The sequence below is a fragment of the Abrus precatorius genome, unplaced genomic scaffold, assembly GCF_003935025.1.
Source record: "Abrus precatorius isolate BTA unplaced genomic scaffold, Abrus_2018 Scaffold9, whole genome shotgun sequence".
NCBI lineage: Eukaryota > Viridiplantae > Streptophyta > Magnoliopsida > Fabales > Fabaceae > Abrus > Abrus precatorius.
This window is the reverse complement of record NW_020874439.1, coordinates 3,843,025-3,987,203: the sequence shown is the minus strand read 5'-3', so window position 1 is coordinate 3,987,203 and position 144,179 is coordinate 3,843,025. Positions and strand designations below refer to the sequence as shown.

Sequence of the window (144,179 nt, the reverse complement as noted above, 5' to 3'; positions counted from 1 at the left end):
AAAGTGCAAACTCTCCTCTTCCTCCCAATTGTCTATGACAAGAGCAAAGAAAGAGACGAAATTGTTCAGATTTTGTTATCTCAACTTCTTCCCTTTGCCAATAAGTCCCTCCATCTTATCCTTATACCATAAAATTCCCCTACTTTTCTTAAATCTTCCCCCATATATTTCTCTAATTTCAATATTCAACTTCACCTTATATTTAAAAGGTTTTGCTATTTACATCACTCATTTTTATTAATTATATTATTTAGAATTTTTATTTTAAAATTATCCTTTTATAAATAAGAATTATAATAAATCTCATATCTTCCTTTTCATATTTTTTATTATTTTTTCACCATCATTTTTACAAAAATATTCTATTTATTCTAATTTTTTTCATCACACTTTTGCAATAGAAATTTTAATAAACTTCATTTTTCTCTTTACATAGCCTCTTTATAAATAAATTTTTTAATAAATCTCATTTTTTATTTTAAAGGTTACACTTCTTAATATCCTATTCATTCCATTCTTTTCAAATTAAATTCATACATTCTAATTATTTTTAGTAAACTTCATTTATTTTTTCCACCACATCTTTATAAAAAAAAAGTTATAAAAAACCTCATTTTCTTTTTTTCCCTCTAAATTACACTATACTTCCTTTCCATGCCTCTCGATCACTATTGGCAATTTTGCATTTTGTTGTCCATCATCATTTCTCAATCATCATGTCTTTTCTTCGTTAATGTGTATATTTTTCATAGTTAATTATAAAATTATGGATTTTTAAATTTTATAGCTATAACTCTTTAATTACAAACCATAAATTCTAACTAAAATAATTATATAAATGTATATTTTGTAAGTATTTGAGTTACTTTTAATCCCTAGAATAAGAAAAATTACTCATTTATGATTAATTTACAACCCATAGTTATTAAGTCAAGCATGTACATCACCAAAGAACAAAATAAAGAATGGTAGAAGATGAAGGTAGAAACTCTTGCTATTAACCACTTCAATCAATTGTTATTTATTCTGAATTGCCTGTTCTTTCCTTTTGCTTTTATACCCAAGTGTGCAGCCTAAGTCCAAAATCGCTTAAAGCAGATAAAATCAGAGGAATTTTGCAGATTGAGCACCCATTATGGCCAAGACATGACATTGTGTGTCGTGATTATTTCATTACAGCAATGCCTATCATGGTTATACATTGAACTAGTTTGAATAAACTTATATAAAATTTTTTATAGAAAAATAAATAAATAAATAAATTTTTTTCATAAGTTAGAGACAATTTGTACTTCCTTAATTTTTTTAAAAAACTCTCTCGTTTAACTCTTGTAAATTTTGAAAACACAAATTGTTAACTTATAAAAAAGTTATTTATTTTTATACTGATTTCCTATGTTTTATGTTTTATTGAGAAATGTTCACCTACACCGCGTCACTGCCAAAACAACAAAAGCTATATCCAAACTAAAAGTGAATAAAAATGCATGCTAGATGTTATGAATTAAAGTGCATGATCCTACCATAATTCAATGCAAACTAAATTAAAAAACTTTCAGCTCTGTTATGCCAATAACTTTCAGCCAGAGCAATGCATGGCCAAGTGGCCAACCATAAATTAATAACAGAATATAAAGGTTAAATGAGATGAAAGTAATGTCACACTATCACAGAGAATAACCATAATTTATGTTTTAGAAATTCCTTATTAAATTAAACCATTTACAAAATAAACACTATAAACATGTACAAAATTGCCTGCAAAAGTCTTCGAACATAGGCACCCTCCATGATTCGAGCAGAAGAACATATTAACTAACCATTTTTCCTTAATAACAGTGATTTTAATGCCAATGTAAGTTAAGATGCAAGCTAATAGTGTGCAGGGAGTTACTTCTGTATTCACACTACGACTGGCCAGCTTATAGCAACAGCTCTAGCATGTATAAAAGGGAGTGTCAATTGACCTCAACTGCAATTCCTTTTTTACATATTTGATTATTAATAATCTTCAGCAGCAAAACCTAAAAACAGGAACAAAAGAAAAACCGAGGAATATGAAGCTTCAGAAAGCCTTACTTGCAGGGAGAAGGGAGGATGCAATCAAGCTACCTATGAATAAAACTTCTGGAAATGATGCTAATATTAGAAAAGTAAAGGACTTCACACATTTTTCTTTATAAACTTTATCAAATGTTAATCATAATGCACTGAAAATAATGAGGAAAAACTAGATTAAAAAATGACATATACTGCATGTAACAGAGAGTGTAAATTTTGAATTTCACATTAGGTGACAGCATTCAAAGCAGAGACTCACAAATTGACAAATTACCTCCTCCATCACTAATTTAACAGATTCACCAATGACATTCATTAATCTGTGATCATCTACCCCACAATCTCGAAGTTCTTGGATAGGAACATCACCAACATCAGTTAGCACTCATGCATCCTGTAATTCCTTGCCTGCATATAATCAAAATCATGCTACTATAAGCTCTTTTAATATCATAATTCACGGGTAACTACAGGCCCAGACGAAGAATAAGGAAGGCACAGTGAAGTGAGATTGCAAGATGTATTCCATCGAATAAGTCACTTCCACAACCACTGTGAATTCACAAACAATAAATAACTAAACACAGTTCATACAGGCGAGTCAAAAGCTGAATAAAAATACAGTGTACCTGAAATTCATAAAAAAAATCTAGATGATGGAACTATTTTGAAACAATAAATAACTACAGGTTTTTACTGCAGATTTTGAAGGATAATTTCTACTGCGAAAGTCCCCAATAGAAGTTAAGCTATATGATTTTCAAATAACAAATATCAGTCTTATTAATTTGAACAAAATAATTCCTACAACACTACCATTTTAACAACTAAGAACTAACATTTAGAAAAAGAAAATCTCTAAAATAATAAAAACCAAACATGCTATAAATCACATAACAGCATCGAGAATGTAAAGATGAGAGAAGCTTCATTACTAAAGAATCTACCAAAAAATGGAAGAACACATTTGGGTTCAACATATTGGTGGGAGCATTGTCGGGGAAGTTGTTTAATGGGATTATTACAAGGAATAATCAGCCTAGTATTGTAGCGCTCTAGATGTGGTTCACAAAGTGAATAACTTAGTTCTGTAAAACAATCTTATTAAGATGTCTTATGAAACGTAATTTGAACTACAACTGCATTGGAGTCAGCACCTTAAGTTGGTTCCTTATCATAGCAGAATTGTACATAGTTCAACTTCAATAGCTAGTTGTTACTTATCATAACAAAATTAGTAAATAGTTCAGTTTTTAAATAGTTCGTACATGATATATGTAGGTTGGTGTATTCAGGTTGCTATGTATTTTCTCCTCTATAAATACTTGTATCATTTTCACGTTATGCATGAACAAAAATAGCCTCGGTTTTCCTTTATATCTTGCAAGCTAAGGATCCTGTATCCATGCTTAGCTTCTAATATGTCCTCGGGTACACTCCAGGCATGTTGTCGAAGCTACTAAGCAATTCTGGTAGCAATTATTCCACTCAATGCTCCAATAAGAGTTTTCTGCTCACTTATATTTGAGATTTAGCTTATCTGAAGCGAGAAAGTGAAGACCTAGGATATGTTTGATTTCTCTTTTCAAAATCAGTTTTCAAAAATAAATTGTAATACAAATTTATATTACAATTTATTTTTGAAAACTAAAAACAATTTCCAAAAGAGAAAACAAACATACTCTTATATGCAGTTGCTTTAAATTCAAATATTGTTTTAATACAATTAACTTTAAATAAACCTTCTCATAGGCTCTCTCGTATATCACATTATCACTTTGTAAATGACAATAAAGATTGGATGAAGTTCAACAATGTGAACATTAAAATTTAATCAGAACTTAAATAAGCCTTATCCTTGTAAGTATACCACTCTATGAATATCAACACCTTTGTATTTGTTGGTAATCTAGTGCAGCAACAATAGCCAAACCAAGACCATGAAAAACAAAGGGAAAAAGGTACGAATAATTTTGGAGGAAAAAAGTACTTTGATCTTAATTGTTTGAGTGAAACCCGGAAGGGATCAAGTAAATTAAACATGATCCAATCAATAAACTAGATGAAATTAAAAACTTTTCATCGATCAAAACCCTCACTGGACCCTATTGTATTTGATATTTTTGCAACTGGCTTTCTAACAAAAAATAACGAAAATTCGCTTAACATGTAAAAGAGAATCTTCTTAGCTTCTTACGCACTTCACTAAAGATAGTAGCAGAAGAAGATTCTCCCCTGCTAGGTTCCTTTATCACTCTTTTGGTGGGTGATTTTTTTTCTCTCCCCTTTAAGCTTAGTTTCTCCCTATTTGAGTATGTGCTTTCCCTCTCCCTCTTTCTCCCTTTCTCTTTATTCACTGTGTTGGTAAAAATTATGTTGATGGTATATGCTCACCCACAATTCAAAGTCTTTCAATTAATTAATCATCGTAGAATCATTAATTATTGTTGTTGCAATGCAGCAATAGCATACACTGCTATGTACACACCCACAAGAACAGCTTGCACAACACTTGGCCAACATCTGCATCTATGTAGATTTCATAAAATGTTTTTTTTGGTCATTCCTTGAGCATGAGCTATATATATCAAGTGCAAACAATAATATACCATAGTTACTCTCTATACTCCTTTTCGTCCATTTAAGAACCATATTTGATCCTAATCTTTCACCAATTCATAAAGGCATTCATATTGATATATAATATTTGATCCTGATGTTTGATAAAGGAATTCGTACAAAGAAAACTGAGATGTTCCAAAAACCAGGCTCTAAGCACATGACCCTTTAATGTCAGATTATCTGATTCCTTCTCTCTCTCTCTCTCTCTCTCGCCCCCACAAGAACTAGAAAGCAAGAAGCCAAACACCCTCTTCTACTCTTGTTTGTTCCCACATACCACCCTGTTCCTATTTTGGCATGAACATATCCCAAACAGTGTGCTCAGTTTTCAATATATTGTGGAAAACCCATTGAAGAGGAGGGGAAAAGTACCTGTGATGCTGCGAGTGAGCCTAGGCTGCGATGACTGAGATGCTGAACCGGTATTGCAAGCCAATGTTTCTAGAGATATGGGGTTTAGAAGAAGGAGAAGGAAAAATCTGGTTTTCTCAAATCATATTCACTTTTGATATATGAGATATAGTTCATATCGGATTTTGTTTCCTATGGATTGGGTTATCCATTTCTTAAAAAAATATTGAATTTAAGAATTCCGTTGGGCTTAAATTACGGACTGAATTTTTATATTTGGACTTTTTTTTCTCCCCAGTCAGATTCGATATTTTTGCGTTTAAAGAGGGTTTTCAATTTCATCCATCTTAAAATTGCAAAAGTGAGAATATATAATTTTATCCAATAAAAAATTATAAAATAATAAAATTATGTTAAAAGTTTGTAAAAGCAAATAGGAGGTAACACGTACTTAAAGTCCCAAGTTTTTTTTTTCCCTCTCTTTTTATGTGGATGCTTTTAAGAATAAATTTATTTTTTTCTTCCAAACTTTGATAATGGTGAAGCATTGTTAAACAAATGAGGATGAATGCATGTTTGGTAACCAATTGGTTTTGAAAAAAAAATTCATTTTATAAAAATTTTAAAATTAATAAGAATAAATTAAACCAAATACGTTGAGTGTCCACGAAAATTATCCCGTAACCTTATTTTCGATTTCTTCTTATTTGTAAATGAAAGCTTAATTATTGGGCTGAACTACGTTAAATTATCTATAGATTTTTTCCTTACTTATTGTAAATGTAGAATGATATGTAGCATTTCATTAACGAAATTTCATTAGGTAGAGTTTCCAGAAACAATAAAGTTCAATTGGATTAATAATTTTTCAAATGAGTAAATTTATAATGCTATAATAAGTTTTAAAACCTTAAAAAAATTAACAAAAATTTTAATATTTTTATTAATTTGTATAATTCAAATGAAAGTGTCTTATAAAAAGAATAAGTATATATTAGGTCAAAAGGAAATACTCGTTGGATAGAGAGAACAAGACACGCCTTTAATGACGTCCTAGTACTGCTAAAAACCGTCAAAGGAAATGCTAGACATTCTCAAAAAAGGCCAAAATCCATAATATGTACTAAAACTTAATATTAAAGAAAAGTTTCGAACAATGACAGAAAAATAATTGAAGATAAAATTGCAATAATAACTAATGTTGGTAAAAACGTCAGTTGTTCCCGAACTACATTTTATCAGTCCACTTACTCATTCCTTGAGGACAAAATTTTAGTTCCAAAATAAGAATTGGCAGAATGCCAACAAGTTTTGGAACCTCGACAGTTAATATGACAACTAAATATGGAAGCATCAAAGCTCTAGGTTTCCCCCAAGCGGTTTTCCAAGAAATTACCATAACTTTATAAGATTCACCTGAGAAGGACCACGTCCTTGAATTCAAATGCCAATGATAAATGGTTTACTTACGTTTTTTCAAGGAGGTTATCATTTTATGCAGCATGGAGATTTCAAAATCCTTTTGTGTCATCTGTTTCCTCAATGATTCAATCTCCAACTCACTTTGCTTCAATTGTTGATTCAGTGCTTCAATCTCACTCAAATGGGAGTCAATGTCACACTTGCCAGACCCTGTTGGGGCATCCTCTTCAATTTTTGGATCCACCTTTGCTTTCTTGGAAACATCAATTTCCTCATCCACTTGCAAAGCCCTCTTAGATGGAACCTGGTCCTGGGGTTCATCAATTGCCATTTTCCGAACAAACAGTGTGACAGACATGCCTGAACTTAGCCGATGTGTGACAAGTTTCTGTGGCCGTCCATATGAATCCTTAAAGTAATATACATCACTATTATGAGATTGATAATAGATCCCAAAAGTGAATCAATATACTTCAGTTATATTCAACTGCAATATCAGTTTATCAATAGAAGACTTGTCCACAAAAAATGTCCTCATTTTGCTGAACAAACATTAAAAGTAAGCTATTCATGTATTATGGCAGAGTAGAATCCACATTTGACCAATTTCATTTTTTTCAGCTAATCTGCAAGCAATCTTAAAGTGATATCAACCAGCATCATTAGACATTGTTATATCATATATGTACCTTTTGTTGGATGCCTTTGACATTTACAAAGGCATTATGTGCCTCTTGTGGGTTCTTAAAGATAACTAGGGCAGAATAATTTTGACCTTGACCTTTCCTGGAAGGCTGCAGCAGATTTTACAATGCATCAGAATCCAAGAAGAAAACTACCATGGCAGACTGCCAACAACAGTACCAGTACCACCAGACAAACTTAAATGTCCTATTGAAGACATTCACGCTATTCGCATAATTATCAATGAACCTCTTCATCAAAACATGAGATACTTATAGGACATACTCTACCTTCAGTTCTATATCAAAGAATCCAGGCACAATTTTATGCAGTGTTTCACTGTCCACAGTGTTTGGAATCCTGTGAAGAAGCAGCTTTGCCATCTCACTTTCTGAAACCTAAAATGAGAGAACGGTAATACCGATGACCTTTAGTTACCACAAGTACAATTAAAATGTAGTCTTGGACACGTATAAGTCAGCTTACAGGTTCTTGAACTAATGAAATCCGAAATTCTTTATCAACACCATGTTTGATCTTTGCAAGAGCAAGTTTCATAGCTGCACATGCGTCATCTAGACAATTATGTGGAGCACCCTTTTCCCGAACTTCATATCCTAACACAGCCTGCACAACAAATGGTGATAAATTATAACTTTGAAATCAATCTCTTCCATTTCTGTTCTTCCTCCTTTCCTTATCCAAGTTTGTGTGCTGCAATATCTCAAGTTTCAAAACAAAGGCAAACACAAGTGTACAAGAAAGAGACTTTACTTTCAAAACAATAGGATTTCTCCAAAAGAGTGGCTAACTGATCATTACGCATAATAATGCTTCATAAATTAGATGACATGCAATGGAGAACCTCTATTTTGCAAGTAACTAATTTGCAACTTGCCTGACATAAACTATTCAAAGAAGGTCTCCTGTGAATAGATCCATCCAAGGATTGGAAGATATATGAAGTATCAACCACTCTAACATAATCAAGCTTCAGCACTGCAAACAATTTCAATTAGTAAATCAAATAGAACCATGAAAACAATTTCAAAGAAGCAACCCTTTCGTATACTCAGAAAATGGGAAAAAAGCTCTTTTGTATACTCAAAAACTAACAGTAGATTCAAGAACACAGCGAAATAAACTAAAAAATGTTTTGACAAACTTACCATGTAGATCATTATGTAAACTGTGTCCCACTAATATGGTTCCCTTTGATAACAACTTCTTTATGGATTTCTATGGAAATGCAACATATATCTTAATTATGCACTTGAAAGAATAACACAGGAAAATAACAAAGGGAACCACAAAATACCTGTACATCAGCCAAGGAGCAAGTCACTGTCTCTAGATCTTGAGAAGAGACGCCGGTAACATCTGTTCTGTAATCTGCAATTCCTTTGTCAGGTTTTACAAGTTCATTTAATTTCACCTGAAAAGTTTTGAAAATTATCTATCAACACATCCCAAAAAAGAGAGTAATTTTAAACACAATTATGTGAACCACTTATTTTTTCGTCTGGGGTGGGGTCACATGCAAAAGGAAGAGCATCATAAATTACCTCTAAATTATGGTCTACGACACAGACTTTGACTAATGCATCAGTCCCATCTTCACAGAGAACCATTTCACAATCAACAGCAACCATTTCAGTAGACTTCATCACCTTGGATTTGTTTTTAAGGTTTATAATTACCCAACCCTTCAACAATCAACACCAAAAAAACAATAGAATCAATCAACAATCAGCACCAAAAAAACAATACAATCAATCAGTGATTGCCTTGTTAAACTGATTACCCACAGAATCAAGATATTTATAAACTGAAGCAAATCAATTAGTAAAAGTATATTATAAAAACAAAGAAGACAACATGAACTCAGTATCTCAATCTTCCTCCATACGAGAAAAGTAGGTGACTTGAATGGTCACTTCCCTACTCACCCATTCCATTTTGCCGGAGAGATTACCTTATCTAGCATCTGGCCATTTTTCCAGTGATTGTGCAATAGTATGTTTGTGAGGCTCTTCCCTAGTTGTTTTCTTTTTTTTTTTTGGTCTTTTTCTCTCTAACCCACAATTCACACCCTGTTTTGTTGTTCCAGTCCCCCTTCAATGGCATCTTCCCAACGACAGAAGAAAGGAGCTTCTGCAACTGCTGCTTTTGGCTTGGTAAAGTCCACTAGAGAAAATTTAGACATTGCTTGGCAATGGAATAGACTTAAAGCTATTGAGTGTTACTTGTGACTTATGTTTAAAAAATCACAAGAGGGGGGATTACAAGAGCAAAAAGACACCAAATGGAGGATAAGGGCAGATGAGGGTGCCTATAAGAAAATTCCATTAGAGATCAAGAAGAAGCTCATTGAAGCATAACAACAAAATCTTATTAGACTAGGGTCTAGAGAATCACTTTTAGACTTTAACTTTATCATGTAACAGCATTTTTTGTTTATGTAAGAATCTTGCATTTGTCCCGTCTTGACTCTTGACAGCATGTTATGGCTGTGAAAGTGCTAGTGTGTTTGTCTTTTTGCTCCATGACAATACAGTAGTATCTTTTTTGCTTATGTAAGACTCTTTAGATGTGTCTGTGACTCTATTAGATTGACAGTATATTTTTCTTCTTATGTGACTACCTATGACAGTATATTTTGTCTAATGTAAGACCCATATTGCAGTGTTTTATACTTTTACTTGGAATAATGATTATGTGATTAATTTTGAGAATTTCTTGAGCATTATGTATGCAATTTTGTGTACATAACATAATATATATGTGTATCATACAATTTTTAAATTGAAATCATCCTGCTATAACATTTTAGGGCTATTTGCTGTTATCCAAGATTAACAACTATGGAGAAAATACCCTATCACATATCAATGCAGATATATAGTGGCAGGAAAAAAATTACATAATATCTACCATGATACCCGTCTATCCAATTGTTGGACAGTTCCAAGACATAATTGTCTTCCTCTCTGTCCTTGTTATTATCCCTTGAATTTATATGTTTCTAGTTTATTGTTCTTTGTATACAATATTGGTTTTTCTTATATTTGTTATATTCTACCTTTTGTTTAGTATAATTTTGTAAATTGTATATAGTTAATTTTTATTAACTATCATGCTTTTGTCATAGTCTGCAACACCATCCGCCATATTTTCTATGGTGGATAATTGGATTTGGAACTCAAGCATTTTCATCAAATTATTAAAGAGAAAACCTTTTTTACCCAAAATTTCCCAAGGCACTTCTTTGATGGCATCTTCAACTAGATCAAAATAGATAGACCAATGTCATATTTATGTATTATTTCACAATTCACATGCAGACCAGTTATTGTCTCAGCAGTATACACATTCAAGTATTCAACAACAGCTAATGAGCATTTGAAATGCACATAGGTTGACCTGAAAAATTGAGTACAGATAGTGGGAACAAACCTCATCAATTGATGAAAATGAATAATCCAATGGGTATAATGGATGCCGGAGAGTTACTTGGACTAGCCTCTGTGTGCCAACATAGGAAGGTTACAAAAGTTATAGTAAATTCATCAATGAATGCAGGTGTCAATGAAATTAACACTATTAATTAAGATTTTTACTAATTGGCTTGAAAATCATGTGAATTCCATTATCAATCACAAAATGCAGTAACAATCAACAATAATTGACAGAAAAAAGGCAATAATGTAATATCAGAATAGATGTTTTTCATGAATGATAGAGAATATGCATTATGCCATTATCAGTCTGATAAGAATCAATTTGATATAACAGAAGAAATAAGTACAACGAACGCAGTGTACTAAAATATGTAGTATTGCACGGAAATAAAGATGAATCAGTATGATTCACCGCAAATACAACAGAAAAGAAGAATGCACAGTAAACTATCTTGAGCTAATCGAGGTGCTCAAGGCCTCCCAAATGAAATTACTTCCTACAGTACTCTCCCCCTCTCTCACTCTCGTTACCCCACAATATATCCGGATTTATTTTCTCTCTCCTGATAGTTAGAGCACATATGCATAAATTCACTGCATAACAAGGGAGTGATTCCCTGGTCCCACCCTATTTCTCTTTCTCGCATATACCCTTCCAAACCTTTTATTATTACTACCATTCCCTCCCCCTTCAAAACTATCCTTGTCCTCAAGGATAAAGTTAGGAAATTCTTCCTCAATCTTGTCAACTAGCTCCCAAGAATCTTCAAACTCCAGCAGTCCTGTCCAGTGAATCGGCACTTCTTTCTCTCCATGATCATTCATCTTCCGCGCTACCACTTTCTCAGGGGTCACCTCTAAATGCCATTCGTCATTCAAACAGGCTGGCAGTGGTTGAAAGTGAACTGTTGGTGCCACCGATTTCTTCAACAAAGACACATGAAAGATAGGATGCACCTTACTGTCAATAGGTAGCTTGAGCTTATATGCTACTGCCCCTATCCTCCGTTCTATCTCATAAGGGCCATAATAACGAGGGCTCAATTTCTGATTCACTCTTTTAGCTAAGCTTTTCAGCTTGTATAGTTGTATTTTCAAATACACCATGTCCCCCACTTGATACTCCACCTCTCTTCTATGTTTATTAGCTTCAACTCGCATTACTTCTTGAGCCTTCAGCAACTGTTCCTGCAGTTCTTTTACCATATCATTCCTCTCAGCTGTCAATCAGTTAACTTCCTCCACAGCTGAATGGTGTACATCTCCTCTGATCAACACGGGTGGGTCTCTGCCGTATAGAGCCTGAAAAGGAGTGGTCTTCAAAGCAGCATGATAATTGGTGTTATACCAATATTCTGCCCAACTTAACCACTTAGGCCACATCCTTGGTTTCCTACCTGTCACACACCGAAGATAAGCTTCCAAACACCTGTTTACTACTTCAGTTTACCCGTCCGTTTGAGGATGATAGCAACTGCTGTACTTCAATTTAGTGCCTGCCAGTTTGAATAATTCTGCCCAGAAGGGGCTCAAAAAAACTCGATCTCTGTCCGACACAATAGTACTAGGAAAACCATGCAATTTAACTACCTCTTTGATGAATACTTCAGCTATGTCCTTGGCAGTATAAGGATGGTACACAGCTATGAAATGGGAGTATTTTGTCATCCTATCTACCACCACCATGATAGTATCCACCCCTCTAGCTTTCGGTAGCCCTCCAATGAAGTCCATCGAAATATCACTCCATACTTGAGTAGGAATAGGGAGTGGTTGTAAGAGACCTCCTGGACTCAAAGTTTGGTATTTATTCCTTTGGCAAACTTCACAAGCTTGTACATAAGCTTGAATAATTTTCCTCACTCCTTCCCAATAGACTAAGCCCGCTATTTTTTTGTAAGTTCTAAAGAAACCCGAGTGTCCACCTACTGCAGAATCATGTAACTCAGCAAGTATCCATTGAATTCGTGGTGAATTCTTTGGAATTACAACCCTTCCTTCTTTAAACAGCCTCCCTTTCTTCAACTGGTAACCAGCATGGCTATTTGGATCACTAATTATATCCTGGACGATACTTTTAAGTTTTTCATCAGCCTGCACCTCTTCATCCAGCCCTTCCCACAGCTCACAACTCACTGTGGTAATAGTAGCAAACTGCATTTTCCTTGATAGAGCATCAGCTACGCCATTCTCCTTTCCTGGTTTGTATTTAACTTCAAAATCATACCCCACAATTTGGAGATCCATTTTTGTTGCCCCTCTCCCATAATTCTCTGTTCAGTCAAAAATTTCAGGCTCCTTTGATCGGTGTGTACCTTAAAGTGCCTGCCCAGCAAATAAGGACGCCATTTTTGGACTGCCATAACTACTGCCATGAGCTCGCTCTCATAAACTGACATCTACTGTGCTCTGTCTGTAAGAGTTTGACTCATGAATGCAACAGGTCGGCCTCCTTGCATAAGAACTGCTCCCAACCCTTTTCCTGAGGCATCTATTTCTACAATAAACTCTTTTTCAAAGTCTGGTACTGCTAGAACCGGGATGGTTGTCATAGCGACCTTCAATGACTCAAAAGCTCTTTGGGCCATCTCATTCCATTCAAAGTTGTCCTTCTTTAATAACTGAGTTAAGGGCCAAGCAATCTTCCCATAATCTTTAACAAATTTTCTGTAATAACCAGTGAGCCCCAAAAATCCTCTCAACCCTTTTACATCTTTAGGTGCTGGCCATTTAATCATAGCTTCAATTTTCTTGGGGTCTGCTGCCACCCCTGTTCCAGAAATTAAGTGGCCTAAATATTCAATCTGATCTTGCCCAAATGAGCATTTCTTTTTGTTAACATATAATTGATTCTGCTGTAGCACTCCTAGCACTTCTTTCAAATGCTTCTCATGTAATTCTACACTGCTGCTGTATATGAGTATATCATAAAAAAATACCAACACAAACTGTCTCAAAAATGGTCTCAGAATTTGGTTCATAATTGCCTGAAAGGTTTAGGGTGCATTAGTGAGCCCAAAAGGCATCACTAAGTACTCATAATGGCCTTCATGAATTCTGAAGGCTGTCTTAGCAATATCTTCCTCTTTCATGCGAACTTGATGGTAACCCGACTTTAAATCCAGCTTGGAAAAAATATTAGCTTCCCCCAATTCATCTAATAACTCATCAATTACTGGGATAAGAAACTTATTAGGTATTGTAACTTTATTTAGTGCCCTGTAATCCGTACAAAACCTCCATCCTTTTTCTTAACTAAAATAACAGGACTCGAAAAAGGACTTGTACTATGCCTAACAATACCAGCATGCAACATCTCTTTCACTATCTTCTCAATTTCATTTTTTTGATAATAAGGGTACCTGTATAGCCTGATGTTGGGGATTGCTGCCCCTGGTTTGTGTTCAATAGCATGGTCATGTTCCCTCTTGGGTGGTAGTCCATTAGGCATTTGAAAGACCTCCTCAAACTCTGACAGCAATTGGGTCCACACAGAATCATTCTGTTCGGTCATCAGCATAGACTCTGCTTCTTTCTGGCACTTCACTAAATACCCCACCCCTTCATTCTGGAGTGCCTTCATCATTGCCTTCCATGATACATGCACTGTACTCAATGCTGGATCACCATGAATGACAAACTGTTGTCCTGCACATTGTCATTTCAGACTCAGATTTCTGAAATTGGCTTCAATGTTACCTAAACTAGCTAGCCACTCTATTCCCAACACCATCTCCATGCCTCCTAATTCCATCAAGAAAAAATGTTGTTGAAACTTTACTCCTTGTACCATAAACTCTATATCTCTTCACACCCCCTTATTTCTTACCATTTCACCCAAACCAACTTCTATCATATATATTGGAGTGTCCATCATTTCAATTTCCAACTCAGCTACTAACCGAGGGGCAATAAAGTTGCTTGTTGTTCCTAAATCAATGAGTCAAAACCCTCCTCCCTTTAATCTCACCCCACACCTTGAAAGATTTATTTGAAGTAAGTCCCTCTCTACTTTGCAATGACAAGTGTAATGTTTTCAGTTCTCCAAACTCCTCAACTTCCATATCATTTTTCTCTTCTACTTCATTTTCCTCGGATTCCTCCCCTCTTTCACACAACATCAGCTTCATGTGCCTAAATTTGCACATATGTTCTCAATTCCACTTTTCACCACATTTGAAACACAATCCCTTATTACTCCTCTCTTCTAACTCAGTTGTATTCATTCTTTTCTCCCGAATTCATTCCCGCCTTACCTCCTCCTCTCCTGTTTGTTCTTTCTTCCCAAGTGCTACGGAACTTTGAGCTATTTCCCTTCCAATCCATTTTCTCTTTTACCTGACTCCCCTTCTTATACACTGCTAAATTCTTCTCCTCTATCAGTAAAGCACGATCCATGAGATTTACTAGATCTACATAATCATACAGTTTCAGCTCTGCTTGTAATTCCTCCTTGAGCCCATTGAGGAAAATACTATCCAACATTACACGTTCCTCTCTGTCCAGAGTTGCCACATGAAGTTCAAATTTCTCCCTATACTCCATTACTGTCCCTTCCTGCTTCAAACTAAGCAACGGACCTAATGGGTTGTTAATTAGGCCAGGGCAGAACCTTCGTTTCACTGCCACCTTAAATTCCTCCCACGTACGTGATTGCGCTTGATCCTCCCACCACTGAAACTAGTTCAGGGCCTTGTCTTCAAGCGCGATTACCACTGCATCTAACTTGTCCCTTTCGCGCACGCCATTGATGCGGAAATACCTCTCCTCGCACACGACCCACCCATACGCATAATCACCCAAGAAAACTGGAATCTCCATTTTACGTTGTCCTCCTCTATAGATCGCCGTCGAACTCCCACTTCATACCGACTGTGATCGCAAACGTCGGGGGGGTGTCGCTTCATCATCAGTGACATCGCCATCACCTCGTCTTCGACTAGGTGCTCTGCATCGGCGCGTACGAAAGGTGAACTCGTTCATCTTACGGAGCATCTCAGCCATGGTTGTTTCCATGCCTCCGAACCTCTGTTCCAAAGCATCAATTTTCCCTCGCGTCAGTACCATGCACAACCCCAGGAATGACGTGCTTTGATACCAAATTGATAAGAATCAATTTGATATAACAAAAGAAATAAGTACAACGAACGCAGTGTACTGAAATATGTAGTATTGCACGGAAATAAAGATGAATCAGTATGATTCACCGCAAATACAGCAGAAAAGAAGAATGCACAGTAAACTATCTTGAGCTATTCGAGGTGCTCAGGGTCTCCCAAATGGAATTACTTCCCACAGTACTCTCCCCCTCTCTCACTCTCGTTACCCCACAATATATCCGGATTTATTTTCTTTCTCCTGACAATTAGCGCACATACGCATAAATTCACTGCATAACAAGGGAGTGATTCCCTAGTCCCACCTAATTCTCTTTCTCGCATATACCCTTCCAAACCTTTTATTATTACTACCACAGTTGCAGTCTCTTTAATATAGGTTTCAAAGTTATCAAATCTCAGATAGCAGCGTGTAGCGACTGACGCCAAAAATGCCATAGCAATATAGCACATGGCAGGATGACTGCTATTTAGAAATTTTATGTACAGATTAAATAATTTATACTATATTCATAAATGCTAAAAGATTTAAAAGAAAAATTAAAAATCCATGACATATTCATTATTAAAAATAAAAAGCCACAGCTCTTAAGTAAAACATAAAAGTAAATAACAATAAAAGTACAAAAAAAATGCCCCAAGACAGTGCTTTTTTAGGACAAAAAATGAATTTTTTTTTTTTTAAATTTCACTCTAGCGCTGCTAAATTGTAGTCACTAAGGACGCTATTTAAAAGTAAAACCACTTCACTATTCAAATTGTACAGTGGCCTGTGGCTGCTTCACTACAGCCCGCTATTGATAACTATGTTAGGTTCTACATTCAGATTTAATTACAGCAACATGACATATTCAACTTGTGCACCACTTTCAAAATGGCATGACAATTTAGATGAAATAACTCAGGAAAACACGAATTCATAAAATTATAAGACTATAACTATGTAACTAGTAAATAAAAATTAATGCATAACGTACCCATAATTGTAATTAGCAATTAAAACAGTGTCTGCCCAGACAAAATTCAATAAATTTGTTGAGTCACTTAAGGAAATAAGAATTAAAGGTTCATAGAAAGCCCATACCCCTTGCAGCATGCCATGTATAAACTTTAGGGGTAAGGAAATTAAGTTTTCAATAGGAAACTTACAAAATGATTATTAATAGTTGAGCCATAACTCAATTGCTTTACACAAATCTGTTATGTCAATTACAACATAGTAGTAGCAGTACTAAACCATCTAGACTCCAGCAGAACAATCACCACTAAAATATACCTGCTCAGGGGAATCATGAGATTTATCTTTCAGTTGCTCCAATGTGTATTGGTTTGAATGATGCCGTATGATGTTATAAAAAAACTGAGAACAGGGAGGAAATGGATGAATCATGAACTCATATCTTGTGTGTGTGTGTGTGCGCGCGCGCATTGTGCGTGTATCAAGCACTGAAAAGTTATTTACCTTCAAATCTTCCTCCTTTGAAAATGTCTTTAGAAATGCAGCCAATGTCTCATGGGATCTCTTTGCTGGGTCACTCAAACCAGCTCCAAACTTTTTGTCATAACTGTTCAAGAATTCTTTCCAGTCTCCCAGTTTACCCTTCAGGCCCCTTTTTTGTGACAATTTTACCATATCAACCAGCACCTACCCACATGGAAGCACAAGTTATCTTGCTGGAGCAGAGAAAAAAAGAAGAATGTAAAGCAAAACAAAATACTAACGAACACTCACTAGATTTCCCTATCTGAACCAGTAGATATATACATCAAAAAATTCCCAAATACATCATAATTTATCTATATTACTGATGAAATCACTAGTTTGATTATCATCACCCACAGATAAACAGAGAAGTTGTAAAGATTTTTTGCAAGCATATGAATATAAAACTAATTTTCATGAACTAATTTGTTAAGTTCATAGAAAATGTAGTCGTCCATACATTAAATAAATTTAAAAGTAAAAGCACATAATCTAATGATGATTGACTTTTCCATGCTGCCCTTGAAACTATAAGGGGAAACAAATAACTAAACCAAGAGTGTGCATGTGTCAGAGACCAAAACAAAGATGTGAAAAGTATTACTCACAAAAAGAAAATACTGCAGAAATCTTTTTTGCAAAACCCAGAGCAAAGCTCCTACAGGAGATTGAGCTTGATATTTTGGCTGTTTACAAAAATCACATTCTTTTACATAGGGTGAAAGTTTTGGCCACATTTGAAACACAACCCCTTTTGCTTCCTCTCCATTAGTTCACTATATAATAAGTGGTGCATTCCTTGGTCTTTCCCATTATTGACTCGCATTTCTCCTGCCCCAACTTTGCCCAAACTTGAACCACCAAACTTTCCTTCTTCCTTTCAAAACTCCTTGTTTTGTGTTCCACTTGAATTTCCACCAAGTCACACCGTAGGCAAAGGCTCTATTCCAAAATGTGGAAACAGAGGATGAGAGTAACCCCCATTTACTATATTTGAACTCTTCCTATATGTTATTTTTATACTGCACATCCCCTAACAAGTCAACCTCAATTGCTCTCGCTAACTCGATCACCCTTACCTTGTTATTAGGTTTATGAATACGAACCTTTCGTCAAATCTATGCTTAAAGACCATGCATAAAGTAGGCCATGAATTGCTGCTCTGCCATTTTTGGAACTTGAGAAACTATATTCAAACTCTGATATGTGAATTCATAGTCCCATCCTATTGAATTTCTGCCAAACTCTCATAAGGATTCTTCATTAGAGCCCCTCCATACCTCTGAAGTAGTGCTACTTTCAGGTTATCCCATGATGGTTTTGGCTCATTTTCTATCCATAGATTGAACCAATGAACCGTAGGCCCCTCCATGGAGATTTTGGCTAGTCGCACCTTTATCTCTAGCCAAGTGTCTTGAACTTCAAAATATGTCTTAACTCGAGAAACCCGCGCACCTAAGCCAGTGCCGTCCAAACCCCACAAGCTCAACCTTCTTTACTGTAGATGAAAACTATGCCAGTCTTTGGCTTTCGATAGAATTTTCAGGTGTTTGTTGACTTGATGAAGCTCATCAATGCAATGCCACCAAACCCCATGACGAAGTTGGACTAGACTTGTCCACTGAGGTTCATGGGACCTAAGAGAATGGGTTCAAATAGAAGAGGAGGTGAGCAGAATTTTTTTATTTTTACCTCATTTGGTTCAGACATTTGGAGGGTAAGCAAGGGGAAATGAGGGGGCTAAAATCCCTCTCCTCCCACTTTTATCTCTCCTCCAATATTAGTGTATTTTGGATTAGAAGGAAGGCAAAGTGAATTAAAACTTTAAAATTGTGCTGAAAAACATAGTCCTTGAGGTTTCATTTATCTTCCCCTCTCCTCCATTAAAACTTATAAGGGTATAATAATATCATATTACTACTATTGTTTCCCCCCTCCCCTTCAACCAAACAAAACAAGGAGACTCTTCATTATAACTTATCACACCCTGTTTGAGAACTCGGTATCTCAAAGTCACTTTGGGCCTCAACTCAACCAAGTCAAGTCAAACTCAAAACTTTCAGGTGGCTATTTTCTCCAATCACAACCTTTGAATCAGAGACCTTGCTTAAGGAACTCCTTGCCAATTAAACCAGCGAGCATTGGTAAAAAAGAACAAACAGGGTAGACTATGTTTTGTGTGAACCTAAGATTCGAAATATTCAAATGGTTCTACACTCGTAGAATAACTAACCTATGCCGTAATGTGTCTCTTTTGTTTTCAAATATTAATAACTTCTTGCAAAGAAGAAAGCAACGAAGCAAAAGAAGTTACCTTTTTGTCTGCAATGTCAATCTTGGCGTCCATTTTAAGTAGCTACTGAGAAGAAAGGAAAGGGCTTGCGACTTGTGACTGCCAGCCGACACTAACTGCCCCAACTCAATTTCCTCTAGGTTTTCAAGGGGCTATTTCTGCAGGTTTCATTAATCCACCTATCAAAATCCAAAAGGTGAAAAGCATGAACATATACCATCTTTCCTATTTGAACATTGAACTTACTTCTACAACTTATAAGCACAAAACCTAAAGAGAAGAACATTCAAATAGCACTTTTAATGTTCTAAAATGACAACAGGTTCATGTAATGAAGTGAATTCAACATTTTCAAAGTAGCAAAGCAAGCACAAAGGGAAAGAGAAGTTGACCACAAGCATAAAAACCCTATAAGAAAAAGATATTGTCCACCAAGACATCTTTTCAGAACTCATAGTTGGTTAGCACCACGTGAAATAGATGCTTTTCAGCTACAGAGACAAAAACAGACAGGAAACCTATGTTGCACTATAATTTACCCAAAAAAATAAATATATTCCATGAATTTAGGGTTTGAATTTGGGCTCTCCGATCTCTAGTAACCGTGAATTATCAGAATTCCCGATGTTTAGTTGAAAGTAAAGCCGAAGAAGATCCATTTGGGGTCAATAATGCAATTACTAATGTCGAAACTCAATTGGAGCAACACGAATCAGAATTGAAAATTTGAAAAAAGGAGAAGAAAAGAGAGGATACCAGAACGGGAACTCTGGGAGGCGGGGAACGAAAAAGTTTCGAAGTGGTAGCAATAACTTAAAAATTTTACCATATGTAGAGCTGTCAAAAAGCTAGCTGGCCTAACCCTAGCCCACGTGTGTTAAATTTTTTTTTTTTATGAAACTAAAAATACATAACTGTATTTATATAAATCAAAAATATATTCAAGTCAAAAAGAGGATTTGCATGAAAATAAAATTATTGAAGGATCCCATAAAAAATATCATTTTCTAAACTGCTCAACAAGAGAATTATAATATTTTTCTCTTTTATTTTTTTTTATTTCATTATATATTATCTTCTTTTCCTTTCAATTAAATATAGAAAGCGATCTAATTTGAATATATGAATACAAAATCAGCAATAACGTTAATGTTTTACACATGACATTTTTCAAAGTTTCTTTGTCTAATAAGCAAAGAGATAAGATGACTTAGCAGAATAAAATAATTTATGTAAATTTCACTTAAGCTATATTTTTTTCACTTAAGCAAAAGTTATAAAAAAAATAGTTCACTGAATGAATATTTCTTTAGTGATCATTAATTCATTTAAGCCACACAAGATATTCTAATTTTTGCTTAAGTGAAAAAAGTATGGCTTAAACTAAGATTTAGTATTATATTTTTGTTTAAGTCAAATTATTATGGCTCAAGTGAAATTAACTTAACTTAAGCTAAAAATAATCCCTTCAGCGAATATTGATGAATTTTGTATGTTCATCACTTTATAAAATTAGCTTAAGTGAATATGGTATAACCTAAGCAAAAATTACAAGATTTTTTTTTTTTGCAATTTTTAGCGTTCACTATATCTTTTTAGTCATTATTCATGTTCTAATATATGTTATCGGTTTCTAAGGGAATTGTGATGAATATATAATATTTACAAATTTAATTGGTTCCAATTTACAAATATCACAATTTAAAATATGACAATGTAAAGAAAGTATGATTATTTAAGTTGTTAGATATGAGAAACATGTTCGCATTTTATTTAGAAGCAGAAAATAACAACAAAGAATTAAAGTAAGATAAAGAAAAATTGAACAAAGTTTCTACGATACTCTTCTAAGGAGGGATTACTTGATTTCATTCTATCTCTTGTTTTTTATCCTTTCAAACTTTTCTCACTTAAATTTCAATTACAAGTACTAAATTTATCAAACTAGTTGTTAGAAATACAAAGAAAATACTTGAACTAACTTTAGAAACAAAGACGAAAGGAGTGATTTTAAGATAATAGGATTGAGTTTTATATAAATGAAAAATGGAACTTAATTTCATAACAATTACGGTTATATTTTTAAAAGATATTTTCTTTAAAGAAAATTACTTTTAAAACTTATTTTAAATATATAATACTTAGAAATCCTTATCCTACAAAAGTTTTTAAAATTAAATTATAAATATTATAACTTTTAAAACATATCATAAAAGACTATTTTGTTAACTTATTTATAAGTCATATAATACACTAACTCACTTTAGCTGTCACCATTTGTTATTTCAAATTATTTTTCTTTACTAAAGCTTTAAAGGATAAACTTTATTCTTCTCGTTATTTTATCAAGCTTCCCATCATAAAAACAAATAAAAAAAAGAAACAAGAAGCTTGATTGACTCAAAAAGATAAACTTTATCCTTCTTGTTATTTTCTCAAGCTTCACATCATAAAAACAAATAGAAAAAGGAAAAAGAATGAAACTTGATTGACTAAAATTTACTATCTACTTCATTTTTTTTATACAATGTCTGATGTGTCTTCTTGTTCACAGAGTATATATATATGATGTATTTTTTCGTTTACAAGACCACTCCTTTGCATATTTTTATTTTTTATTAATTTATTTAGTTCTCTTCTTTGTTCATTTACGTTTGATTAATGGAATCAATAGAACTATCAATATAGTAAGAACCATACAATCCTTTATTGATAACTTCAAAAGTTTAGTTAATCATACGTCTTAAGGAGTGATTCAACAAATGCACTAAGTATTGGATAAATTAAGACCTAAAATCTATAGAGATATTTGTTAATAACATCAAAGATTTGGTTTATTATACTTTTTAAGGAGTGATTAGACAAATATCATGTCAAATATTAGTTTCATCTTAAGATATAGTTTTAACATCTTAATCATTATGTCAGTCATAGATTTACCCTTTCCCTTTGAATCTAAATTTGTAGTTAGGGTATTAGTATTTTTATTAGTATTTTAGTCAATTTTCACCAATTTCCAACACAACATACCTCATTTAAAATCTAAAACAATAAATTTAAAAAAAAATTCTATCATATCCTCCTTTTAACATATTCATACTCCATCTATTACACAAGAAAAATAGATGCTTAAAACACTTTGCAAATGACATAATATGCATTGCACCCCACTTGTGGAGCTCTTTAATCTTATTCATCAGCATCGACTTCTCGTTACTTTTGACATCGATAAATTCTTCAAGTGCCAAAACTTTTCACTTAATCATGACAAACTCCTCCATCAATCAATTCCAATTTTTTAATAAAAAATTTTTAAAAATATTTTTATATTAAATTTAAATGATGTGTTACTTAATTATTTAGTTGTGTCTAATAATGATAAATGTTGGGTACGTGTCTAATAAATCCACATTTTACTATTTTTTAGCCTAGTTTTTGTTAGTAAATAAAGAGTTAAATAGTAAATAAACTTAAAAATATCATAAAAATTACATTAATATTCATAATTGTATAAATAGTTTAGAATCTTAGATTTTTAGTCCAATTCTGAACAAATTGACTTAAAATGACTTAATCCTTGTGTAGAAGCTTGAGCTGAGAATTTGAATTAAAGATTGAAGTGAAGAAAGTAGAGGAATTGAGCTTAAAAGATGAAGAATCAAGTGTTATATGTAGGGCGTAATCACTTTGAGTACATAGAGTGAACATTTTGAAGAAGAAAATTCATGAAGATCAAGAGAGTAGCTACATCCAAGGCCAATTCAGAATTGCACAGTGCGCGTAGCTACTTCAAGTGTTTAGAGTAGCGACGCAATTGAGCGCGTAGCCACTTCAAGTGCTCAGAGTAGCTACGTAGTAAGTGCGTAGCCACTCCAAGCGCTGAGAGTATCTATGCAAAGCTGAGTGTAGACACTTCTAGTTGTCTACGCAAAATAACAGAATTTTGAAAAACACTTCTAATTGTCAATTTTGGACGATTTGAGTTTCTATTTTCATTGTAGAAGCTTCTAGAAGACCTTTTATGCTATAATCCTCAGAGATTAAAGTTTGTAAGTGGAAAAGACGGAAAAACATTATAAATAGAAGTTAAGAGTTCAGAATTGGAAGTCTTTGGCCATTTTTTGTTTTCTTTTCACTTTTACACCTTAGGAGAGTTAGATAGGGAGATTGGGGGCGACTTTTAAGCTCTGGACCTTGAAGAATCAAGCTAGGGATTGGATTTATGAAGAAATTATGCTGCTCCTCTTCTCCTACTCTTTCTTTCTCTTTTTCTTTTAGGAACATGTTTTGATTTCTTTTTGTTACAGATTTATGGATTCAAATTTGATATTGTGATGTAATTTTGGATCTGGACCTTGAAGTTTTGATTGAATTGAGGATGTGATTTTGTTCTTAATGCAATTGTAAACTAATCCTTCATTCAATTGAACCTAGAGGAATCTTCATAAATAAAAATTAAGTTTATTTCTCAGATCTGAATCATATGCCTAGGTTATTGAGATCTTAGGAATAAGTATCATAATCTAGTAATCTTATAATTTTCAGAACTTAATGCAATATTTGATAGAATTTCACTTAAGGAATCAGGGAGGTTTAATTAGGTATTAGGATCAATGAGGCAAAGAATTGTCCTTTAGTTAAAGAAGTAAAATTGATTATCAATCAATTAGAATTCTTAAGAGTCTAGAACATGATTACATTGCAATCAAAAGTCTAGTGAAATGATTCCTAACTATTTTTCACATAGTATTTTAATACAAAATTCGTATTCTGTTTTGCTATATTTTTAAGATTTTGCACTTTATTACTTTTGTTTGTTAAATGATTCAAAATACTTCAAATTCGTTTAGCTTAACTAGTTATTGATTTGTGAAGTTGTAATTGATAGACCTAATCCCTGAGGACGATACTTGGAACTCACATTGATTTTCAAATTTTATTACTTGTTACAACTATTTAGTACACTTGCTAGTTAGTTCTCCAATTGTGTGACAGTGTCTACCTAAGTTTCACTCTAAAAAAAATTTACTTGTTGACGTTATGCTTGGATCATAATCTTACCCTTCTCATACCAGTTGCTGTCTTTTTAGAATACATACTCTTCAGCTTAGAATAGTAATATTTACTTTTATATGATTTTTTAATTTAATTTTTTTAATTTATTTCATCAACATATATTGAATAGTATATAACCTAATTTTTTTTATTAATTTATGTTATTTTATAAATTAAGAGAATATTCTATATCTTCTCACATGTAAAATATTATTACTGTTAATTTTATATTAAATATTTATAATAGATAATGAAATTATTACTTTATTTAAAAAAACATAAATATATTTTAATCTTTAAAATATTAGAAGATTCACGGTAGTCAATTTAAAAAAATATAAGATATTCTCTCAAGTACCATACCAAAGACCATATTTTTAATAAATATAATATAATTTTTTTTATTTAGGTTTTTGGGTTTTTAGTCCACTTCCTCTTTCTTTTTCTTTTTTTTTTTTATCGAGTAGTAGAACTTTTATTATAACATTTTTGTGTTTACCTAAACAAAAACTCCCAATAACCAGTCAGCCCATTAGTGTCAACCTTAACCCAAATGAACCTAATAGCCCAATAACACGTTAGCCCATCTTAGGTTACTTGGCCTGAAACATTCAGACACGCATTTGTCTTCTGGTTTTAGAACCAGAATTGTCAACGGGATAAATAATTGTATTGATTTGTTTTAAAGAAACAATAATTTCTTAACCTGAACCTGGAACTCTCTATGATTAGATTAAATATACTATTAATTTCAACTAACTATTTTCTTTATTTCCTTCTACTTTTTCATTTTTTTATATATTTTTCCTAGTCAATTTTTAAAAATGATTATATAAATTCATTATGTATTATCCAAATTTAGAGACTTCAAATTAGATCAGAAGAGGGAACAAAACTAATAAAATTATTTACTAAAATTTTCTTAACTGAACACTTACTTTGCGTGTATTATTTTAGATTTAAACATATTTTTTATTATTATATTTTTGAATCTTTTATTTTATTTCCACTAATTGTTCATTTAAATTCTTATGCTTTTGTGAATTTTTTTTTATTTTAGTGGGCAACTTAAAATTTTTTTCACGTAACATCCTCTTAATTAGTTACATCACCATTTAATAGTGACCACATATTAAAAGCGTTGAATTTAAACAAATAATGGCTAAACCCGACAATTTTAATCGAAATATTAAAGGTATTTTTAGTGTTATTATTTAATTAAAATTTTATTTTAAATATTTATAAAGTAAAGATTGTCATTAAATATCAGCATGATAGTGTTCATATTCATGAGCTGCTACTTTTTCAAAGAAAGCAACATCTATTTGATTTGAGTAACATCTAATTATGATTGATAGGACATACCACATCTTAATGACTTTCCCGTTGTGCATAATACGAAAGAAGTACTCAATTTATACGAAAGATGTGTAGTTGTACACTTGCTTTGAATTGACACTCTTCTTTAATAAAGCATGTGATTTTTATTTTTAATGCAGACAACGTTTAGGTATAAATCCTTTTTTAGTTTAAGATTTCACAAACAAACACGGCATCATGTGACGTTCGTTTAGTAATATTAAAGAAAACAAAGAGTCAAATTCTTTATTCACCAAACTTGATATTAAAAATACTTTCGTTATTAGTGGATTCTTTAATTAAAATATGAAATTAAAATATATTATTTATGATTTATAAAGTAGATTAAGGTGCTAAATTAATATCGACTAACAAATATCTTAGCCTGAGTATTTTCAAATTTTAATGAATTTTAAAATCTAAATTAAAAGAAAAAAAATACTTTAGAGAATATTTCATATTAAAAATAAAATATGTATGAAATAAATGAGAAAAAATATATGTTTAACACTGTAAAAAATTCATATTTAATTCAAAATAATTTAAATATATAATTAAGAAGACAAGAAGTTAAAAATAATACTTTTTATTTTTTAAAAAGAAATCAATTAAAATTTTGGTCATTGTTAAATAATTAAACCTCTTGATGTTGCTGAAAAACAATAATTTCTTCGTTACTGAATCATATGTCTTACAAGAACTGCAATACACTCAGCTTGAAGTTTATATAAGCAAATGAAACTAGATTATGCTCAATGATAATTAATAGATTACATCATGCAAATGAATTATATGTCTTACAAATTCTTAGAATACATCATGCAAAATGATGATAGAATTGGAACTTTAATAACTAACTAATTAACTGATAAGATTTACTCAATGATAAAACTTGGTAATATCTCCCTCAAGTAGAGCATGTATGTCCCATAGACCTAACTTGATCACAAAAAAATCAAAGGAGACAAAGTGCAAAGTTTAGTGAATTATTATTGACTTAACCATAAGAAGAATCAAAGTAGATTAATTAAATTTTATTATAATTTTCTGTCATAGCATGACAATAAATTTTAATATGCTTTAGTCAACATAGAAAATCGAATTTGTTATTATAATAAGCTAAAGTTAATAGAGAGATGGGAATATGAAGATTATTTAGAAGAAATTGTAACAATTGAATTTCACAGGTCAGGCTGGGTAGTACCCTATAGGATGATCTTGATATAGTGGTTTACCATTTTGGGATTTTCATGAAACAAGTGGAGTACCAATAAAAACACAGTAGCCTGTGATATGGATTTCCTTGTTGTATTCAAACAACAAATCCAACCTGAATCAGCAAAAGCAACTATCTTGAGAGGAGAAGATGCTAAAACTTAATTCTTTGGCTGGGGAAGATTTCAAACATCGAAGTCCCATGGCAACTTTGGGAGTGAATTGTTTTATTGTAAATGGCAAATCTAGGCATGTAGTTGTTAAGTATAAGTGCCTGGTAAGAAATCTTGTATAGGCTGCTTCATCTGAATACGGATTTCCTTTGATTAGATTGCAAGTTAGTGGAAGGATTAATTGGTGTATTGGCATGTTTGGTAGCCCACAAAGCACCATTTGAGATATTACCACTTTTTCAATTACCTCTGAGGATATCGGAGGAAAATACCAAAGGCATGAAAGAACAAACATTTTTATGCTAACATATTGGCAATTTTGTCTCAAAATGCAACAATTTTTTTTCATGATACTATATTGGTCATCCGTTAAATTTAAGTTAAATGAAAGACTCAGATTGTGTGTAAGAGTTTTTAGATTTATATCTGTGTAAAAAAAATTCCATCTCATATATATAACATTTGAGAAAATAAATATATTGGAAAAAATATTCATGACTATGAATTGGAGTTATGGGGTGCTAACATGAATCTCTTATTAACTAGACAAGAAAAGCAAAATAAGGTGCCACCTGGTGTAACAATGGGCATGTTATGTGAACTATTGTTTTAATGAGAAGACAAACGTAGTACAAAATCTAGCAATGAATGATATAATAAAAGGTTATGCCTTTTGCTCTTTTAAGTGTATATAAAGTTCAATTTGATTATTTAGAATTTTACCAATGCAAAAACATGCAGTAGAATAAGACTAACCGAAAGAAACTAAAAATTTCACACACAGGAGGTTCAAAATATTTGGCTCGAAGGAGACATGAGATGGTGGCTTATATATGATCATTTGAATCATATTAGTGATTATCACATGTTACAAAACTAACACAAAATAAATTGCAAGGGAACAGCTTATTTAGTAGTGATTTTAACATCTACAAATAGCTTTGTTGACAGTTATTATATATTTGGTGGTTATACCCTTCGTTCTTAAAACTTACATTGAATGTCCTTTGACAAATAACTTGTTATGAATATTGAGTTGCCCAAAAAATAGGAGAATGAAGTTTAAGAACCACCAAAAAATTAAAAGTTTTTGTTGCAGTGAAGATTCAACATAGCCAAATTTGCAAAAAGTAAAAAAGTTCAACCGAGAAAAACTATATAAAACAATTACATAAATCTTAAAATGATTTCTCATTAATATATATTCTTAATATGATATAATTGTAAGTTAATAACATGTGTCAAACCGGTTATATTATAGAAAAAAAAATAGCATTAAAAAATTTACAATTTAAATTTATAATGCTTTTAATGACTTTTTATGTTATTTTTCATTTTAGAGTTTTATTAAACTTAGCTCTTAGGACTGAGGATAAGCAGTTAATAATAATAAAATTTTATTAGAAAGATAAATATTTATTATATTTTTATAACTTTAATATAATAACTATATGTTTTTTTTATAAAATATTCTATTTATCAATGTTTAAACTCAGCCTCAAGGCTAAAATTAACAAAATCCTTCATTTTATTACTCTTGAAACATGAAATTAATCATAATTAAAGGAGTAAGAAATCTAGCGTTCAGTACATAAGTCAAAGGTATTGCTTTAAGAGATCATTCATGTTTTTCTAATCATATATTTTCATGCATGTTAATAAATTTAGATCTACCTCACTCTCAAACTCTCTCTATCTCTTATAAGAAGTCTTAAGATTCTTCGATTTAACTTTTAGTGTCTAATATACATGTTACTAAGTCTGTCTCTTTTATTGTAATAACTATTCGGCTATTGGTTAGATTGAAAACAATGTATTGTATTTCATTGCCAATTTTTTGAAAAAACAAATTGATCTTTCTTAATTTTACACAATATTTTTCTTGCATATGGTCTTAAATATTTTCTTTTGTCTGAAACTAATAATAGTTATTAAATAACCTTTCTCTTTGGTGCTTAGCTGGTGCATATATAACTAAATTTTAATGCTTGTCCTCATCCTTTCAGATCCTTGTTTAAAATCAGTTCAATAAAAAGAATATTTTATTGCTTGTTTGGTCGGTCATACTTCTTTATCTTTAACAAGCATATAAAGATTGTATAAAATATGATTTTAAATAAGAAAATTTCTTTCATTCTTGTTTCTCTATAAATAATTGGTATTGATGCTGTGTGCTTGTTGATAAGAAATAACACGCGTCATGTGGTCAATGAAATGGTGAATTATGAAAAATGCCATAAGTGTATTGGAATTTTATTTTTTCTGTGGCCAACATAGCTTTTGGTAAGTTGGCCCATATTGAACACTAAGTTGTGGCATCTACTGACAAACACTAATTGTTGTTAATTATTGATGACAAGACTATAAGAAATTCATATAAATTTCTTATGCCATTTTTGGAAGGCCAACAACAGAGCAATTTCAGCAATTATTATTGACAACTTCTGTCCATTAAGAAGCTCAATTGATTCACTATGACACTCAACAAAAGGTGGAGAAATTGGTTTGAAAGCAAAACAATAGCTCTTCATCCACTCGAGGAACAAATCATGCCTGTGGTTTCCCCTTCACACATGGGACCATCAACATCTTGATTATTATGAGGGCAATGACATTGCCAAGGGACCTTAATTTGAACTCACAGTTTATTTTGTAATTTGTTGTAGAATGACATAGTTTGTAGTATTATATATATGTTATATGTTATGTTTTTATTAGTTGGTTTAATGATGATGTATTTAAAATGTTTAATTTTGAGTGCTATAAATGATTGTCAACTGATAGACTAGCATATATTTAGTTTTATATATACATTACTAAGTAAGTTGAAAAGTAAAATATTAACATAAACTTTTAGGGTAGATTTTAAACAATAAAAAGGTAAGGTTTTATTTAAACAAAACATTCATTAAAATTTTATATAATAAATATTTTTGTTTTCAATATAAATGCTAAAAATTAATGATAAAAAATAACGTTAACAATACATTAAAAAAATAATTTTAACAGTAATTATTATAATTTTGTGACAATAAAAATAATTATTAAAAATTTTACAATAAATATTATTGGCTATTATATAATGTTAGTAAAAGTTTTACTTAATATTGTAAAGAATGTTGATAAAATCTTAATTATCGTCATTAAAAATTTAATTTTTTAATAATTAATATAATCTCTTGAATATGAATAATTTGATTAGTAAAAATTTTAATAACAATAATATTTATATTTAAAAAATTTTAAATAAAAATATATATACAATTATTTCTAATAAATAATAGTAAATCATTAAAAAAAAAGATATATTTAACTTCCTTAACAGTTAAAGTTTATAAATTTTATTAGTGATAAAAGTTCACACATCATAGTAACAATGGTTGTAATATAAAATCAAATTTAATATAAAAGCATATCTTATATTTCAAAATATGTTATAATATGATGTTTCTTTAAGTATTGTTTATTTATGAACATGTAAATAAAAAGAAAAAAAATAAAGACTTTTTGATATGAAAGAATATCACAATAGTACTTGACTTTACTTGTTTAGATTTCTCTTACTGCTTTCAAAATTTACCTTTTTACGATGACCATGCTATTAACTTATGAATGTAAATTTTTTTTATTAATAATGATAACCCATTACATAATTTATTCTCTTCTATTCCAATATATATCTATAATCAAATATTCAAACAAAGTCTAGGGTTTAACTTCATCATAACCATATATACAAAAATATATTACAACCAAAGTCCATGAGAACCAATGCAGACAATAATAAGCATTGTCTTGGGCAGAACATACCTCACTGCCTAATTTCCTAAATATATCAAACAGTTAAAGTTCTTCATTTCTCTTTGCAAGAGAGAATATCGAATTTCAAACACTTAAATATACTATTTTAAATTTTAATAATTTTTGTTGTTTCAAATACTATTTTATATATTAAACTCCCTACTAATAATAATAATAATGACTCTTAAATCTCAAAAGATTAAACATTCATTACAAATTAAAATATTTATCAAGTTAAACCATAACATAAAATTTTTGAATCTTCACCTTTTTATCATCTAACTTTTTAAAAGTTATTATACATAACACAGATATTATAGAAAATTGTAAATTAATAACAAAAATTTTATATTTATAGTAGGTAAATATATGAAAAACATAAAAAAAACAAGATTAAGCATTATATTAACACATAAAAATAAAAATGTAACATCATAAAAAAGTGCATACTTTTTATTAGCATAATGTTAATAAAGTACTTGTTCTACTTGTTTAAGACCAGGCCACAGTAAGTATAAGGACTTTAGGAAATATATATAATTTAATATTAATAATTAAGTTATTAACAAATAGTATAGTCGATTAGGTCATTAACAATATTATTGTTATCCAAGTCGTTTATAAATGTACGTATAACTACTTGTATTAGATGAAGTTCCTGAATCCTAATGATCAATACACAAATGTTATCTGACATTAGCTACTATCGGTCGTTGTCGTTGTTAGTATAGTTTGTCGTGGCCATTCGTAAAAGTTATTGAGGTTTCTAATATTGGCCAATTCATGGTCGTCAATATCTTTATATTACAATAAGTTTTTGACTGGTAGTAATGTGAATTTTCTTCTTGTAGTAGTGGTTTCTTTCTACAATCATTTTATCTGCTAAATTGTATCAAAGTTTTGACAATTCTTTGGTTATATAGCATTGTTCTTTCATGACAAACATGTAGCAGAGGAGAACGATGGTGGCACAGGTGGGTTATGGCTATTGGGTGAGGTTGATGGTGTCTCTATAATAGAGGTATATGGCACCATATCTAGTTGAAGACAACAACACGTTAGCAGTGCTAAGAACAGTTGAATGTCCGTTAATAGAAAGAATCATTTGATTGATATGTTTTTGCATGTTAAAAGTTTAAAATAAAATAAAATGTATACAAATAAAATATTAATTTTGTCTAAAAATAATTACAAATAATCAATTTAGATGCTTTTCCATAAATATATTGCATTTTTTAGAGGACATGTTTTATAATATAAACTAAAAATAATAATGGTATTTTTATTAATGTGTAATAAATATTTTTAAGAAAGACTGACATTATACTATTCTTTTATAATTTTAGACTATGTTCGATGGTCAATAAAACAACTTATTATATTCTATTATGCTTTTAGTATTTGTTAAAACAATTGGTTCTGTTGTATTATTTAATTACATTTTTATAGTTTTTTTAAGCTATAAATTAAAAATTATTAGAATAAAATAAATTTTTTCTTTATTCATATCATCATAATATTATAACAAATTAACTATTTTTAAAATACAATTTTACAAAATATTTTTTAAAATTATAATTTATTAAAAAATAAATATTAATAAAAAATCATTATAATTTAATATACAAAGTTTAATATTATTTGTATGAATATTTTTATGCATTATCATTGTAAATAAACTAATTAAAATACATCATTGATATAATTTTTTTTTATTAAATGATATAAAAATCAATTATTCTTTTAACGTAGCAATTCATAATTGAATGATTACATAAAAATATTAAATTAAATTATATGTAAACTATTTTTTAAATTTTAATAACTTTAATAACTTTTTAATATATACACTTATTGGAAATAAAAAATTAATATTAATTTTGATAAAATACTAATTTTTTATTTAAATATAATTTAATTCCTATTTTATTATCTTTTGTTTATCTCAATCATTGTTAGTGCGTTTAAATGAGATTTCATGTACTCAATTTTTTTTTAAATTTTAATAAATTTTTATTGCATATTCTTATTGAAGAATTAAAAAAATAAATTAAAATTGATTTTAAAAATTATACTATTTTTATTAAAAGACTAATTTTATCATTTAATTATAATTTACATCTTTTTTATTATCTTCAGTATATCTCAAACATTAGATATAATGATACAGTGTTTTCTCTCTGTATATTTGTATTTGAATTTATAATATTTTTGATAAATTTACAAATTAAGCATGTACAATTTGAGTGCATGACTAAAATAAGAAATATTCTTTTAATGATAAAAGAAAAAAAATTACTTAATAATTAATTGATTGGCTCAAAGATATGTAATTAATAATCAAAAAGAAAATTATTTTTTTAAATTTTTTTAGACCACATTTGTCTTTTAATTGAGACAATTCCATTTCATCTTGAGAATTGAGATTACTAGTTAAGTTGAAACAACTTTGTGTAAGTTAATTTACATGTTTAATGGTTAAAAAAATTTCTACTTTATTTATATTTAAAATATTTTTTATTTAAGATAATTTAATTTGAGTATCATTATTTATTTGTGATTAGAATTTGATCATTGAATAATAAAGATATGTTTTCAACAATTTGAGTTATTTAACCATATTGCAAATGCATAATAGAGAAAATGAGCAACTAAAAGAACAATTGCTAAGTTAACAACATATCTATTGCACAATGTCAATTTGAGAAAATCAATAACTATAATAACATTTATCTAACAAACAAGCAACTATAGAGAATAAAACTAACAATTACATCTTTTATTACAAGACATGTTACCTACAACTTAAAAAAAATATTTTTTCTTCCCAAAATTACTCTCCAACCATTAAAAATTAACAATGAAATAGCTCTAAATAAGAATGAACCCCCTTAATAAGAAAAGCGAGATTAGTTTAGACGAATAAAATAAGAGCATTGTTATTTGTAAAGGAAGAGAAAGTGTGTAGCAATCTAAAAACTTCCTTTAATCAATATTACACTATTTCAGGTAGAGACAGAGACAGATTTTTGTGATGTTCTCTGGAAAGAAATTATTGTATACTTTATTTATGGTGAAAATAAAGAAAATGTTTTTGTGGTGTCATTGGTAAAATAAATTATTGTATTATTATTATTTTTATTATTTTGCTTTGGGTTCAATAATAGGAAAGTTCATCAATAAAAAAAAAAATTAACATCAAATAAAGAAATCCTAAGCAGTTATTTAAGTCATGTGTCGTGGTTGAATTAGGATAAATTGACTATGAATATAAATTTTAGAAGGTCAATTAACGAAGATTTCTGGCAATGTTTCAATGATAATAATGAGGTATTTGAAACTAGTTCTTGATGATAAAAGTTGTAGGAAAAAAGAAATGAACTCCGGTTCTTAACTATTCACCACCACCTAAAATTTTGTATACATATTAAAATATTTTAGTGTAATATATTTCATCTTTCATGGCAAGCAAGTAAAATTTTTAACATCTCTCTACAAAATAGGAGTAAGTTTGCTAATTTTTTGCCACAATTTTTCTTTACAAATTTAGTTGGTGTTGTTATGGATTCTGAAATGGATGAGTCATCTACCTTATTTAAATTATTTTACAATTACTTTTATATTTTGACAAATTTTAGTTGAGTTTTATCATTTTTTGGGACATAAATTAAACGTATTTTGTTTAATTCTCACCTAAGTTTGTGTGCAAGTTGATAGCATAAAATGGCACCCTATATTGTGCTGCTAATATTCCAATGAATTCACTTTCACATTTATAATTTAAGAAGGGACCTCAACCAACCTAATAAATATTTTTCCTACTCTGACTCAAACGAAAATATTTGCATGAAACTAATCTATGTTGTTGCTGCTCAATCTGATCTTACTTTGATTGCCCTGCCATTGTGCCCAACTGTGCATGCATGTGAATTGAGTATGTTAAGTTAGCTCACCTTTCACAACCTAAAAAGCAAAAGTTAGCTCACCTTTAATTATTATGGTGGGTCAAAACATACCAACCAAAAATCCCAATTCACTTTCTATGTATATATAGAGAGAGATGGAAAGGGCAGTTAAATTAATCAATATTTTTTTTAAATTAATTTAAAAATTAAAAATATATTTTTACCTATTTCTAAGAACATTCTTTTTGGACTTTACTTTTACTTACATATTTGTAAAAATAATAAATTCATACTTTTTACCCGCAATTTAAAAATTTAGTTGCTTACACCTGTTTGGAATAGTAGTCACTTTTTAATTTTTAGTTTTTTTTAAAAATTAGAACAGAATAAATTTAACTAAAAAAAAGTGGATTTAATTTAAAAATACTTATAACTCAAACATTATTTTTATTTTTTACTTTTAGTTTTTTCATCTAGTGCGCTCAATTCTTTTAAAAAATTATATATTTTTTTTATTATTGTCACTTTTATCATATTGTTGTTATCATTATTAATATTGTTATTAATTCTTTAATTGTTATTATCATTACTATGACTGTTATTATTAATTAATTAATCATTAAATTGTTATCATTATTTTTTTTTATTTTTTATTTTTTAATTATTATCCTTCTTTATAATTTTATAAGTTTAATTAAGTTTAAAATTTAATTTTTTAAATAATATAAGACCAGATTGCTAGTTTAATTATTTAGTAAATTTTTTTTGAATAATTTGTTAACTCTAAATTAGCTCTTATACTTATATACTTAGTAGAAGTGTAGAACCCAGTGAAAATGGAGGAAAAAAAATCCAAATAAAATTTCAGAATCTATTTACAAATTTTAAAATATTAACCTATTTAAACAACTTCACATAATTCAAAAAGCTATTCCACAAGTTTTACAAGAAATTATGCATATTAAATGGTTGACCAAACAATATACCATAACCCACCATTCATCATAGTTAGTGAGTTAATAAATAGGTTAATTCAATGTTGAAATTTTAACCACAAGAATGCCATTTCACTTTCACATTTATAATTCTTCACACCTCTGTTCTTAGCCAATTAAACTTTTCCATCATTTTTTTATTCGCATGAAACGAGATATCCGTACATACAGAAGAGTCAGTGTGACCTACAGTGCATGTAATAAATGGGGCACACAAAAATTAAAATAAATATTATTAAAATAATAATATTTGTATATACCAACATTTATTTATTTACTTCTTAACATCTTCTAAACTATTTTTTTATTTCTTTCATTTCTTATTCTCATTAGCTTTATGCTCATTTATTGGATATGAAATATAATAAACCTTAAAATAAGGTGAAAGCCATAAAATGACAATCATGTATAGACAACAAAAATAACGTTGAGTTTGATTGCTTTAAACTTTAAAATTATTTTCTGCTATTTCAATAAAAATATAGTCAATATTAATTTGCATATATTATTTATACTCTTTATTTTTAAATTAAATTTATTAAAATTATTTTTACTTAATTTAAAATTAAATGAAAATATATTAATAATTGTCTACATAAAATGTTATTAACATTTAGAGTTTAGTATTTAGGGTTAGTAAATGTTTTCAATTGATTCTTTATTATTAGTTAAAATTTATTGAATGTTATAAAAATTTTATAGGTTTCACTTTTTCTCTCTTTTAATATAATATTTTTTTAAATTTTAATAAATAATAAAAAGTGTTAAAAAAAATATGTTAAAAAATGTATTACTAACCTTGAATCTCGGTACATGTATATACACTCTTTCTAACATATTTTTTTTTATATAAACTAAATTTTTTAAAATATTATAAAAATTATATAGCACAAACTATTTTAACTAATAAAAAAAGTATGTTAAAAAATATATATAGTTATAATAATAATAATAATAATAATAATAATAATAATAATAATAATAATAATAATAATAATAATAACTACTCATCTACTAAATTTGTATAAATTTAAACAATTGTATGTAAAAATAATAGAAATGAGTGTAGATATTTATACTTTAGTAGTTATTTTGTCTAGCTTGCACACATTTTTAAATATATTAAATTAAAATTACGTATATAAACTTTATTATTATTATTATTATTATTATTTGAAAGATTTTGAAAACTGCAAGTATTGACGATGCAAATCCAAGTTCATAAATAATTATTTCTTAATTTTATTGCTGACTTCCGAATATTTTAAAATTATTTTAATCATTCTAAACACTTTATGTATATTATATTGTGAAACTTAATATTTTATTGTGTTCGATATTTCGTTTGAATTTAACTAAATATTTATTTAATATATTTTATAATTACGATATGAAAATTAAACTTATTAACTATATATGTATATATAAATTTTAAAAAATATACATATAATAACGAAAATTATAATACCCTTTTAAAATATGTATACATATGCCATCGTTAGTTAAATCACAGTGGCTAATATAATCATGTTGCGATAAGTTTTTGCTTGAACTTATATATGCGAACCGTTTTAAAAAGAAGTATATATATATTTAAAATAATTCACTTTAAAAAATAATTTGTATTATATATATATATATATATATATATATATATACTTTTAAATTTTCAACTTATAAGTACGTACACTGATCAATTGTAATAAAAAAGAAGTGTTTTAAATCTACTGTGAATCACTTTTATATAAATTATATTTTGTAAATACTAATATTTTTTTGAATGTTAAAAAAATTCAATAATTAACAATTTTAAAATTGATAAAAAAATAAAATAATTTGAAAAAAGAAAGAAAGTAAAAAGTACAAAAATCACAAAGTTAATTAATTTAATATTAATCAATGTTTGAGATTTTGATTTTTTATTATTATTGATATGTATCTCAATTCAATTTTATTGAATTGTGTAAGAATAATTATCAATCTTGTAAATGGTTATTATTATTGTTTTGGATTATAAAATAGTGATGATATTTTTATGTAGATGTTATCTTAATAATCATAAAAAATAATAATTAACTAAGAGCATTAAAAGATATTAGAATTGTTAAACTCAATTAACTGATTGAATAATTAAGTGTTAGGTTGATTATCATAACCTTAAGTTTAAATTACCTCTTAGTTTCATTAACTAATAATAATAAAATCATCTATTAATTGATTAATCAAAAATTTATCCTTGAAAGGTCATATCAATAATACCAATAATAACAAAAAGACAACTTTAATTGACAAATAACATCAATATCACAAAATTGAAATTGTGATTAAAAATAATTATATAACAATAATGCACCTCAACCTTATGATAAAGGGTGTTCAATTACACATAATCATGATAATGAAAGCATAGAAAACTAAACATAATCATGATAATGAAAGCATAAAAAACTAAATATAAAATATCTACGGATATAACGTGTGTTCTCCTAACCCCTTTTAGCGAATGTGTAGTCAAGAGTCTTGTTAGTAAATTAGTGTGTAGCCTGTGAATGCTTTTACTTTCAGCAAATCATTGTGCATTCACTTTCGATTAACATTCATCACTCTCATTTTTTTAATATTTTTCAAATTTTCTCCGGACTCTATATCTCTATTATATCTTTGTAACTATCTATACAGTGTCTCAATATTTCTCATAACACTTACTTTTTCAGCATTTCATTTTCTCAGCATTTCACATGACATACAATTTATCAACATTTCTCATCATACCATTTATATTAGTCTTCTATTAATCAAATTTCACTAATAAAATATTTTATCATAAATTCATCAAGTCCAATATATATCAACTACCAAACAAAATCCATAGTCATTGTCATATATCATCCTTATATAAATAATCATCCATCAATGAATTCCACATTATACAAGTCAACAAAATGTGTTGGAGGTCAGACAAATCTGAGCACAGACCAACTGCACATTTTAACATATATTGATCCAATGATACATTGCCGAAGATCACACTCTCTCGGTCTTTTTATTAAATCGTTTATCCTAGGGTTTAGCACCTTCTATTCCATATTATTCAAAGTCATAATCCAACAATAATTATACACATATTAATAAAAAAAATCATAAACTTTCTTAAAACTTTCATTACTCATGATTTCTGCTATAAAAATCTCATCTAGGTATTTTTTAGAAATAGATCATCGAGTTTTCATGCTCTAAAAATCCCAATTTAGCACTGAAATCTTAATAAATATAAGGGCTTTACCATTCAAAACAAGAATATGAAAGATTTTAAGCCAAAATGCAAAATAGGAGTTAGGGTTCAAAATTCACTCCCCTTATCTGGAAACAAGTTTCTAAGAGTACTTTCTTTGCAAGATCTACAGAGAAACGCAATGTTATGGTAGAAGATGCTACCCAAGGACTAAGATTCTTCCTAGATATCACACAAGAGAATACTTTTTAGAAAAGGGAAAGCAAAGAAATAGAACATGGTTTGGAAAACTAAGCTTCGAGAAACTTACTTGAAATCAAAAAGAATAAATGTTCAAGCTCAGATCTGGAAGAAATTCGAGTTTGGAAGAGTTTTCTCTAGGAATGAAAGATGAGAGAGTAGAGAGAAATCAGAGGGAAGGTGTTTGGCATAAAAAATAAAGTTTCTAGGACGGAAGTTGTAATACCCCTAGTTTTGTAATGGTATTTTGTTTATTAATATAAATTATGAATTTCTAATTGAATGTGCATTTTGATTTATGTGTTAATTATATGAATATCTGTGTGTGAATATCTGTGGATAAATATGTAAGTATAAATATGAATGTTGATTATGGATTGAGAATGGATGTGTTTGGACTGATTGAAAATATAGGCTAAGAGTAAACGATAGGGACATTCTTGCTATAGCGAGAGGATTTTCGCTACAGTGAGAAGGTCCTAGGCGAATGGCATAATTCTGTTGCGTTCTCGCTATAACGATAGCTCTTTGCTGCAGTGAGATGATAATAGAGGGAGTGCATTTCAGAGGCGCAGTCTTGCTACAGTGAGATTATATAGAAACTAAAGTGCAGTTTGGTCTGATATTTTTGTTGTAGCAAGAAGGGGTCTCACTGTAGCGAGAAATGTCTTGCTATAACGAGATTTTTGTGAATCCTAGGGTATTTGAAAGGTTTAGGGTTCAGAAAATTTATTTCTCACTTTTTCTCTCATCCCTTCTTTGATTCTCTTGATCCCTAACCCATTCTCACCAATTAAATTGTCTCCAAAGCCATTTGGGTGCATCACATTTGGAACATTTAGAGGTAAGTTTTATGAGTCAGGATTTTAGTTTTCGTCTCTCTTCTTTGTTTTCTCAGTTTTTCACGGAGCTTTTCATGTGTTTAGGACGAAAATCAGTGTGAGAAGCATTTCCATTGTTGATTTCATGTTAGGTCTACAATTCAAGGTAAAGGGAGATTCTACCCTCTCTCCTTGTGCTTAGAATTCATTCACATTGCTGTGTATTGGAATATGATTGAGATAGGATGTAGAAAGATGTGTATTTGGATGAAAATGACTTGATTGTAATAGGTTGTGATGGAAATTTTGTGTGGAACTTAGTGTGATTGATATTGAGAAATGTGTGTGATGGATAGTGGATGTTGTGCGTGATGAAAATATGGGTGAATATGTGTGAATGGCATGTGATTTTGAGTGTGGTTGTGTTTGAAATGTTGGAAACTATAAATGGTTACAGTGATACACTTGGGTGTAAAAAATGTAGGCGGTAGAAATACCTTGGAGTAGAGAGGGTGGTGGTGACACCAATAGTGAGAGTGAGTGCACTACATGCCACACACTCTTCTTTTGACTTAGTCTCTGACTAATACCTTTATTAAGGAACCCGTGACCGCACACGTTGTATTTATGAAGTGGGGGCTAACCGGTGACCATCCATGGTATGAAACTAAATAAGTCCCTGAGGTTGAGAGCATTAAGAATCTATTATCACAATGCCACAGTGAGCGTGACTAACATGCAGTGAGCGTACGTGTGTGTAGATTAATTGAAGGTGTAGTGAGCACACCCCTGTGTAGATTGATGTGATTTGATTTCGTGTACAGTGAGTATACGCATGTAAATGATCGATATATGTTTGATGTGCGTGTTATTGTGATGAATTGACTTATGGTGGTTTAATGAATGATTTAAATTATATTATGTAATATTTGGAACATGTAAGGTGAGTCTCTATGTATGTGTGTGATAGTGTAGATGACTCACCATTACATTTATTTTTCAGGTGATCAAGACGATTAGCACCAGGTTCAGTGAAAGGGATAGATGAAACTGCTATAAGACTTAGAAACTTTATTTTGAAAATTATGATGTATTGATAGGTCTTATAACAATGATTTGATTCAAAATTTGTAATCAATATTTATTTTGAAATACCTTATTGAAACTATGTGTTGAGAATAATTTGAATGAAATTTTTATTATTTTCACTTATTGTGAAATTTATTTATTTAGAAAATTAAAATAAGGTGTTATAGAAGTTCTTTAAATATCCCTCAACCTCACGACTTTCTCGTTACAGCGAACAACTTTCGCTATAACGAAAAAACGAGACAACATTTTTCCTTTATTGTCTGTCATTCTAACTATAGCAAGAATCCTAGAGACAGTGATAGTGCTATTGGGTCATCCTTATCTACTTTTCGCCACAACGAGAGGGCTCCAGAAAACTTAGTCGAGAATGCTCTTTCTCGCTACAGCGAGAAATTTTGCACCAAAATTTTTATTTTTTCAAAAACAAGACAAATAAATTGAAGGTGTTACATTTTTCATTATTTATTATGATTCATCAATGTAATTATATTGATGGGATATTAATTTAATTATTGATTGTGACATATAAGTTGGTTTATTAGGTGTGTTTGGGATATTAAAATGTTTCCAACTGTTTGTAATTATTTATTATGATATTACTTAATCTATGAGGTGTAAAAAAAAATTAAAAAATTGAAATTATTAAAAGAATTGCCAAAGTTTTCTATAACTTTAGAAAGCAATAAAAAAAGTTACTCTTAAAATTTTAATTTGAAGAGTAGTTCGTATGAAACCACTCTTAAAAATGTATTTTAAAGAACAATACGTGTCATTATTCTTAGAAATGCAGTTGGAGAGCAATTTCATGTGAAAATATTTTCTAAAATTTAAAATTTGAAGAATGGTTAATAACTAAATCTCTCTCTAAAATTTGACACAGTAGCATAACACTACATATTAGAACAATTCAAAATACTCTCTGCATAGAAACAAAATCTTTCTTCTATCTCATTTCTAGCATGTGATGTGACAAAACAACCTAAGACATGTTTTCATAATCTTATCCTCAGATGTTTTGAACTTGAGCGGCGTGAAATTGCAAGTGATGGAAAACAAGAGAGAAAAGTTCAATGATTTTAAAATATTTTGTTTAAATTGAGTAAGAACTAAAATATATTTTTTAATGACTAAAAATGAATTTTTGTAATTTCACATGAACTAAAACTGAATTTTGAATATAATAACATGAAACTTTGTTAATTCAATTGGTAATTAATGGATATTAATTAACAATATAGACTAATTCTAAATATTTTACATTAATTAGGAACTAAAAATAATTTTTTTTATAGATATTATAAGTGATTTTTAATAATTTTATAGAGCCTACATACATATTTAGCTCTTAATTTTAATGGTTAGAGTTAATTTTGAGATATTAAAATAAAAAATTATAAATATTATGTAACATTCTTATTTACTTATTTAATATGGATATTGATTTATAATGAGAAATGGAAAATAAGAGAATTTTTTGTATATTTTTAGCTTAAAGAATTGAAGAAAAGTACAACTTGTATCGTTATTATTCAATTTATGAAAACTCCATGATAATTAAAGTTTTTAGAAGGAAATAGTTTCAAAATTTTCAATTTATTGACAGAGTAAATACTAAAATTATCATCTTAATAAATTATTTGATTCATATTATGCACGTATAGGCTTAGGACATTACAAAGTGAATTAATGTAGACTAGAACTAAAATAATCAATTACCAATATTATAAATACTTCAAATTACTGGTTACAGCAAAATTTAACTAAGTATTATAAAGTCTAATATTGACATTAAAACATTTACATGTTCTTATCAATTTCAAATATAAACTTAATATTACAACCTTCAAAATAAATTTTTAAATTCTAACAGAGTAGTCTTTCCTACCACTTCACCAAGGATATGATCTTAGAACAGATCAACCTTCTTTTAATTCCTTCAGTTTCACTTCCTAAAAGTAATTAGTAAGGGTGAGTATCCTTTGCCCCCCCTAAATCCTTTATTTTATAAATAAACCAAGTAATACATAAAATATTATTTAATACAGAATACACACACACACACACACACACCAAAATAGTGCTAACCTATGTACTATATTAATGAATATATAATAGATCAAATATCATAACAATCACATTATTAATATTTCAAGACATACACTAAGATCATGCTATTTCATATATTCTTATATCAAGACGTAGCATTTCACACGTAACCAAATCCATTCGTTCCATCCTTGAATTCATGCCACTTAATTTATTTCATAGATTAATATTTTATAATAAGTGGGTTATAATCATATTAATCAATGCATTATGATACATGCATTATAATTACGTCTCTCGATGTATTACAATGCTTGTATTATAATTACACTAATCAATATGTTATGACTCACCTATTATAATCATAAATCTCACCATTCATAATCATAGCCCCTAGGATCCCTTGAGGTCTTCCATAAATATAGATAATCACCGGTTAGCCCTTGGATACGGATACAATGTATAAAATAGAGGGTCCTTTAGCAAAAATATAGTCAGGAAATGAGTGTAAGGCCATGTGATGCATTCACACTAATTAGATTGTACACCCATACACGAATGTCATTTACCACCCAACATTTTTTTTTAAATTTCCCAAATCGTCTTTTATACTCCTAGTGTATCTCTATAATTATCTATACGCTATTTAATCAGTTTTTCATGACACACATTTTCTCAATAGTTCTCAAATATTCATCTCCATTTTCTTTCATCACTTTTCATAGTAGTACAATTTTCATTCTTTTTCTTTCTCATCATAATATAATTTCACCATGCTATGTCATTCAAATACAATTAAATCATCAATCAATTTGCTAGAGGTTGAACACCTCTCGACTCTGCTCTAATCGCATATTTTCAATAAAACATATTTTATTTCATTCATTATTTTAAACAAACAACCATAATATTAACTCATGTTTCCAAAATAAAAGAAAGCATATAATCACACACATAAATAGCCTTTCTATCATATGCAATCAATTCCATACCATACAAATTAATACAATATGTTGAAGGTCAAACACCTTCAAACTCAATCCAATCGTACAATTTAAAGTGCATTGTCAGAGATCATACTCTCTTGGTCTTTATAAAAATCATCTATCATAAAGTTTAGCCTCATTCACAGTACATATATTATTCAAGATAACAATTTATAATATTAACCTACATATATAATGATTGATAGTAAAATCATGGAACTCCTTAAAATGATTTTATTTAGATAGTTCTAGAAACAACCATAAGTTTTTCATGCTCAAAATTTCATTCTTAATGCTAAGATTTTAAGAAAATATTAGAATTCTATAATTCAAAATAAGAGACAAATAGGGTTTTTAAATCAAAATACATAAATAGGAGTTAGGGTTTGGATTAACTCCCCTTACTTGGCAATAGGTCTCTCATAACCAAAAGGATGACAATTGGTGTTTCTAAGAACAAGATTTCCTCAGAATTCAGAGGGAAATGCAACGTTTCAAAGGAGATGTTGTCCAAAGACCAAGTTTCTCCTATATATTACAGGTAGAGCACTTTGGGAGAGGAAAAAATATAGAATGAGATTGAAGGATTAAGCTCTAAGGAACTTATTTAAAATTGAGAGGAAAGGAAATCCAGGCTCGGATTCAGAAATAGTTTGGAGTTTGAGAGGGGTTTCTTAGAAGAAAGGAAGTGGGAGAACAGAGGAAGAAGTGAGTGAGAGGTTCCTTGAACTTACAATACAAGTTTTAGAATGAAAATTTCTTAAATATACCCTTTAAAACTCATGAATTCTCGCTTGAATGAGAAAACTAGACAAAAATTGCTACTTTTCTGCCGATATTTTCGCACGAGTGAGAGTATTTTGCAGAGAGTTACCTATTTTTGTTGCGATTTTTTACTTGAGCGAAAATATAGTTGAGAAAATCTGATCTATTCTTACTTGAGCAAAAAAATTTTGCTTGAGCTAAAAAGAATTTTTTCTGACCAAAAGGAATAGTCCTTTTTTTTGAAATTTTTTTTTAAAGAAAACTCTTCCATTTTGAAAACAAGAAAAATGCAAATAAAAATTAGGATGTTACATATTACATAAAAAATATATAATTATAATAATTATTTTTAATATTTAAAATTAATTTAAAAATTTTACTATTAGTAAACCATTTTTCTTTGTTGATCGAAAAAAGTTATAAAGTGCATTTAACAAAATTAATATAATACATTTAAATGAACTCATACTATGACACAATTATTTTAGGGTTACTTAAAGCTGGATGTTGAATAATTAGCGGCGGGCACCGGCGGCACACATGTGCTGAATTTTCATATTCCTGTTTTACGAAAAAATGATTTTCTTTCAATGATATTGGTAGCTACTTAATCCAATGCGGAACAATTCAAAATTAGTAGTATATATTTTTAATAAAAAATATTAATATATTAAATATCAGTATAATACATTATTAATCATCATCTATATTATAATTAAGAGTATATTATTTGAAAAATATAAAATTTATATAATTATTATATTTCATCATTTGTTGTGTTTAGTTTAAAATTTAAATTGATTAAAAATAATGTACAAATTACACTCTTTCTAGGAATAGTAATTTTACTTCTTATTTATATTTTTATTAATTTTGTTCTAAATTCAAGAGATTAATTTTTTTATTAGTTTATATAAATTTTAAAGTTTTTATGAATACATATTTTTATATTTACTTTTAAATTATTTATCTCTTATATTTATGGTTATTATTATATATTAATTATTCACATATAATTAAAAAAAAATTATATTATACAATAGTAATATTATTTTAAAATTTTATAATTTGATTAAATTTTTATCATTTTGATATATAATATCTATAGTTATAGAGTTAAGTCTAAATAATTTTCAATAAAGTTATTATTTAAAATAATTTTATTTTATATATAACTATTTATATTATATAATTTTTTTAATTATTACATTATAGAATAAAATTTCATATTATAAAACACTTAATAAAATTAAAAAAGGTTACCAAATACCTAAAGTACATTAATTGTTTTAAAATATCAAATATAATATGTTGAAATAAGTTATTAACTATCCAAGAATTAACTACCACAAAGTTGTCTTAATATAACGTCTAATCTAATTTTAAAATTATTTTTATTGGAGGATGAATGCGAATTTTTTTAAAAATTCAATAGCAATAAAATAGCTTTTTTATATTAATAAAATAAAATAAGAGTGCTAATATGTAAATATCCTACATTGTAAAGAATTACAAAAACGTCCTATTTAGTGTAACATCCTCATTTCATTTTTTGAAAAATTATATTTTTATTAATGTTAAGAAATATTAGAATGTATTTAGATGTAGTTTGGAGGATTTTTAGAGGAATTTTGGTGTCGGAGATCCCGCTCAGGCAAGGTAAATCTCGCTCAAGTGAGATTGAGCGTGCAAGAATACCTTGTTACAGGGTTATCTCGCTCAAGCGAGATAAGATAAATGTTATCCAACTATCACCTCACCCATGCGAGTGTGACCTCGCTCAGGCGAGCTGAGGATCTCACTCAGGCGAGAACCTATAGGAAAAATAGCATGCTCTCTAGAGTAAGATGGAGCTTACTCAAGCGAACATATTAAAAAATAGTAGGCGAGACCATTGTCTACATATCTTGCTCAGGCGACAAAGCCGTCGCTTAAGCGAGACGTCGTTGTTCAAGAGAGATGTCCCTCGCTCAAGCAAGAACGCGCGGAGATGAGGGGTATTTAAGAGATTTCTCGCATGAGAAATTCATTCTATTTTAAATTCACATTCTTCTCTCGAGTTTTCTTTGAACTCTCTCTTTCTTTTACTTAGATAAAAGTCTCAACAACTCTGATTTCTCTTCATAGAAAAGCTTGGACGTTGAAGTTAAGCGATTTGAAGTAAGTTTCTTCGGGTAAAACTTTGTTCTCTTTGATTGTTTTTCATGTTTTTGTTCTTATGGCTATCTCTTGATATTTAGGAGAATTTCCATACGTGACCTTTGATCCTTTTTCAACATCTTTCAGTGAGCTCATCTTCGAGGTAAGGAGAGCTCTATTTTATCATTGTATTACAATATTTATTTTATGTTCATAAAGCACTGTTAAGTGAATATGGTATAAGAATAGATGGTTGAGATATCTGTTGTGTGGAGTATGAATGAAAAGATGTTTATTTGATTGCTTAGATTGATTGATTGTCTGGGTCAAATGGCTGATATATGCTTACTTGCATTGTATGATGAGTACTTAATGTGAAATATTATGGAACTTACTGAGTGATTTTGTGTAATTTTATGAAATATATTTTGAGTAAAATGATATAAGGTAACAATGTTGATATCAAAGATTTAAGGTTGAAATTGTATCAATGAATGTATGCGTGGAATGGATTGGAATGAAATTAGTCTGAAAGTGCTTTACTAAGCACGATCTTATGAGTGAGAAAGGGAATAACTTTGAGAATTACCTAAGAGTTGGATATGGATTGAATCTAGTGTGAATAGTTACAGAGATATACTGAGGTATAGAGTCCAGAGACGATGGAAATCTTGGAGAAACATAGGGTAGTGAGCGACATTCACATATGTGTACACACTCTTTATGAGAGCGAATGCGTCACATGGCCTCACACTCGTTTCCTGAATAGACTCCTGATTATGCCTTTACTAAAGGGCCAGATTATTATACATGTTGTGTCCGTGTGCATGGGCTAACCGACGACTATTTACCTAATTGAGTAAGACCTCAACAAATATTAGAGGCATCATTATTTGTGATCATAGTGCACTGGAGTGCATGTTGGAATAAGAGAAAGGAAAATAGATAATAAATTGTTGATTATTATATGTGATGTGAATATGTTTGTGAATCTGAATTCATGAAATTAAATGTATTGTATTTATGTTAAAATTATGATTTTATGTTAAATGTTTTTAAAGGATAGAATAGACACTCATCTTTACTAAAATTTTTAGGAAATCAAGATGACTGAGCTTCAAGGAAGAATTAGACTAGTAGATAGTTTTGTACATTTTAGGTTAAACTATGTATTTAATGAATATCAGAGAGTAAATTATTTTAAATTTGTTGTACTTGTAGAAAATGAACCTAGGAGTTTTGTTATGATAGAGATCAATTTTTCTTGTAGTATTCCTTTTGACTTCCCTAGGAGTAGAATACACCAGACTCTCTATGTATATATGTACAGAGGTACTGTTAGGACCCCGATAACTTTTACTTACCTATTCACTTATCATGACCACGACCACCTCAGAAGACCTTTCAGATGGACATTTGAACATGTCACTGGTATAGAGGTCAGAGCAGATTCAGGAGATCGTTATTTGGGTTCAAATGATGATCTTAATTCAGAGGATTTGATTGAGATAGAGAGTTGGCATGGAGTGGATGAATAGGACCAGTTTTCAGTAGTTAGTTTTAGAAGAAGATTGCTTTAGGACTTGTATATTTTTATGGATTGTAAATATTATGATTATGTATATATTGTTGTAAATCTCGTTCATTTTGACAAATAATATGGTCGAATTTGCATTTGAACAATAGTACCTAGCATATAAGACTACAAGTCCCTCAATCATCTAGGAAGTTCATTATACAATTTATCTCTATATATCATAGCAATAGCTTTATATTTGGCCAGTCATATTATATGTTGTTTTGAACCTCAACTTTGATTCTACTAATGCTTGTAGAGATTGAATGGCGATCTTTAGATCCACTTGTATCATGGGGTATATATGGGCATAAATAATATGATAATTCATCTAAGCATACTAATTCATAGCCTCTAAAAAAAAAACACATGTGCATGGTCCTGTTAACTTTTGCACTTCTCTGCAATTTCTAGCAGAGAGTGACACTTATACTATAATTATAGTTAATGCCAACCTTCACACACTTGCAATGAAAGTTTATGTGGTCAAACTTATAAACTTTATATTAAAAAACTCTTTGAATGTTGTAATGTTTAACAGTGAACGCTACTTCAGTGCAAAATATTTGGCCAAGTGCCAAATTATTCTCCCCCCTTGTGCTCAAACTTGAACCAAACCACTTACATTACAATGCATTGCATCTAAATCTGAGTAGTGACTAGGACGCTATCAAGATTGAGACCGGGATTGAGATCACAATATTAAATGTTCACCCAAATTCTGCACATCAAATAACTATTCATCTTCTTCATCATCAAGGTCCTCCTCATTATCATTTTCATCATCCTATTGCGCTACAATAAAATCAAAATCTTCGACCAAGCTACCTAGTGTCATTTCATGTGGATTTAGTAATAATAGCTTTTCAATCTATCTAACAAAGTGTTCAAAACTTGGAGAACCTACCTTATCATGTGAATTGTGCACGTCATGATGAGACATCTCAACTAATAAAGCTAGATTTGATGGAGAACATAATGGATCTAGATCTGAATCTTCAAAGCTAAAATGATCACCTTGTAGTTTGACAAATAACTCTATTTTACGAACTTCAGTAAATGTGTTAAAATAACTGAACATGTAATTAATGTGATTATCTTTTTGAATTCGTGACCTTTTATATCAAATACCATTTGACCCAATATTAACTAACATCCTATAGAATATTTTTGAAACTTTTATGTTATTTCTTTCATACTCTTCTAATATTTGGCTATCCAACTGTAACAAAATAATTAGTTGACAAACAAGCAACTCAGCTTGATTGTCGGTACTAAACGTCTCTCCCTTCACCGTGTTTACAATCTCACAATTATAATATATAAGCACATGAATGTAACTCTATGTCATTTCACTAAGATTTTCACACTCAATCTCAAAATTTTTCAAACATAATTATGCAAAGTCAGAGGAACTGTCTATGTCTATTTATAATAAACAACCTAGTCAGTCTATACTAAAATTTACTTTAATCGATTTTTATTTTAAATATAAATATTTTAAAATCGACTTCAACTATAAGAGTCAACTATTATTGAAAGTCAATTTAAATCAATTTTTGTGTAAAAAATATTAAAAGTAAGTTAAAGTTGATCTCTATTATAACAGAAATATAAACGTATTAAAAAGTAGTTTACAGGTAATATATATTTTAAATTATTTTATTCATGTTAAATAAACCTCCAATAATATTAAGGCGGCTTAAAGCAAATCATTGAATAATTAGTGGTGTCAAATATGGTGCAAAGATGAACTGAATTTTGATATTCCTGTTAGTGTTTACCACCATTATCTTATCTCGTATTTATGAAAAGGTGACATATAGTAGCGACTTAAACCAATTCCTAACATTTGGGTTTAGTCATTTAGGTAGTCCATCATGCATTTATATTAGTTTAGTGTTTGTAATGCTATCTTCGTGGCCTAACATGTTTTTCATATTTTCTAAGCTAACGTGTTTTCTAACTTGCGTAAATATAATATTTAAAAATTATAATTAAACCCGACAATTTTTCCTGTAACATTTCATCTCAACCTTAACTATGCCACTGTTATAGTTTTTGGGTTAAATTCTCTTGTTCGAGTTTGACAATTCCAAGGACAACCTTCTACATCAAACAAAGACATCGTTACTGTAGGACAATTAAAACACATAGGGCTGCTTGGAAAATTAAGAGTACTAACTAAATGATTTGAAACTTCAACTGTGACTAGTTTATTTATAACTGTGACAAACTTTGAATGATATTTTATTTAGAGTTTTATTAACCTAAATCTTTAAAGCTTAGTTTAAGCATTCACAAATAAAAAATTGTTATAAAAAATATACAGTTACTGTATTAAAGTTATAAAAACATAATAAATATTTCTCTTTCTAATAAAATTTTACTATTATTGGCTGCTTATCCTTAGTTCTTATGACTGAGTTTAACAAAATCTTTTTATTAATTTAATATATAATAAATATTTTTATGTTAAAAATAAAATATAATTTATTACATGAAGGTATTTAAGATTAAAATAATTCAACTTATTTTACACTACTAATGAAAACTTCGTTTGAAACTTATAAATGGCAAAACAATGAGATCTTTAGTTGGGGTGGAGATGGAAGTTGTGATTCCAACCCAATTTGCATTTTGCCATTATGTAAAAGTATGATACGATGGAGCTCTTGCAACCACTAACCATTAAAATCCAATGCTTTAAGAACCAAAAACAAAAGAATAAATTTATGACCATCCAGTATCCATCAATATCTTGATACATTTTTCAAAGAGGGCCTAAAAGTTTTCTTTCTTAATGCATTTTTTGTGATTTTTTAATACTTTTTTTCATTTTTTTATAAGATTTTAATTTATACATTTCAAAAACTTTAATTTTGCAACTTTTAAAGAGAATTTTTCAAAAATAAAATAGTTCATGAATCAAGTGAAGATATACGTAACAAAGCTAATTAAATTGATCCACGACTCCTCGTAATGTATTTCTTCAATATGATTTAATTAACCCCATGCTGCGTCACGTGCTTGTGTCTAATGAATTTCACAGCCATGTCAATAATTAGCCTCTCTGTTAGCTTTAGAGGAAATCTGTCTTCAGATATTATATATAAGTTTTTATTTTAAAATAAAATAATTTTTATTATGTTATCATTTTTTAAAATAATTTAAACTTTTATAGTTTTTCACTAAAAAAACTTCAGTTTTGAAATTTAATTCTATTTAATACTTAAATTTATTTTATCATTAACAACAAAGATACTATTTTTAAAATTTATTAAAGTTAAAAAATATCATAATAAATCTTTAATTTTTTATTTTAAAAATTATTTTAATCTAATATTATTAGTGCAGAATACAAAATAAAAAAAAGGAATAGACATTCAAAGATGTATCACATAAACTAACCTATATATTATACCCAACTAGCATTTCTGTGTGTCTGCACTATGAATGCAACTCCCATCTTCTTCCCTAACAAGTGTTGCTGTAGGAAGAAAACAAAGCTCATTACTTTTGTTCATGTAGATATACAGAAGAGTTAACGTAAATGATGATAGGACCCCACTACAACTATTTCTATGTCTTTCACATGCATAAATGTGATGGGGACAAAAGAAAGAGCAACACATTTATTCGTTTAATTTTAAGTTATATAAAATGTATATGTATTCTGCATTCAAAGTATAGAGATTGATTTTTCAACTTAATTTCGTGTTTTTCAATAAATTTAATTTTAAATAATAACATATAATTTATTTAAAATAAATTAAAAACGACTTATTACAATATGTTATACAAAAAAATAATAAAATAATTAAATTAAAAAATTATAAATATCATAAGTTATTTTTATAAACTCTTTCCAACAGATGTACAAATTAAACAAGTTTTAGAAGCATCTTCAACATCGCTTTATCTTTTAAAATATAATGGTACAGTTCGACACTACAAGGAATGTGGTATCCAGATTACAGTTCAGTTTAGAGGATTGATTACAATTAAAAAAATATTAACATTTTACAACACCATTTAAAAAATTATTATCTTTTAAATTAATTAATTTGATTCTTTAAAAGAAAAAAATTATTTTGTCTTTTATACAATCCATTTTATCTTACATATGATTAAAAATGATAAATCACTAGAATAGAGAATGAGTGATTAAATTGTCGTTATTCTATGTATAAAATAAATTTAATCCCCATAAAATTTATGAGACGTTAAAATTCTGAAAAAACAATATTAACAAATTAAAACATTAAGGCAGTGTATTGATTTAGAATTTTAAAGGATTTTTTTAGTTAAAAAAAGTCTGCAAATTTTAAAAGATTTTATAGAATTTTCATGACTTTAAAGACTTTGTAAAATTTTACAAGACTTTAAAATCAGGATTTTAATAAATTTTGTAAAACTTTTAAGTCAGGATTTTAATGGATTTTGCAGGATTTCATGGACTTTTCAGTATTTTATGAATTTTTGACATAAAGGGTTCAAGAATTTTTTTATACATTCAAATTTAAAAAGAGTCAAAGACAAAAATAATAAAAAACAACAATGTCTGAATAAATAATAATAATAATAATATCATGTTTTCCTAAATAGTATTCACCCACATGTCTATAGCTATACTAGTTCTCTAAACATTAATGTCTTTTCGCTCTTGCTTCTGAGTTTGAATAATAGGCTCAAAATTATAATCTTCATTAATCAGTAATGTTGAAGATGTAAGTTTGTCTATCGGTTCAATTATAAATCCATTAGAATAACATCCTTTGCGAAGAAAGTTATGTAGTGCTGCATATGCTAACACAAGCTCTACTTGTATCTTAAATAAAAATAGAGGTGCTGACTTAAAAATTGTGAACCTTGATTTAAAAATACTAAATATTCTCTCAATCACATTTCTTAAAGACTCATGAAGAAGATTAAACAATTCTTTCTCATTTTCAAAGTTATTACTCTAACCTGTAAAATTTTGTAGATGATATCTTACACCTTGATATAGAGCTAAAAATTAGTGTCGGTTAGGAAATTTACAATCTACCAAGAAATTTTTACCTAATTACATATGCAATATATATAATATTAGTATAATAATAATAATAATAATAATATATTATTATTATTATTATTATATATTATTATTATTATTAAAGATACCACTTTACACACCTTTTGATTATTCTCTTGTTAAAAGTCTTTTCATTAATAATTAATAGATTTTGCGAGATTTCATGGATTTTTGACATAAAGAATTCAAGAATTTTTTTATACATTCAAATTTAAAAAGAGTCAAAGACAAATAATAAAAAATGCAATGTCAGGATAAATAATAATAATAATAATTCTCCATAATATCATGTTCTCCTAAATAACATTTATCCATATATTCATAGCTATACTAGTCCTTTAAGCATTAACGTCTTTTCGCTCTTATTCATTAACTAGCAATATTGAAGATGAATATTTGTCCATCGGTTCAATTAGAAATTCATCATAATAACATCCTTTGCGAAGAAAGTTATGTAGTGCTGCATAATAAATTTATTTAATAATAAATTATTATATTTATTATATTTAAATAAGTTAAAAAATATTTAAGTTAAAACTAAATAAATTTAAATTTAAAAATAAAATAATAATATTATATTAATATATTATTTATGATTTTTTATTTATAATAAATAGAAATCACTTAAATATGAATTATATTTTATGTAAAATTAAAAATTTATAAAAAATAATAAAATAAAAAATTTAACATACAAAATATATATATATAATAAAATCATATAATAAATAATATAATTTTAAATAAAATATATATAATAATATTTTTTTAACTTGTCATGTGCTTCTTTTTTATTAGTATAAATTTTTTAAATACAGTATCAATAAAAAAAATTTTAGGATACCACTTTACACAACCTTTGATTATTCTCTTGTTAAAGTCTTTTCATTAAAGATACATTATAAAGACGCTGAATTTAGGTGGCGGAAAATAGAAAACTAATAATATTTAATAAAATTGTGGTTTAAGACATATAGGCTCTTATAATAAATTTAATAGAGACTATCTCTTAGGTTAACTGCAAACTTTGTGGACATTAATTTTCATGAACATTATACAAATAAAAAAATCTTCAAGGGATAGATTATATGAAAAAAATAAAAAAAGTAATGAATAAATAAAATCAAATAAATACAAAATAAAAAGATGAGAAAATGAAAAAAGTGTTAAGAAATATTTTTGGGTTAAGTGGTTAAAATTTGAGATTCCGTTTACGATTTAAAGGATTTTGACTGAAACTATTTTATAAATTATTTAATTATTTGTATTTTTTTTCATCTAAATTGTTTTGAAGCGTAGACGTATTAAAACTTATAAAAAAAATTGTTATTTATGACATCATTTTCTCCTCTAATGTGTAATTGATAATATTATTTAACATGTAAACTAATCGTATCGTTAATTCTTTTTAACGTCACTTAACATAAAAGATTAATATAAATAATAATAGCTAATATTAAAGATTAATATGATAGGTTTAAAAATTTAGAGACAAAATTGATGAACCCATACAGAGAAGAAAGTACAAAATTCTTTGTAAGTGCGCAACAATCCTCAATAATATATTTTTAGTATCCTAAAATTTTGTAAAAGTATATTGTAACATATCTTTGAACAGTGCCAAATCAATCAAGATAAACAAAATTTGTGTATCTCTTTTCCTATATCCTTAACCTTTTATAATTCTAATTATTTTATTAGTGTATACTTTCATTGCATTAATGTTTTATATTTCTGCAAATCATTTGAATATTTGTTTGTGAAACTTAGAAAAAAAATTAAAACTCAGTTCATCCTTTTTTGAGTATGACCATTTGGGTTTCAATAGGTCTAGGGTCTTTGGTGCCACATCTATAATGGGCATTGTCACAGTTGAAGCAAGAAAAGATGAACATAGAGAGATGAGAGAAACTCATAATATACGATTGAAGATGAATCATTGTTGGAGATGGAATATTATTAGTGATGAACACTGTGAGAATGATAAGTTGATGATAGTGGTGTCGATGTCGAGTGAGTGTAAAAGATCGAGGTTTGTGGTTTGAGAGGAGATAATAATAAAAACCATAATCCAATTAAGTGGTCCAAGAGAGAAGAGATGAGAGAAAGAGAGAAAAGAATAGGGTGACAAAGGTGCAAAATAATAATATGATTCTTATTTAGGGTTTCTTTTTTCCTTTAAAACTTAATTTTCAAATCATTTTCAGCCTAATAAATTGGGAGCAATATAAAGGATCTCATGATAAGAGTTTTCCACGACCCATCTCAAATTCTAATGAATCTCAAAATCTTACACCCGAAACTAACCAATTGGACCCATTTTTAACTTTCTTTTTACTTGACCTAATTTGAACCCAAACCAACCTCACACACATTTGTCATTTGTCAAATTTAATGCGTTAGGTCAAACCTCCTTTTACTACTCACCCTTAGTCACAAATAACAAAACAAACAAATAAATGTCACCACATCCATTCCTTTATGAAATAATAATTTTTTAAAGAGAATTTAGCAAAATATCAAATTTCATTTCTTTATAATATATTAAATTAATAATAAAATTCATTTTTATCTCAGTTCATCAAATGAAAATATTTATAAAGGAGAACAATATTACAAAGTTTATCATCTAATTTTTTGAGATAATAAATAGTTTTAAAAAGTTAATATATACATTTTTATAATTATTTAAATCATAAAACTATCAAATTCCATGTTTGGTTTGACAATTAATTATGTGATTATCTATCATTTTAATTATATTTAGTAATTAGTTCTATAACTAATTTTATCAAAAAATTTAAATTTAATTAACTATTAGCTTTTAACTTTTGACTAATTTATTTTTATTAGATTATTGGATAATTTTATCAAACACAACTAGTTTATGTATGTATTGTGTGTGACAATTAGGAATACTACAAACATAGTCTTTAACATACTATTTTTTTTATTTAATAAAATTTATTAAAAATTATAAAAGTATAAAAGAAACTTATTAAATTGAAAGTGAAAATCATTAAATAAAATTTATGTTTTTAAATTTTTTTATAAAACTTAATTATTTAGAACATTCTTTGTACTTCTTAGTACATTTCTTTTCTGATATAAAAAAGTTACATATTATTAATAATTATAATTATATAACTTAGAGTTCGAAGTTGGCAATACTACAATTGGTCGAAGAGTATTTGTAGAATTCTTTGAAGTGATCTTGGATCTTCCAATGGGGTGCCAGGGGTTGCTACATGTTTGAGAGCAATATCTTAGAGTTTATGCTCAGCAATATTGGAGAGCTTACATCAAAGAAGCATTTGTAATTAAAATATTAAATGGATTAATTATTATGCAAAACGGTAAGAAAAACTAAAATAAATATAAGAAATCTATTATAGCAGGTCCAATTGAGAATACAGCAGTACTCTTAATTTTTATGAGTTCTACATTTATATTAATTTTCTATATAAAAAAATTATATTTTCTTTTTATTATTTTCTTCTCTCAGCATTGTGACAACTAATTAGTGCATCCATTTCTCTAGGTAAGATAAGAATCTTCTCAAATTAAAATTTATTGTAGAAAAGTGCAATATTTAATGGAGTAAACTTTCACTTTAAATTTTAAAATATACAGCAGTCAATATAATTTTTTATATTTTAAATTTTAGTTTCTAAAATTAATATTTATCAATTACATTAGTCCCTGTTAATAAGAGATATTAAAATTAAGTGATAGAACTATAATTTGTCACGTTAAGTGACACGTGATTGTGAAACAAAATAATATCATTTTATAATCTTTAAAAAATAGATATTTTCATTCTTGAGTTTTAACATTTTCAAATAACAAAGTCGTTTTCATTTTATACTCCTCTTACTCTTATAATATCTTCTTTGTTCTGATTACTGGTATAATGATGTTTACAATACAAAGCTTTTTCATCTTAAATTTTTTCACTAATAGATCTAAGGGTGAATAACAATTGTTATCAATTTAATGAAGAGATCTCGTATGTAGATATTGACAATAATGAGTATATTTATATGGTGAATTCTTACGAAAGTTGTCACATATAAAACTTTTATATTTCTTTATAATTATTTATCTATAGTTTGAAACCTCTTTGAAACTAATAAAGAATAGTTTTCCTCAAACATATTAATGAAAATGCTGATTTTATAATTCTTATACTTGATAATTTTAAAATAATATCATTTTGTGTCACTACCATATATATTTAATGTGATAAATCATAATTTTAGTACTCAGTTTTAACATCATTTAATAGTAGAAACTAACATAATTAATAATAATTAATTTTAGAAAATAAAAGACTAACTACAGTTAAGTTACGTGTGTTTGAGAGAATAAAGAAGGATTTACCATGTTTAATCATGCCATTAAACTTATTAATAAATGTTATTTAATAAAGTTTTATAATATGATAATATAACTAATAATTAATAAATGACAGTAATTTCACAGCAGTATGCCATGAAAATAAATATTGCTGCAGATCATATGCCCCGCCGAACATGTTTTTTTTTCTTCTTGGCGTGGGGTATGCCCTCCGTACTCTGAGACAAAATAGAGCAGTACAGATATCATTGCTGAATTCTCAGCCATTTCAAAACCTGCTTTGTGTTAGAAGCGCGTTAATGATAAACTATATATATATATATAAAATCTATTTTTGAAATTAACCAATACAAAATAATAATATTCTTATATTCAAATTTATTTGTACTTTTTTAACTACTTCATTTATTATAGGGCTAGACAGCACCAGCCATCTTAGCACGAATTCATGGTGGACTTAGGTGTCTATCGTTTATTGGACAATGATTGAATTAAAGAAATATTTTATTTATTATATTTAATAAATTTTAATAAAAATTTATACATAAATTTGTACTGCTTTTTACTTAGATATATATATATATATATATATATATTATTTTAATTTATTTTTATTTTATTTATTTTACACATAAAAAAGAAAATATTAAATTTAATTCTTTTTAAGACTAAATTTAAGTAACTAATAATCATAAAATATATTTTAAAAAATATTTATTAATAAATAATAAAATATAAAATAATAATTATAAATATTGACTATATTTATAAATAATAATTTTAAATGTAACATATAAAATATATAATAATAAATAAAAATTTTATGAAAAATTATACTCTTTATTATTAATTTATGAAATTTAATATTATTAAACATGTAAAACAATTAATAGAAGTTTTTCCAACTCAAACATAAATATAACTAATAAGAGATACACTTGTTTATATATAAAAAAATTATTAAATTTTATGATACTTAATAATTTTTAATAAATATTTATACATATATTTTTTGTGTGTATATATATATATATTCTTTTTATTTTTATTTTACACTCATAAAAAATAAAAAATATTAATTTTAATTTGCAAAACCACATTTAAGCAACTAATAATCATAACGTGTATTTAAAAAATATATACGATATTTTAATAAACTTAAAATAATAAATATGTAGTTTTTAAATAATAAATTACTGTTTTAAAATGGTTAAACTGAATTCTTAAGTCCATGATTATATATATATATATAACTTAATCCTTAAAGAATTATAGAAAGTAACACAACAGTAGGCTATATAAATAAATCATGAGTCTTATTCATGGCCTTCCCATAGTACAAAGATTGGTGAGACCAATAAATGACGATAACATTAATTATAGGACACAATGTCGGTCACAGAACTAAATATCATGGAAACGAATGAACATATCGTGACATCCCCAATTTGGTTACGCATGAAGTTTAATATGGGAAAGTCAAGGGATGCATTATTTAAAAGCATAACGTGCCTGTTTGGCCATGTGATGGTGAGTGATGGGGTTTGGTTTTTGTTGGGAGTTAAAAAACATCAATTGTTTTGTGTGAAATTGAGTTCTATAAATATAGTTACCCACTACACTCACGAGGGCTCATCACAACAACAAAAGACACTTCTCTTCTGTCACAACTCTCAGCTGTGATTAAGGTATGGCTTCAAGGCCTGGAATCCTCACTGAGTGGCCATGGAAGCCTCTTGGAAGCTTTAAGGTTGCATAGGCCTTAGTTATTACCTTAATCTCTCTATTTTCTTTCTTTTTCTCTTTCTCTACATCTATCTATCATATTAATAGTAGTTGTTATTTTCTTTCATGTGATTCATCCACCATTAAACACACGTCAAGTCTTGGAAAGAATCATACATGGAAGTGTAAAAACAATAACATGCCACATTGCTTTCATTGTTGTTATTAAATAAACGATTTTTTTTTTAATTTTATACAATATTTTATGGATAGAAGAAGTTATATATTAATTATTTTATCACAAATTTTAATATTAAAAAGTCTTAATGCATTTAATTATATAGAATGTGACAATATTTAATAAATTTTATTATATATAACTTTTTTTTTCATTTTGTACAATATTGTACATTAGAAAATTTATAAAATAAATAAATAATTTGTGCATGGATAAGTTTTTTATTTTATTTTATGCATACTTTTAAAATGAATTACTATAACGCAAAACAAATGAAAAAAAAAAACTTTGCTAAAGTAAACTTCTTTGCATAGTGAGTAAATTAAGTATGAATAGTTTTGATTTGATTTCAAGCACATTGTGATGTTAGCTCCTCAAAAGTAAGAACAAGTGCACATACCTGCATTTTGGAGGAACAGAGTCAGCTTTAAATAAATGTTATTTGCAATTTAACTACATTGCATGTTTAGAATATACCCTTCGTCATTGTGCATTTTATAAAATACAGGCACCTCTGCAGTTTCATAAATACGTGAGACTTCTAGTTTTTCTTATATGAAATAAAAACATAAAATATATGCTAATTTTGTCTTTTGAATTTATCATTAATGATTATTTATTTCATTTTATTTTTTAAAATATATCCTTCATATTAGAGATTTAAACCTTATAACTAAAAACAGAGTTTATTGTATACATAACATGCAAAACTATCACCAGTTGTCGTAGCATCCACAAGTGAAACTAATAAAAATGACATTTTTTGTGTACTTTATTGTTTTTATGAAAATTGAAAGATACCAAAACGAACTAATCATCCTATTTTATAAGCATCTTCAAGAATAATTTGAAAGTGAGATAAGCATCTATAATCAAGAATTTATATATTTTCATAAGCAAATAAATTTTATTACCCATCCTTTATGTCATCGTTACTTTTGTTAATTTGCTGGATGTGTTGCTTACAATTACTTAAAATGTTAATGGTGAAATTTTGCAGTATGTGCTACTAGCTCCTTGGATCATTCATAGTTCATATTCTGTGTTGGTTAAAGATAAGAGTGAAAGGGACATATCCACCTTTCTTATATTCCCATTTTTGCTGTGGCGTATGCTTCATAATCAGATATGGATCACTCTTTCTCGTCACCGAACAGCCAAAGGCAACACTAGAATTGTCGACAAGGGAATTGAATTTGATCAAGTTGATAGAGAAAGAAATTGGTTAGTCTGTGAAACATGAGAACTCCAACCACCCCCACTCCAACTCAATCTCTATTTTTTTTCTTTGCTAATATCCATTTGGTATCGTGTTATTATTTTACTATTATTAACTATATGATTAATATATTAAGCATTTAATATTAAGAATAAAATTATATAACATATCTATTTACATTATTGGTTTTTTTTGAATGTGTACATGTAATATTAACTCTAATAATTGTAACTTTACATTTTTTTTTCTTTAAGTGCATTTAAGAAAGTTAGTTCCAATCTCACAAATACGATAATTTTTTAAATTTATATATTAATGAAAGAATTACCCCACCAAAGGCTTCTGGGTCTGTATCCTAAAGAAAAAAAAAGACAAGATCATGGTTAGATATTAGTTCATGGAATAGTAGGTCCTCCCCGAATATCTCTTTAAATAACAGCCAAATATTTCAGATATCTTTTAGTGTATTGATAAATGATTCTCTTTCGTCTCCGTGGGTGGAAGCTGAGACAGATTTGTATTCATGACACTTTATCAATGGTAGTTAAGGTTATTAAGTTGTATCCCACTCTAAGAGTAATATTTCATGGCTTGGGACCCTAAAGAAGGTTACAAGTAGTCCATTTTTTAAAAAAGAAATAAAAAACACTGTTATAGTCTCATAAATTTTATTTATTTATTTTTCTGGTACAGTTAAAAGTATAGATATTAATGACAAATTTGACATGTGAGCCCTATATATATCTTGAATCTAGATATTTCTTTTACTCCTGTATATATATATATATACCTAACCCTAATATAGAGCTCATGAGTATGCATGTACTCTTTAGAAATAACTTAATATTTTCATTCCTTGTTTAGACCCATCATCTCTTTATTTCTCTTTATTTTTTTTAAAAATTATATCACTCTTATTATATTTCCCTTTTCATAAATCGTGCATATCACCTTAAAATAAGGGTATTTTAATGAATTCTAAAATATATTAGATGATTTGTCGTCTAGCCAATTACAAATAACAGTTTAATTCAATCTATTTATTAATTTCAATATTAAATAGGTTGATAGAATTTAAATAAAAATAAATTAGATGATTAGTATCATTGAATTGATCCCATCTCAAATTATTAAATAGATTTTTTTTCTTTAAAGTATGTTTGAGAGAGAATGTTTAAAAATAAAGAAAAAAATAATTTTTTATATTTTAAATTAAAAATTTTAAAATAAATATATAAATTGATATATCAATATAAATTTAATTTATTAATCTTACATTTATCATCATAATTAATATATAATTTTTTATTTAAAATTAAAAAATATATTATTTTCTTTCTCTCCTCCTAAAACTTTCCAAAAATAACTTTAATGACGTGTGTAATGTAACTAAAACACACAAAATTGTTGCAAAACATATAGAAGAAAAAAATTTATTCATATTATCATTTAGGTTAACTTAATTTTTTCAGCTGTTTATTTACTTATTGTTTTGATCATGTAGGGATGACCAAATATTGTTCAATGGATTACTATATTACTTGGCAGCCTATACATTAGATGGGGCATCACGTCTTCCATTGTGGAGAACAAACGGAGTGGTAATGACAATCCTGCTTCATGCTGGACCAGTGGAGTTTCTTTATTACTGGTTACATAGAGCACTTCATCATCACTTTCTCTACTCTCGTTATCATTCTCATCACCACTCCTCCATTGTCACAGAACCCATAAGTTGTGAGTTTTTTGAAATTTGTATATTATTTCATACATATCATACTTTTTACAATTTTTTATTACATGAATTATTTTATTTCATGCTTTCTTTTCTCTCTCCTTAATATATATTTGTTGCATAGAAAAAATATATATAGCATTCAATGAAATGCTTTTGCTTTCAGAATTCAAAGCAGGCAAACAACCTTTAATATTTGCATTTTATGTGCATACTTTATTGTCAATTGTCAGCCTCTTTTGAATGTGATCGTCGTCTGTGCTTGCTGAGAAATGCAGACTGCATGCATGTCATTATTTTCATTAGGACCACCAGTAATACGGCAGGTGGAAATTGATTCAAATTGAAAGATAAATTTGATTGAAACTGGATTTCTAAAGATTTTAGGTCCCCTTTGTATTTCTTTCTTAAGGCAGGACCACTTTATAATTAGAATGTCGACAAAGATTTATATTTTTAATGTTGTCTATGATGTAGTCTAGATTCCACTCCCCATAGAGATTATCTTGGCCATACAATATGAACTAATAATTAAATTTAATTAGGTTAGATTTTACTAGATAGAATCGAGTCAATATATCTATATGTTTATATATGTGTATGATTTTAATTTGTTTAAAGAATATTTATGAAAATCAAAATTATTATGAAAAACCATGATAAAATTTTATATTATACATACATATCATAAAATGGTAATTATAAAGTTATCAAAATAAATCATCAATAATGGAGAAAAGTGAGAAAAATAAGCTATTTCAAGTTAGTTCAGCCTCTTCGAGTTTGAAGTGAAGCTAATAAAAACAATCAGATTTAAAGTGCACAATCCAATAATGATCTGATGTCACAAAACTTAAAAACTACCCCCAACCCAATTTATATTTTAACAATTTGGATAAGTCCGGATTAAATTGGAAGAATAATCATTTCTAATAAAAAGATTTTGATAAAGGCATAATATAAATATACATGACATTATTTTATTTCAGCTCAATATTATTTTCTATTTTTAATTTATTATTTTAAAAATAACATATGTCTGTATATTTATTCATATCATGACAAAAAAAAACTATTTATTATTCACGATGAACTGATAAAAACTATTTTCTTACTCGAAGGTTTGTGATTTCATCGATAACTTTTTATTTTAATTTTGATAATAATATATTAAGGATATGTTTTCCTTCACATACAGTTGATATCACATCAGATTTCAATTAACTAATAATTTGATTTGTTTATTACCCCATCTGTTGGAGGACGAAGGGGTGATAGTAGAATTTGATTCATGCTGCTTATATGTATTGAAAGTAGGATTTGATCTCTAATAACATATTTTTGAGATATTTAAAATACTTGTTAAAGACAATTTTGCCTTCGGAAATGAATCACAGTACCAATCAATCAAAGGCGAAAAGTGGTGGTTGATTTATCAACTAGATAGGTTAATGTCATGCATTGGCCAAAACAGACATGAAAGAGGACCACCATACATGTGGACTATTTAGCACTTTTAATTATTTTCATGGCCACCTGTAATCTTTATTATAAATTTGTTTGTTAATTATGAGCCAACACATTAATTTTCAGCACTTTTAATTTTGATTTTTATATTATATATGTAATAACAATATTATTCTCTTGGTGGTGCAGCTGTCATCCATCCATTTGCAGAACACATATCATATTTCCTTCTCTTTGCAATACCCAAGTTAACCCTAGTCTTCACAAAAACAGCCTCTTTGGTGGCCATGATGGCATACGTCACTTACATTGATTTTATGAACAACATGGGCCACTCCAACTTTGAGATCGTTCCAAAGTGGCTCTTTCACAGCTTTCCCCCTCTCAAATATCTCATGTACACACCATCGTAAGTATTTACAACATCACATGAATATTTACTTACAACCACGTAGACGGGCTCATTTATTTTTATATACACGGGGAGATGTATAATATAAATAAATAAATAAATATATATATATATATATATATTTATACTGAACCTTTCATTTAACTTATATTTAATAGATTATAATTTATTACTTTCGTGTACTATTGGATGTAAGTTAAATAAAAAATTTTAAATTGAGTGTGAGAATTTTTAAACTTACACTGGTGTAAGAAAATCTTTCCCTATATATATATTACAATACATTAAAAATTTTGATAGAAATATTAATAATATTTTTTATTTTTCATTCATTTCTCAATATTCTTAAATCATTGATTAATACTTATCTTATTTTTTATATAAGATTTAGAAAAATAAATATTAATCATGTGATATTGAATTATTTTAAGCTTAATTGTCTATGTATAGCTGTAGAGCAAAGATTCATTACTCTTATTTTGATATAAAAGAAGCTTTATCGTTATCTAACTAAATGAAACAAAATTTGTATAGATTCTTTTATTTACGCAACAGATCATGTTGGAATTTGACTTTTATGCTTTTTAGAATTTATTTGTATATCTATCAAAATTTATCATAAGAAAGTTTATTAATCTCCATGTCCAAAAATGGGAACTTAGCTTTTTGAAAGAAATGAAATTGAATTGCATAGGTATGGAGTTACACAAACAAAATTTACATATTTTCTTGCACCTCACAGGTTTCACTCTTTGCACCATACCCAGTTCAGGACAAACTACTCCCTATTTATGCCATTTTATGACTACATTTATGGCACCATGGATAAGGCTTCAGATCAATTACACGAGTCAGCACTGAAACGAGGGGAAGAGACCCCAGATGTGGTACACCTAACGCATCTCACTACCCCTGAATCCATCTATTATCTCAGGATTGGATTTGCATACTTAGCCTCTAAACCTTATACGTCAAAGTGGTACCTTTGGTTGATGTGGCCCGTGACAGCTTGGTCCATGATCCTCACATGGCTCTATGGTCGTACATTCATTTCGGAGGGGAACCGTTTTGACAAACTCAAGCTACAAACATGGGCAATACCTAAGTTCAACCTCCAAGTAAATATCAAGATTTTCATTCTCAATAAATAGATATTTGTTCGCTTTCTCAATTACATTTATTGAAAGAAAAACATTGGTAGGTAGACACTTCAACGAATATTTTACCTAAGATATAAAGGAATAAAATAAAAAAAGTAAATATCATAAGAAGACAACAAGCTAGAAAGACAAAACTTAATTCTTTAAGGTTTGTTAGTATTGATTATCTATCAAAATCAGTTTATTTTAATAATATAGAATAACATTAATTGCAATCTGTAAATGATAATATATATGGGATTTTCTTGTTTTTGTAGTACCTTTTGCAATCACAAAAGGTGGCCATCAACAGAATGATAGAGGAAGCAATACTAGATGCAGACAGAAAAGGCATAAAGGTTGTGAGCCTAGGCCTTATGAATCAAGGAGAGGACCTTAACATATATGGAGGCCTATATGTTAATAGGCACCCAAAGCTGAAAGTTAAGGTTGTAGATGGTAGCAGCCTTGCAGTTGCTGTTGTTATTAATAGCATTCCCAAAGGAACAACTCAAGTATTACTTAGGGGCAAACTCACCAAGGTTGCTTATGCTATTGCCTTCACATTGCATCAACAGGGCATTCAGGTCACCTTCTTTAGTTTGTGTAGATTTAATTTCATACTGTATGTATTTAAACTCTATTCAATCTTAATTAATTTTTTTATGCCGTGATTAACTATATATATTTCAGGTTGCTACTATGCGCGAGGATGATTATATGAGGCTTAAAAAATCGTTCACTACCTCTGAAACCGATTTGATCATTACCAAAAATTGCACTCAAACGGTAATATGACAAAATTTTCATACTTTTATTTTGTGGATTTACTCTACAAGAAACAACATAAAGTTGAAACATCAAGGCACTTGTTTCCATACCGTGAAATTAATTCTACCGTTTTCTTATTTTCTTCTTATTGTTAGGCATGAAAATGGATTATGGGTGTAGTTTTGGTAGTACCCTTTAAAATAGGTAAAAAAAACTTGACGGATGGGAATTATGTTAAAAATTGTATAAAAAAATAATTGCTAATTTTTCATCCTCATTTTTATACGCTCATCTTTGTCAATAATGATGCATGGTTTATTTTTTCTTTCATCTTTGTTTTCTCGACAGATTTGGTTAGTGGGAGATGGATTGACTGAAGATGAACAACTAAAGGCACCTAAAGGAACATTATTTATTCCATACTCACAATTCCCTCCAAGGAAATATCGCACGGATTGCTACTACCATTACACCCCAGCAATGTTAGCTCCCCATTCTATTGAAAATGTCCACTCTTGTGAGGTTTGTTCAGATCATCTTTTCAATCGTGGAGTTTTTCAATTGACTCTATCACCTTAATCAATTTCTACCAGGATGATTGAAAAAGTTTGGTTAGCATAACAAATGATAAAATTTTGAATAAAATATGTTTTTAGCTTTCTAAGTATAGTTAAATTCAGTTTTATTTATTTTTTATTTTATTTATTTTTAAAATTATTTCTATAACATTACATCATCAAAATATGCCATGCCACTTACTATCTCAAAATAATCATTGACATGATATGACTATACGCATGCCACATTGGTGGTGACATATATTATTTTTAAATATTATAAAAGTAGGAAAAATAAAATTTTAAAAATAGATTAAAAATAATTTTACCAATTTATGTGTATTTAAAATACTTTTTTAAGTGTAAAATTTAAAACATTATATGTATTGCAGGATTGGTTGCCAAGGAGGGTAATGAGTGCATGGCGCATAGCTGGGATAGTGCATTCTTTAGAAGGATGGAATGAACATGAGTGTGGATACACAATGCATAAAATAGACAAAGTTTGGCGTTCAACTCTTCAGCATGGGTTCCAACCTCTTTCTGTCGCAGCAAAAGAGTTAGGTCATTAATAATGAGTAGCTAATGGAAAATTAAACAATGTGATTTGCTGCTTTCTTGTAGCAGCTCAATCTGGAGGGTGTTATAAATCTTTACTAGCTAGTTATGATTATCATTTCCTAAAATGTCTGTTAAGTATTGAACTTAGATAAATATATGGAAACTATTTATGTGTATTTATCTTATTTATTTATCTATATATGAAAATTTAATATATTTACGTACCTTTCCATAATTATATGCATGCTTTAATAATTTAATTATCTTAAAAAATGGTGACACATGAGGTGGAATTAAATTTGCAGTGAAAGTTATGTCGTTTACAGCAAGGTTATTCAACTTTTTTTCAAATCATTATAATTTTTTATTTATAATTACATTTAAAAAATTGTTGCTAAAAGTATAAGTAATACTTTTTCAAGTATATTCTAAGTGGAGGTTGCCTTTTCCTATATTGTCAACAAATTTTTACTTATGGTCACACTAATAAAAATTGTTACCTAACATATGAGAAAGTAATAGTTTTCGAAACCACGTAAAACAATAGTTTCGATATTTTAGCTATAATTATGTAATTGTTGTGTATAAGCGACATTTATCCAATTGGTGAGAACGTGAAGGCGATACTTAAACTAAGTCATGAAAAATAATACATACATTATTAACTACCGAGTTATTGTTATCTTTTAGATACACTTATTATATTATTATATTCTTATATTGTATTTAATAACTACGCATAAACATAATTACATGGTTAAAAACTTATGAGAACTATGTTAGAGTACTGATGACTAATTAGTTCTAGATTTATTATTTTTGAGGACTTTCTACGTTTCTTATTATATTATTATTGTTGACTAAGTTTCTAAATTAGTCGTCAGAGCAACAATCTTTGAGCATATTAATATTTCACTTTTTAAAATTGCTTTGTTAGTCTTTTAAATTACATTTTGTCAACTGGTTAAATTCTCTGACGTTAATAAACATATAAGAAACGTTAAATTTTACTGAAATGTCACGTAAAGTTACATGTATAATACCAACATCCTTTTATCACAACAACGTTACTGTCTTCAATCCCTAACTTAATCCTGTCACTGCTGCAGAGGAACACCAAATTTGTGGTGCTGCTTTTGTTGCCGTCGTTGATAATGACGACATTGACGTCCAGGGCGAATTAGCATTAGACACAACAACATCTGAGGTGTTTCAACCACATCTGAGGTCAATCCAAATAAAAAAAGTGAGTCACCAAACTTTTTATTCTCACTTAACAATTGTCAATTAGGGTTTAAATTTCACTTGATGAAGCTCATTTTGTTGAAAAACGGAAACAAGGATGGAAGAAAGTGGAAGAGTAGTACTAGTGGCAGTGGAAGTAGCAAAGGTTGTTGTCTTTGGGAAGACAAGTGTTGATGTAGCAATCACTTTGGAAGAAGAAAAGCAAGTTGTGATCTTGTTGATATTGCTGTCATTGTCAACAGCAACAGCAACAGCAACAGCAACAGGGAAAACGACACTGCCAATTTGATGTCCCTCTACAACAGTGGCAAGGTAAGTTAGGGGTCGGAGGCATTGACATTATTCTAACAGAGGTATGTTTCCATTACATCTTATTTAACATGACATGCTACTAAAAATTAGTGTTTCTCATACTCTAATTGTCTAAAAAATTGCAATATGAAAAATTTATAAGACAATTTTAAAAAGTTGAAGACTAAGTCTTACGCTTGCTATTTTAGAGAATAATTTGGAGGTTTATACTATTATTACCATACATATGCAATGTCTAGTAAATTTTGTGTCAATAAAAATACCTTTTAAGTGTAATTATGAATGTAAATGCAAAATTCTTGGGTCATTTTTTTCTCTTACTCCCAACAACTAGTATTAAAATTATTGGTTCTTTCCATTGGGTCCTTAGTTTATATGAAGTAATAAAAGCAATAACATTAGAAAAAGATAAGGTAATGATTGAGAAGTTTACTATCAAATTTTAGAAGTAAACACAGAATTATTTGTAATGAAAGAAGTTGTATCAACACTTGAAAAGAAAAACAACAAAAAGCATGAAGCAAGTATTAAAAATTATTAAAGTAGTATGTAATACCCTTTTTATTTATTATTTGTTTACATTGCTTGATATTGGATAATGCTGGAATGTTTTTAATTTGATTTGATGAGTGTTTGATAGAGGATTGGTGTAGGGGGATCTCGCTCGTCTCGCTTGAGCGATACCTGTCTTGCTCAAGCAAGATTGCTTGGCCCAACTATCTTCTCGCACAAGTGAGAAGTGATTTTGCTCAGACGAAAATGTATCTCAATCAAGCGAGGACTCATGGAAAAAATTACCAACTCTTTGGACCCTTCCTGCTCAAGCGAGAATGACCCTTACTCAAGCGAGCATATCAAAAAACTAAGAAAAATTCCTCTATCCCTCTATTTGGTTTTCTCGTCCAGGCGAGAAAGGGCTCACCTAGGCGAGAGCCACCTTGCTCAAACGAGAGCGTGTGAGAGCTTAAAGGTATTTAAGTGATTTCTAGCATAAAAGTTTTTAGTTTCATTTTAAGTTATGTTTCTTCTAAATTTTCTCTGAACTCTCACTTCCTTTCTCAAAGAAAACTTCTTCAAACCTTGATCATTCCTCAAATCCAAACTCAAATATCTAATCTGATCAATTCTAAGTAAGTTCCTTGCAGTTCAGCTCTTCAAATTTGTTTTGATTTTCTATTTTTTCTCTTCTTAAAGGTATTTTATAACATCCTTACTATAATTTAAATAATTTCTCTTAATAATATATATTATTTTGAAATAAACATAGTGAAATTCGTAAGGGTTTGAATAACTTTAGAAAATTGTACAAGTATATAAATATAAACGGATAAAGGTAAGCAAATTTTAAAACTTTTGTCAGTATAAAAATCTCATTCATAAGGAAGTAAAGATGCATTTTCATTATTTGAATTTATAATTAGAATAAAGACAAAGATTTTATTAAAATATATATATATGTAATTCAAATTTATAATATAAACAATGCTGTTTTGCAATAAATTAAAATTTTAGCTAAGACTGATTTAGCTAAATTAAATTGACTAACTACTAAGTATTCCACATACACCTTAATCAATACTTAAATCTCTCCTACAAATACCTTAACAAAGATATTTGTAGGAGAGATTTAAGGGAATATTCTAGTCTTGCTTATAGTTTTTTATTGAGTACATATTTAGGAATGGGTAGCTAAAAGGATCAAAATTAGGTCCAAGGTTTGCACATCAAATTTTTTTATGAAATATCAAACAAAAGTAAAAAAATAAATAAATAAATTCTTCATTAGAATTGAGAGTAAATGGGTCACTTTCCTAATTAATGAAAATTCTTAAAGATATAAAATAATCATAGAAGGAAATAGGAAAATGATGAATATGAAAATGCAATAATTAATGAAATTGAATATACACCATTTTGTAGCTTTGATGGTCCCACTAATTCATGAGTTATATACTTGGGCGCATTGTTACACATTATACCTTCTAAGGAATTACTATCTAACTATATATTTGAAATGTTTGAGAATGTTTACATTGAAAATTGTAAATCTTTTTGACATTGCGAAAAGGCAACATAAAATGTCTAATAGAAATCCTATAAAACATTATACAATTTGATACACTCTTGCCATAAGAGAACTTAAATAACCATAGGCTAATTAGATGATGAAAGGCATCATAACACTTTTAGAGATGGATCTTGGAATTGTATTTCATGAAAAGAAACAATGGCCTTTTTATATTGTTGCAAAGAAAGATATGATAAGAGCAATTGAGGTCACTATGCTAAAAACAAGCTTTTGAAATACTAACTTAGATAGTGGTTAGTAGAAACGGTTTTATAACAATACATTTAGAGAGTAGTTTGTATTAAACCGCTTTTTAATAATATATTTAGAGAGTGGTTAGTGTTGAACAACTCTCAAATCTATACTTTTGAGAGTGGTTCTCTGAGCGGTTATCATTGAACCACTCTCAAATCTATACTTTTAAAAGTAGTTCTCTATTAACCGTTCTCTAAAGTTATACATTGGAGAGAAGTTAATAAAGAACCGTTCTCTAAAGTTACTCTTGGAGAGTGGTTAATAGAGAATCGTTATATAAAGTCTTTAGCTTTTATAAACAAAACACGCTCAATTCATGAATCTCTTTGTCTTACTAACAAAGTTGGTCTCTTTTACCTCTTTTTTTTCTCATCTTTTCTACGTTGACAAAGTTAGTGTCTTTGGTCTCTTTCACGTCTGTAGATTTTCTTCATCTTCTCTACTCTCTTCATCTTTTTTGTGCTAACAAATTGGATTTTTTTATATCTGTAGGTAGTTTTTTCACAATTATCTTCATTCTCTCCTTCTCTCTTTTTCTCTTTATTAACAGTGAATCATCCAATTCTCTCTTTCTTTCTTTTTCTCTTTATTAATATTAAATCATACTACTAATTTGTTCTCTTTTTCTCTACTTATTTGTGTTTAGTTCATGTAGATGTAGATTATTTGGTTAACACAATGTATAAACTCATGATTTAATTTTGATTTGTGATAAAAATGAAAAAATTTTGAATGTCAGACCTATAAATGAAAATTTCAACATAACAATAAATTAATTTTAGTTTGTAATTGAAAACTCACAAAGAAATAAATTTTAAATTTCATATTTGCAGTTTACATTCATACTTTGGAGAGCAATTATATGAACCGCTCTCAAAGTGACATCCACTTTATGAGAGCAGTTTCACGTAGAATCACTCTCCAATCTTAACATTTGAAAACGGTTGTTTAACTGCTCTCTTAAATATAACACATTGGATAGTACGAGATTTTAGAACAGTTATAAATGCTTTCTAATTTAAAACAAAACCTCTCTCACATCTCTTTTCTAGTGTAGTGGACTACCAATATTTCATTCTTATGACATCAAGCATGTGGGTACATGATAAGTGTCAATTATATCATTTTATTAATAGTATTTTAAAAAAAATAATGAGCATTCTAATAATTTACATAAGTGTGATCCATGAAAGATTAGTGAAATTTTAGTCTTATTAAACTAGTAATAATTGAAATATTTAAAGTGTTGGTAATCATTAATTTTAATTTTTTGTGGACTATTCATTGTTTTGTTTGGATTAACAATCTTCGCAAGGGTAATGGAAAAATGATGATTTTAGAGCATTATGACTAATTTGTGACTACAAAGCCAATATCAATATCACGTGAAACATACAAATTGCAAAATAATTTGTATAAATTTCATCCTCCGTCATATTTGGACATGTTTCACAATTTTGTATAATTAGAATTTTAGTTCTCTATCCAACACACACACACACACTCTATCTGTGTGCAATATTAGGATTGATGGAGATTAAGTTTTGAGGAATTAGGTTGCAGATTCACAAAATTCTAATGGATCAAGTTTTTTTTTTTTTTTTGTCTTTTCTTTCTTATGATTTTTTTTCTTCAATCATGTGCACTTAGTTTTGTAGGTTAGGGTATGGTGAATCTTGATAGTTAGTTTTTATAAGTGTATATTTATGCTATTAATGCTTTTATAGATTAGTCAACCATTGAGTGACGTTATATCCTCTTTCACAATTAAAAAATTGGTTAGTAAATTATATATTGGAGTAATTCACTATCGTTGTTGATATTTTAAGAATAAAAATTAGTAATTACGTGTTCTTATAAATTTTTGATCTAGTATTTATTTGAACTAAAAAAACTTAAGAAGTTAGTATTCTTAACATAGAAAAATGTGGCTAATTATTAAAAAATTAAAGTTAGTCTAATCTAAAAAAATTGACTTTTAATTAAATGTTAAAAATTAAAATTGTTAGAAAATAATACAATTATATTTTAAAAAAATTTATTAATTATTATTTTTATTTTATTATCTTAGTTTAATTGTTATTATTACTTATATTTAAATGTGTATGAATACTTTGTCAGTCGTCAAAGTGTTATATATATTTTAAAAAAGTACTATACAAAAGATTTTTTTCTCTTATTATTAATTATTTTTCTATGTTACAAAATCATTTTTTGTTAGTTTTTATAACCTTGTCTTCCGCTAAAAAAAATTTATTATATTTTAAATATTTTTTATTACACCGAAATAATCTTTTGAGCATCGTGTTCTATATACTTTAAACTAATTTTGTGCAATTATTTTGAATCAATTTTTTTTAAAAAAAAAACTCAAGTTAAAAACATATTTAACTACTTGAAGTGAGGTTTAAGATGATTCTATATATCATAAGTCTTAGATTCTTGAATTTTATTATTTTGTATTAGTTTGCCATGTTTTGTTTTTGTTTACCTTGTTTTTATATAATGATCATGTCTATCCATTCAAGACTAAGTCTAAAGGATAATTTTCTGTTGGTATTTGAGTTTAATCACCGTAAGAATGATATTTGTGTTTTTACTTTATTAGTTGAATGACTCAATGTACTTAGAAAATTTTTTAGTATCAGTGATATAATATGCACCGCTTCACTTTTAAAAAGAAAGAGGGTTTTTTAATGGAAAAAATATATTTTTTATTTTAATTTCTATAAAAATTTTATTTGATTTTAGTTCATATATTTAACAAAAAGTACGCAGTTTTAGTTCAGGACTAAAATCACATGTTAAGGATTAAAATTGAATAAATTTTTTATAAAAATTAAAATAAAAAATATTTTAGGAACTAATAAATATTATTAAAATTAAATTTATCAATATCAAAATCTTAAAATTGTATCAGAACAAAATATAAATTTATAAGTATAAAAATATATAATATCAAAATGAATATAAACTAATAAATGAAAGACAGAGGCAATGATAAGTGATCTAGGGATGCCTCATCTTACAAGTAGACAACAAAGATCATCACCATAATTTGGATGTCACTAACGAGCCCACGTTGTCGTGATTGAGAGAATTATTGAATATGGACGATTGTTGCCTCTAAAGTTGTCTATATAAAGATACTGTTAACTCTCATATATGCCTTTGCAATCTTTTCATGATATGGGTGCCAATTACTCTTGAGTGAGGGATGTTTCACCTTCTAAATATGACAAGACCTACTCTTAGTTTCATGCACTCTACCATCAAATTTTCACAACTCAAGCTTGATACCCTCCATCATCCATATTTATGATGAACCTTAAACTACATTTCCTATAATCAATCTTAATCTTGTCTAGTATTATAAAACATAGCATAAACAAACTTATTATTGTTTAAGATATTGTTGACATAAATATTGTTTAATATGTATACATGCTCCAAGAAAGATCATCCACCCAACCACCAGACTAGGTTGTGTGAGTAGATAGGAAAATTTTGTCTAAATTCAAAAGCTGTCCATGTTCCAAAGCTTGCAAATATTAGAGCATATCCATATTATCTACAAAAATTGTGTCATACTATAGATATAATTTAACCAACGTGTGAAGTTTTAAAACCAAGTTTTCGACAACATAAGCAAATTAAAGTCTCATATTGTGTCTAAAACTCAATCTTGGCTTGTCATTTTATAATTTTGAAAAATGAAAATGTATTTTGAGGATGAATTTAGATTATATTTTGAGTTGTTTCAAACTGAATAATATCTTATGTTTTTAAAAGTTCATATTTTTTGTTAATAATGACTATGAATGAAATTTTTTTAATTTAATAGAAATCATGATAAAGTTTTGCAAATAATCAATAATAAAATTGCACAGCTGGTGAAAGGCATTGAAGATTTTGAAAACTAAACAGCTATAAATTAAGAGGCCTTCCATCTGATGCTATATATGGATCATAGAAGTTAAGAGTTACACCTACTTAACATGTTCAATCAATGCAAAGTGTGGTCCATACAAAGAGATATAGCGCAACAAAGTGACTTAGCAAGTTGATACGTGGCCCAAACACCAAAGAATCTTGCATTGACAAATAAATCAATCACATAGCTTTGTTTCAAATAAATTCCAAAGTGATGGTTGATTGGGGAAAGTTAAGCATTACCATATAATTATGATTATGAATGAATGTATAACCTTAATCGTACCTCATTAAGACACACAAGCAAACAACTTTTAAAGGGTAGCTGAGATGAACATTTAACATTTTATTTTCTATTTTAAGCATATTATAGAAGGATTGAAAATTTTTACATTTAAATGAATTTTTAACTTTAGTTTTTATAAATATTTTTTAACCTCTACAATACATTCTTATTTTTAATCTTTCTTGTTAATATGATTCACAATAAAATGATATTAATGATTTTTTAGTGGACCAAATTAATAATAAAAATAAAATAAAATTAAGATGTAAGAATGAAAACTATAATAAAAAATTGTTTAAAATAATTAAAATAAATTTTTTACAAAATATGAAATGAAAACATATTTAAACCACCGTATAATTATAATTATGAATTATTAACTTTGAATATTATCTGCTCAACAGTGAATCAATAATCTTTTTGAGGGCGGCAGGTCAGATAAATATCTAATATTAGGTTAAATATGTTTTTGATTTTTATAAAATTAATAAATTTTAGTTTCAATTTTAATTTTTTATATTTAATAAAATTTGTTTGTTTTAATTCTTTATTATAAATCAAGAATTTATTTAATAGGTAAAAGAACTGATAACAATTTTTTTATTATAATCTATTTTCGACTTTTGCTTAACTATTTGGTATACAACGTGTCGATTAAGATATTTTTTTCTTAAATCGCTCAACAATTTCTATTTTCTAACATAATAACGATCAATTACTGTGTATATATAAATACAAACATTGTAAAGACAGTGATTTTGGAATTGAGGTTTTTCCTTGTCATTACCCCAACTTCATCCTGTCATCTTCACCCCCTTTTTTTTTTCACTGTACCATTTGTTTCTTCAGTTTAAGATATGAAAGCACAATATAACTGCTAAACTGCTAACTGATCTATTAATTTTATAACATTATTACTTTTAAACTTATTTCAAATAATTTTATTTTAAAAACTAAAAAATATTAATAACTTATTAATTATGGCTTTATTCATGTCGTTATCGCACTTAAATGCTTAATAATGTGGTTTATATTAAATAATCTTTTTATTTTTATAAATAATATTGCTATTTTTTACCTCTTTTATTCAATCATCTTTTATCATTATTTAGAGAGTACAAAAGCAACTGAGATATAAAAATATATAATAAAGAGATACGGTTGGAGATCTACTCACTCCAATAACAAGTCTTCCTAACTTACTCCATTGAAAAATTACTAAGATCATTGAATTTTTTTATTTATTTAAATCATCCAAGTAGTAACATTATCTTAATGATTATAAAATAAAACTTTAAATAATTTTAATATCAATTGGTATGTTATCTTATAATTAATGTTTACTTATCTTTTAAATTATTAAAACAAAATTGATTGATAAAGTATTAATTGTTTCTTAAATTATATAAAATTTTATTATTTTAATCTAGTTAATTACTATATTCAATTTAACATTAATTGGTTTAACAAAATTTAATATCCATAATAAATTATTAGATTAAGTGAGTTTGTTAAAACTTTACTTAACAACTCTTTATAAATATTGAATTTTATTAATACAACCATTGAATAAGGTTATATGTTTATAATTATCATATTTATCAAGTTTTAGATAAATCAAACATTCAATGTATATAATTTTATAGTCAATATTTATTATATTTTAAAAATATATATTACACTTTAAAATAAAATTAACGAATAAATTATTAATTATTTTTATTAATATAACTTTTTACAAGTTTAATCAATTTAAAAGGTACTTTTAATTGGCAATTAAATTAGGACAATTATGTATTTTTTATTTTATAATTTTGGGATTTAAATACCTTATTTTAGGATACTTTATTGTGTTAAATTAATTTCATTAAATTTTTTTAAATTTAAGTTTAACCATTCTGCAAAAGGCCACATCAATATTCATTTCTTTGCATTGACAACTTTTACCATTATTCATTAATTATCTTTTTCTTTATCTCTAGAAACCATTCAATGAGTCTTAGTATTTCTTTTTCTTTAATTAATTTATTAAAAATTATCAAGATTGTTTTTCTTTTTTAAAATTTGTTTGAGTTTCATGGAAGAGAGAGAAAAAAATTGATTGAAGGATAAGAGAGGAGAGCTAGGAAAAGGGAACAAGAGGGAGTTAATAAAAAATCTTTCAAATTAAAACATGAGAACTAAAAATTATGGGCTTAAAAGGATTTTGGACGGATTTATAAAATTTCCTCTTCTCATTAAAAATTCTAAAACAAAGGTTATCATCAAATAATTCTTTTCCTTGTCTCAAAAATTAATTTATAAACCAGAGGAAAAGGAAAAAAAAAAAAAGAGAGTCTAAAGAGTAAATAAAAAAATGAGAAAGGAAAAAGAAAGAGAATTAATGAAAAAATGTTCAAATTAAGAAAAATTAATATGATTAAGATTTTAGAAGGTTTATAAATCATCTCTCTCTAATCTAAAAACATTCAAATAAGAATTATTATAAAGTATGTCTTTTAAAATTGGAATCCTGTGATTTGTACAAAATAAGCAAGATAGCTTGATGTCAAAGAAGCAAAATTACCTTCTTGCTAAGAAAATTGATTTGAAACGTTTGGACTTGAAATTGATAATTTGTGAACTTAAGTCCTACAACACAAATATAATTCACAAGAAATTATTAGCATAAACGTGGTCATAAAAGATTCATATATTTAGAAGAAACTAGTAAAAATATTGTATCTACTACATCAAGGCATCACATAATGTATATGAGAACCATTTTCCTTCTGTTTGATATGATAGTTGTGAGAACTCACTTTATAACATATTCATGTTCCAAATACCCGTATTTGCTTGAAGAAATATATGGATCCATGTAGAACTCAAAGAACTTATACACCTTTGATCAGAGGGAAGATAGTTTAGGATCTTAAGCACATATGGTCTTGATGTTGGAAGTTGAAATTTCAAAAAAATTAAAATTGTTTTCTTGGCTATCATTGCATGATAGAGGCTCCTTCTTATTCTCGTTATAGTAACATTAATAAATAACTCTTCCATAACTAATGAAACTACCTATTTTCTATAGAGGATTAGTTGCAATTGAACCTCTATTATTTGTCTGTTCATATATGATGAGTAGCTATGACAAATTTATCGAGCTATGATTATATAGAATAATCTTTTGCATGATAAAATAATAGCTTTGGAGATGTAAAAGTCCCTGATGAATGATAAAATCAAATTCAATTAATTTTGTCATCTCTTTTCTACAATGATGCAGTGTAGTGATGTTTTACATTAAAATTTAGGATACTATTTACTATGTTTTTCAAGGACAATCTTCTGCTAACTTAGACTAAAAGATACAAAAAGATTTGTCGTGAAATTCAATTATTCATTTTGAATTTCCTTACTAACTTTAACACATAAAACGTTGGTGTCAAACTTCGAGCATTACTTAGTTTGAAGTATGTTTATAGGTCTCTTAATATCTTGGTAGGCGACTTAGCTAAATTGGGTTTAAGAGATAATGTAATCTTTAAAATTTTGAAATTTTCACATCTATCATTTGACAAAGCCCTTATGAAATATAATTATATTTTAAATTTTCACCTCAAAAATAGTTTTATTTTATTTAAAAATCAAAAGTTTTAACTAAAATAAGACATCAGATGCAAAACTGCATCATCCTGCAGTTTTTATAAAACGAGTAAAATAGAATGTACGTAGCCTCTGCTCAAAACATGAAAGAGGGATTAAATCCTTTAATGAGTTTTCAAGAAAATATTGTTACACTAAAATGCTTCCCTCTTTGGTGACAGGAAACAAGCATGTTCATTGTACTTATCATTAGTTGATAGGTACAAGAACAGCATATTTGAGAAGATATTCAGGAAATCAAGTACATAATTGAATTAATTTAAATACATTATGAATATACTTTTTTTATATGGTTTTTTAAATTCAAAAAATATGAAATTTTTTGCAAAATTACAGAAATATGTTGGCAATTTTTGATGCAGTACAAAAATTCAAAAATAAAAAAGTAAAAAGGTGATAAAGTTTCAAAAATTATCAATAGCAATTTTTAAAAAAAATTAAAGTCACCAATGACAATTTAAAAAAAAAAATAAATATTTATAAGTACATTAAAAATTTTCAGTGACAGTTTTTGGCTAAAAGTCACCAATGACAATTTTTTTAAAAAAAATCATATTTCTGTAATTTCACAAAAAATTCATATTTTTTTTTAATTTTGAAAAAAAACCCATATATGAAAAAAAAAGTTTCGAATATATTTAACAATTTAAAATTAATTCTATCTATTTTTAAAACAAATAAACTAGTAGCAATTAAATTAATTTTTTAAAATTCTATATTAGTTAATAATATGATTAATTTATTTTTGTTTGTTTAGACAATTATTTTCTTTTCAGTTAGTTTTTTTTTAAGGAATTGGATATTATTTTCTAATATAGAAAGATCACCTATTTTATTTTAATGTGAAGTCACTGGCAGATGTTTAGTACTCTTTCAATTAGTAATTAAAAATTTTGACTAATCAATTTCTTTGATCATGTCTAAGAACACTTTTAGAAAAAATAAAAAATAATATATTTTAAAAACTTATAACTTTCAATGTTATTAATATATTTAATTTACTTTTAAAATAAAAATTTAATATACATAAATTTTTATCATATGTCATTGACGTACGTTGAAAAAATTGTTGACTAATTTATCAATATTTCTATCAAACACAACGTTGATATAACTTTTTTTACGTAAGGAATTAATATTTTAGAAATCTTAAAAATGTATTTTCAACCAATAAATTTAATAAAAGTTTAGTTTTATCACATTGTTAATATAAAAATGAGATTTTCTCACAGATGCATGAACGCACCTTACTCTCAAGGTGTGCATAGAATCAACCCACATTTGCTAATATATAATCTTCTTCTTGTAAAGTAATTTTTACAAGTTAATTTTTAGTAAAATTAACATTTTATTTGGTATGACCAAGATAAAAATAAGTTTAACTAGTGTCTTCAGATAAATTTTTTATAGCTTGTATATATAATAAATAATTATTTGAATATGTAATACTGGATTTGATCTTGATATTTACGTGTATGAAATGAAAAATATTGCTATTTTTTACTTGGCAACTAGATCAAAGAAGAAAAAACTTGAAAAATATTGATATAACATGTTACTCTTTTGACAAAAATACAAATAACAGCTCTAATTAACTAGAAAATATATCATCAATTTTAGCCAATAAATTTTCTTCTGCAAAATTTTATGAACTCTCAATCTCAATCCTTTTTAACTGTGAACATTTAATTTGTATTTCCAACTATCATTTTTAAATTAATAGCATTTGAATGGAAGGTTCAGTTAACTAAAACCTTCGTCCTTGAAGAAGATATTTGAATTTGAATATCTATTTGTACTTCGCCTCAGAGACTTTTACAAATTATTACAAACAACATGATGCATATTGTATTATTTATTATTTTATGGTTATGGTTTTAAATTGTGGGTGGCAGTGATGATTATAGTAATAACATTGTGCTTTTGAATGTCTCCACAAACATATTCTAGTCGTAATTATAGTCATATCATATTGTATTTAATTGTAATTTTGACAGTATTACTAATTGTAATGCTGTGACCATAATCAAAATTTAAAACCATGCTCGTTTTGATTAATCTGTACCTAGTAATAGCACCCTTCCCACCAAATTCAATTCAAACAAGCTTTTCTATTTAAAATTATGAATTCAACAATATTTCATTTTGTCATAATTCTGGATAATAAAGTTAGGAACAAATTCAATTAATATTTGAACCAACATCAGTTAATTTGTGCAACAGGGTTTTTGCTTCTGTTTGAAAAATGTTTTGCAACTAAAGAATTGATATGCAAACCGCAGAACTTGCGTTTGAATTAGTAATTTGTTTGCAATAGGTAATTTATATTATCATTATATCATTGCTAGTTTAACAATTTGCTTTTTTCTTATTACATGGAAGAGTCTTCTATTACACTAAAATTTTCTATATATATTTCTCAATACTGAATATCAAACTTAAACATTTATATTACTAATTACTCTTTATAAAATATAAAATTAATTAATTCAACTATTAATTTAAAAGATCTTATAAAATAGATCAATTTGACAAAAATTTATAAAAAATAAAATAAAATAAATATATTACATCGAATCTTTTTATTTTAAAAAATAATATTTTTAAAATATATATAAATTTTAAATTTTAGATAATATTAATAAATATTCAAATTATATAAAATTTAATATAATAATTAAATTGATGAATCTTATATTTTATAAAAAGTTATTAATAAGTAGAAGTGATAACGTAATGACATCATAACCCAACTCAAATACGTATGTATCTAAAAGAGTTTTAATTTGCGACATTATGCGCACAAAACAAAACTTCATTTTTCTACAAACACAGGTATTCGTGCTCGGCAAACAAGGCTAAATAATTATATAACGTGGGCAACATAATATATGGAAACGCAAAATTAAATTAAAAAGTAAGTTTAATAGGCAATGTGTAACATCTTCATTTCATTTTTGGGTAAATTATATTTTTATTAATGTTAAGTGGCAATAGAATGCATTTAGATATAATTTTAGAGGATCTTTAGAGGAGTTTTGGTGTAGAAGATCTCGAAAAGACGAGATGAATCTCGTTCAAGTGAAATAAAATAAATGTTGCCTAACTGTCACCTCGCTGATGCGAGGTGAGAATCTCGCCCAGGCGAGATGGGTCGCTTAAGCGAGGACCCACAGAAGAAATATCATACTCTCTAGACACCATCTTGCTCGGACAAGATGAAACTCGCTCAAGCAAGTATATTAGAAAAGAGGGGGTGAGACCACTATTTGTATATATCGCTCAGACGAGATGTCCGTCGCTCAAGCGAGATGTTTCTCGCTCAAGCGAGAACGCGCGGGGCTGAGGAATATTTAAGAAATTTATCGCATGAGAAATTTATTCTATTACAAACTCACGTCCCTTTCTTAAGTTTTCTCTAAACTCTCTCTTCCTTTCACTTAGATAAAGGCCTTAGAAACTCTGATATCTCTTCACAATCACGTTTTTCGATTGTTTTCCTGTTTTTGTTCCTTATGTATATCTCTTGGTATTTAGGAGAACTTTCATCCGTGAACCTTGATCCTTTTCATCTATCTCTGTAAATTCATTCTCAAAGTAAGGAGAGTTCTATTTTATCGTTATACTACAATATTTACTTTATGCTCATAAAGCACTGTTATGTGAATATAGTATGAAAAAAGATGATTAAGATACCTGTTGTATGGAGTATGAATGAAAATATGTTTATTTGATTGTCTAAACTGATTAATTGGCGGGCCAAATGACTTATATATGCTTACTTGCCTTGTATGATGAGTATGTGATATTGAACCTGCTATGTAATTTTGTATGATGTTATGAAATATATGTGAGTAAAATGATATTAAGTAAAAATGTTGATATCAAAGATTTTATGGTTGAAATTGTATCAATGAATGTATGCATGAATGGATTTAGTCTGGAAGTACTTTACTAAACACGATCTTATGAGTGGGAAGAAAGGATAACTCTGAGAAGGACTCTAAGAGTCAGATATAAATGGATTTAATCTAGTATGAATAGTTACAGAGATACATTAGGGCTATAGAGTCTGGAGACGATGAAAATCTAGAGGAAACATAGGGTGATGAGCGACATTTGTGTATGTGTATACACTTTTTCTGAGAGGAAATGCGTCACAAGGTCTCACACTCGTTTCCTGACTAGATTCCTGACTATGCCTTTACTAAGGAGCCTAATTATTATACATGTTGTATCCATGTATATGGGCTAACCATCAACTATTTACCAAGTTGAGTAAAATCTCGAAAAGTGCTGGAAACATTAGTATCTGTGATCACAATGTACTGGGAGTGCATGTTGGAATAAGAGAAAGAAAAATGGATAATAAAATGTTGATTGTTATGTGTGATGTGAATATGTTTGTGAACATGAATTCATAAAATTGAATATGTTGTATTTACATTAAAATTATGATTTTATGCAAAAATGTTTGCAAAGGGATAAAATAAATGCTTATCCTTACTAATAATTTCAATACATTTTAGGGTTTATGGTTTAATAGATAGTTATGTACATTTTAGATTAAATTATGTGTTTAATAAGTATCAGAGAGCAAATTATTTTAAATTTATTGTACTAGTAGAAGATGAACCTAGGATTTTTGTTATGATAAAAATAGATTTTTCTTGTAGTATCCCTTTTGATTTCCCTAGGAGTAGAATACACCAAACTTTGTGTGTATATATGTTCAGAGGTACAGTTAAGACCCCAGCGACCCTTACTTATCTTTTCACCTATCACGACCACGACTATCTCGGAAGACTGTCCAGATGGACCTTTAAGCACATCACTGAAACTGATGTTAGAGCCGATTCAGATGATGGTTATCTAGGTTCAGATGATGACATAGATTTAAAGGAACTGGCTGAGATAGAGAGTTGGCACAGGGTTAATGAATAGTACTGATCTTCAGTGTTAGTTTATGATTTGAGACTGCTTTAAAACTTCGATTAGTTTATGTAATGTACATATTATTTTAAGTTTCATATATTTTAATAAATGATTTATAAATTATTAGACTCGATCAATGGAATATATGTACAGTCTTTGAACTTATGAATTATGATTATGTTTAATATATCATTTAAAACTTTTGTCATACATTTATATTAATTGAATTGGAAATATTTGTACAAATTACTATATTGCAACTAAAATTTTGTTAACCATTTATAATGAAGCTCTTTATACATAAATTGAGTATTTTACAATTAAATTATAAACTGAGAAATATACGTTATATGTAATATTGATATAAGGATGTTATACAGTAAATTTTTTTTTTTAATTATACAAAGACGAGTTAATTTTGGTAACAAGCGATTCAGTATCGTTTAAGTAAAATTTTAAGTTTACGTTCTTGTATATGCAAAAAAGTCTTTCGTGATATATTCACCCACCTCACGTCCTTATCCTATACGACGTCAAGTAATCAAAATTATTCGAATTTAAAATAATAAGTGGCCAAAATAATTTGGCATTAAAATTTTATTTCAAACCCACAAATATCTTTCATAGAAACTATTGTGTATTATTTAAGAATATCTACAGTAAGATAAAGCGAGCGTTTCCAACAGTAGCTTTTTTTTTTCATGTATAAAATTTTTAAATATAAAATCTTACACGAGAAAACTGGGACATGTATTACATAAATTAAACACCCAATAAACAATTTAATAATAAAATTACTTATTAATGTATAAAATATCATGTTTACTGAATGGTGTGTCATTTTTGTTTTTTCATGCCCTTATACATGTGACTTTAATAATAATTTTTTTTAAACATTGACTTTCTATTAAGGATAAATTTAGAGTATATATAAGTATACTGACTCGTTATAACTCTAAAAAAAAATTAATAATATATTAAGAGATTATTAATCTAATTCATATAATTTTGATATTATAAAATTTATTATATATAAAGAATAGAATTAATGGAAAATAAATTTTGCGTCCCCGTTTACCTAACTGCACGGTTGGTTCCAAAATTTATTTTCTTGTTCAGGTCAGTTTGAAAAATTTATTTTGTGATCAGACCAAGTTAGCAACTGTTTCAACGGGCTCAGGACAAAACGGGACTTTAGCACAACTAAGATATCTTATCTATATACGTCTCTACCCTATGCACAAAGCTCATAAATAGTGTTTGCTTTATCTTTTTGCCACTATAAATATAGTCACACTCTTCCAAAATCATGTACACAAATCTTAATTTGCCACTCCTCCTCTTACCTAAGTTTTCATTAAGATGGCATCCAAACCTGGCATACTAACTAATTGGCCATGGAAGCCTCTTGGGAATTTCAAGGTTTTCTTTATTATTATTTTGAACTATTTCATCTTTAAGCTAAGTATATCTCTTTATTTCAGTTGTTCAATGTTTCATCCCTTTGTTGCTTCGGAGTATATAATATATTGTAAATTAACAGCCTTTCTTTCATTCATTACGTCGTAAAATGTTTTAAATTGTGGTTATGACGTAGTTGTGAGACCTCTAAAACTTTTATTTTAAAATTGTTAGCAAATATAGACGATTTGATGTTGTTTACAATCATCATGATCACGCACACGGTTGGAAAATATCTAAAACCTTATATATTATGTTTTCAAGGATTGCATACAACATAATGTGGCTGACATTTTTTGCCATTGCTATGCATAAAATTGATGGCAGTGGGTGATTTTGACACCATGGATTGCACACAGCACCTACTCATTCATAGTGAACGATCCAAAGGAGAAGGACTTAGCTTACTTCCTCATTTTCCCTTACATGATGGTGAGGATGCTGCATGACCAAATTTGGATCACTTTGTCTCGCTATAGAACTGCCAAAGGCAAAAATAGAATAGTTGACAAGGGCATTGAGTTTGAACAAGTTGATCGAGAAAGCAATTGGTTAGTGAGAAATATCTTTATTATATATATTTTCTTTTGTATATATACATTGGAGCCTTTCTAATGAACTTATGAAAAAATAAATGGCTTGAATTAACAATCACTTTGCTATATGAAGCTATTTATATTCTTAATTTTTTTTTCTCTCCATCTTATGCAAATGATGATGGTTTTGCAGGGATGACCAGATCTTGTTCAATGGGATCTTGTTTTATGTAGGTTATATGCTTATTCCAGGGGCTTCTCATATGCCCTTGTGGAGATTAGATGGTGTGGTTATCACTGCTCTTCTACATGCTGGACCAGTGGAGTTTCTTTACTATTGGTTACATAGAGCACTTCATCACCACTTCCTCTATTCTCGATACCATTCTCACCACCATTCTTCCATTGTTACAGAACCCATTACATGTATGCTTTTCTCTTATTCTTTTTATATAATTCGTTCTTTTAATTTATTTCATGCTTAATCAACCCTTTATTTGCTTGGTTGTCTACTCGGGTTTGAGTCATTTAATGTTCGAAAGTACATTAAGGTTTAGCAAATATCTAAGCTAGATAAACTTATTTAAAGATAAAACTCTCTCAATTTTATTTATTTTTATTTACAAAATTTGAATTTAAAACAGTATTTAAAAAACTCAAACTCCTTTATCATTTTAAGTAAGAAGTTTCTCTTTGCATAGTAATTTGGCAGTAAAAAACGTTTATTTTTTATTGTTATTCACCTCTTATTTTAGGAAATATATAAATACATCAAGAAACTAAAGTGGTTATATGAAATATCAGTCCATAAATAATTTTATTCTATACTCCTCTTTGTTTCGTTTTTATTTTGTCTATTTTGACACTGACATTTAAAAAGTTAAAATAATATGATTTATTATCTTTTAGTTATGTTTAATAAGATTTATATAAATTTTCTTTAATAAGAAAAATGTATGTTAAAAATTCTTGCTACGTCATTACCTTTGCCCTGACAGATTGGCATAAAAATAGACTTCACTTTTCCTGACATCATGGACCACATTAATAAAAGCAATGTGTCTTATTCAAAGAGGCAGAGAAACACTCTAAACAAATTAGTGAAATCCCAAAATACATACCAACAGGGAAAAAATGGTAAATATAATAAATGATGTGCCATCATGCGATGAAAATAAAAAGTTTAATTTTTTATATATGGAATTTTAAAAATATAAATATCAAAATATGATATATTTTTTTAAAAAAAATTATGAAAATATGGGATTTAATTTTTTTTATATTTTTGTATTCTTCTCAAAATATCATATTTTGGTCATTTTATCATTTTTTTATATAAAAAAAGACTCAAAAAGAAAACTCTTTAAAATTGAGAATAAACAATTACTTATATATTTTTTTATAAAAAAAATTGGTTATAAATATTTAAACTTAATTTTAAAGAATGAAATTAATAAAATTTACAATAAAATATAAAACAGATATCAATATTGTTGAATTATTTATAAATCAAAACTAAATATTAAAATAAATTACAGCATATACAGCTAATGGGTTCTTCAATTTGGCAGCTGTGATCCATCCATTTGCAGAGCACATAGCCTACTTTTTGTTATTTGCCATTCCAATGTATACAACTGTGATCTCAAGAACAGCATCCATAGTATCCTTTGCTGGTTATCTCGCATACATTGATTTCATGAACAATTTGGGACACTGCAATTTCGAGTGCATTCCAAAGGCCATCTTCTCCACCTTTCCTTTCCTAAAGTATCTCATGTACACGCCATCGTAAGTTTCTTCTCTTCACTCCTTATTTCTCAAATTAAGCATTCTTAATTTCTTATATATGTGATAAAATGCTCATTTCCTTGCTTCGTTTTGTAAATGTTGCACCCCCAATAAGCTGTTCAAGAGCTTAATTCAGATTTTCTTTTTTATCAGAACTACAAAATAAACTTATTCATTATATTGAACTTTCTATCCCATTTAATTTAGTTTTTATTATAATTTTGTACTCCTTATATTTAAAAATACCAGGAATAATTAAATATTAATCGTGTGAAATTTTCTGGAGTGTAAAATAAAAATAAAAAGAGAACCAGCATATAAAACAGAAGCTTCAAAATTAAATACGTTGTAAAAGAGAATAGAAATTACACAGTACACAAAAACAATAATAATATTTTTCATCATAAATTATTATTATTATTATTATTATTATTATTATTTATAGATCCTGTTTGGGAGTTAGAACGGTTGGGTAGGGGTCGTTGTATATTGCAAACATTAAGTTATTGAAAGACCGACAGCTTAATAAAAAGGTGAAAAATGTAGGTGAACGTTTGCATCTATGATGTCCGGTCGATCTTACCCAAAAACTTCTTAGACTGGTTACATATGTTTTAGTTATTTAATTAAAAAAAAATCAGTTTCATTTTTTATTCAATTTAAAAACATGCCAGAACTACCAATAAAAAAAGTTATTTAATAACATTTTAATGTTAGATTAGGTTTTGTTAGAATAATGATTTAAAACAAAAACTAAAGTATTAGTATAGAGATTATGAGTTTATATTATCAATACATTAAATGTTAGAATGACATGTTATTTATTAGTATAAATTCCAAAATTTATATGAACAATTTCTAACGGTGGGTTGTACTAATAAGTAATTTCTTATTATAAAAATTTTGATGTGTATTATTAATATATAAAAAATTAGTATAATACAATATATTATCAGTGTAAATCTTTAAATTTTATACCAAAAAATTAATTTATGTTAGTAAAAATTCATAGTAATTAAGATAATTATAACACTTAATAATTTAATTATTAATCGATATTTTATCTCTTTACTGTATTTTAATAGATGATATATTATTGAAATATAAATAATTAATTATTATTAAATTATATTTTTTATAAGGGTTTAAATTATATATATATATATATATATATATTATATCAAGAATTAAATCAATAAAATTTATTTTTAATAGAAAATTATTAAAAAATGTGACTATGTTTGATATATCCGATGTTATTTCAAAATATATAATATTATTCTGGATTGGTTTTGAAGTTTGAAGAAATAGGTATCATAATAATGTCTCAAAACTATAAATAATTAGCATTACACTATTACACTATATGATATAGTCCACATGTATCATTCATTAGTCGGATAGATATAAATTTTTTGGAAATTTTTAGTAAAGTGAATGCATTAAATTATAGTTTTGCCACCTCAACCCAACATTTACCTTAATTAATTCATTTAATGTGTGTTACCAATGTATTGAAGCCACCTTCAATCTACGACAAGTCACTTAGGACAATCCATTTAGCCATCTACGTAATGTCATTCATAGTTTTAAGACAATGATATATCCTTATATAAAACCTATGTGAAGTCAAAACAATAATGATTTATTCCTTATTTAAATTTGTGGAGGTTTTCACTATTTTTTTATTTTATTTTTGGTAATGATCGTTGTTGACTATTAATTATATTTTTTTTAATGTTATGGATTTTTAAAATAAATAAATGAAAATGAAGTGTATATGATACTTATATATCTACTCACTATTATTTGAAAAAGGATTGAAAATCTTATCTGAAAACCCATACTTCTAAACACTACCAATTTTTATTTTAATTAATTTTACAATATACTGTCTGTATAAATAAAACTTCACATTCATATAAAATACTTATCATACAATTTAACAAATTTAGTAAGATATAGTTATATATATATATAAAACCAAAAAGTTACTATAGACAAGATTCGGTTACACCATAAAAATAATTTATATTAAGAATATATCAAAAACTTTTATGCCAACCGTCAAAATTTTAATAGTTATGAACGTCAATTTCTGTTAATTTCATTCTAACAATTTATCAAAAACATACTTTCAAAAAAATTATTTTTACTTCATAAGTTGACACGCATCATTACTTCTTTTAAATTGATAATTTTTAGATTAATCTCACTAATGTATTTAAAATTAAATTGATTTTACAGTTAGAATAAAATGCTTAAAATTTTAAATTATGTTTTATTTTCTCTTACTTTAATTACATTGACTTGTGCACCATTTTTTAAAATTGCATCCAATAGACCTCAAAAATACCTCTGTTCAATAATAACATCCATGTTCATTTAATACCTATTCAAAAACACAAGAAAATATATGAAAGAATCAAAATTAACTCAGAATTATTCTTGATTAATTAGGTGAAGCAATAGTGAGTCATTTGTTTATGCTAGAAACAAAATATTGGTGTGTATTCTTTATAAAAATGCATTTGAACAAATAAAGAAAATGGGGGCAATAACTAAATTTATTTGTGACAGGTTCCATTCACTGCACCATACTCAGTTTAGGACCAATTACTCACTGTTCATGCCCATTTATGATTACATTTATGGTACCATGGACAATACTACAGAGACCACATATGAAACATCATTGAAGAGAGAAGAAAGTTCACCGGATGTGGTACATCTAACACACCTTACAACCCCAGAATCCATATATCATCTGAGGTTTGGATTTGCTTCCTTAGCTTCCAAACCCCAATCTTCTGAATGGTACCTCTATTTGATGTGGCCCTTAACTCTTTGGTCTGTTCTAATCACTTGGTTTTATGGTCAAACATTTGTTTTGGAGAGGAACACTTTCAAAATGCTTAATTTACAATCATGGGTTATACCAAGATTCCATGTACAAGTAAGATTTGGGCAATATTTATATATTACTTTTCTCAAGGAGGAAAATTAATTCCTATGACTAATAGGGTTTCTCTTTTACCCTTTCTCAGTATCTTTTCAAATGGCAAAGAGAAACATTAAACAAACTTATAGAAGGTGCAATACTGCAAGCCGAGTTAAGCAAAGTTAAGGTTTTAAGTCTAGGCCTTTCAAATCAGGTGAGTCTCTTATTTTTAACAATTTTATTAACTTCAATTATGAAGGTTGAGTTTAAATATCTAAAGCCAGTATAGTTTTATTATTTTTAAATATTTATACTCAACTCAAATGATTAAAGTTGATTAAATTATTTTTTAAATATTTGATTGAATGACAGCATATGTTAAATGCATGGATGCAGGGAGATTCTCTCAATAAATGTGGTGAACTTTACATCAAAAGACATCCTAAGCTTAAGATAAAGATTGTGGATGGTAGCAGCTTAGCTGTGGCTATTGTTCTTAATAGTATTCCCAAACAAGCAAGCCAAGTGCTTCTTTGTGGTAAACTTAATAAGGTTTCGTATGCCATTGCTGATGCTTTATGTGAAAGGGGTACTAAGGTATGTTTAATTGTATTTGTGGAAAATGTTTCAACATAAGTAAAATCTGCTTATTTTAAATTTATATTTTAATTAAGAATATTCATATTAAATGATTGAATTAGTCGCTTATATATTAAAATGTTTGATAAATATATTTTTGTTTTTTATATAAAAAGAAAGATAGTATAAAATAGTATTTTTTATTAAAAATATTTATTAACTATAAAATACAAATTTGAAAGAAAATATTTTTTAATAAATATTTAAAAATTTTATATGCTTAAAATCATACATAAAAATTAATTTTAACAAAAAAAATTTAAGGTTAAATTATATTTTCTTTTATCTTCTAAATGTAAGAGAAACTTCATTTAGTTCTCTAATTTTATCTTTATTCAACTTAAAGTTCAATTTAATTTTATCTGTATTTAATTCAGTCTTCTTAGTCAATAACACTCCTCTCAGTCTCGTTTATAAAAAATAAATATTTAATGCATCAAACCAAATAAAAATTAATCATGTCATAAATTTATAGTTAATTCTAGAATACTCATAATATTAGTTAGTATTTTTTTATTTTAAATAAATGTATCCATTTATATAGGCAAAGGGTGAATACCTAATTAAAACAAATCTCACGATAAATAAAGATATAAAAGAAATTAATAATCAAAACATTTATTAATGATTTTTTTATAATTAAGATTAAAAATATTAGTAATTACATTTTTATAAAGAGGATCGAAGAAAGTATATGATAATATAAATAAAAATTTCAGATTTCTAAAATATCTCAAATTACTTTCAATTTTTTATTTAAAAATATCATCTAATTCGGCAAATTATAGCAGCTAATGTTCTAGAATTATTCATAGATCTACTGTTATATAAGGATCGATTATCATTATAACAAGCTTCAATTAAATTTCAATTTGAAATATTTTTTGCCATGTTTCCCTGTTAAATGGAATCTTTCTTCAGGTTACAACAATGTACAAGGAAGATTACGAGAAAATTCTATTAAGGCTCTCCACTAATTCCCAGAAGAATTTGGTTTTGCCAGGGTCCTATACTGCTAAGGTAAAGCCCTCCAACTATTTAATAAATAATTTTGTTAACATTAATTCTTAAAGTTAATTTTACATATTTAAAAGTGCATTTTTTTATCAAAAAAATATATGTTTACATTTTCAATAGAATACAATTTTTTTATCATTAAAATTTATTATTTTAAAATTAACCCTCAAGATCAATGTTAACAATTTTTTAAATGAATTGCCTCTTTTCTTTTTCTTTTATATTTGACAGCTTCAATGGAAATGATAATGATGCATGAATTGAGGAATTAATAGTTAAGAGACATTACAATTTATAAAATAGAAATACACTAATAATATTTTTAAATATCTTAATAAGTAATTAACCTAATTGGTATTTGTCAAAAAAAAGTATTATCAAAATCATGTAATTATTTGAATTAGCAGATATGGCTAGTAGGAGACCAATGTAACGAGGCTGAACAAAAGAAGGCACCAAAAGGATCATTGTTCATACCTTATTCTCAATTCCCCCCAAAGAAACTACGCAAAGACTGCTTCTACCATAGCTCACCAGCCATGATAGCTCCCCCTTCTTTAGTGAATGTACATTCTTGCGAGGTAAGTACATATTATTTACGTTCAATTCCTCTCTGGTATTTAATGTATACCAGAAAAGAAACAAAAAAGAACTGGTTGATATTACTTACACTTCAAGTAAACTTGTTCATGCATATGACTTCAATTATTTTGATTTTCAATATGCAACAGAATTGGCTGCCAAGAAGGGTGATGAGTGCGTGGCGTGTCGCTGGAATATTGCATGCATTAGAAGGTTGGAACGTTAATGAGTGTGGAAACGTCATTTTCAGCGTTGAGAAAATATGGCAAGCAAGCCTTCAACATGGGTTTAGGCCATTGATGATTAAACCCTTAGCTTCCATTTTAAACTAGCAATTTAAATCTACATCAGAATGTGCAATATATCTCATGAATTAATCTACTATATTGGTTAATTATGAAATACAATGCTTCCATCAAGCTATATTGCTCTTGTAATCATATAATATCCATTTCCACAGCCTATGTATTGGTCTTCGTGTTTCGTAATATATGCTGTGTAATAGAAAGTATGTTTATATTATGCACTTGCAGAAGTGAACTTTATAATATAGAGAGTCTCGAGCTTATATCATATCCCGTTGACTATACTCTTTATAATTTTGAGTTTTGCATCTATCAAATTGTTCTCAATATGTTGAATTATTTTAGACATTTTTCAAAAAAAAAAAAAAAACAGTTTAGTAAGGTGAGTTGTAAATATTTAAAAATTAATTTTTCATTTAAATGTATTTTTAGTCTCGCTAAATATTATAATTTTTTGATATCTCATTTTAAAAGTTATAATTTAGTACTTGTAATTTTTTTATTTCATAAATTTATTCTATTAATCTTTTATATTATATTTTTTAAGTGACATTTTTGCCTACTTGTTTAATTTTTAAAATATCATAAATTTTTTACTTGATCTTTCTAAATATTACACGTTTTCTATTTATATCCTCTTCTTAGGACAAATCTACACATTTGAGCCAAAAAGGACTAATAAGGGAAGGATATGAAAAGGAAAAAGTTTACAACAAATTAAAAACTTTTTAAAACTTAGGAGTAAATAAAAAAATTAATATTTAAATGGTCTTAAAATATATTTAAGTCTTACTTATTTTAGCTAATCCTGAAACATTTATGGTATCATAAAAAAATAACTTCATACTTTATATTTTTATTTTGAAAGTGTCAAATTTTTTTATTAATTTTTTCGCGTATGTTACGAGCCTTCCATGCACTTCGGCCCGACAATACCCATTGGGCCAGTCTTATTCAGCTTACTCGAAACTAGCTTGGACGGAAAAAAAAGCCTCAAAATTCTTTAAATCTCCATGAAGAGTTTTGCTAGCCTGATAATTTATTTATATTGGATATAACATTTTGTTAATCACAGCACCCATTTTTGTATCTATTTCGAAAATAAATTTTCAAAAAATATTACTAAGTTAAATTTAGGAAGTAGAAGGTGGTGTAAAAAACAACTATCTTCGATATTAAATAGGATTAACTAAAGAAATGCTTCGTGGCTTGTTCATCAAAATGAAAAAATATATGTTCTCTAAGAGGTACATTTGCTTGGCTATTTTTATTAAAATTATTAATATTTTAGAATATGGGTCCAATCCAATGACGAGAGAGAATGTTTAGACTATAAGTTTGAAAGATCTATTCAAAGTAAGACCTTACTTTTATATTTGAAATGTTGTTAACCCATTAAGTGTGATTTTATAATTTATATCTTAACAATTTTAAACGATTTGTTTTTTAATGAAACCTTTATTAAATTGGCATGGCACGACCTATGAAACTTCCAATTTGTTTGGGACAAGGAGCCACAGCTTAATATTTTAAGGTTTCGATTTCAATGTGATATTTACTATTTATTCTATTTGTGTAATTTGCTCGTTAGCCATTAATAAAGGTATTCTTGGGACTTAAGCTCCCTCATATGCCTCCACCATCCTGCCTAGGCACTCTGATTTTTGAATGCAAAGCACTAGGATCCCAGTTCCACAACTTCGCCATTTATCATGTTTATAGCATAATGGTCCCATTTCATATCCTGGCTAAATTTGCCTTGCAAAATAGTAATGAAATATGGTTAGAAGAAACACCACCATGTACTGCTAAAGCTGTCTACTCAGACTTGTCTCCTCTGATTATTTACTTGACATGTTCACTTTCCTGAATAATAAAATAAAAAATAAAAACTTAATGGCAACAAAAGCAAAATTTTTTGTAACATAAAAATTTCAATCAAGATTCTCAATTCTGGTGCCCTTTACAGTGCACAAAGCAAGAGTTTGTCCATTTATTAGGATTAATTATCCGATTGATTATCCAGCTTATTCTCTCAAATTGTAAACATTGACTGCTTTAATTCCTAATTTTACAAAAATCTCACTTTAGAGCTTAAGTTTTTTTTAAATCAATAATTTTATTTTTCATTATTGTTTCATATCAAAATGGATTAAAATATATAATCTTAAAATAAATTAAAGTGACAAGAGTCAGCGGGACACTTGGTTTTACATTTTTTTGTCCATGTGTTAAGATTAAATCCTTATATATTATTGATTTATTATGCAAACGTATTTCATCAGTAGTTAAAATTCTCTGTTTTACTATCTGAAGTACATCTTTCATCATAAAATATCTAAATCCAGTATAAACTAACCCTCAACAATTAATGGCTCACATAAATACATAATCCACTAACAAAGCCGTGTAAGTATAATCACGAGTTAACAATTTTAATAATTTGTTATTAATTCAACAAGACCAGTATCAAAATATACAGCAATTTTTTGTTGTTTAGTACTGATTACATTAACATCATAAAAGAATGCAAATTTTGCAAAAGAAAGCAAAGACAGTGTACAACAGCAATGTTAACATTGTTGGTCCATGATGTCCAAGACACCAACTTATACACCTCTATCTCTAATTAATGATTTAATAACTGAAACAACGATCCATACAACTACTGTAAAAACCTTGAGTTACAAAAAATAAAACAAAATCAATTAACAGGATGAACTATGGGACATGAATTATCCCAGCACCAAAGGCAAATAAAAACAGCAAGAAACAGGAAGAAATACTGTACTCAAAGACCTCAACCAAATTTTTTAGTTAACCAATCACGACAATGGTCCAAATTCTGGCATGCTACAAAAGATCATTCTGACATTTCACTGGCTTCTATTTCGTGAATATTTTGTACATTAGGGAATTGAAGCTTGAGGTATACTAAAAGGCTTTAGATGGTTGTGGTTGCACACATTTCAGCTTCAGTTTAATTGAACTGCAGAAAACAAATCAATATCAAAACCAGTTCTGAGTAAATCATATCGGATGATGTTTAATGGAAATTGGGGGCTTGGAACTCAAGATTGAACAATTGAAATTGTGGTTTTAGGTATAGACAGAGGAAAAAGAGAAGAGACTAACTATTAAGAAATTGATGTTGATTTCATATGATGTCATGTATTACAATGCATTGATGTCAGTATAAAACTTAGAACATTAACCCTTATTTATACTAATCATAATCCTAATTAAAAGGGAAATAAATCATGAGATAAGGAAATAAACCAATCCTAAGAGATAATGGAAAATAGGGAAACTAATTGTAAAGGGTAATATAAGATACTTTAAAATATGATATATATTCAAACACAAATTACCATATACAGCTAATAATGAAGCTAGTTCAACGTAAATCAAAGACCCATAATACCTTCAATTGTGTACCCACAAAGGATCCAAAGAGAAAAGTCTATCGTTTCTTGTGCTCGAAGCAGGAGCTCTAGGTGGGGGAGCATGTACAGTAATTGGAAGAACCCATTCAGTTTTTTCTCTTCCCTCAATCAGAAGAGGATGCTCATATCTGTGGTTCAAAAACCATATAAATTTAAATAACCAGTAGTACCACTAAGAATTCTATGAAACCTATTTTCTTCATTTGAAGTAAATGACATCGAAAACTGGAGGTTGGTCTTTGGTTATGACTTGAATAAATATACGGTTCAAGTATTAAAAAATAGAGATCAAGAATCCTATAGTACATGCACATCAAATATAAAACGATAATAATGTTTGCAGCCAAAGAAGACAAGTGCATGTATGATGTCAATGTCAGAGTCTAAGAAAAAAAAATTGCAGAAGAGCTTAAAGTATACAATAGTTGGATTATGAATGAAAAAATATGTAGGGTGTAGACCATATATGGTATGTGTAAGGAGTGTGGACTGTAGAATGAGTTGCTCTGATGTAAGATCAACCGAAAAGCAGACATAGCTGATTATGGGTAGAAAAGGTTAAGAGTTAAACTCATACCTTTTCCAATCTACATGCTTTGGAGTTGTGAAAAATTCAAAGCGAAGAACCCACTGCACAGATACATGTTGAGTGGAGAAAGACATTGGACCATCCATTGGGATAGAAAAAAGAAAGCTTGTCTGCACCAAATCAGCAACAACCTCTTGATGATCACTCTGAACCTAAAAGGACAGTTGAGACCATAATTGTCAGAATCAGAAGCCAATTTTTATATTGAAATATATAGATACTCACATTTTTGCTAGTTAGATAATGATTTTTTTTCTCCTTTTGAATATTAGAAAGACAAAACTAAGCACAGGACACACAACATAATGCGGAGAGACACTAAATGAGGAAGTCTATCAAAGAGTTGAGATTCACCTTTTGAATAATCACAAATTTTACTCAATCAAAACGAACCAGTTAATCAAATCAACATCATTAATACAGAATAACACACCATAGTGAGTAGTAACAAGGGGATCTTATATATCAAATGGTGCATAGCTTAGTGTTGCTATTTTGAAACATTGTACTTGATAAATAAGTTGAGGATGAAAGAGAGAAATGCTTCAAGCATAATTTCTGGCCATAAAGAACCTATTAAACATATAGGAAAATTCTATCAACAGTTATTAGACCAGCAATGATCTCTGTCTATGGTAGCAAAAGTCAGGAAGTAAAGTGCCAACAGGAGCAAAGGCAAAAAAGTGTACCAGATAAGAATTTTGCGGAAGATGAATACACATACAAAAATCTATATTATTAGGAACAAATGTATTTGGGAGAAAGTTGGATCAGCATCTATCATGGAGAAGACAACAGAAACTTGCAATGTTGGTTGGGTCCGGAAAGGTTTAGACCAATAGAAGCTCTATTGAGTAGTGAGGAAAGCCAAAGATAACATTAGGTAAAACATTAACAAGAACCATAATCTAAATGGATTTAGTGAATGTTTGGATTTGGATTCCACAAATCAGTAACAATTCAAAAAAAGCTTGAGCAGTGAGAGCTAAAAAAAGCAATAGCAGATACCTTTGTGATCGTAGGAGAATTCCTTCTAGAAGGGTGGACAAATCGTCGATTTATAGTTTCTGAAGTTTCCAATGTTATGGAGATCTGAAAAATAATGATTATAATAATAAATTTATTTCCAGTGCATCAACTGCAATAAATATTTTGTTAATTATACTTTAACTCTCAACAGCTTACAAAAGGGCAGTTACCTCAAGGCATCTCCTGGCTCCTTCTTCATGAAAGAAAGTAAGAGTGCCACCTATCTGTAACAATAAAGTAGTTGCTGAATAGACTTTCTTATGTACACCATGTATCAAAATATACTTGATTATCCTTACCACATCACTGAAGTAATAAGTTGAGTCAGAATTTTTAGGGGAAAATTTAAGCAAAACTTGATCATCAAGTCTGATGTTATAAGATCTTCCTCTAATAAAGCCTTCTGCTGCAGAAAAGGTTTGCATAAAATTAGCTTACATGGAGTATGAAAATATTTTAAGTACAAGAACATCTATTATGTGTCCAAAGCACCCAATATCATTTTAGAAGTGAAGAAAATGCAACAACTTACATGATAAAGATTCTACGGCCCCAGCATTAGGTGAAGAGGATACTCCTGCATCTTCTTCTGCAGGAAATGTCTTTCGGTGCTTCTGCTGCTCACTTGGGGTTGCGGAGACAATGGCAAATGACTTCTGGGTCGATAAGACATCTGTTTTCTAAATAAATTAGCATAGCAAGTACTTGAATTCAAAACAAAAGTAAAAGATGAATCCTATAAATCATCACTTATAAACCAACACAACTTGATATTGTTCTAGAACTAAATTTCTACACACACAAAAAAGGAGCAGTTTCATTCATAAACCAACAATGAGGTATAGTGTAACTTACTCACCAGCACCAGAATCAGATAATACTTCAGCAACTGACAGCCGAGGAAGTGCCATATTTGAAGATAAACTTGTTCGGAATCCTTCTAAAGTAGAAGCATCCCTGGTCAATGATCTTGCAGAAGAAGATCTTAGTGAAAGTGAACTTCCAAAGCCTCTATGTAGATTCTCTCTCATGGGATTATAAGAAGAAACAGATGAGATATCATCTCTTGAGCTGTCATCACCCTCCTCAACTCCATCATAAATATCATTTGCCCTAACCTGTAAAGAAATGGTTCTATTTAATATTAATGGTCCAAGGGAAAGAACAGTATGAATATGTATATTGTAGGTTTTGATGATGCCAAAAAGACAAGAAGAAAGAAACTAAATAACATGAAGATCCTTGATGATGAACAAGAAAAATGGCAAAGACAAATGGTTAGAACATTTAGGATTTAGATAAGTTTATCAAAAGTTTTCTCTTTAGTAAGTTTATTTGGCCATCTCTATATTAATTAAGCTTTAATCAAAATAAATTTTAAGATAATTTTGATCTGAGAAGAAAGCTTAAATGATGTTTTAAAACTATTTAAAAAATGTAGTAGTAAAACATCTATCTTTCAAGTTCTGGGTTTATTGTAATCGATTACCATATAAAGTAATCTATTACCATGTTGTTCTTATACCCAGAGTTCAAAATCTCATATGTGTAATTGATACCAACAAGTGACCATTGCCACTGTCAGTTTTCAAAATTTTGAACTATATTTTCAAGTTCATGTAATCGATTATCAAGACCAGAATATGCAAAATGCCAGCCTTTGCAAATTGATTACCAAGAGGATATAATTTAAATGAAGACACAGTGGAGAAATGCAAAGAAAAACTATTTCATTTATCCGAAGTTAAAATTCTTACCATGAGACCTTACTGAAATGAACAAAGGAGATTAGAACCGAAGGTCAATACTTGCTAGATTAGTATTATTCTTATACAAATTAAATTTAGAGATGCATTAAGATTGCCTATATAACAGAAAGTAGCAATGAGAGTAATGAGGATTTAAAGGCCAAATTCATTTCCCTAGCTACTTCCTACCACTTCTAAGTTTCTCTGTATTCCTCTAACATGAACATATCCTTTTTCCTTTTCTAACCAAAATCCCATCTACATCCGCTATAAAATGTAATTTTTCAAGTGATTCACATTTTGCAGAGACAGAAGTCACAGAACATTTAATAATTAAAATCAAATAAAGGGCATTCTTAAAACAATAGGTGGCAAACAAATTTAGGCTAAACCACAGATAAGTTTAGTTTACCCAATAAAAAAATATCACCAATAGCATACCCAATCAGCATCTCCATCCATCTCTTTCCAAAATATATCCAGTTGTACAGTAGTTAAGGGAACAATATCTGAAAACATATAAAAACATGGATATATTATTTATAACATTCATCAAAGGTTAAGATGACTAAAACTTTCTGAAGCCACATGAAATAAAAAGGTAAAGGTACAAAAGAACAAAAAATTTACTAGTAAATTCTTCAATGATATTGGGTTCTAACAAAGTTTGCATACAAGAATTGTAAGGTTGAATTTGAACAAATGGCAATGCCGCCATGTTATCATGGACAGAGAACAAAGTGAATGACAACTTGACACAATAAATGGAAGAAAGTTGTAATGGTATGGTTTGCGGTAATATAGACAATTTGACTTTAGTGAAATAATATTCTCTTCAATAAAAGTGTATTAAATGTTAGTGAAATATTTGATTCTATTAAGTATCGTTCTTGAAAGTGGCTTATAGCAGGGCTTTGGAAAGATCGATTGTATATGTAAATTAGATTAATAATTTCTTAACATGTTTTATTAATTCCTTTTAGAGTTGTAATGAGTTAAAGTACTCCTTGTACTTGAAATTTATCCTTAATAAAATGTTGATGTTTAGCAAAAAAAAAATTAAAAAAAAATTGACACAATAAATATTTTGTAATTTAATGTTTTCTCATAATTGCTTCTTAGGTCTTCATGTACCCATTTTAATGGGATTAATGACCATTTGATCCACTTATCTTGCTGGTTTGGTAATGGTACCACAGGCATGCTGCTACCTCTCCCCTTCATTGTTAGACATACAACCATGGTAGTTAAAATTGCAATTTTACACATAAGATTGTTCGATTTTATGATTTTCTCATGCCTCAGCGATCCCAATCACACTCTCTAACTTGTTTTGCTAGGATCGGTAGGATCGTAAGATCTTACTTGTTTGTAGGATCGAACGATTATTCTGATCCTGCTCGAACTCATTTCTTTTGGAAAAAACCAACAAATTTGACCCAATTTTCATTGGCCCGTTAAATTAAAGACTTCAACTCATTCATTTTGGCACTTTTCTTTCCCATTTTTCTCCCTTATGCACACAAAAGTTCTAAACCCCTTCTTGGTTTTTCTACTTCTGATTTTGGCCCTATTCACTTCAGTTCTTTTGCTTCTGGGTTGAACTCTTGGTCCATTTTCTTGTGGGTTCAACTACTCCTTGTTTGGTTCAGTTGCTACACTATTTGGGACCCTGGGTTCAAGTTTCTGATCTATGCTAGGTTACACTCTTTTAGTCTGTTTAGTTATTTACAGAAGTCTTTTAAGTGGGAAAGAAGCTGCTAGGGAGGGTAATGGGAGTTCAGGTGCTGCTAGAGTTGGAAGCAACTAGGATAATGCTGCTGGTGGGGGTTCTGAATTTGGAATTGTTGTGACTTAGTAATTTAAGGTTATTTTGTCTTATTTTTATTAATTTTTATGCATATATATGAATTCAAAATCATTTTGTATTTTAAGTAGGATCTTACAATCCATGTTACAATTACATGATCAATGTGTGTTTCCCTATTCTTTCTGATCCTAGGTAGGATCTCGATTTTGACTACCTTGCATACAGCAAACCTCCCAACTAAGAAGAAATATGTCTCTCACCAGACCAAACAATTTTCTTCAACATTTCCAAAACTCCATCAGAACCAGAAAAACAATAGATAATACGCAAGTCTAGATGAGAATAACCAGATCACCCAATGAATATAAAACAATTCAGTTATCCATGCATACAGATATTTTGATTCACAGGATATCTACCATAAAGTAGCTGAGTCCAAAGGAGCTCCCAAAGAGACAATTGTAGAATTTCATGCGCCCAGCAAATTATACGTACAAAGAATCTGAGTACAAAGCATCTGATTTTCTATCAACAATGGGTTATTTGGTGATTCCACTCTTTCTTCATCAGTAGTTGATGGATTCAAAAACCCTATAGATCAAACCTCTTTCAATCAGATGGTCACATTCTTCTCTGTTTTGACACAAATCATTCAACCCACCACATGTCTACATAGCTCCAGCCAAGCCCTGCAGTCCATCACTCTGTTCTGCATTTTCTCAGTTTTGTTTTCTATGTCCTCTATTGCACAACTCAGTTTCCACACAAGTATTTTTAGTCTCACACAGATCTTGTCTTTGGTCTGCCTCTATACCATTGCAGATCTTCTCACCCTTTTGTTTAGTTTTTATATATATTTTTTTTTACTATTTTACTTTAACCCTGGGCTTAAACTTATTTAATTCCTCATTTACTTGGCTTTTGTTACTATTGATATGTGTATTTATTTCAAGACTATGACTTCTGAATATTAATTATGAATATATTTTAAACCATGGATAATATTTTTTATATTTTTTACTTTTGAGCATTTATATATGTGTAGGATAAAATATTTAACTACTATTTGTAATCTTCAATGTAGCAGTCATCCAGCCATTTGTTATCCCGCTATAGCAGTTTAAACGTCAGCCACTCCACACGGTTTTTTGCGATTGATAAATATCCTCCTCCAGAATGATTGGGGAGACTTGCTTAAATTATTTCTCATTACTCCTACATACTAGAATACCTTTTATAAACATTTCTGTCAAAGCTATTATTATTACACAGGAAAGCAAACATATAATCAACCATCCTAGGTAGTGGTAAAGCATCTCTGCAATGGAAAACCACATGATAATGAAGGGGTAGACCATCCAATGACTTTAACAAATATAAAGATGAAATAACTACTGGCAGCATCAAATTTCAGAATCTAAGACTAAATATTAGGAAATATAAATCTGTCACATATTCATCTATAGCATTGACTATTTTTTCAAAATCAACATTCAAAAATGAAAAAAAAAATGTATTTTTTTCCTTTTCTAACAGAAAGCAATCTTACTTTACACAAAAATACATCTTCACATACTCTATAAAATTAACAATGTTCATGATAAAAGAAATCTAAGTAGACCTCTATAGCAGAAGTCAGAAACTATTACAAAAGGTTTACAACAGAGAAAATAGAGAGAAAATTAGCAACCAAACTAACCATCATCCATTGGAAAGCCACTGCTTTTCTGGTTTATCCATATTTGTAATGGAATACGAACTTCCTGCATAAATGAATGTTACCATTACCAAACTTAAGAAACTGAAAATTGGCACATCAATGAGTGCTAAAATTGTTGAAATAAAAAAACTCCAAAATGGAAGTACACATCATTGTTATCAAACCAGGTAATGACACACAGCAGCCAACCCAAAAACATTAATGCTTGGTTTGGGAGTTAATTTTAAAAGGGGAAGGTGAAGGTTTATTTAATGGTGACCTTTGTTTGAAAGTTTTAAATGCGAAGAAGAGTTTTATAAACCCTCCAACCCCCACCCCCACCCCCCCCCACCCAAAAAAAAAAAAGCCTGAAGTTTTTAAGTTCTCACAATTTGGGTTAACCCTCCCTTCTCCTATCCTCCCTTACCCCTTAAACCCTTTCCTTCCCTATCCCTCTAAACTCCCAAACAAAGCCTAAAGCAAGGTTACAGAAACCGGGATGGCCACTATATCAAGGGTTATAGCTATAAGAGACACATATAAGTGCTCCAACTAAAGATTTGTCCAAAATTTAAGACAAAATCATAATTACTGATCACAACTTCACAAGTAATAGCTTAAACACAATCACCATAAAAAGGGACGATGATTGAATAAACAATAATTAAGACAGAGAGAGAGAGAGACTGTGAAGAACACAACACAAAGCAAAAATTGAACAAAGAGGTGTGTGAAGAACATAAGACAAACAAATATTGAACAGAGTACTGCATGAACACAGATTAGCAAGTGAGCAGTGGCCGGCAAGCAGTTTGAGTGTTGAAAGCCAGAACAAGAGGGTGGGAAAAGAGATCTGTGTGAACAGAGACCAATCGGTGGGCAGTGGGTGAGCTGGAAAAACATCAAGCTCGGTGAGCAGTGGATCACAGTTTGGTTTGAAACAAAGGTCAGCATTTGCTAGCTGAAAATGAATGGTTTCAAAACCATATAATGTTTTCTGATGCCAAAAATGGTGGGGACTTCACAAGATGTTGAAAGACTCAGAAAATTGGGGCAAATATGGATTTTCCCATTTGAATAGAGCAGCCACAATGGCCAGGGTTCTGCTATAGTGGTCACAATATCATAGGAACAGCACAAACATGACACAATGAGCACCTACAGGCTACAACAGCCTCAGGCCACTCTGCTCTCTGGCCCTATAGTGCATGATTGACTCGACTACTATGGCAGAGATGAAACCATCCTAGACATTAGGACACTTAATTGAATTCTATCCTCAACAATGAGAAAGAAGTTTGATCCATAAGCTTCTTTGGCTTTTATTGTATAGAAAGAAAAGAAAGGGAAAGGGGGAAGGAAAAATTCATCTGGACTCGGCAATATAAATTTATGTGGAATGACTATATCCTCCATGAGGATGAACATCAACATTTTAGTATTCAGATTAATTGGAAATTTAGACAGCCATAGTAATCCAAGTATACCGGAAGTATATATCCAGGAATAACTACAAAAATTAAAAAAAAAAAAAAGAGATAAAAGAGAGGGAAACACAAATAAGGGACACTCCTAACAAGTACTAGAGTACAAGAGTTGGATCCCACCAAACTCTTAAAACTACATATTCATCGCCTAAAACATTTTTTTTCCAGCTCCGTATCACTTACCAGCCATCTTGTTCTCAATAAAAACAAAATAAACAATTAGCACATACACTTTCTCCAGGCAATTGTTTCACACAGCTTACACGCATGTATCCTTAAGATGTCATGATACTGCCACTGAATTGCTAAAAATATTGCAAACCAGGCCTTGTCAAACTAAAAATTTTAGCTACCCTTTCTTCAATTACGAGCTCCCTAATAGAACTTAAAATATTATTTAAATAAGTGAAAACATAGCACATGTTTAGAAAAGAGAAAACAAAAAAACAGACATACCACCATTAGAGCTTGTCAAATACAACTCCCCTAAAAGCTTATGTTGTTAGTAGGGAAAGGCACAAGAATGGTCTTTTATATTATATCTCTAACAAGCTCCCTCACAACAGCCCTTTCGGGTTTGAAGCATGGATAACACATTGGTCTACCAACCTCATGCTATAATTCAACATTTTGTTAGAACCGGTACAACAAGGATTGAACTCTACACCACTAATGAAATTTCAAAAAGAAATAAAAGAGCGATTATGTGATACAGCCTTTTTTTAAAAGCTTTATTTCAAAATATACTTGTTTTAGCAGTAGAGAATGGTACTAAAACAGCTATTATTATAAGCTTTTTAAACATCTTTTTTAAAAACAAAGAACTTAAAAAACATGAAAGAAGGAAGAGTTCAAACAAGCAGGCCCTTAGTCATAGGGGCTCTGATACCATGCCATTAACCAACTCTCCCAAAAGCTTAAGTTGCTACATATAGGCTCATCCTGGTCTTTCATTTTACATATCCAAAAACATAGCATGAAAATAACATTATGCAGATACTTTCCAGTATAAAATTATAAATCAGAGCAAGTCATTGCAAAACCAACCAAATTAGGAACATCATTTTTGGACTCTGCGCGAGATTGCCCATTTTCAAATATTAGCCACCCTCCAGTTAATGTGCTTTTAACATAGTACAAATAGCGAATGTTTGAACCCTTATAAGATGGTGGAATAATGCTAGGCAGCAGTGTTCGCACCACATCTGCAATTAACATTTCACATAATCAACCTTCATAAATCAAAATATAGAAGACAACTACTAAAGCATGGCACATACAAATTAGTAATCACCAAGCACATATTCTGGCTAGTTTCAAACATCCAAATTATTTTCATGTATTTCCATGCATATCTCATCAGTGCTTATTTCAACAAATCTACCAAGTATTTCATTTTGGTAAATTCAAACATCATAATTTTTATCAATAATTGTGAACCAAAACAAATACAAACATTTAACCCATAGCTGAATCAGCAACTCTAAACCAAAAGATCATAACTCCAGCAAACAAAAAACTTAAAGAAAGTTTCTGGAATCTGATATAGCTGCAATAAGCAAATAGTGAGGAGTGGAAGTTTTGTGGGAAAATAGCATCAGATGTTGTTTTGTCCAATAACCCACTAAAACCAACTTCTCAGTTGAAGAAAAGAACAAGAGTGTAATTTTGAACACATTTACAAACATATTTTATCACAAAATCTTAAGTTTTAGTCTAATTATATTATAATTATAATTATAATAAAAAACAAAGAGGAAAAAACCAGCATACAGGCCATCTCTAGAAATTATAATGGGGAATATCCATTTAACCTAAGTACACCCTCTAATATAAAAGATAATAATGAAATTAGTTTGGATTTCAAAATTCCACAAGCATGCATGATTCACGAAGAAGAGAAAATATAAGAACCAACAGAAAGAGAGGGTCCATCCAAAAATCAGAATCCTTAAATGAAGAACTCGTCATACATGATTTGCTGGTGCCAGCATCAACAATCTGATTTGCAACTAGGATTGGTGTTGAGAACTCCAGAAAAACATGTTCACCTGAAATTGAAAAGGTACATTTAACAACAATGAAAATAACAATAACAATACAGTCTAAAAGCTATAAATTTCCATCTGAGAGTTCCAGATTAAAGCAAAACAACAACACGAACAACCAAAACTCAAAAGAGCAATAATATAAATGTTGTTGTAGCAACCACAACCTCTCCTTTGTTTAGAACCAGGCAAAGGCTTCTGTGTGGCAAACCACTGAGTGTCAAGTTTCTCAATGCCTTTGATCTCAAAACTGAGTCTTTCCACCAAAAGAGAATACCCATTTGAGGGATTGGAGATCTGAACGGTGACAACAACAGGATCACCAGGCCTATAAACTTGTCTATCTGTTTCAAGTTTCAGTGTTGGGTAAAAGAGTTCTTCTCCACCCTTTGGTGATGAAGATGATGTGTTCTTTTTGTTGTTATCCACCACATGGGAATCCCCACCTCCAAAGAACAAGAATTTCCCTTGTAGCATTGGTCTTTTGCTTCCAAGTTTGGAAAATTTGCTCTCCAACTTGTGGATTTTTCCTGTGAAAGCAATAACCAGTGAGTGAGCGAAACGAGGAAATGGGTTTTCTAAGAAATTGCAAAGGGGAATTGGGTTTGTTGAGAAGGGAAAGTGAAGGAATTGGAAGAAGGGTCTCACCAGCAATGATCAGAGCTGAAGGGGGTGGGGTTCTTGCACGGGATCTGATCTGAGTTGCAGTCTCGCAGAGAATCCACTATTAGCTACAATATTCAATTTGAAATAAAATCAAAATTAAAAATACACAATAGTTTTTCTTTTCATTCCAAATTATTATTATTATTTCTATTACAATTATTATTATTATTAGTGAATTTTTTGTGTACGGACCGATATTATTAAAAAATTATAGATGTATTGTATGAATATTTTTAAATTTAATAAATTTTATAATTTAAAAAGTAAATATTTTTATGTTTAATAATAAAAATTTTATTATATTAAATATAAATAAATTAAAGAAATGAAATTTTAAAATAAAAAAATATGAAATTTTAATATTTAAAAAAAAATAAAAGCTTAATGCAATATTAATAACATGGCATAATAAAAAAAATAAGAACTACTAAAAATATTTTTCTTTAAAACAATTTTTTAAAATAAAATTATTTAAAAATAGGGACTCATATCTAAAAGTTTAATTGCATTCACTTGAAAAAACCTACTAATATAAGGTTTAGATTTTAAATTTTAAATTTAAATTAATTTTAAATTTTATAATCTAAATATAATTTATTTAAATTTAAAGATCATATAAATTTAATAAAAATTAAATGTTTTTTGTCCTATTTAATTAAACTTAAAGCTTGAGTTGAAATAATTGTAATGCATTTAATTTCTTATTTAAAAATATATATAATTTGTGATGAGATAAAAGAAATAAAATGAATTTATTATAAAACATGGGATAAAAATTAAAATTTTACTATCAATAATTTTATTCATAAAAATTATATATAAACAAAATGTAAATTGTACTTTAATTGTTATATTTACATTGAAACATTAGAGAAATATACATGTACCAAATTTTATTTACATACAAAAATATAATATTAACTAGCTATTATAATAGGACTTAGATTATATAAATATAATATTAAAATAAATTAAATCTTAAGAACAGTCTTTATCTACATCCAAAATACTTAGGATCTAGTTCTAGTCATTATTATCGTGTCAATCCTCTATCTCGGCAAGCTCCTTTGGAATTAGGTTCCCATCCTTTCCAAGATTTCCAAAATTAACCTCAACCTCAACGTTTGTTGCTCACTTAACAATAAATTAGGTTAGTCTTCTAAAGAAATCATAACCAAGGAAGGCATATACATAATTTGCGGCTACTAGAGTTCTAATTGTCTCTTTATAAATATAGATGCTATGGGTGTGGCGGATCATATTATTTATAGGATAGTCAAAAGGGACACTATAATCTAAATTCACTTCTAAGGTAAAAATATCACCTTGTTTATTATCACAGTCTACCGCAAATTTAAAATAACAGAACTGCTAATATTCCATAAATGCATAATTTAGTCTATAATTTACAAAGTAATCTACTAGTCTAATTACTCTTCAAGATTCAGTCATCTTTGTTCCTTTAAATGTTCAGTAAGGATGAACATCTATTTCACCGTCTAAACATAATGCAATTACATTATTAATTATTATAACATAAACTTTATTCACAAATCAAAGGAAAATATTTCCATATCAAACACATAAACCAGTACATCAATAATTTCCACAAAATTATATATACTTAATCATAAATTACTACACTTTTCTCTCTCAAATATGCATTTTTTTTTGCATTGTGATCACATATATTTGATGTCTCAAGCACTTCATGAGGTTTTATACAAATAGGTAAATAGTTGTCAGTTAGCCCTTGTACACGGATACAACGTATACAATAATAAGCCCTTAACAAATGTATAATTAGAAGTCTAGTCAAGAAACAAGTGTGAGGTCATATGATGCATTTGCTCTCAGAAAAAGTGTGTACACATACGCGAATGTTGCTCACTACCCTGCATATCTCCCATATTTCCTAATCGTTTCCAAACTCTATACCTTTAGTGTATCTCTGTAACTGTTTATATTAGTTTCCTTCACCACTTTGTACTTATTTCATACTCTTATCATATTAATCTCATCATTCAACTAGTAAGATCCTACTTGGTAAAACACTTTCAGACTAAGTCCATACAATACATTTACTATAGAAATACATCATAACCATCCCAAATCAACCAAACACATACATCACTATAATTCACAACACCTATATATCATTTAATCATACATTTACATACAAGGAACATACAATGGTACTCTCATGAACACAAACTATTCACTATGCTATAATGACCAAAAAAATAGCTCTCCTTACCTTGAGATAAAGTTTTGAAAAGAGATTTATAGATAATATCGTTCAAAGAACAGAGCTCTTCCTAAATATCACAAAATAGAGCACTTTTAAGAAAATAGAAAATGAAGAAAAAAGAACCAAGATTGGAGAACTGAGCTCATAGAAACTTACTTGGAGTTTATCAAATTGAATATTCAAGTTCAGATTCAAGCAAGGGTCGGGGTTTAGAGGAGGTTTCTATGAGGAAAGAAAATGAGAGAAAAAGGGTAACTTGGATTGTAATGCAAGTTTTTTAGCTATAAATCCCTTAAATACTCCTCAAATTTGTGTACTTTCACTTAAGCATTGCTCCATTTCGCCTGGGTGAAAACATGAGATAGTGATTTTCTAGGCTTTTTCTAATATTCTCACCTTCGCAAGAAGAGGCTCACAGAGCTCCTCACTTTCCTATAATTCCTCACCTAGATGAGCTCCATCTTGCGTGGACGAGAGGATAGTTGGGGCAACTTTATCCTATATCACCTGGGAAAAAAATTCATCTCGCCTGAACTAGAAGGCTTTATAATTACCTAGTCTAGAATCCTCAGTCTCGCTTGAGTGAGACTCCCTCTAGCAACTTCATTCAAAGATTTCCAAATTAAACATAATTCAACCATAATTAATAACAAACAACCAATTAAGAAAAAGAAGATATTACACTAGCTAATTAACTTCTTTTGTCATCTGTATTTTTATATAAGAATAAGAAAAATAAATATATGTCAAACAAGTATTTTTTGGTCTTAAGACATGCCTACATACAAAGGTTTATATAAAGTATTTTATTTAAAGTATATTAATTTTATATATCTTTTATAAATTTATTTTAAAACAATCTATAATGTAATTGAAGTTTTTACTTTACATGATTTGGTTCTTGGAGTGAACATACATCTCATGTAAATTTTAAAATATTTTAATAGATGACTTCTTGATAACGATTCATATTTTAATAGTGTTGTTAAGGCATATCATACAAATATGGAGAGGTTTATAATCTATAAATCTAGTCAAAATAGGCAATAGCCCTTCATTCCTTTGTAGAAAAAAAAAAAAAAAAAGCTCATACACCAATTATTGATGCATTACACTTAATCTTTTATTTGCGAGAAATCATAAGCATTATATTGGTAGTGAAATATTAATAATTTCAAAATTTCCATGCAATATTCTAACTTCAAAACATTTAAATATATCATACTATTGATTTAGAATTATCTTGTTATAGATAATGAAGCAGTAGCAATTAAATGTCTCTTGTTATCTATATGAACAATCTTTTTAAAAGATTTTTGTCATCACTATACTAATAGTAAGCAAGGGAGAGAATATAGTCACACACACATAGGGCTATTCAAAGAAAAGCTCTTATAAGAGATTTAATTTATGGGTTCTTTTCTTATGAATTTAGCTTAAATAAGTAACAATTTTAATCTAATTAAACTTTGAGTTTTGTTACTAATAGGCTTATTCTTTGTAAGTGATCTTAAATATAGATTTTTTATATTTAATATAATAAATAGTGACCAACATTTAACAATATATCACTATTATCCAAATATCATAGATGTCATTAAATTAACATAAATTATTAATGCAATAATATATTTTATATTATTAGTCTCTTTGTCCATATTTAATTGAATACAAAGCATAAAATGTATCACTTTACAAAGTCTAATTTAGTTTCCTTAATATCTAAATATACTTTTTCAAAATTAATCTCATATATTTTACTAAGAATGATCATACATTTTATAATTGGACTTTATTAAAAAGTCTAAAATATTACTTTTGTTACATAAAATGAACAAATTTCATCTAGGTTACGCACATTTTTTCACGTGATTAATTCTATGTCTACTTACAACTTTATGATTATCTTATCACAAATAATGTTTGATAGGATTAAAATTTAAACATCATCACGTAAGAATCTTTATGACTTTGAGTCAAAAGACCATTACACTATTATCACATTGAGGATTGTCTATGAGATACATGCAACAATTCATGTAACATTTTATATTAGGTTAGTCAAATACATTATTACTTCTAATATGTATCTCTATGAAAATGTAATATCTCATATCAATGATTCATGACATTTGATCATTAATTCACTCATATACTAGTTTTAATGTATTATATCATTTAATATTAATACTTAACTAAGCATATTTTAAGAAAACATTAAGTAGGATGGTCCATTATAAGACTATCATAAAACCAAACTAATCTAAATAGAAACCAACTATATATATATATTGGATTTCAAGTCAAATTCACTTGGTTTTAAAATTAATTCAATACTAGATTTTAAATATATGTTTTGGATCAAAATCAATTTTGTGAATGGAAGATGACACAACAAAGTGCACGTAGAGCACACCGAGTAACCAAAGTTAGAAGAATATGGTTTCTTGTAAGCCACTAATGCAAACAAGGGCTTTTACCTTCCCAATCAAAAGTCATTTTCCGTTCCTACATTGCCTCTAATTTGTTGTCATTTCATGATACACATATATTTCTATTTTTATTTGAAATGGATTCCATCCATTTGAAAACAAAACAAAAAATAAATAAAAATTGGTTTCAACTTTCTTGTGTTAATGTAATAATTTAGTTTTAAAAATTTAATTCTTTTGATATTGATTAGATTTGGGTTTAGATTAAACTCAAAAATCTAGTTAAAATGAAAAAATCTAGTACTAAGTAAGATCTCACACTCAAGTCATTTGTTTCATAACATACAGTTTATCATTATATGGACACCTGCAACACCTTAAATTTTAATTTCAATTGAACAATAATTTCGCATATTGGATAACCAAATTTTCATAAAATATTTCGAAATAAGTGAAGGATTACAAATTAATATCAAATAACTGCTACAGGACTAGTTCAGTTACAATAATTTTAAAATAAAATCTAGATCCTATAGCAGTCCATCCGTTCCTTCACTGAGTCCGGTGTTGATCGTCTTGATTACCTGAAAAATAATGTAAGGGTGAGTACTCAACACTACTCAGTACACAACAAGGATAGAGTCTCACCATGCATACACTTTACACAAGATAAACATAAATAGCATTTTTATACATTTCAATTCAACTTGACATCGATGCACTCATGGCACCAAACAATCATACATACTTGCGCGCTCAAGGCATGCTGCCATGCTCACTGTGGCACTGTAATCACAGATTTTCACTATGAATGGTCGCCGCTTACTCCCACATCACGGATACCATGTGGGCAGTCACGGGTCGCTCAACAAAGGTAATGGTCAGAGTGTGTGGCCCGTGGTGCACCCGTTCCGCAGTCGGTGTTACTACTACTCTCTCCTCCCCAAGGTATTTCTACCATCCTCATCTTCCACACCCTCAGTGTATCGCTGAACCATTCACAGCACATTATAACGGCGCTATATGCCTCATTCACATACATTTCATTCACACACGCAATATTCATGCTTACACACGGCACACAACCTACATTCAATTCACATTACACGTCACATAGCCCATATTTTATCCACAATATATGGCATATAGTCTTCATTTATTCACAACAACATTAATTCAGAATTCAAAGGCATTCCATCACACACAATCACTCACACGGGGTCTAACTATTCCAGTACACATCACATTACACACCAATTTCCATCAAACACACAATTCCTACTCTCTATGTCAGCCACATTGCATTATTCATTAAAATACACAAGAATTACAATATATTGAGATAGGGTAGAGTCCCCCCTTACTTCGAATTGAAGTCCCACACGCTAAATTCACGAAGAAGTGCTCCCCTCACGAATTTCATGCTAAACACATGAAAAAATTCCATGAGAACCTAGGGAAACCACGAAAATAGAAAAAGTGATGAAAAATCAAAACCTTAACCATCAAAACTCACCTCCAAGTGTTCCCCCACTTAAATCCAACCTTCAATCTAGCTCACGAACGACTTTGGAGATAATATAATCGGTAGAATAGGGTTTAAGAGTGAAGAGGTCAGAGGAATTTCGAAGGAGAAGGGAGAAATGAAATATCCCCGAACCCTAACCCCTTTAAATCCCTTCTGGTCACGACACTCTCACTACAGCGAGCCTTCGCTGTAGCGACACGCTTTCACGCTGTAGCGAAAAACTCAGAGAAATCTATACTCTGATTTCTGCAGAATCTCGCTACAGCGAGATTGCACACAGAAATACATTCCAAACTGTCGCTATAGCGAGACGTCTTTCATTACAGCGAGAAGGCGACAGTTTTGGGTCTTTCCTCTTAGGGCCCTCTTGCTACAACGAGAAACCTTTTGCTGTAGCAAGGACAGCCCAAAATTACACCATGCACTTAGGCACTTAGCCTATTTTCAGCCCAATCAGTCCAAACCCATCAATCATACATCTACACATACATACATATATATACATATTCATACTCATTACACAGAAGAACACCATCATTATGCATTCAATGCAAATTCACAACATTCATTTACACTTGTACACACATATATATGCATTTAGATTTATATAAATAACAATGATTAATATTACAGAATTTGGGCGTTACAACACCATTGGACTTTAAAAAAATAAATTTTATATGCTCAAATTATTGAAATAAATAATCATGATAAAAATAATATATTTGTAACATAAAAGTTCATAGTACATACATTAATATGATTAATGATAAGAACTGCTAAAATAAGCATAAAACACAACCTATATTTAAGAACATAAAATGCATGATTTGTTATGAAGACTGCTAGCCTAGTCTTAGAATTTCAATAAATGGATGTAAAAATTGCATTTATTCATAGTGTCACGACCCCTTTTTTGGAAAGGATCTACGACATACTAACCATTCATTTTAGTATAAAGTCTCTGCATTTTGAAAAGGATTAAAAATCTAACAAAACGTGAAAAACTCTTTATTCAATAATAAATAAGGCCTTATAATAAAATTTTAAATATAACTATACATAATCATCCATTAACAGTATTTACACCAGAGTTGCTTAGCGTGGAGCTCAAAATACAAATTCATAATTTAATAATTACATTTATCAAAAATTGCAGCTAAATAGTCTAAATCTACCACTAAGACCTAGACTAATAAAATAAATAAAGCTACAATCTTCTTAAAAGCATGTTGACTCCGCACATCCCTCAACCAGATCTTCTAGGTGTTTACGGTTGAAAAATGACAATTATAAACAAATAATCCAAAGATCAATCTGGGGACTGGATTTAGGTCCTCTTTGGGTTCTTTTAAGTGTGTTGTTAACGCGATGCTCAAATTAACGGCGTAAAAGAGTATTAAGCCAGAATAGTGAATAATAAATGGGCATAATTGAATCAAATGTAGATGTTCTTTACAGAAAAGCACTAAATAGGAAATGAATTGCAATAATTGAAATAAGCATCAAGCTGGAATTAAAATGCAGAAATGTAAATGCAAGAATGTAAAGGTACGTGAATGTAAACGTACGACTCCTAGCAATGAACAGCAACAACCGTTATGTCTCCTTGTAGCTGGTGTCTGGCGCGGTACAGGGTTTCAGCGTCTCAGAGAGTTTAGGTGCGGTGTTTGGGTGCAAAAAGTCGTCCGCTGTGACATGGTGCTTTGGAGTATTTATAGATATGAACATCACCACCGTTTTCCTCCTTTTGCGGGCACTTCTTAGTAACTGCCTTCAACTGTTGATGCTCACTATCCACGATTGCTTGTGATCGTGTTGTTCGTTGGGGCTTCTTTCGTAATCGCTATCGCCCATGATCTCCTTTGCGTAGTGGTGAATATTGATAACTACTGGTAACCGTTTTTGGATTTTTCAAGACTCCTATCTTTCGAGTATTTCTGAGAGAAACCTAGGAGACTCCTTTAATGTTATGGTCTTAGAATAGTTTCTTCTTGACTTCTCTTTTCAAGCCATTCTGGAGTTTTGAGAGCCTGTCTTGGTCTTGTGGACTTAGAACATTTTCTTTGCTCATTTTTGTTTTTCGAGCAATTCTGGAGGGACTCTGGAGCTCGACCAGGTTTGTGGACTTAGAATATTTTCTGACCACTTCTTATTTTTCGAGCAATTCTGGAGGAAATCTAGAGCTCAACTAGGTTTGTGGACTTAGAATATTTTCTGACCACTTCCTGTTTTTCGAGCAGTTTTGGGTATCGGAGACTTGAAAACTCCTCGAAAAGCCATCAGTTTTTGTGGACTTAGAATATTTTCCTATTAGTCCTATTTTTCGAGCAGTTTTGGGTGTCAGGGACTTGAAAACTCCTCAAAAACTCTTCGAAAAGCCATCAGTTTTGTGGACTTAGACTATTTTCTTGCCAGTTCTATTTTTCGAGTAGTTTTAGGTGTCCGTGACTTGAAAACTCCTCAAAACTCCTCGAAAAAAGCCTTTAGTTTTGTGGTCTTAGAATATTTTCTTGTCTTTCAAGCAGTTTAGAGAAAAATCAACAATGTGAAAAATCTCCTAAAATAGCTCGAAATGTGTCCCTTTTAATTAAAACTAAAGATCTTAGATAATCTTACAATATTCTCTTATGGTCAGGCTTATCTTTCTCTCCTTCTTGACCCCCAAAACTTGTTAAAATGTAGTTTCCTTCAAGATGATTTTTAACTTAGAAAATTTTTCTTATCCCAAACAGATGCCTCCCAAAATATTAATATCTCAGGTTTATGAGATTTTAATATTTTTTATTTTGATATTTAATTGGAAAATTTTCATTTTCTAATTTTCCCGTCATTTCTTATGGCGTCTCTGCCACTTACCTGCTTTATGTCAGGCACATCGTCCAAAGTCAGCGCATTAAATGCAGGTATTGCCTGGTAGTTACCGAAAATGTCTCACTATTGAGACGTGCTCCGTTCTGTTGGGGATTTAAGGCCATTTTAGATCAAAAAGACACCCCACTATCTCTTCATCTTCCCACTAAGTGCCAAAATACTCTGGACTTGGGCTCTTGTATGGGCCTTGCACGAGGTCGGGGACCAGTATAAAAAGCAAAGTTACCTTCTCCTTTTTTCACGCTTTCGTTTTTACTCTCCTACTTAGAGCTCTGTTCTCTCTCTTCTGCTTCTTTTTGTGTCGAAATTTCTTCTGGTTCGTTCCCATCTTCTTATTTCTCGTTGAAATGGCATCCAAGTCTAAGGTTCCTTCTGCCTTCTCCAATGCTGAGCTCGTTCCTTTGGGTCATTCGAGCTACCTTCCTGAGCCACCTCTCGAGGAGGAGAAACTGGCTATTTGGAAATCCTAGGTACTCATTCCCTTTTCATTAGGCTCGAAACCTCATGCATTTTTAGGTCCTTATGTTCCCCAACAATCTATCGAGTCTTCCTTTTATGCTGATGGGGTCTTGGCATCCTCTTCCAAATATACTTTGGATTCTCTCGAGAATGCTCAAAATTTTTTTCAAACCATGCCTCCTGTAACCAAAGATTTGTACTTGCCTTGGTTGGATAGAGTTAAGAGCGAAAAACAAGATAGTTGGAGGGCCATCAGAATTTATGATGTCATTCAATTATCGAGGTACAATTTGTCCTACAATTTTCCTATGATCATGAGTTCTCTTTACTTCTGGGATCGAGCAACTAGCTCTTTTCATGTACCTTGTGGTATGATTACTCCAACTCTCTTTGATGTCGCAGCCATTACTGGGCTTAAACCAACTGGTCCTTCATTTCGACCAGATTCTTATCCCAAGAATCCTGATGTCATTCCAAATTTTCAAAAACTCCCTTACCAACTCTTCATTACTTTGAATATGAATCGAGATGGCCCTGTTACAGATGAAGAACACATTGCTTTCTTAATGCTTTGGCTCTCTGCTTACATTTTCTTCTTGAGATCACTCCAAGTGCCCAAAACTCTTCTTACTCTAGCTCAACTCTTACATGAGGGATCTTCGATAAGTCTTGGGAAACTTATTTTAGGGAGTTTATATGAAAACTTGAATGAAGTAGTTGTTTCTTTTAGGTCGAATGACTTTCCTTCAGTCATTAGTGGTCCTTTTTGGCTGCTTCAGCTTTGGCTGAATGCGATCTTTGAAGACAAGTTACAGAGCTCTGAGCCACTCAACATTTCTCGAGAAATAGAGGGATTTCATTTGACCTTTTTGACCACAAATGTTGCTAAAAAGCATTACTGTAATGCTTTTCGTCAATACTTCAATTTTTTCTTGGGCCTTCATTCTTTTACTCCTCAGCTTGCCCCGTTTTCTGCTTGAAAAGTTAGGCCAATTTGGTTTAAACGTCCATTTCCCTCAAAAACGCCTGGTGCCCAATCTGAGAGTTTAATAATATGGAGACAATTTCTCTCGTGTCAGCTTCTTTTTTGTAACTTTACCCCTAGGCCATATCAGGTTGTTGCTTATCAACCGAATCTATTATCTCGACAATTTGGCCTAGGTCAGTTAGTGCCTACTTTTATGTTGGAAGGGTCTAATTGGCAAGTTCTTGAAAATGCTCGAAAGAGTATCGATGATCTCAATGAAGCTATTAGCTTCTTCCGGCGACATAGGCCAGAGTTCTCCTCTATCGAGTTTGAACCGATCTTTCATTGCACTAATTCTTTCCAGAGTTTGTGGTCTACTCATTACCATCAATATGATATTTCTATCGAGGTATGCAGCCAGAAGATGACCTCTGCTTTTTCTCTGTTTTAGAAGGGAGATCCAAAAGCCAAGACAAGAGGTACGCACATTCGAGAAATTCAATCCTTTGAATGTTTTTTTAAAGTATTGTATTTACCTCGAAGAATATCCCAAACTATTTTCAATGCTGCTATTTCTTTACAAGAAAAAACCAAAGAAAGGATGGTTAGATATCGAGAATTTCACCCTTTTGAACCTATTTTGGAAAAAACCATTTTTTCATGTTTTTGCCCAAATTTTCCACCTTTACCAAATTGTGATTTTGCTTTGGCTTTGCCCATAGTTTCTCCAAAATGGGTTGATCTTCCTTCGACTTTTTTGAACGATCTAGCCCCTCCTCGAAGCAGGGTAACAGCTTCGAGATATTTTTTGAAAACATACTCTTGTCATCTTCATCTCGAACTTCCGAATGTAAGGGTCCTTACTAAATTTCCAAATGGTAACCATTTCACACACTCCTTGGGAATTTTTTATTCTTATTCATTTTTGTCTTGATTTGACTTTTGTTCTTGCAGCCCTTCCAACTGAACCATTCCTTGATAAATATGATCGAGAAAACTGGGAGGATGATGAGCCTCCTCAGAAAAAACATAAATCTTCTCGGAAAGCTCCTTCGTCTGGGCTTCAAAAAGGTCCTTCTTCGAGCACACCTCGGCCTACTTCTATTGTCTCCAAGGTAATGGCTTAAATTTAGGTAATTTTTTCTTGAAAGTGTCTTTTTTAAGCCTTGAATATATCATCTCATTCTTTCAGGTTAAGGCTTCTTCCAAGACTTCTAAGATGAAAGATCGTGTCGAGATGGCTATTTTGGCTCCTACGCAGCCCATACCTGACCAGCCTTTGACTCCTTCAGTTGAGGTAAGTCTTTATCTTGTTTTATCGAATATGATTCTTGAGCAGGCTTTTTACATTTCCTTTGCAACAGGTTTCTATTGGTGACGCTCCAAGTGTCAATTCTCCCCCCAGGGTCTGAAAAGATCCTAAAAAACATTTGACTCCAATCCCTGAAGAGTCTCAAAAGATCTCGAGAAAAGATCTTGAAGCTATAGCCCAAGAAGTGCATGAAACTGTAGAGGCGGCTTCTTCCTCGAGTTCTGGATCTTCGAGCTCTTCTTCAGATGCTTCTTCGAGTTCATCTAGCTCGAGTTCTGAAGCCCAGGTTTAAACAGAGCCAGCTTCTGAGGTAAGGCACAATTTTACTTTGACATTTGTCTTTATAATGTGAATTTTCTAACTCCTCTTTTCTAGGTACCTCTCGCTTCTCGACAAACATCGCCTCCTGACACTCCTGAGGTTGATATTGTTAATTACCAATCAGAGGAAGAGCCTTCACATGAAACTGCCTTGATTCCTACTGTAGAGGAGTGCCACATTCCTGATCAACCTCCAATTTCTGTCGAAGGCCCCCCTGACCTCGATGTTGCTCTGTCGGAAGCGTCAAAGAACTCAGAAATAAATTTTGATGATTTTAATGCCATGGTGGAGGAAGATCCAGAGGGTGCTATTGACAAGTTATTGGCAGGGTCTTTCATATTTTCTTCTTCATCTAGAACCCCCTCTGATTCATACTCAGAAGTGTCAAAGCCTACTGAGTCAACTGAGAAACTACTCGAAGAGCTTAGGTCCTTGGCCTTCGATGCACCTATGATGAAGAATCTTCCTACTGACAAGGACTTGGTTGCCAAAATTAAAGGCCTGCTTTCTTCATTGAGAACTCAACTTTCTCCTTTTCCTGAAGGGCTTCAAAGATTCGAGACGCTATTTGTTGATTCCTTGGCTATTATTGACCAAATTTCTGTGGTTGATTCCAAGCAGGAACAAGCTCGAGTAGTACAAGATTCAACTTCTAATAAGCTAAAAGAAGCTCGAGCTGGGTTGGGTAAATTAAAAGAATCGACCAATAATGCTGATATGAAAATAAAAGAGGTTGATGCCAAGATTGCTGATCTCGAGAAACAACTTGAAAGAGCTCGAAAAGAAGCAGAAATGTTGAGAAAGGCTAGCATATCTTGTGAAAAAAAGTGGCAGGGCCTGATAGAAAATGTGAAGACCCTTACTATTGAAAAGGCTCGAGCAATGGAAGATATTTCGAGCTTAGATGCTCAATGTGCGGCCTTGGAAACAAGATATCAAAATTTGAGGGCCGTTTTCACTGAAATGCGCTCGAAGCCTCCTTTTTGATTTTTTGTATTCCTTTCTTTGATGTAAATGCTCGAATTCTCTTTTGAATATAATTGATTCATTTTGCCTTTTATTGCTCAAATTTTATTTTTGTTTATTTTCCCTGATCAAGTTATTTTAATTTCATGTATTTCTGGTTTGTATGGTTTTAAGTACTTACCGTTAATCGACATGATTCGACTATTAGTTCCAAGTTCTCGAATTGAATACGTGTTATTTGAAAACACATTTTCAATCTCGAAGGGGCCTTCCCAATTAGGTGACCATTTTCCAAGTTTTCTTGATTTTTTGTCAAACGGTAAAATTACTTTCCACACTAATTCACCAGCAATAAAAAACTTGCCTCGTACTTTTCTGTTATATGACCTCAAAATTCTTTCTTTTTGTCGAATCATTTTCTCAGGCACTTAAGCGAATTTCATCCAAGACATTCAATTCATCGAACATTAAGGCCCAATAATCTTCACTTGGTAACTCAAATTGCCGCTGTAATCTAACTGATTGTAGATTCACCTCAACAGGTAAAACGACTTTATGGCCATAAACAAGTCGAAATGGGGTTGTCCTCGTGGCCTCATTTGGAGAATTGCTATATGCCCATAATACTTGGCTTAAAGTGTCATGCCAATTTCTTGGCTTTGATCCAATGTGTTTTTTAATTAATTTGATCAAAATTTTATTTACCGCCTCCACTTGTCCATTGGCCTGGGCATAATATGGGGTCAAAGTTATCATTTTTATATTCAAGGACTCAGCATATTGAGTTACTTTTTGACCTACAAAAACAATTCCTTAGTCTGTTGTTAAAGTTTCTGGTATACCGAATCGATGAATTATGTATTTGTCGATAAAATTAACAACATCACTTTGAGTAACTTCTTTCAATGGAACTGCCTCAGCCCACTTCGTAAAATAGTCGACAGCTACAATAATGTATTTATGGCCTTTTGTCGAAGGAGGATGAATTTGGCCAATTAAATCCAGAGCCCAGCCTCGAAAAGGCCATGGCTTAATTATTGAATGTAATTCTGAGGCTGGAACGTGTTGAATATTACCATGCTTTTGACATTCTTCACAAGATTTTGCATAGTCAAAGCAATCTTTAACCATCGAGGGCCAGTACAATCCTTCTCGAAGTAATATCCATTTCATTCTTTCTCCAGCTTGATGAGCTCCGCAGATCCCTTCATGGATTTCTGCCAAGGCAATATAAGCCTCATGTTCGCTGAGACATCGAAGTAAAGTGCCATCAACACCCCTTTTATACAATTCATCAACCACAATTATATAGTTAATTGCTCGAAATTTTGTTTTTCGATCAGTTGGAATGTTGGGGTCCTTTAGATAATTGACTAAAGGTTTCCTCCAATCTTGGTCAGTTAATTCATTTATGTTTAGGATCTCAAGGTTTGTTGACCCTAACTTCTCCCTTATCTCTGTTAATTTTTCCAGGTTTTCACTCGAAATTCTATATCTCGAGGCAATTTGGGCTAATTCATTGGCCTCTTGGTTTTTGTTTCGAGGAATATGTTCTAGAATGACTTCGTCAAATTTTTGTAATAACTTATTCACTTTTACCCAATATTCGACGAGGTTTCTACTTAAACATTTATATTCTTTGGTTAGTTGCTTTATTACTAACTCAGAATCTCCTCGAATGATTACATTTCTTGCCCCGAAATTTAGCAGTATTTCAAGTCCAGCTAATAATGCTTCGTACTCAGCTTCATTGTTTGAACAAGCTGATTTTATCTCGAAGAGTAATTTCGTTGGGATTTCGTCTGGTGAAATTATCAATATTCCGATTCCAATTCCATTTTTATGACTAGATCCATCGACGTACAATTTCCATGACTTTAGACTTATAAAATCTACTTCTTTGATTAGAATCGAATGATCAACAACAAAATCAGCAACGACTTGGCCTTTTACAGATTTTAGTGGTTTATAAATTAAAGAATACTCTGTTAAAGCCAACGCCCATTTTCCAACTCTACCATGAAGGATAGGTTTCGACAAGAAATACTTTATTATATCGTAATGTGAATAAACATGTACATCGAAAGGCCTAATATAATATTTCAATTTCTCACAAGAAAAATACAGACACAAACATAATTTCTCGATTGGACTATATCAAGATTCTGCACCTATCAACATTCGACTAAGATAATAAACAGCTCTTTCGACACCATTTTTGTCTTCTTGAGCTAGCATGCTCCCAATAGTTTCTTCTGATGTCGAAATATATAACTTCAAGGGAAAACCTTTCTTTGGCGGAACCATTACTGGTGGTCTTGTCAAATATTGCTTTATCTACTCGAAAATAGCTTGATGCTCTGCCTCCCATCGAAACTCTTCTTCTTTCTTTAACTTCAATAGGGGTGAGAAGAATTTAACCTTGCTAGAAAGGTTGGAAATAAATCTTCGTAGAAAATTTATTTTCCCTAGCAACGATTGCAGTTGTTTTTTAGTCGAAAGGGGCTTGTGTCTCAGATATTGCTTTGGCCTTATTCTTGTCGATTTCAATTCCTTTTTGGTGGACAATAAAGGCAAGGAACTGTCCTGCAATAACACCAAAAGCACACTTTAGAGGATTCATCTTCAAGCCATATTTTCGCATTCTTTCAAATGCTTGTCGAAGATGACCAAAATGGTCACTTTTATACTTAGATTTCACAACAATATCATCAATATATACTTGCAAAAATTCGCCTATTATGTCATGAAAAATAGTGTTCATTGCCCTCTAGTATGTAGCTCCAGCATTTTTTAATCCGAATGGCATTACTACCCATTCATAAGTACCTAAAGCCCCAGGGCATCGAAAAGCTGTTTTCGATATATCCTCTTCAATAATAAAAATTTGGTTATACCCTGAATATCCATCTAACAAACTTAAAATTTCATTACCTGCTGCCGAATCTACTAACATATCGGCTATTGGCATAGGGTATTCGTCTTTTGGTGTAGCAGTATTTAGATTTCAAAAATCAATGCAAACTCGAAGAGATCCATTTTTCTTAATCACAGGTACTATGTTCGAGATCCAGTCAACATACCTGGCTGTACGAATAAACTTGGCTCTAAGGAGCCTTTCGATCTTTTCCTTGATTTTTGGCAAAATCTCTGGCGCAAATCTCCTAGGTGGTTGCTTTACTGGCCTTTTTTCTGGTCGAATTGGGAGTCGATGTTCGACTAATTCCCTCGAAAGGCTTGACATCTGGTCATAATCTCAAGCGAAGCAATCCTAAATTCCCTTAGTAGCTTGATTAATTGGTCTTTCACTTCTTCATCGACCAATTTACTGATGAAAGTTAACCTCGGCTCCTTCTCATCTCCAAGGTTCACTTCTTCTAAGGGATCTTGTGCCTCCATTTTTTGCCCTTTTCGAGCTGAATCTTTCTCAAAGCCAATCGGTGTATCATCATAGATGCAATCAAGATGGACATCATTGCCTTCGGTCTCTAAGACTGATTCTTCTTGAATCACATATGTTTCAAGTTTTGTGTGCCTTTGTTCGGCTAGATAAGCCGAATTTGTCTCAATGGCCAAATATGGTGAATCAGCCTCCCATCCTTCGGCCACTTTTAGGGCCGCCTCTCTTCTTTCGGCTAGATGAGCCGAACTTTCAATTATGTTGATATCTGCATGGCCTTGGATTGGGTCTACGGCTTTATGGGCCGAGATTTCTTTAATTTCTTGTGATTTTATGGCCGAACTAAATTTATCGGCCTTCAAAGTATCCCCGGCTTCGAGAGCCGTTTTTATTTTATTTTCGGCTATGTAAGCCGAAATTCAAGCCAAAAGGCTCTTTTCAAGGTTCTTCATTTCCATTCTTTTCAGCCTCCACTATTTCTTGGAAGCCGTAAAAACCCACCGAAGGGTCTAAGCGGATCTGGTGTCGAACTTCGCGAGCATTTGGTAGGAGAGGATTTCGGCCAAAATTAGGGCCGCCTATATCTTCTATACGCAGTGGCGCAATGTTAGCAAACGACTTGTCGAATGTTTTGCTATCGAGACTGCTTACATGAACTTTAGCCTTAAAATAGCTCTGATCTCCATCGACATATTTCAGCACTCCGTTGTTATTCCAAAGACATAGTTTCTGATGCAGTGAAGAAGGTACTGCTCTAACTCCATGAATCCATTCTCTCCCGAGCAGTAAGTTGTAGCTTGCTTTAGATGTCACTACCACGAAAATTGTTGCTCGAGAAACAGATCCAACCCTCAAGTTGACGATTAGGGCCCCTTTGGAACTTGAAGATTTCCCTTCATAGTCCGTGAGTACCAAGTTGTGCGGGAGCAAATCCTCTTCGGATTTCCCAATCTTTTTTAGTAAAAAACTGGGCATAATATTGATAGCTGCCCCATAATCCACGAGGACTTTGTTCACTCAAAATTTTTCATCAATTCGAGCCGCAATGTATAGTGGCTTCATATGGCTCTTCATTTCACGTGTCGGCTTCTCGAAAATAGCTGACAATTTAGTAAGTGAACCATCATCTGCCAAATAACAATAACCCCATGGGTTATTATCGAGTTCGTCATCAGCATAGAGGTCTTGTTCATCTCCTTTGCCGATTCCTTCAGCATATTCAGCAGGCAGCATGGATACAACCCCAAGTATATCCTCGAGATCATCTTCAAAGCCTGATTCCAATATATCGGTGATCAATTCATCATCCGCATCGTACTCGATTTCTGGGCTCTTCATCTTCAAGTCCTTTTTCATTGCTGGTGCTCTCTCTTGAGTCGTTTTGACTTTGACACTAACCGGGGTACGCCGCATATTTCTGGCAGCATTTCCCTGGGTTTGTTGGACTTGATTTTGAGCTCGAATTTGGGCTTGGATTTGAGCTTGAGCTTGAGCTTGAGCCAAGGCTTGTGCTTCATGCTCAGCTTTCCTGATTCTTTGAGCCCTCCGCCACTAAGTTTTAGTCATAGGAGCCTTAAAATAAGGCTTTTTCGACTGAAAATGGCTCCCGGATGGATTATGGAACCCAGTTTGAGTGAAAAACTTAGGTTGTGAGAAAACTTGTTGTGGCATGATAGTCGAATGTGACGGTTCTCCCTTTTCGACCATTTGCAATTTTGGTCGAGTTAATGATGGGTGCAGCACGTTTCAAACCCATGTGTTGCTCGGAACGTTTTAAGCAGGTACGAAGGTCCTGCTTTGAACAGTTTGGGGATCACATATGGTGATAGAAGCATTCTGGGTCTGGATCCCTTTATTCTTGGTGATCACCTGGTTGGTGGTCACCTGATAGTGTTTCTTCATCTCTGATTGCTCGAAGGCTTTAGCCGCCGCTTTATCGAAGACGGCGCTACACCTTGGGCACAACATGACCTCACTGTCCGCTTCCTTCTTTCGAGTTAGAAAGTCCAGCAGCGAGTCACCAGCCCTTGGGAAGATTTCAGCTTCTTCCTTCTCGAAGGCTTCGAGGGTGTCATTCAAAGAGTCTTTTCCTTCTACTTCTTCTACAGCTCGATCAAATGACCCCTATTTTTCAGCAACATCGACCATCAGTATGTCGATAGGTTTCATGAAATTAGCTTCTATTTGCATGGGATCAGAGTCAATTTTCATCGGCATTTTGGTTTTTTGCTCGAATTTCAATCGTCCTTGCTTAATGGCATTTTGAATAAGATCCCTGAAACGAACACAGTTATTAGTCTAATGACCATAAACATGATGAAACTTACAATATTTTTGACCCTTTCTTTGTTCTAGAGTAGGAATTTTATGATCATCAGATAATATAATTTGCCCATCCTTCAATAAAATGTCGAAAATATGATTAGCTTTAGAGACATCAAAGGCATAACTCTTATTAGGCCGAGGTTTGTCCTTAATTTCGAGTGGTTTTAAAGATTGGCAAACATAAGGGGGTCCTGGTTTTAATTCAGCTACATTTACCTCATTTACCCCTAAATCGACATCTTCTTCGTCGAGATCATTCTCGCTTCCTATTTCTCCTTCAGCGAGACTTATGTAAGCCACTTTGTCTTTTCGAGAAAATTTCTCTATTTTCTTAGGGACAAATTTTTCAACCTTAAGTTGCTCGATTTGCCTCACTTTTGTCGCTAACTGCGACATGTCTCTTAGCTGTTGATTAATCAATTTCTTTCTAATCGAGTACTCTAATCCGCCTACAGCCATTTGGACTAGTTTATATTCTGGAATTTGAGTAAAATATCTCGACCTCATTTGTCAAAATCTACTTAGATAATCATCAATGGATTCATTATGTATTTTTTTTATATTAACCAAATCCATTAAGCTAACTTTTGCTTCACCACGAAAGAATTGTTCATGAAACCTTCTTTCTAATTGATTCCAATTATGAATTGAATTCGGGGGTAAGGTTGTGAACTAGGTAAAGGCCCCCTTAGTTAAAGAACTAGGAAAGTACTTCAACTTTAAATCTTTATTTCGAGCTAAATCTCCACATTCTATGGCGTATCTAGCTATATGTTCTACTGTGGATTCACCGAAATCTCCAGCAAATTTAGTGAATTTTGGGACTTTCCAGCCCCGAGGCAGTTCAACCTGCAAAATTGCCTCAGAAAATGCTGAGACAAAGTAGGGTCTATTAGCATACCCTACGTCGAACCCATATTGATTCAAAACTTGTTCGACTACATTGGCAATATTTTGAGGATTCGGGTTGTTTGGATATTGAATCTGATGCCCCCTACATTATTTTGCCTAACTTGCTCGAGTATTTCATCAGCATTCTGATTTCGAGCAATAATAAAGGGTTGATTTTCCTGGAAATCACCCTCATTTTGTCTCAGAAGGTTTTGGTCAAAATTTTGACCAATTTACTCAAATGGAGCATTTGGATTTCGAGCAAAAACTAGGGGTTGGTCTACCTAGAAATTTCTCTCATTTTGTCTCGGAAGATTTGGACCAAAATTTGGTCTATTTTGCTCGAAAGTTTGACCATTTCGACCAAGATTTGTGGCATCTCAATTAGATGTTTGGGCAACATTTTGCCCTTGCCTTATAGGGACTTGAGGTGCCCCAAAAACGTCAGCAATTCGACACATTTGTTCAGCCAAAATTTGAAAGCTGGTATTAGTCGTTTCCACTATGGGATTCAACACAGTGGTCATTTGATGGGTCAGCATATTGACCATCTCGTGATTGCTTTCATCATTTGTTGCCTCATGGAATGTAAAGCAACATTCGAAAACGAGCTAGTAGGAAGTGAATACCCACTCGAAGCTCCAAATGCAAATTGCGTTTCAGGTACTCCACCAATCCTACCCATTTCCGGTGGAATGGTATGGAGTACACCCATTTCCGGTGGAATGGTGTGACTCTGGGGTGACACGGTTGTCACCACAGGGTTGGAGTAGGTTGATACTCCAAAGATAGGCGGCATACACATAGGAGGTTAGCCAAATGGATGATCACCCAGCCTTGGCCTTGGGCCAGGATTTATGCTGGGATTGGTTGGTGGCATAGTGACCATAAATTGGCTCATTACGGGAGATGACGGCGTAGATAACGCCGTCGTTGGTGTGGGTTGTGCGGCAGTAGTAGTACTGCCGCTTACATTTTCTAGGTTGGTATCACTACCATCACTTCTAGAATTGCCATTCCCACAACTAGAATCACTGTTTTTTCCTCTATTAGCCATAATACAACGTCCGTTACGTAATATCATGCAACAAAACAATCAATCATTCAAAACACACAATATTGTCCCATTGGGCGTGCCAATTTGTTTATGGTGAAAAATGACAATTGTAAACAAATAATCCAAAGATCAATCTGGGGACTGGATTTAGGTCCTCTTTGGGTTCTTTTAAGTGTGTTGTTAACGCGATGCTCAAATTAACGGCGTAAAAGAGTATTAAGCCAGAATAGTGAATAATAAATGGGCATAATTGAATCAAATGTAGATGTTCTTTACAGAAAAGCGCTAAATAGGAAATGAATTGCAATAATTGAAATAAGCATCAAGCTGGAATTAAAATGCGAAAATGTAAATACAAGAATGTAAAGGTACGTGAATGTAAACGTACGACTCCTAGCAATGAACAGCAACAACCGTTATGTCTCCTTGTAGTTAGTGTCTGGCGCGGTGCAAGGTTTCAGTGTCCTAAAGAGTTTAGGTGCGGTGTCAGGGTGCAAAAAGTCGTCCGCTGTGACATGGTGCTTTGGAGTATTTATAGACATGAACATCACCACCGTTTTCCTCCTTTTGCGGACATTTCTTAGTAACTGCCTTCAACTGTTGATGCTCACTATCCACGATTGCTTGTGATCGTACTGTTCGTTGGGGCTTCTTTCGTAACCGCTATCGCCCATGATCTCCTTTGCGTAGTTGTGAATATTAATAACTACTGGTAACCGTTTTTAGATTTTTCAAGACTCCTATCTTTCGAGTATTTCTGAGAGAAACCTAGGAGACTCCTTTAATGTTATGGCCTTAGAATAGTTTCTTCTTAACTTCTCTTTTCGAGCCATTCTGGAGTTTTGAGAACCTGTCTTGGTCTTGTGGACTTAGAATATTTTCTTTGCTCATTTTTGTTTTTCGAGAAATTCTGGAGGGACTCTGGAGCTCGACCAAGTTTGTGGACTTAGAATATTTTCTGACCACTTCTTATTTTTTGAGCAATTCTAGAGGAAATCTGGAGCTGAGCTAGGTTTGTGGACTTAGAATATTTTCTGACCACTTCCTATTTTTTGAGCAATTCTAGAGGAAATCTGGAGCTGAGCTAGGTTTGTTGACTTAGAATATTTTCTAACCACTTCCTATTTTTTGAGCAGTTTTGGGTGTCGGGACTTGAAAACTCCTCAAAAACTCCTCAAAAAGCCATCAGTTTTTGTGGACTTAGAATATTTTCCTGTTAGTCCTATTTTTCGAGCAGTTTTAGGTGTCAGGGACTTGAAAACTCCTCAAAAACTCCTCAAAAAGCCATCAGTTTTGTGGACTTAGTCTATTTTCTTGCCAGTTCTATTTTTCAAGTAGTTTTGGGTGTCCGTGACTTGAAAACTCCTCAAAACTCCTCGAAAAAAGCCTTTAATTTTGTGGTCTTAGAATATTTTCTTGTCTTTCAAGCAGTTTAGAGAAAAATCAACAATGTGAAAAAATCTCCTAAAATAGCTCGAAATGTGTCCCTTTTAATTAAAACTAAAGATCTTAGATAATCTTCCAATATTCTCTTATGTTCAGGCTTATCTTTGGCTCCTTCTTGACCCCCAAAACTTGTTGAAATGTAGTTTCCTTCAAGATGATTTTTAACTTAGAAAATTTTCCTTATCCCAAACACTAGGATAAGGAGTAATTGCATTTCTTATCACATTTACTCACAGACTACCGTACGGTCATAGCAGCACACATACTAACACAAACAAATACAAGAGTGAGCTTATATAACCAATAGTCATAACTATAGAGTATGAAAATATCATAAATATTCATACAACTTATATAATTCACAGCAAGTAATACAAAAATCTTAGCCAATTGATGCTGCATATTTAGCCCATTCCCAGCCCAGCTAATGCAAATGTAGTAATTCAGTTTCAACTGGTTTCACAATCTAAGTAATCTAGAGGAACTGTTTCCGATCTAGGAGCAACTTATCCCGATATCTGGATCCAGACATAGCACATTATTTTTATCGTCACATGTCTAACCACCTAAACATGTAACTCATCTCTAGAATGATGAAAATCAATATGCTGCAGCATAACTTTTATATATATATATATATATATATATATATATATATATATATATAGAATGATGAAAATCAATATGCTGCAGCATAACTTTTATATATATATATATATATATATATATATATATATATTCAGTCTCAGCAATAAAGCCCAATAGTGCACATCTTTAGTTCAGTACTTTAGCGTGTATTAAATAATCTCAGCACATATATCACAACTTTAGGTATTTACCCAACCAATCTTAGCACTTCAAACTTTTACCATAGCTATAAACAGCATAGAATATCAACATTTACAACTAATTTTGGCACATCCTATTACAGTATTTCAAACATAAGCAATTTCATAAAACTGTAGAAAACTACATCATACACACATCAAGCTTAAGACATTCACTAACAATAGTCAATCATCCACTCAGTCATGCTTACTCTGGGTTCTATCCTAAGGTTTATTCATACACCAACTCATTCTCAGCTAAAACAAAATTATACATGTAAATGTCTTAGCATATAATAAGTGAATAAAGCCAACTCAGGTAAGCTCCCCTTACCTGGAATAGGTTTTCTTAGTTCAAAATCCTCGCGAGTCCCAACAAGAGAAACAAGGCCCAAGAGTCTTAGATCTCCTTATTATCACAAACATAGAAGACTTTTGAGAAGAAAAATCAAGAAAATGAAAGTAGAATAGGAGAATCAAGTCCAAGAGATTCACCTAGATCTGTACTTAACGGATGTTCTCACTTTGATTGGGAAGAAGTTTGTCCTTGAGAAGGTTTTCTCTAAGGGAAGAAGGTGAGAGAATAGAGAGAAAATAAGAGAAGAAGTCTGTCTGGTGAGAAATGAAGGTTTTTCTGCGCTAACGTCCCTTAAATACCCCTCCAGATCCGGGCGTTCTCACTTAAATGAGCTAACTCTCACTTGAGTAAGGAATGTCTCTCCTGAGCGAGATTAGGTTTAAAAAGCTACCCATTTTTCCTGCGACTTCTTGCTTAAGCGAGGTTGCTTCTCGCCTAAGCGAGATCCATTCTTGCATAGGCGAGAGAACAGTTGGGTAGGTTTTATTGTGTCTTGCTTGAGCAAAACTGATGTTGCTTTAATAAGATCACTCTAGAATACTTAAATTAGCCCAAACTAATCTCGCTTCAGTGAGGCACACCTCGCTAGAGTAAGAAGTCCTACACCCAAAACTCTTTATTCTTCCGAGAATGAGGCAATACAAGCCCTCGGCTATAGTTCTTAGGTTATCACTCACATATCACACTTAATGATTGATCCCAAATCCTCACAACTAATTATATCCAACACAACAACCACTCAACACTGCAAATGCACAACTCTTATTCAACAACTATACAGCTCATACATACATAAATCTAAGTCAATTCATACCATTATCAACATTCATTATCACATTCAAAATACAATGGCATCATAGTTAAAAGATTTCATCATTATCTTTAAAAGGAGATATGCATACATACAACACAAGCCTAACATATAGCGATTTTTATGAAGAAATATACATGTCACAACCTAAAGATTTTGAGGTTTTGAGAAAAGAGAATTTTGTGTGTAAACTAAAGAAGAGTTTCTCCGGCCTTAAGAAAACTCCAAGACAATGGTATAAGAAATTAAATTATTTTATGGTGAGTCAAGACTACAAGAGAACAATAGTGGACTCATGTGTCTACTTCTAAAAGTTCTTAGAAGCGGACTTTGTTGTATTGTTATTGTATGTGGATGACATGTTGATAGTTGATAAGGATGCAACAAAGATAAAATAGTTGAAGGGAAAACTTTTCAAGTCCTTTGATATGAAAAACTTAGGACTAACACAACAAATTCTTGACATGCATATTTACAAAGATAGGAAAGTATGAAAGTTGTGGCTATCCTAAGAGATATATGTTTAATGGGTGATTTAAAGGCTCAATATGAAGAATGTCAAGCCTTTGGGAGATCATTAAAAAGATTTTTAGGTATCTTAAGGGCTCATCTAAGACGTGTTTGTGTTATGGGAGAGCTAATCCAATCCTGGAAAGTTATACAGATGCTGTCATGGATGCTGATATTGATAGTAAGAAATCTATATTATGATACGTATACACTTTTCAAGGGGAGCCATACCTTGACAATCAAGGTTGCAAAAGTGTATTGCTTTATCCACATTAGAGGTAGAGTTTAAGTGTCTATTTTGTATAAATTATTGTAAGTATTTAGACACTTAAGAACTTGATTTGAATGAAAATTTTGTTTTTAACCCTTTTATCTTTAAGAAATCAAAAAAATATGTAATTACTATATTTTATTAAGAGTTGTTGGATTTTGGAACTAATTTTTCTTTATTTTGACCTTGTAGGACTTAGAAAGATTTTTAGAAGATTTGAAGTCCCTCAACCACTCAGCCTTAGGGGAAGCGCTAAGCAAACTGGAGTTAGAGAGTAAGGTTTAGAAGCATGTCTCAACCGCTCAATTGTTGTATAGGTGCTGAGTAGATTGGTTCCAAAAAGGATGAAGGTCTCGGCTTTTGAAACGCTCAACGCTTCTCCAAGTGTCCAACAGTTTAGATTTCTTAACCATGAAGAATTCTTTCAATCGCTAAGTCATTCCCTCATTCCCTAAGAGCTGAGCGATTTAGTGTCTCTCCATATAGTATAAATAGAAAATAGAGACAAAACAGAGGCAACAAAAAGTATAAATGCAAAAATAGAGAGTAGAAACAATTTTCATTTCTTTTTATAGGGAGTAGAAACAACAATAAACACAATAAAAAAGAGTTGTAAGTTGTGTGTTATGTAGAAGGGTAGTGTGATATTTGGGAGTTTTATAATAATCTTTATTAATGAAGTTGATTTTTTTTTTTTCAATTTTATTTGTGTTATTATTCTATTACCCCAACAACTCATACAATAATTCATGTAACTATTTCATAATAGGTTAATCCAATACATTATTACTCTTAATGTGTATCTATGTGTGAGAACATGATATCTCATATCTACGATCCATGACATTTGATGATCAATTCACTTGTATATTAGTTTTAATGTATTATGTCATTTTAATATTAATATTTAACTAAACATATTTTAAGAAAACACTAAGTAAGGTTTTGCATTGATAAGATTATCATAAAACCAAATTAATCAAAATAGAAACCAATTATACATATTGAATTTCAAATCAATTCACTTTTGTTTTCTAAAACTAATTCAAAATTAGATTTTAAATACATGTTTTGAATCAAATTAATTTTATGAATGGAAGATAACATAACAAAGTGTATGTGGAGCATTTGGGTACCCAAAGTGAGAGGAGTACAATTTCTTGTTATCCACTAATGCAAACGAAGGCTTCTACCTTGTCAATTAAAAGCTATTTTTCTCTTTTATTACTTAAAATTTTATTAAATGATAATATGATTAGGATAAATATTTAGTATTTTATGAAAGAATATTCTTAACCCTTTGTTAGTTCTCTTAATATCTCTTCATAGTGATCCACTAAGAGTTATTGTGATATGATTCGTTTCTTTTTCCAAGCTTCTTCATCCTCATCACATTTTCTTCTCCTACACTGTCACCACCTTAGCTTCTTCTTCTCAAGTGTCTATATTTTGCCTTCATTTTTTTAATCACCCAACACCTTCTTTCAACTCTTTTCATCTTAAATACAAAAAACTTAGGTTATGTTTGATGGGAAAATTAAAAGTTCTAAGAAATTTTAAACCATCATGTTACACCATTTCATCCATCAAAAATTATTGTGGTATGATTCTTTCCTTTCTCCAAACTTCTTCATTTCTTTATCTCTCTCACACCATTTTCTTCCCTTAAACCTTTGCCACCACATCTTTTTCTTCTCAAGAGATAATGTCTTAGCTTCATTATTTTCACCACTCAACATCTCTTTTTAACTCTTTACACCTTGAATAACCTAAATTTAAAGTTACATTTTGAATGATAAGATATTTAAATTACATCATTTTAAATTTTATGATTTTAAAATATTTTATTCAAACTGTGTAATTAAATTTTTTCAATAGAGGAATAAAAAAATCTATAAATTTTATTTATTTTTAATGCAAGTGGGAGTTTACAATCATTACCATGTTTGAATCTCTTGAATAAAATCAAGAGAGATGATTGAATCAAAAATAAAAAAATAGAAATACGGTATGGAGGAAAAGGAAATTTTTTTATACATATACATATTTTATAGATTTTTTTATAATTTATAGAGATCAATAATACACATTCTTTTTATTATATAAAAATGAAATATAAAGGAAAATATAACTATGGGTTAAAATTATATACCAATCCTATCTTCATCAAAGACAGACACAAATCTTAAGATCAAATATCAGTCACATCAAATATTTTAGTTGTTAAATCTCAATCAAATTATTTTTAAAAAATCTGAATCAAATTAAAATAATTTATATTGTGTAAATATCCATATTTTAATAAATCGAATACAGGTACAATCAATTCAATTCGTCTTCACTTTGGACTCGGTCAATTTTAGGAAAACGAAGGAAGTAAAATCCACACCCCAAACTTTGATCTCTTTTCTCGTATATTATTACAAGCTAAATCTAAAAAAATAAATAAAAAATAGAAATACACAAACTCGAATATTTAAAAAATGAAAAGAAGAAAAAGACATGGTTGTTAAGGGAAGAATCTTGCCACCTGCTTCTCTCCCTTGCAGGAGAATCATGCCCTCAAGTCATTCATTCATAGCCGAGAATTGCGTGCATTGTAGCCGTTACAATCACGCAAATACCACTTAACTTTCCCATTTTGCCCCTACCGACTAAAAAACGACCTTCAGCCTTTGCATCAACTTCATTTCTCTATTGCTTCAATTTCAAATAATAAAAATAAAAATAAAACACAACAAAAAAACCTTCGTCCGTCTTCGTTCAAACTCTATAAATATCAAACAACCATCACAATTCCCCTCCACATTCACCACTCACTCTCTCATTCCCCTTCGCCGAAGGTAACACCTAACTCTGAATCTCCTTTGAATTTCCGTTTCGATTTTCTTCTCTCCTTCAATTCGCACTTCTTCTCTCGATCTCTTCCAATTTCGCCGAGATCTGACCGTGCCGATTTCCGATCCGTGCGTATTTTTTTCCTCTTCTGGAATTTTTCGCGTTCCTTGATTCCACATGCATTGCTCGATTGGGTTAGGGAATTCACGCGATTTGTTGATTCCGCGTCGGAGTCACGAAGATTTAGCTGAATTTTAGTAGCGGTTGTGGTTGATTCGGCGATTCGTGATCTTGCTTGCAGTTTTGTGATTAACTTTTGATTTATTAATTTATGTTTTTGGTTAATGATGTGATGGCTCTGCTAGTTGTTAGTTAATTTCTTTTGCATGTGAGTATTGGAGCCATTTTTTTGGCTTCTTTTCTTTAGATCTAAGTTTTGATATCAGTTTTGATTATCGTCAATGCCTTGCATGAATATTACGAGTATGTCTTGATCTGTTCAACAGTGAATAGCACTTGTGAATCAGCTGAATTTTTGGTGAACAGATCAACTATGTAAGGAAGTGAGGATTTAGAAAATTAAACGAGAATGCATGATAAGATTGAATCAATACTCCCTTTCTTCTTTGGTAGAGAAGTATATCCATAATTGTGTAGATCATGGATGATTTTTTAATAAATTTGAAAGTTTTATATCTTGAGTGTGGTTTGGCACAAGGGAAATGGCTGCTTTAATTATATGACGCTTTAATCTATTAATATGATTTGTTTTGGAATATTTTAATGAGTTGTGAGACTGAAAGAATATACCTATATGATATGTACTTGATTCTTTACTATAAATGGTTTCTCCTCATCTCATGGTTGTATTTACTCGTGATTTCTTTTTTTTACCAGATAAACATATTTTAGTTGCTACTCATGGGAACTGTTGTTGAAGCTGCAAACAAGGTATTCATGGTTATTTTGCACATTGATTTACTTCTAGCATTTTGACATTTTGATTGGTTTTTCTGTAAATTTGATTAAAGTTAAGATTTTTCACTATTCTTTTACCCTTGAACTTTGAAAATGTTTTTACTTGATTGTGAAATCGAAAAGAAGTTACAAGCTTTAAACTTTGTTTAGCCTTTTGTTGTGAGCCATTTTCTTTGCATTGATGATATCATAGCAATTTTTAATATTGTATATATTTCCACTGATTTTTTTCTATCATTCATTGTAGGATGCAAATGGAAGCATCCTGGAGAAAAATCCTACAGTTGTTTTTGTGTTAGGTAAGCACTGAACGATTACACACAAGTCAAGGATCTCCATGATCATCTTCCCGCTAAATGAACTTCCAATCATATTTTGATGCATTTGAGTTTGTTTTAATTTGTTCAAGATGACCCTATATATTTTCCTTGTGTTGTATACATTATTAATTATTAATAGTTTGGTCTATAGAAAATATCATGTTATAGTTTACTCGTAACGTAATATGCTAATAGAATACTGAATATATCTATTCTTTAGTAGAATTATATAATTGTCTGACTATATATAATGGCGCACTGGCAATGTCAATGTCTTTTGAATAATTTTTTTTTTTTCATCTTTACTTTTGCTGGCTTTTCAAAGCTTAAAACAATGAGAAGCCGTACCTTCTCATTCTGACAGTCATTAAGACTTTTGCTTATGCAATTTGATACCAGGACATGGATTGAATGTTTCCTTTTTATTTTATTTTATTTTTGGAGGGGGGGCTGTTGATGTGAATTTCTACAAAACAACTTTTTTAATCCATTGAAATACTTCTTAATTGAAGAATGAACTTATTTATCCATTTATATCTAACGTGTTTACCAGAATTTACGGTGGATTCTTTCTGACTTCTAAATTGATTATTGATTTGAAAATGATAAAGGTGGCCCAGGCAGTGGAAAGGGTACCCAATGTGCAAATATTGTCCAAAATTTTGGGTATACTCACCTAAGTGCTGGTGATCTTCTGCGAGCAGAAATCAAATCTGGTTCTGAAAATGGGTACATATGTTCTTCATGTTGATATATTAGTGATTGATTCAAAAACATGTTTTCTACTGGAGACACAAATTTAATTACATTGGAGATTTTTCCTTATGTGAATGATTGGTGAATTTGCAATTTTGTTTTGCACCAAATTTTTATGCATCTTGGTTGAGATTAGTGACTACTGCTATAGTTATAGCAAGCTGGGATATCTTAATCTCATTTTCTGTTACAGCTTTTGTATTTAAGGAGGTTTTTTGTCCTACAGTGATCTTTGATAGTGCCCTATTTCCCTTTTCTTTCTTTAGATGTCTTTTACATTTTTTGTTCTCAGTAGGACTTCTTTCCTCCTTATACAATTATCTTATTTATGATAACTTCATCTCTTCTATAGTCAATTAAACTTGAATACATCTTAAGTTTTGAGCCCCCCTTTTATCTGAAAATAGAAAATCAACAGTAGGAAAATACTTGGTTCTTTCATTTCAACTTGGTGTGGATGAAATAATAAAATAATAACCTTTTCTTTTACTGGATTTTATAGATGAGCAAGTGGATTTAATAAAATTCACATTGTGCTTTGACTTTGTTTGATCATATTACAGGGGCATATTGCCCAGTGTTGTGTGAGGAGTTATATATAATATAAAAATATACATCCATTTTGTTTTTTAAATGCTCAATGATTATATCTTGTATTTTCTCATTGAGGTTCCTTTTACATGCTAAACTAAGATGCAGATTATCCTATAATATTGATGCTAGATCATCTACTCTTATTCATGTTCTGGAAAATATGTAATTATTTCTTGTATTTCTCCAATATTGCTCACTGAATTCCACTTTTATACTGTAAAAATACAATATATTTTCTTATACTAGTTATTGTGTACTCCATTCCTACTTATACTGCGCTGAGCTGTCAGCACTATTGTTAGTCTATCATCTTGTATTGGGTTTAAATTGTGTGTGGATGAAATAATAAAATAATAACCTTTTCTTTTACTGGATTTTATAGATGAGCAAGTGGATTTAATAAAATTCACATTGTGCTTTGACTTTGTTTGATCATATTACAGGGGCATATTGCCCAGTGTTGTGTGAGGAGTTATATATAATATAAAAATATACATCCATTTTGTTTTTTAAATGCTCAATGATTATATCTTGTATTTTCTCATTGAGGTTCCTTTTACATGCTAAACTAAGATGCAGATTATCCTATAATATTGATGCTAGATCATCTACTCTTATTCATGTTCTGGAAAATATGTAATTATTTCTTGTATTTCTCCAATATTGCTCACTGAATTCCACTTTTATACTGTAAAAATACAATATATTTTCTTATACTAGTTATTGTGTACTCCATTCCTACTTATACTGCGCTGAGCTGTCAGCACTATTGTTAGTCTATCATCTTGTATTGGGTTTAAATTGTGCATATCTTTAAGCGTTTACACATTTATTTTTAATGTTGGACAGTACAATGATTCAGAATATGATTAAAGAAGGAAAAATTGTTCCCTCTGAGGTAACGATCAAGCTTTTGCAACGAGCAATGAAGGAAAGTGGCAATGACAAATTTCTTATTGATGGTTTTCCTCGCAATGAGGAAAACCGTGCAGCGTTTGAGAAAGTGGTAAATGCTACTTTGATCGAGTATAACTTTTTTCATTTCTAATTATTTCCAGTATTGTTAATTGCCCTAGCTTTTGATTTCCAAAATGCATTATGGATTTGCAGACAGGAATAGAGCCATCATTTGTCCTATTTTTTGATTGCCCTGAGGAAGAAATGGAGAAGCGACTTCTTAGTAGGAATCAGGTTGAGGTTTATATTTGTTTTTTGAAAGTGTTGTGTGTCCTTGCACTTGCTGACACTTAAAAGAGTTTTTGCTGATTATAAAGGGTAGAGAAGATGACAATATTGAAACAATAAGGAAGAGGTTTAAGGTTTTCTTGGAGTCTAGTCTCCCCGTGATTAATTATTATGATGCAAAAGGAAAGGTTTGCAAGGTAATTGATAGCTGTGCTTCTATATGTTTTTTGGTAAGTTTCTTGGTTGCCTCTTGTACTAAGGACATAGCATAAATTTTTCTTTCTTAGATTGAGGCTGCAAGGCCTATCGAAGAGGTATTTGAGTCAGTCAAAGCAATTTTTGGTCCAAAGAATGAGAAGGTAAATCCTTATGTTCGCTTCATGTCCAAACTTTATATGTACAAGTTTCATTTTGTATCGAAGACAAGATTTGGAAATCAATGTCTTCGTTGTTAACTAATAATGTATTTGCCTTGATACTACAATGTGTTGTATACTATAATAAACTAGTGCTTAATTTGTGCTTTGTGTTGGTGTTTTAAGAAATTTAATTTTATATACATTATGGATTTTTTCTTGTATGCCCATGTTGTAAATATATAAATATTTAAAATGAAGTCTTTAAATATTTTTCTTAATCATATTTTATTTGTTTTTTACAATACATTATGAAAGGATTCACATTTTTTTAATGAATATATGAATAATGTGGAAAGATAGGGATAACAACTTCATAGAGAAGAAAACATTTTTTAAAAAATGTGTGCCATTCAAATAAAGATAGTAGCATAAAAAAAAATATGGTAACCCCCTTCTCGCACAGCCCTTCACAAAAACCTTTACAGTTCAACGATTAGGATAAACTAATAAGATAGAATAAGCTTATCCCGTTAGCTATCTTATTGTGTCATTCTAGTGTAAATTTTATTTTGAGGGAGTGTTGGGTTAGAAATGAATAAAATAGGGTAATTTTTTTTTTCCTTCTCACCCTTACTTGGCAGCTTCTGCCACTAACACTGGCACTGGCACTGCCCCCGCCACCCAATACATGCCATTGCTATTGTCGGCATTGTACAAAACCATGGCTGTCTTCCAACCGACCCAACGCCACCCCACCCCTTCCCCTGTTGCCACCACCTAAATCCTTCATTGATAATGTTGCCTAACAACCTCTATTTCTGTTGCAACATGACTACCTCACCACTGCCACTTGGCTCCCTCCACTTTGCACCTTCCTATGCCATTTACTGCCTAATACCCACCTGCACCATTGCCACCCAACAACTCTGCCGTTGCCATAGCTGCCCACTACCATCTAGCAATGATGCCATTCAGCAACCTTCGTTGTTGTCATAACCTATAACACTCACCTCTTCCACTGCTGCACGATAGCTGCCATTACTGCCACCACCATCACCACTTGACACCCTCCATCATTAACACTACCACAATCATCTAACACCCTCCATTGCCACTGCCACCTAGCATCTTCCATTTCTGCCACCTGGCACACACCCTTTGCCCCCACTATTGTTGCTTGTCACCTTCCACTACCACTAAACATCCTTAACTGCCATCAGGCACCCTCAACAATTTTTATAATTTAAAAATCGATTATATATTCAAAATTATAATACATATATCAAAAGTTTATTTTAGAAAATAAAATGTAATTCTAGTAAAAGGGCAATTTTTCCATTTACATATATGTGTTCATATCCAATCATTAATGTGTGTCATATGATGCCACATCAAGCATTGGACAAGACTAAAATTTAACATGGTCTTATCTTGACTGCCAAATGAAATAGTGAATGAATGACTGGCTTTGCAGTCTATGTTTGAGACAAAAAACAAAAGAAAAATATGAATTATATGGAATATTCTTGAATGGCAAACCATAATCCTTAACCCTCAATAGTGATCAACTTTTCTGATTGAACTAGTTTCCTTGTATCAAATGTCACAACGATTGTATGAAGCCTAGGTTGTGTATATTAATATGGGATTTCAAACTTAGGAGCATTTAGATGCTCTCAGATATTGACTTGCTGCTGCACTAGGTTTCATAAGGAAAGTGTACGTATGAAAACAGTTTTTGAAACTTTCTTAAATTGCTACTCCCAAGTTAGACACAAGATCCAATAAAAAAATTACATTCCCTGGGATCCTTCTGATCTACCGTTACTATCTGCATCAAAGCTATGAGTGGTATACATTTTCACTTGTGAGACAAATGAGAACTTCTTGAGAAGTATTAAGGGGGGGTGCATCTTGAAATTACAAGGATTGATGTTATTAAAATCAATTCCATGATTGTGCCATTCAAACTGCAAACTTTCCAAGGAATTGATGTTCTTCTGTGGTATTTGCAGGCTGATTAAGGAAGTTCACCCTTGATTCCATGCTGGAAATTTCAAGGTAAAAGTTGTTGTATCATGAATGGTAAAAGATGCCATATATTTTATTTTTTCATGTGACGCATTTTAACAGTATTTTGGTTCAAACCTTGCATCATGCTTCTAAGTAATACCTATGAACTTTACTGAGTTGGGCGACTGAAGATTAGAAGTTCTTAGTGTACTGGACAAATCATGGTAGTGATGTGGGGCAATAGGAATCTCTTATTTTCCAAATTGTTTTTAACAATTTTATTTAAGCTTAGATATCCTTCCAAGTGGTAAGGCATCAATTCTTTGTGGATACCTTTCGGATCTATGTGGAGACACACTGTCTGGACAAGATATCTTGTGTAATACTTTTAGATATTCTACAGGTCATATGGTTAGTAAGATATCTTGTGTAATACTTTTAGACATTCTATAGTGATGAAAAGTAAAGAATATTCTGTTAAAATTGATAACAAGTCTTGAATTATCCAAATTGCAACTTCTGTATTGTTTTATAAGCTACAGGTCTATAAAAATGCATTGATGTATGTGAAAGTTGTTCTTTTTGAAAGTACCTTTCCATTTTGCTATTGGATGGATCATGATCGTGCCGTGCTTTGTTGTCTATTTGAAAGTTATTGTCTTTTTTTTTTTTGTATTTATCCTTCCTTTTTGCTATCGAATTCGAATTTTTTGGTTAAATATGTTTTTGGTGGTGTATTTCGATTTTGGTCCTTACAATTATTTTATTTTATGTTATTTTAATCTTTACATTTTAAAATTATTGATTTTGATCCCTTTTATGGATATGACTTTACAACAAAGTGACATATGTCACAATTTGATGTGTGGCAGCATCTTTGGTAGTCATGTCATCATTTAATAGTAACTAAAGATCAAAATAATTTTTCTTTAAATGTAGGAACTAAAATAAAAAATAATAATTTTGTATGATCAAAATCGAATGTGGTGTTTTTTGAGGAACTAAAAATATGTTGAAATGGAGAGACTAGAAATATATTGAAACCTAAATTTTTCAACATAAACTTTTGTTTTAAGTACCCGTTTAAAAAATTGGTTAAAAATTTATCACAAAATTTGTTAACCTATTAAATTAAAAGGGAATACATTTAATATCCTGAAAACATAAATGCATTCAATTCTTTCTTCGAAGATTTAAGGAATATGTTGTCGGCAGAATTAGACTTAATCTTTTCATTAATAATATGCTAGACTTACTGTTGTATGTGCGGATGCTAATTTGTTGTCTGTTCCATTATTGTTTTTCAGGTCATATTAGTATTGGCTGCTTGATCTATTCTCACTTATTGTTACTAAAATATAGAAAATTGTAGCTTATTGACGAAGTTTTACCTCTGTATTCTAATGTTTTTCTACCTTGTTGAGTTATTCATTGGTTGTAATAAAGAATTTTGTGTGGGTATGTCTTCCGATATGCAATAGTTAACCGGCTTTGTAGCTA

At 30.0% G+C, this 144,179-nt stretch overlaps 6 protein-coding genes across 11 annotated transcripts in view; 3 read left to right on the top strand and 3 right to left on the bottom strand.

The window, feature by feature from the left end:
• LOC113848917 overlaps positions 1-5,327 on the bottom strand; it is a 7,787-nt gene extending 2,460 nt beyond the window's left edge. The window contains exons 1-3 of one of the 3 annotated variants that reach the window (XM_027478336.1): positions 5,056-5,327; positions 2,336-2,469; positions 1,895-2,024 (exon numbers count right to left, since the gene is read on the bottom strand). The gene's annotated coding sequence lies outside the window, so the exon portion shown is untranslated. Of the gene's footprint in view, positions 1-1,894; positions 2,025-2,079; positions 2,211-2,335; positions 2,470-5,055 lie in introns of all 3 variants that reach the window. The other 2 variants (XM_027478335.1, XM_027478334.1) reach the window with 2 other exon arrangements.
• Positions 5,328-6,420: 1,093 nt separating this feature from the next.
• Positions 6,421-20,298, bottom strand: LOC113849238 (small RNA degrading nuclease 1-like). Its single transcript, XM_027478994.1, has 13 exons — positions 20,251-20,298; positions 19,516-19,673; positions 17,181-17,363; positions 16,995-17,078; positions 10,597-10,665; positions 8,706-8,846; positions 8,459-8,575; positions 8,310-8,379; positions 8,039-8,139; positions 7,627-7,767; positions 7,431-7,538; positions 7,146-7,250; positions 6,421-6,865 (listed from the first exon to the last, which is right to left on the bottom strand). Exons 2-13 carry the CDS (start codon positions 19,546-19,548, stop codon positions 6,497-6,499), a joined length of 1,521 nt encoding a protein of 506 aa, XP_027334795.1. The 5' UTR covers positions 19,549-19,673; positions 20,251-20,298; the 3' UTR covers positions 6,421-6,496.
• A 39,672-nt stretch (positions 20,299-59,970) lies between these two features.
• Positions 59,971-84,845, top strand: LOC113850618 (very-long-chain aldehyde decarbonylase CER1-like). Its single transcript, XM_027481198.1, has 14 exons — positions 59,971-60,080; positions 61,294-61,517; positions 63,017-63,249; positions 64,904-65,123; positions 65,869-66,244; positions 66,544-66,852; positions 66,959-67,054; positions 67,385-67,558; positions 67,986-68,157; positions 69,264-69,381; positions 69,496-69,600; positions 69,642-69,711; positions 70,352-70,443; positions 84,638-84,845. The coding sequence occupies exons 1-14, from the start codon at positions 60,021-60,023 to the stop codon at positions 84,843-84,845; spliced, it is 2,457 nt and encodes an 818-aa protein (XP_027336999.1). The 5' UTR covers positions 59,971-60,020.
• A 1,294-nt stretch (positions 84,846-86,139) lies between these two features.
• Positions 86,140-94,135, top strand: LOC113850617 (very-long-chain aldehyde decarbonylase CER1-like). The gene is made up of 10 exons (XM_027481196.1): positions 86,140-86,258; positions 86,625-86,848; positions 87,027-87,259; positions 88,405-88,624; positions 91,205-91,580; positions 91,672-91,779; positions 91,962-92,162; positions 93,126-93,224; positions 93,629-93,802; positions 93,953-94,135. Exons 1-10 carry the CDS (start codon positions 86,199-86,201, stop codon positions 94,133-94,135), a joined length of 1,878 nt encoding a protein of 625 aa, XP_027336997.1. The 5' UTR covers positions 86,140-86,198.
• Positions 94,136-96,536: 2,401 nt separating this feature from the next.
• LOC113849892 lies at positions 96,537-108,721 on the bottom strand. 3 transcript variants are annotated; one of them, XM_027480119.1, is made up of 14 exons: positions 108,613-108,721; positions 108,132-108,494; positions 107,890-107,967; positions 106,964-107,121; positions 104,430-104,493; positions 101,362-101,429; positions 100,032-100,290; positions 99,705-99,845; positions 99,472-99,578; positions 99,343-99,396; positions 99,152-99,235; positions 98,132-98,295; positions 97,533-97,682; positions 96,537-97,097 (listed from the first exon to the last, which is right to left on the bottom strand). In XM_027480119.1, the coding sequence occupies exons 2-13, from the start codon at positions 108,439-108,441 to the stop codon at positions 97,535-97,537; spliced, it is 1,635 nt and encodes a 544-aa protein (XP_027335920.1). In that variant the 5' UTR covers positions 108,442-108,494; positions 108,613-108,721; the 3' UTR covers positions 96,537-97,097; positions 97,533-97,534. The 3 variants fall into 3 exon arrangements, 2 of the variants coding, with proteins under 2 accessions (XP_027335920.1, XP_027335919.1); XR_003502150.1 differs by having other exon boundaries at positions 96,539-97,097; positions 99,472-99,575; positions 106,964-107,967; positions 108,613-108,673; XM_027480118.1 differs by having other exon boundaries at positions 96,549-97,097; positions 99,343-99,578; positions 108,613-108,699.
• A 27,459-nt stretch (positions 108,722-136,180) lies between these two features.
• LOC113849865 (UMP-CMP kinase 3-like) lies at positions 136,181-144,157 on the top strand. Of its 2 annotated transcripts, XM_027480079.1 has the most exons (10): positions 136,183-136,479; positions 137,372-137,425; positions 137,700-137,751; positions 138,384-138,501; positions 139,972-140,128; positions 140,233-140,313; positions 140,397-140,504; positions 140,595-140,666; positions 142,682-142,727; positions 143,987-144,157. In XM_027480079.1, the coding sequence occupies exons 2-9, from the start codon at positions 137,396-137,398 to the stop codon at positions 142,688-142,690; spliced, it is 627 nt and encodes a 208-aa protein (XP_027335880.1). In that variant the 5' UTR covers positions 136,183-136,479; positions 137,372-137,395; the 3' UTR covers positions 142,691-142,727; positions 143,987-144,157. The 2 variants fall into 2 exon arrangements, with proteins under 2 accessions (XP_027335881.1, XP_027335880.1); XM_027480080.1 differs by lacking the exon at positions 143,987-144,157 and having other exon boundaries at positions 136,181-136,479; positions 139,972-140,020; positions 142,682-143,166.
• Positions 144,158-144,179: the final 22 nt, after the last annotated feature.

What these genes read in the sequence shown, in the direction of transcription:
- LOC113849238 (XM_027478994.1), bottom strand. Translation starts at nt 19,548, where the DNA reads ATGGACGCCAAGATTGACATTGCAGACAAAAAG. An exon ending in CATTTTCATCAATTGATGAG is followed by an intron (nt 8,847 to 10,596) that starts GTTTGTTCCCAC and finishes TGATTGTTGAAG; the next exon opens with GGTTGGGTAATTATAAACCT. An exon ending in TCGTAGACCATAATTTAGAG is followed by an intron (nt 8,576 to 8,705) that starts GTAATTTATGAT and finishes AAAACTTTTCAG; the next exon opens with GTGAAATTAAATGAACTTGT.
- LOC113850618 (XM_027481198.1), top strand. Translation starts at nt 60,021, where the DNA reads ATGGCTTCAAGGCCTGGAATCCTCACTGAGTGGCCATGGAAGCCTCTT. An exon ending in CCAAAAATTGCACTCAAACG is followed by an intron (nt 67,055 to 67,384) that starts GTAATATGACAA and finishes TTTTCTCGACAG; the next exon opens with ATTTGGTTAGTGGGAGATGG. An exon ending in TGTCGCAGCAAAAGAGTTAG is followed by an intron (nt 68,158 to 69,263) that starts GTCATTAATAAT and finishes TCACTGCTGCAG; the next exon opens with AGGAACACCAAATTTGTGGT.
- LOC113850617 (XM_027481196.1), top strand. Translation starts at nt 86,199, where the DNA reads ATGGCATCCAAACCTGGCATACTAACTAATTGGCCATGGAAGCCTCTT. An exon ending in TATCTCATGTACACGCCATC is followed by an intron (nt 88,625 to 91,204) that starts GTAAGTTTCTTC and finishes TATTTGTGACAG; the next exon opens with GTTCCATTCACTGCACCATA. An exon ending in TGAATGTACATTCTTGCGAG is followed by an intron (nt 93,803 to 93,952) that starts GTAAGTACATAT and finishes AATATGCAACAG; the next exon opens with AATTGGCTGCCAAGAAGGGT.
- LOC113849892 (XM_027480118.1), bottom strand. Translation starts at nt 108,441, where the DNA reads ATGCTACAAGGGAAATTCTTGTTCTTTGGAGGTGGGGATTCCCATGTG. An exon ending in TGCTGGCACCAGCAAATCAT is followed by an intron (nt 107,122 to 107,889) that starts GTATGACGAGTT and finishes TGTTAATTGCAG; the next exon opens with ATGTGGTGCGAACACTGCTG. An exon ending in AAAATGATGTTCCTAATTTG is followed by an intron (nt 104,494 to 106,963) that starts GTTGGTTTTGCA and finishes TCATTTATGCAG; the next exon opens with GAAGTTCGTATTCCATTACA.
- LOC113849865 (XM_027480079.1), top strand. Translation starts at nt 137,396, where the DNA reads ATGGGAACTGTTGTTGAAGCTGCAAACAAG. An exon ending in TACAGTTGTTTTTGTGTTAG is followed by an intron (nt 137,752 to 138,383) that starts GTAAGCACTGAA and finishes AAAATGATAAAG; the next exon opens with GTGGCCCAGGCAGTGGAAAG. An exon ending in CAAAAGGAAAGGTTTGCAAG is followed by an intron (nt 140,505 to 140,594) that starts GTAATTGATAGC and finishes TTTCTTTCTTAG; the next exon opens with ATTGAGGCTGCAAGGCCTAT.